This window comes from Nesoenas mayeri (assembly GCF_963082525.1).
Source record: "Nesoenas mayeri genome assembly, chromosome: 3".
Lineage (NCBI taxonomy): Eukaryota > Metazoa > Chordata > Aves > Columbiformes > Columbidae > Nesoenas > Nesoenas mayeri.
The window spans coordinates 121,189,396-121,329,471 of record NC_137544.1 but is presented as its reverse complement, the minus strand read 5'-3'; the positions used below and the strand labels follow the sequence as shown (position 1 = coordinate 121,329,471).

General features: G+C 51.6%; 3 protein-coding genes and 1 long non-coding RNA gene across 4 annotated transcripts; 3 read left to right on the top strand and 1 right to left on the bottom strand.

Annotated features, from left to right (window-relative positions):
- Nucleotides 1-38,055: 38,055 nt before the first annotated feature.
- On the top strand, nucleotides 38,056-75,730 carry KIZ (kizuna centrosomal protein; the record flags this gene model as incomplete). The annotated part of the gene is made up of 14 exons (XM_080341519.1): nucleotides 38,056-38,129; nucleotides 42,194-42,256; nucleotides 43,355-43,511; nucleotides 44,839-44,931; nucleotides 48,334-48,652; nucleotides 50,835-51,048; nucleotides 56,611-56,775; nucleotides 58,036-58,168; nucleotides 59,309-59,554; nucleotides 60,398-60,562; nucleotides 66,165-66,219; nucleotides 66,281-66,380; nucleotides 74,031-74,074; nucleotides 74,275-75,730. 14 exons carry the CDS (start codon nucleotides 38,056-38,058, stop codon nucleotides 74,376-74,378), a joined length of 1,932 nt encoding a protein of 643 aa, XP_080197645.1. The 3' UTR covers nucleotides 74,379-75,730.
- LOC308039598 lies at nucleotides 62,739-64,667 on the top strand. Its single transcript, XR_013922032.1, has 3 exons — nucleotides 62,739-62,934; nucleotides 63,347-63,602; nucleotides 64,598-64,667. It is a non-coding gene; the product is annotated as an uncharacterized lncRNA (long non-coding RNA).
- A 1,726-nt stretch (nucleotides 75,731-77,456) lies between the features above and the next one.
- Nucleotides 77,457-113,472, top strand: XRN2 (5'-3' exoribonuclease 2). Its single transcript, XM_080341668.1, has 30 exons — nucleotides 77,457-77,581; nucleotides 81,572-81,699; nucleotides 81,781-81,892; nucleotides 82,635-82,746; nucleotides 83,807-83,865; nucleotides 83,945-84,034; nucleotides 85,104-85,176; nucleotides 85,274-85,324; nucleotides 85,454-85,611; nucleotides 86,054-86,128; nucleotides 86,224-86,357; nucleotides 86,446-86,503; nucleotides 86,594-86,701; nucleotides 87,758-87,802; nucleotides 88,482-88,613; nucleotides 88,992-89,110; nucleotides 91,796-91,931; nucleotides 94,702-94,809; nucleotides 94,885-94,974; nucleotides 95,479-95,551; nucleotides 96,180-96,263; nucleotides 96,435-96,532; nucleotides 96,622-96,701; nucleotides 98,299-98,355; nucleotides 100,012-100,080; nucleotides 100,179-100,313; nucleotides 101,072-101,199; nucleotides 104,637-104,697; nucleotides 109,378-109,519; nucleotides 113,280-113,472. Exons 1-30 carry the CDS (start codon nucleotides 77,507-77,509, stop codon nucleotides 113,340-113,342), a joined length of 2,853 nt encoding a protein of 950 aa, XP_080197794.1. The 5' UTR covers nucleotides 77,457-77,506; the 3' UTR covers nucleotides 113,343-113,472.
- A 3,220-nt stretch (nucleotides 113,473-116,692) lies between these two features.
- Nucleotides 116,693-117,831, bottom strand: NKX2-4 (NK2 homeobox 4; the record flags this gene model as incomplete). Its single annotated transcript, XM_080341518.1, has 2 exons — nucleotides 116,693-117,351; nucleotides 117,459-117,831. 2 exons carry the CDS (start codon nucleotides 117,829-117,831, stop codon nucleotides 116,693-116,695), a joined length of 1,032 nt encoding a protein of 343 aa, XP_080197644.1.
- Nucleotides 117,832-140,076: the final 22,245 nt, after the last annotated feature.

Here is a 140,076-nt window from a genome sequence, read left to right as displayed (position 1 = left end):
CGAGGCAGTTTGGGGGCTGCCCCCTGGCCCCATGGTGGTGCGGTTTGGGGGCTGCCCTATGGTGGTGTGGTTTGGGGGCTGCCCCCTGGCCCCATGGCGGTGCGGTTTGGGGGCTGCCCCCCTGGCCCCCATGGCGGTGTGGTTTGGGGGCTGCCCCATGGCGAGGCAGTTTGGGGGCTGCCCCCTGGCCCCATGGTGGTGCGGTTTGGGGGCTGCCCTATGGTGGTGTGGTTTGGGGGCTGCCCCCTGGCCCCATGGCGGTGCGGTTTGGGGGCTGCCCCATGGCGAGGTGGTTTAGGGGTGCCCCCCTGGCCCCATGGCGGTGAGGTTTGGGGGCTGCCCCATGGCGGTGTGGTTTGGGGGCTGCCCCCCTGGCCCCATGGCGGTGAGGTTTGGGGGCTGCCCCATGGCGAGGCGGTTTGGGGGCTGCCCCCTGGCCCCATGGCGGTGCGGTTTGGGGGCTGCCCCATGGCGAGGCGGTTTGGGGGCTGCCCCCTGGCCCCATGGCGGTGCGGTTTGGGGGCCGCCCCCGGGGTGCGGTGCGGAGCTGGGTGTGGGGCCGTGCCTGTGGCGGCTCGGTGGCCGGGCGCCGGCGCAGCAGCACTCACCGGCCGCGCTAATCAGAAATAACGCCCGGCTTAATAGAACTTCTCCATTAAAAGGTTTTGGCCGTAATGTAGGAAATGAATGGTTTCAAAGGGCTGGGAGGAGGGAGGGAGGGAGCCCGCGGGCCTCGCACCACGCCTGGAGCCCAGCCTGCCGCTCGGGCTTGGTTTTTATTTAAAATTCAAATGTCTGATGTTCTTAAATTGAACAAATGATATTTTAAAAAAAATATATCAGGCTCCAACATCTGCAGATTATGATTTGCATTTTGAAATTGGCTGCTTGAATTGAACAAGGATGAATACTGTCACTCTTCTTTTATTCGCTCAGTTTGTTTAATGAAATGCTAGAGGTCAACCCTTTGTCCTTAAATTAGTTACTATAAAAATCTTTTTGTACTTTTCTGCTTGTTATGATGTCTTCTAAGCAGAAGAAAAGGTTGCCATTAATTATGTCTTTGTTGAATATGGATATCTATTCATAGTTAGTTAAACAGTTTCAAACAAAATTAGCATTGAGCAACTCTAAGGCCAGCTTTAGGTTGGTTATCAAGAATTTTTTGCTAAGAGAATGCTCTTGTGCAAGTGTGCATTATCTAATATATTCAGCTTTCAGTTGCTAATTTTTTTTCCAGATGAAGATGGGCTTAATTGAGGTTGTGCTTTTAAGTTTGTAGAGCTCTTCAGCATCTCATACAAAAGCATCTAGAGGCTTTTCATTTGTCTTGAGTATGTTTTAGATGTACAAATATTATTTACTTTAAACTCTAAATCAAAAGGCGCACTGTAACTATTTTAAATAAAACATTATTCTCTGCTGAAATATATATAAATTCAAAGCTGGGACTTTTTTCATTATCGCTTCATAATTTATTTGAAAGCCGCTATTAACAAATTTTAGGATAATATTGAAATAGCGGTTTAGTAGCTGGTCTCAAACAGGCGTTTAGTGATGTAATTTACTTGTCAAAGCCAGCGGATGTATATTACCGTGAAGACACAGCTCCGTCTCATGTGTAACGCCTGGCTAAGCGCTGTTTGGAATGGAGCCTCCGAGGTGGATGTGCGCTGGATTTTGGGGAGGTCTGGGGGTGGCGATGCAGCTGGTTTTGCAGGGGCGCCCGTGTCGCCGGCGTGGGTCGCGTTGCTGTGTGTGCGGTGCGCGGGCTCAGCCTGGGCTGCGTGTCCCCCAGCCGGACCCCAGCGCCCCGCGAGGAGCGGGGATGGAGGGGGGAAAAGCCGGAGCCAAAAAAGGAGGATAATTAGGAAAAGTAATAAGAAAATATAAACGTGGTAGCGGAGGATTAGTCCTCGTCATTGGAAATGCAAATGAAGCCCTTGCTCGCTCCCAGCGCCTTTTCTGTAAGCTGCTGGTTCAGACAGGATTTTGTCTCTTTCTCTTGCTTTCTCCCGCGTTCCCTGCTCAGCGCAGCAGCGTTGCTCTCCCAGCAGCGCTACATGTTCTCCCAGACGAGCCTGTAACCTTGTCACGCTTTTAGGTAGAATATACATATTTTTTTCGTTTTAAATGCTAGCTCATAATGACATTGTGAAGTAGGGATCCCGAGTCAGCCTTATTATCATGGTGTCTCCTTGAGCTGAACCTCTGAGAAATGTGAAGGGGAGAGCTTTTGGAATGAACAAATCCTTTAGCTGCCTGTAATTATTTATTAAACTAGCGGAGCGGGATAAAGGCCGGGGGGAGGAGCGGCATTCCTTTCTCCGCGCGTCCCTCCGTGCAGACGGACAGATGGATACGGATCCCGCCGCAGCGTCTGCGCCCCGGTGGCTTGGAGATATAAAATCCGGGTGTGCAGGAAGCAGAGGTAAAACGTGAACACAGCAAGTGAACGGAAGGCCGGGTGCTGCACCCCGAGGCCAGGAGAGCATTGCTGCCGTGGGGCTCATGGTTCTCCCGCAGAAACCAGCCTGCTCCCCGTGCTGGGAAAAGGGCAAAATGTGTGTATATACACACGTAGCGCAGCTAGCAAACCAACAAAACAAACAGAGCCCAAGCAAACAAACAGAACACCGGGGGAAAAAAATGTACTGTACCAAACACAAACGTGGCTGTCGTTTTTCTGTCATTTTATTGAAGGAATAAAGCGGCAGCAGCACGTGCTGGCCGCGCTGCCGCCGGTCGGCAGGACCCAAACCCGCAGCTGCAGAAACGTTATAAACTTAGCAGCCTGTTAAAAAAATCTTCGGGGTCAACTTTCCACTTGTGCCTTTAGCTCTTGAACAAGTACTTTTATGGTTTCTTCTAATATATAGGATTTATCTGCAGCTCTGTGAAGAGCTTTTAAATTTAATCCAGCGTTGAAGTAGTAATTTGTTGCCGGTGCTTTATAACCGGCTTTTCTTTTAAGTTCCTAGTGCTGGGCTGTTTGTGGGCTGGTCCGCGGCACAGAGCGGGTCCCAGCGCGGGTCCCAGCCCAGATCCCAGCGTGGGCCCCAGGGATCGGGGCTGGGATGTCCCGGGTCCGTGGGACGGGGTCGCCGGGGGTCCCCGCGGTGTCGCAGTGTCCCCATTGCGGTGCCGTCGCAGTCCTGTCGCGGTGTCCCGTCACGGTCCCATCGCAGTCCTGTCGCGGTGTCCCCGTCACAGTCCCGTCATAGTGCTGTCGCGGTGTCCCTATGGCGGTCCCATCGCAGTCCTGTTGCGGTGTCCCCGTGGCGGTCCCGTCGCAGTCCTGTCGTGATGTCCCCGTCGCGGTCCCGTTGCAGTCCTGTCGCGGTGTCCCCGTGGCAGTCCCATCGCAGTCCTGTCGTGGTGTCCCGTCGCGGTCCCGTCGCAGTCCTGTTGTGGTGTCCCCATGGCAGTCCCGTCGCAGTCCTGTTGTGGTGTCCCCGTGGCGGTCCCGTCGCAGTCCTGTTGCGGTGTCCCCGTGGCGGTCCCGTTGCAGTCCTGTCGCGGTATCCCCGTGGCGGTGGGAGCTGAGCTGCGTCCACGTGCGCGGGGCTGTTGCGGGTGGGATTTCTAGGGGCTCCCGCTGCTTCGCTGCAAAGTCCGTGATTTATTTTTTCCAGGCCACCTGGATGATCATTTGTTAAATCATTTTAAACTCCTCTGCCCTTGGTAGTAACGTGCTCGTTTTCTTTTCTTGGAGGAAAGCACAGTGTAAGCAAGCCTCATTGGTCCTTATTTTTGTTTGTTTTTTCAGAGAGGGGAAAAAATCATTATAATAGAAAAGCATCTTTTACCAACTGTTTATTTTAATTGAAGAATACACAACTTTAAAAATCATTTTTAGAGCGAGACTTTCATCATTCTGCCTTACAGATGCAAGTCTTTGTATTTTTTTTAAATTAAAACCAGTATTTATTGATGCCAGATGATTGATGTATGTTTTATTCCAGATAGAAAACCGTGTTGGGGATGTGTTTGGACATGGTACAAGCATGTGAAACAGTGCACACCATCCATGAAATAGACTCTCATATAGATAGGAAGGCACAATATTAAAATGGGAGCCGCTCTGCCCGCCTCCCTTTATCAGGAGCGTTTCTAAACGGGACCGATGTGACAGGAGACTTCAGCAGCGGCGGCTCAGGCAGGAATGCCGACGCATCTCCCTGAGTTATGTGTGTGCTTTGTGCTCCTGTGTGGGGAAGAGCGGACCCCGCGTGTACACGGTGTCACTGTGCTGGGGCCCCCACGGCGCTGTGGGAGCCCCGGCTTGGGAGCCCCGGCACGGCCGGTCCTGTCCCTGCGCACGGGAACCGTCACCCGTCCTCACCAGGTCCCTCTGCCCTTCTCCTGCGGCTGCCGTTGCAGGGCGCTGATTAACTGCAGCTCTAGCCACGCGTTTCCAGCGGGACGAGCCGCAACGCGGTGTTGGAGCCGCAGTACGGTGATGGAGCCGCAGCGCGGTGTTGGAGCCGCAGTACGGTGATGGAGCCGCAGCCGCGGTGTTGGAGCCGCAGCGCAGCGCTGGAGCCGCAGCGCAGTGTTGGAGCCGCAGCATGGTGCTGGAGCCGCAGCTGCCGTGTTGGAGCCGCAGCGCCGTGTTGGAGCTGCAGCCGTGGTGTTGGAGCCGCAGCCGTGGTGTTGGAGCCGCAGCCGTGGTGTTGGAGCCACAGCGCGGTGTTGGAGCCGCAGCCGTGGTGTTGGAGCCACAGCGCGGTGTTGGAGCCGCAGTGCGGTGCTGGAGCCGCAGCCGCGGTGCTGGAGCCGCAGTGCGGTGCTGGAGCCGCAGCCGCGGTGCTGGAGCCGCAGCGCGGAGCTGGCAGGTACGGCAGCACGTGCGGGGCCGTGCAGGCCGATTTACTGGATATGAGAACATATTTCGTGCTCCATTGTTTAGACTCAAGAAGGCATAAAATCTTTAACATCTATTTATCATGTAGCTATTTTAATGTAAACATTTGTCTATTTGGATGAAGTGTTTTCATTATTAAGCTAATTTCCACATGTTTCAGATAGACTGATGAGTTGGAAGCAGAGCACTTGCTGATGAGAAACGAAATTCTGCCTCGGCTCAGCCTGCTGTCAGATACATCTTCATTAGTTTTTGTCATTCACCGATGGCAAATGCTCTATAAATGAGATGACGATCAGGTCCGCCTTGATAACTTGCCTTATCTCATTAGTTTTCACATCAAAGTTAATCAGCAATGTGAATTGTAATTGCTGGAAGAGACAATGCAATAGATCACTCGGCCTTTTTTTCTGTATGGCATCTTGAAACATCAGCAGGCTGGTGTGAGTAGATAGGCTCAGAAAGAAAATGATGTGGAAAGCATAATAAGCAAGCTGCTCGGAATTAATGAGCTTACCCAATAAGAAAAGAATAACCAATCAATGCGAGTTGGGCAAATATAATTTAGGAATAATTGCTTGATTGGTTGTCTATAGTAGGCTGATTTGACCACACACAAGGATTAAGAATTAAGATGTCAAGGCAAAAAAATAATTTGGCAACTGAGGGCATGTAATTTTTTGTTTCCGTCCCTTTATAACCAAAAGCGATTGCTGTTTGATATGTTATTCCCCAAGAATGAAAACATGAGACACACACACACTGGTGGCTGGGTGGGGTTTTTATCCCTTTATGCTGCTTTTGTAAGACAAGCTCTTTCAAACCTCGCTGGGGATATTTCAGAGTGGGACATTCAAAACGAGTAAAGTTTGAAAGAAATCCCCCCTGAGCGTGTCCGTCCGCAAGCGCCGCGCTGCAGAGCGAGAGCGGAAGGTGCTGTGCACGGCGCTGCTTGCTGGTGCATGGTGCTGGTTGCTGGCACAGGGTGCTGGTTGCTGGTGCACAGCGCTGGTTGCTGGTACATGTTGCACGGCGCTGGTTGTTGGTGCACGGTGCTGGTTGGTGGCACAAGGCACTGGTTGCTGGTGCACAGCGCACGGCTCTGATTGCTGGTGCACAGTGCATGGCACCAGTTGCTGGTGCATGTTGCACGGCTCTGATTGCTGGTGCACGGTGCATGGCGCTGGTTGCTGGTGCACGGTGCACGGTGCCGATGGCTGGTGCACGGCTCTGGTTGCTGGTGCACAGCACTGGTTGCTGGTGCACGGTGCACGGCGCCAATTGCTGGTGCACGGCTCTGGTTGCTGGTGCACAGCACTGGTTGCTGGTGCACGGTGCATGGCGCCAATTGCTGGTGCACGGCTCTGGTTGCTGGTGCACGGCTCTGGTTGCTGGTGCGTGGTGCATGGCGCTGGTTGTTGGTGCACGGTGCCGGTTGCTGGTGCACGGCTCTGGTTGCTGGTGCATGGTGCATGGTGCAGGTTGCCGGTGCATGGCGCCGGTGGTGGCACAGGGCCACCCGCCGCGTGCGGAGCGGCCAGCACGGCTCCCGCTCCCCCAGCAGCTCCTGCCGCCGCGCGCTTTTCATATCGTTTTCCCCACAGCCATTGGCCCATTAGTAAAGAACCCTTATATTCTTCTATCTAAACTATGGGGAAGGTTCAGCCAGAAGGTAAATTTGCTTTGATCTACATTACACCTAATTGAGTCACCACCAATGTCTCTATCCCAACATCAAGAAATGTGAAAATGTTAGATTATTTCACTGGGGATTAAACCTAATTTTCGCGTGTTCTGCATTAACCTATTAGGCTGACTCATCTGCATTGCTAATGCGGCTCAGGCAGCTGTCACCACTGAAGAAAAACATGATCATGCAATCCTTGAATGAATGATTCCAGCTCTGATTAGTGTTGCTGAAGTTAGCTGAGCCCCGGCGATAAGGCAGGAAAATTCCCAGGTTGCCAATAGCTTTGAAAATTATCAGACTGTGGGCAAAACTGCAGCTCGCGGCGCACGGGCCTCCCTCCAAAGGCCGCGTTATTTAAGGCCGGCTTTTTCGGCGGCTTGTGTGAACGCGCTTGCTGCTTCCGAGGGGCCTGGGCCAGGCGCGGATTAAAGTGCTGATGGAAGGAGCTGTGGAGAGCGGGTGTGCTGAGCCCTGCCTGGAAACGCCGCTTCCAGCGGGGAGGTGCCGGCCGCGCAGCATCGCCCGCGGCACCGCGGCCTCCCCGCCCGCGCCAGCCCGGCCTCCGCTAAGCGTTGAACAGCACAGGAGGGAAAAGCAACAGTGACACAGCCCCTTGAGATGGGAAAAATTTAAGAGTGAGTTAGCCTGCTCGCAATAGAGCCAGGAGCCAATGTAATCCGATTAGTGCCTGCCAACAATGGATGCTCCTCACCCATTGTGGACAGAAGCTTTCGCGCTGTTTGTTTCCGTTAGCTGAGGATCCCAGCCGCCAGGAAAGTGGAGTTTTGCCCCATCGGATCGCTCAGGCGATCAACAAAAAAACAAATTGAGGAAAACAGTCTAATGTGTCAATATTTATCTCTCGGCGCCGCTGGTGTGCGGAGGGGACCTGTTGAGCGGGCGCAGCGTGGGGCCGATGCGCTCCCCCGGGCGGCGCCGCACAACGAGCCGCCGAACCGCAGTGCTCGATGCAAACTGTAAAAGGGCTTTAAACTGATATCCTCATTTGTGTAAATGTACAGTTTCCTTGTGAATACGCTTGCTGCTGCTTCAGGCAGATGCTCGCTAATGTCAAATGTGATCACAAGAGACTCGTTCTCCAGTACTTTTGGGTGCGTTCTTCTCCTTCCCGTCCCGCAGCCCATTGTGGTGTTGATGTCGTTCGCTGCCAGCGCCGTGGATCGGCATCACCAGTGGCTCCTGTTCCCGCGTGCGTGTCGGTGGCGTCCCTGGGAGGGGAGGCGCTGGGATGCCCACGCCACACTGCTTTCATCCCTCCCATCCCACCTCAAACATCCACCGGCCCAGAACACGCAAAGCACCGCGGTCACCGGCTTTAAAGGAAACCACTTCTGCATGGCAGCGACGCGCTTGTGATGCTCACGCGGTATCTCTGGAGCACAGTTTTGTAGGATTTAAAAAAAAAAAAGGATTAGATTGTTGTACTAGATACAGTTAAAAGCGTTACAAAACCACATTGTTCTGGCAGTCAGGCAGCCAGCGATCTCATTCCGGTGGCTCATTTGGAGTGTGTCCCGGGTTTGCTCTGGCGGGTGTTTCCCGGCGGGATGTGCCCCTGCCCTCGCCCCAGCCCGGTCAGAGCTGGTTCTGCGGGGGGCGCTGGGTGTGCCGGGCTCCGTGTCCCCTGTGCTCCCACGGGTGCTGCCCGGGAGCCGGCTCGGTGTGACCTGCTCCCCGTGGCTGCCCAGGAAGAGGCTCCAGAGGCAGGCACCCCTACCCTAAAACGGGCTGTGTTCCCCGCGCCTCTGTTACGGTGATTGGCTCCAAGTGTCGGCTGAGCCAACTCAGGACAAGCTGCGCTACTCCAGAGTTATGTGTCCACGTGCAGAATGTTCTGGAACGGGTATTTCACTTTAAATTCGTGCCCCATCTTATTCCAGAATATTTTCCCGTGTGGAGGAGCACTTAGCTGGGGTCTGCGCTTGCTGCCGTACCGGTGATAAGATGGATTGGCTGATCTAATAGGTCTTTTCAATCTCTGATTTTGAAAGCTAAGATTGGGAAATTAATTTCAGCGAGGTCAAAACAGAGCAAGGCTACCCTGCCGCTGCGCTGTGGATCCTGCGCTTTTTAAACTCTGCCTATTGAAGAAAAGCTTAGTTATTCAGCATCCTGCGCAAAGAAGAAAGAAATAAACACAGCACAGGGGATACAAAAAGTGTCGAGATCTGCTGACCCTGTCGCAATCTCCAGTTAATGAACCTGCCGGGGAAGGGGAGCGGGGAGAGGGGCTGGGGGGTGCGTGGTGTCCCCATGGTGTCCCCATGGTGTCCCCATGGTGTCCCCGTGGTGTCCTCCACCACTGGGGGACACAGGGAGCAAATCCCAGTGGCCTCGGCTGGGAAATCTGGCTGGAGGTGCCGGGGCGGTCGGGGCGGCGTTCGGGGCTCGCTCAAGCCGTGGGCGGTTCAGGGAGCCGTGTTGTGCTGCTGGAAAGCTGCTCCTGCTTTTTGGAGAGAAACGAAAGCAAAGGGGGAAAAATCAAAACCAAAGGCTGCCCATAGATATTTCCCTTCTTTTTATTCGTTTTCTTCCAATGCGCAAACAAACCAGTACAATTACAAATAAATTGCTTCAGGGTTTTTTTACAAACGGGGAAGCATGGAGAGAGAAAATGGGTCACTTGTGGGGGAAATCACTTCTTTATTCAAAGGAAAATAGATTTTTTCATGTATTTGCTCTTTTTCTTCCCTCTGGCGCTGGTGCGTGCAGTGAACCGCTGGGCTGGCCCTTCCTCTGCCCGCTTCCCATCATGAGCAGGTGATGCTGCAGCTTTTGGAAGCAGGAGGGATGGACTGTTTTCGGTAGCACCCATTATCCCTGTCCTGTCCTGTCCTGTCCTGATGACACGTGCTGCGTCCTTAGCCAGGTCCTTAACCGGGTCCTCAACCACGGCAGCGGAACAGACACACACTCCTCACCTTTCATTCACGCTCCAAGCTGTATGGGCCAGTCTCCCTTTAAAGTTCGCTCTTTACAGACAGATATTTAAGCTGTTTCTGTTTGGGGCCGGACCCATCTGGTAGCGTTTCACAGCCATTATTGAAACGCTCCATTTCTGTCTCTTGCATTTCCCTGTTGCTTCCTGCAGTCAGTTATACAAAACAATACAGCAATAGACGAGGAAAATAAACGAGCATCTCCAGTCGAGGATTACGTTAACAAGTTCAGTAATAAATGACAATTATTAGTCAATATATACAAATGACTTAATTCTTTTAACACATCAGGCAACGCTGGAGATAAAGTATAACTTGGGAAATTGGTTGCGTATTTCATTCTGAACAGAAGATGCGAAGAAAAATGTCAGAGCGAGCAAAGACATCTGGCTCATTAGCGCGATTATCTTTTCCCAGTAAAGAATCTCAAGCAGATTTGAATGGACACCAGAGCATCCCTATAAATCAGATTTAGCTCCCGCAGCCAGTGCTGGGGAAGCCGCCTGGCATCAGGTAGTCCGTCTCTGCGCTTCTGGCCCTGCTCCTTCCGAAAATGCGGGCGCTGTTCGCATGGAAAGGCGTTTCCATCGTCCCACGTGCGTCCTGCCTCCCCAGCCTGACTCCGCAACTAAGCACGGCTTCGTCAAACTGGAAACTTGAGTCTCCGGAAGGAGAAAAATAGGTGTTTTACTGAATGTTGGCTTCGGGGGAGGCATCTGCCCCCTGGGAGGAATAAGGGCACGCGTGTGTGCTGTATCTGGTATATATGGTAGCGTGTAGGGTCGTGGAGCCGCGGGTCTGTCACCTCCCAGATCCCGGGAACACCGGGAATAGCGCCAAACCCCGTTCAACGGGGAGCGCGGGGGGAGAGGGAACATTTATTAACATCTAATCCTGTTAAGATTTTCTACACCATATGTCTGAGCAACAGAACATGTGAAATGTGTACTAATTACTCCTCCCTGTCATGTGTGTATATTTTATATGCAGTCCCTGACCTTTTTGTTAATAACTTCACATTATATTCATTGACCTGAAACAAATTGAATTCAGCGGCACTCACTCAAGAATTGAATTACATAGTCTTCTTAATTGGTCTCTTATTTAAATGTGGAAAAGTAACAGTTTACCACCTGTAATTTTTTTTGCTGAAGAAATTCCTGTGTGTGCACGCACGCCGGGGTCCTGGCCAGGGGACCGCGGCCACCGCCAGCCCGGCGCGTGCCACTGAGCCCCGCCGCCCCGCGCAGCGCTTCTGCGCCTTGCAACCAAAACCGCTTGTGAAGGTCGGTAAAAGCACCGAGTAATCTCAGCTCCGGGAGCCCCCGCCTGGGCCGGGTCCTGTCCTGCGGGTGCCTCGGTGTCCGTCTGTCCGTCCGGAACGCCGGCCTGCCGAGGGTCCGCGCGCGCCGCGGAGCAGACGGGCCAGCTGGAATTCCTCTTTGCTGTTGCTCTGCCAGCGCCGAGTTAATTGCCAAAGACGCCAAGAGGAGACTTAGTCTTTACTTACTATATTTAACTTAAAAATGCAAATGTTATTAGCGCGGCGATGGCGGGCAAGAGAGCCGGCGTGCCATGCTTTAACCTCCATTAGGGGGATTAGGAGAACGGCTCCACATTGGCATTTTCCGAGCGTCACTGTGACAGCACTTGCTGCACAAATGCCTGGCTGTCACACTGAGGTTTATCACCGGGTTTTTTCCTCCGAATGCAGACTAATAAGCCCAGAAATTACAATTGCCTCCCTGCCGAATCTGTGATAGGCGGAAATAATGATATCAGTGCCCTGCTAATCTCCTTGCCTCCGCGCTTGGCACCATCCTATTGAGTCACCTGTCACACGCCGCTTTGATGAGGCGAATTCAATCTCTCCGCTATAATGACAATGGAGCCATTTTAATGTTTGGAAATGATTATGTGAAGGTTTCTCTTTGCTGTGCCTTGGCAAGCAAACCAGGTCAGTGTTCAGGCTGTGTCTCCCGCCGCCGCTAACGACTCGGAACGAGCCGGGCTGTATTAAGTGAATATGCCAAGTTATTAGAGAGGAGACGCCGGGGGCGGTTGTGTGGCGCGAGACTCTTTTTATTGCCTTTTGCACAGCAAAGCCTGAGCCGGAGAAGGTGCTTTATACATGTGAGCATCCCACACGCTGCTGTGGTCCCGCACACGCCCCACGGCCGCTGGTTGTGTCCCTGGCATCGCTCTGCCCGGCCCTGAGGGACGTGGGGCCGTGGATGTGTCCCCGCACTGCAGACGGTGCCTCTCGCGCTGTCCCCATTGCGGTTCCCGTCACTGTCCCCATCGCTGTCCCCGTCACTGTCCCCATCGCTGTCCCCATCGCTGTCCCCATCGCTGTCCCTCCATGGTGGTGTCCCCAGGTCCCAGCCCGGGCGAGGGGACCCTGCACCTGTGGGCTGGGTCTTCTCCTCATCCTCCTGCTGGCACTCGCTGCCGGGTTATTAGTATTTATTAATATGACATTAATTTTCTGCAATCTTGATCAACTCCTTGATAAGAGAGGAATGAAGACGTAGAATTTCAGATGTCAAGCTTTTATTAACGACCGTGTTCAAGGCCATCTCTGGGTGGATATTACAGGCTGCTTTCACTCTGCTCTCCAGTTTATGAAAAGCAATTGTTTAGCTGTATAGAGAGGATAGAGCAGAATCAAATTGACCTGCGGGATACAGAAAGTAGCACTGAGCCCATTTAACTAAGGGTCCTTTGAAAGAAATCTTTTTTATTATAGATGAGTGCTGAAATTATTTCAAGGAAGTGATTATCTGTCTAATAATTTTAAATGCATGAGTGACTTCCACACATGAAGTTAAGGCAGCCCAAGGCAGCAGGTTTGGAGCCAGGCTTAGCAGGGCCGAGCAGCATGGTGACATGGTGACACCAGCGCTCACAGCCATGCCCCAGGACGTGCCTTGAGGGATGCTCCTGGTACGAGCATGTTCTGTGCAGGCAGCCAGGGTGCGATGGGATGACATCGGAGGGGGTGGGTGGTTGAATGAGTTGGGTACTTGGATGGAATTGAGATTTGGAGGGGATGGGTGCTTGGATGGGATGGACACTTGGAGCTGATGGATGCTTGGATGGGATGGATGTTTAGATGAGATGGACATTTGGAGGGGATGGACGCTTGGATAGGATGGATCGTTGGATGGGATGGACACTTGGAGCTGATGGATGCTTGGATGAGATGGATGGTCGGATGGGATGGACACTTGGAGCTGCTGGACGCTTGGATGGGATGGACACTTGGAGCTGATGGATGCTTGGATGAGATGGATGGTCGGATGGGATGGACACTTGGAGCTGCTGGACGCTTGGATGGGATGGATGCTTGGATGGGATGGACACTTGGAGGGGGTGGACGCAGGTCTGGACAGCCCTGGGATCCACGAGCCCCACGCATGCCTGTGTAACGGGGGGCTCGGCACCCCCCCGCATCCCCACATCTCCCTTAATTAAGGCAGCCAAGCTAATGAGGGCGGCGCCCGGCGCGGCCGCCCTGTGGGGGCGCATCAAAGCCCGCGTGGGGCGCGCGTGGGGGCGGCGCGCGGGCAGCGCAATTACCCCAGTTAAGAAAACATCCCTGTAATTAGCCAGGCAACTCTGAGCACAAGGAATGGAAATTAGTCACAGCGCAATAAATCAGCCGGTGCATATATTAGGCGGCGCGAGCGCCCCGGGGGCCGGCTGCTGCAGGCTTTGGTGTGCAGCCCCATGCCTCTCCGCGGGCAGCCGGCCCCAGGTGATTGTGTTCCAGCAAAAGGAGTTTTTAACTGAATTACAGATTTCTTGTCTAATTCTTTTGTAGGTAGGACTGGGATCCCGCGCTGCTCTCTCCTTTTGTTTTTGTCGGGTTTTTTCTGGAGGTCCAGGGAGCAAAGCCACTTCCCTCCCCCTTCAGCTAATAATTAATTTTCCGCTTTTCAGGGTGCTTCAAGACCCTGCATTGTTTGCTTTAATTAGGAGCAGTAGTTAAGGAACTATTGCAAAATCCCTCCCCAATTTTGAACTATTTTAGCTGTCGTTTCTTTACTGGGGGAAGGAAGGGGGGGCCGAAGCAGGAAATTGGACTGCACCAGCACATAACATTTGCATCAAAATAATACAGCCGGCAACAGAAAATCACAATCACATCACTCAGAAGGAAGGAACGGAATACAAATTAAAGGAATAATGTAAATTTTTTGCCATTAAGCTTCAATGACCATTTGAAATGGTGCAAGGCACAAAGGTTTTGATGAGCATCATCCAGTTTGATTATTCATACTTGTGCTTCTGCTTGAATTAAAGTAGGAGTGCTAGAGCCTGTTAAAGCAAAATATTTGAATTGGTGGTGAACTCTCACCTTTACTTGCATCCATTTACTTTTCAAATGAATACCAGATAAGTTAGTGCATTTTATAATCGGCCTGTTTTCCAGTGAGTGCTGTCATTACATACCAATTTCTTTTAGAAGTGCTTCCTAAGAAACATTAAATACTCACAAATCAGGCCGTGTCCGTCCCCAGCAGCAGCGCGGCGAGAGCAGCGCGGGCTCCGCTTCCCTGCCCTGCCGGGGCGGCTCTGGGCACTGCGGCCCTGAGCGACATCCGGCTCTGGAGCTGTGCATGGTGACACCCGGCTCGGGAGCTGTGCATGGTGACACCCGGCTCTGGAGCTGTGCATGGTGACACCCGGCTCGGGAGCTGTGCATGGTGACACCCGGCTCTGGAGCTGTGCATGGTGACACCCGGCTCGGGAGCTGTGTGGGTGACACCCGGCTCTGGAGCTGCGGTGGGTGACACCCGGCTCTGGAGCTGCAGTGGGCTCTGCAGGCAGTGGGCTCTGCAGACGCCCACTCTGCAGACAGACAGACACCTGCTCTGCAGACACACAGACACCTGCTCTGCAAACACTGCTTACAAACAAACACCCGCTTACAAACAAACACCCAGCCTGGCCAACACCTGCCCTTGCCGTGCTGCTTGGGGGAAGACCTGCTTTCAATCCATACTGAGTTTTATTTTATGTTATTATTTTATTTAGTTTTATTTTATTTTATTTTATTAATTTAATTTAATTTAATTTATTATTTTAATTTGTTAATTTTTGCTTTTTATTTTTTATTTTCGTTTCTTTTATTTTAATTTTAATTTATTTTTATTCTATTTTTTGTCGTACTGTGTTCTATTCTATTTCACTCTGTTTCATTCTCCTTTCCCGGGCAGCAGCAGCACCCTCTGAGCACAGCACCCTCTGAGCGCAGCACCCCTCTGAGCGCAGCACCCCTCTGAGCACAGCACCCTCTGAGCACAGCACCCTCTGAGCACAGCGCCCTCTGAGCGCAGCACCCTCTGAGCGCAGCACCCTTTGAGCACAGCACCCCTCTGAGCGCAGCACCCTTCTGAGCGCAGCACCCTTCTGAGCGCAGCCCCTGCCAGGGGTGCGGCTGTTGCTGAGCCCCGCACAGGAACAGCCCTGGCTGGAACCGGTCGGGTTTCCCCTCAGCAGCTCTGACAAGAAGGGTTTTGTCCCCCCTGGTTCCTGTGGTGGGGGTGGCACAGCGCGGGGACAGGGACAGCGCTGGCAGCGTGGGCACCGACACCTCCCTCCCGCTTCGCTCCCGTTCCACCTTTCCTCCCTGCGCCATGGCTGCTCTGTCCTGGTTCTAGCGCTCGTCATTGAGCAACACTGACCCTTTGGGGAGCTGGCGAGTGGGCTGCTGGCCCAGAGCACAGCACAGCTGGCCAGCTGCTGCGGAACCGCGAGCTGAGGAGGGAGATGCGGCAGGTTTGTAACACTGAGCTGTTTGTAGAAGAAGCGTGCTCTAAATTAACTCGGGATTTCTCCTTTAAGGAAAATCCAACTGGGTGTATTCTGGTGCTCAGATTTCAGGTTGCTTGTGTACAAATACTGGTCCGGGTTTACAGGGAGACAGCCCTGGGAGTGCTGGAGATTAGAAAGCAATTCTTTACAGAGAGAGTGGTCAGGCATTGGAATGGCTGCCCAGGGAGGTGCTGGACTCGCCGTCCCTGGAGGTTTTGAAACTGAGATTGGACATGGCAATTAGTGCCATGATCTAGTAAACAGACTAGAGTTGGACCAAGGGTTGGATGCGATGATCTCTGAGGGCTTTTCCAGCCCAGTCAATTCTGTGATTCGGTGTGTGATTAAGTGCACACACACATCCAGCAGCAAAGCAAAGGCCATGGGGCTGTGTTGGCTTTTCCCAGCTGTACCCGCTGCTGCGTCCCACGTTTCCACCTGCACCTGCTGCCGTTACCTTGGGTTGTTTGCGTGATTTGCTGTCCCGGTGCAGCTCGAGGAGCCCTCAGGCCGTGGCACCCGCTGCACGGTTGGTTGCGACCCGTGGGGAGGCTCCGCCCCTCCGTGGGGAGGCTCCGCCCCTCCGTGGGGCTCCACGCACCCCGCTGCCCCACGGAGCTGCGCTGGGCTCGGGCGCGCTGTAAAACGCCTTTTATTAGAATGGGGAGGGGAAACAAATCAATGCAACTACACATCAAAAACAAACAAGGCTCCATTTTAGCGATTTTAAAGCAATCCATCAGGAGCTAATGAAGGCCAGGTTATTTAAATGAGAAAGGACGGGGGCTGAATGCATGCCATTGTCTCTGCTGCTTTTTCCAAGGTGATCTAGGTTCAAACTGTGCTCTTGGGGTTAATTTTGAGCTGCTTCTCTTTTAAAAATGTTTTTTTCCCTTATTGACAGAGGAGGTTTGGTTTATGTAACATCCGTCATAACTGCCAGAGTTCTATAGATGACAAGGTTATCCCCGTGAGTGGCCGTGCTGGGGACGGGGAGAGCAGGGGCTGGGCTCCTCCGCCCCCCCCGATGAAGGACCCTCGGTGCACAGCGCTCTGGGCTGCGCCTAGAAACAACTACCTAGAAACAACTGGTGGTGTCCCCAAATGCATCTTTAAGAATTGGGAGTGCCCCCAAATGCATCTGTAAGAACTGGGGGTGTCCCTAAATGCGTCTGTAAGAACTGGGGGTGTCCCCAAATGCATCTGTAAGCACTGGGGGTGTCCCTGAATGCGCCTGTAACAACTGGGGGTGTCCCCAAATTCATCTGTAAGAATTGGGGATGTCCCCAAATGCGTCTGTAGGAACCAGGAGAGTTCACGAATGCTCCTGTAAGAACCAGGGGTGTCCCCAAATGCATCTGTAAGAACTGGGGGTGTCCCTAAATGCGTCTGTAAGAACTGCGGTGTCTCTGAATGCATCTATAAGAACTGGAGGTGTCCCCAAATGCGTCTGTAGGAACCGGGAGAGTTCACGAATGCTCCTGTAAGAACCAGGGGTGTCCCCAAGTGCGTCTGTAGGAACCGGGAGAGTTCACGAATGCTCCTGTAAGAACTGGGGGTGTCCCTGAATGCACCTGTAAGAACCGTGAAATTCATCTGTAAGAACTGGGGGTGTCCCCGAGTGTGTCTGTAGGAGCTGGGGGTGTCCCGAAATGTGTCTGTAGGAGCGGGGGTGTCCCTGTGCCGGGCAGAGGGGAGCGGGGGGACCGCGGGGTGTGTGCCAGCGCTGGGAACAGGCTCTTGGGAAGCTGTGCGCCCTGGGCTCGGCCGCTCCAGCACGGTTCTCTCTGTGTTTTGGGGCTGTGCTCCCATTCCTGTGTTTCTGCTCCCCAGCGCTGGCTCTGGGGTGCCGCAGGGTGGGTTTGTGGGGACCGAGCCCGCGGGTGGGCGGTCGCAGAGTGTGATGGTGCCGGGGGGGACGCCGCGCGCGTTTCTGCCGCAAACCGCTGCTTTCAGGGATCATTCCACTCGACTGGCTGCGAAGAAAACTGCTCTGATAGAAACTGCGCTGTAATAGTTGGGAGCGGGCGACAATGCCCGAGCGGCAGAGCTGATGCGCTCTCGTACGCCGGCGCGGGGAATTGGTATGCGCCAAAGCAGAAAATGGAGCTGGCTTTTCACAAGTGTTTAAAACCGAGCGGCTCCGGAGCCACCAGGAGCTTCTTTCGGTGACCTTGCAGCAGCACAGCCACCCCGTTTCGTTAAGGGCGGTGCCGCTCCGCAAAGCAAATACTGCGCAGGATGGGAGCGAAGCTGCTGCCTCTGCCCCGTGGCCCCGTTAAGCGTTAACTTGGCTCCTCAGCTCCCGGCTGGGCCGGTATGAGGGGGACTGGGGGAAACTGGGGAAGCTAAGCTCAGTGGCCTGAGGGATGTGACAGGGATAACGTACCTTGTGGATTCACCCAGAAATTAACATCTAACTAGGTTTGCTTTGGGAAGGAAGAAGTGAGGGGCTGGGTGACAGTGCAGGCTGGGTGACAGCAAAGGATGGGTGACAGCAAGGGTTGGGTGACAGTGCAGGATGGGTGACAGTAAAGGCTGGGTGACAACAAAGGATGGGTGACAGTGAGGGCTGGGTGACAGTGAAGGCTGGGTGGCAGCAAAGGATGGGTGACAGCAAAGGATGGGTGACAGTGAGGGCTGGGTGACAGCGAGGGCTGGGTGACAGCGAGGGCTGGGTGACAGTGCGTGCTGAGTGACAGCAAGGGCTGGGTGACAGTGCAGGCTGGGTGACAGTGCAGGCTGGGTGACAGCACAGGCTGGGTGACAGCGAGGGCTGGGTGTCCTGAGGAGCTGAGCAGGGACGATGTGACGGTGTGTGCTGGGAAGGGCTGAGGGATGTCACGGACACATCCTGGCAGGGCTGCATGTTGGATTTTGTTCGCCATGAAAACCCCAGCGGCTCCTGCGCGCTGGGCCGAGCTGTCACCGTGGCCCTGGAGCTTCGGCTCCGCGCGACCAGTGCAGGGATCACCTCCCTTGAGAATGGGGAGAGCCGGGTTAGTTCTGGTTCTCCAGTTTGGTTGTCTAGGGGACACAGCGCACTGTGGAGGTTCCACTTAAATCTGAGAAGAAACTTGTTCCTGGTGAGGGTGTCAGAGCCTGGCCCAGGCTGCCCAGGGGGTTGTGGAGTCTCCTTCTGTGCAGACATTCCAACCCGCCTGGACACCTTCCTGTGTAACCTCATCTGGGTGTTCCTGCTCCATGGGGGGATTGCACTGGGTGAGCTTTACAGGGCCCTCCTAGTCCCTGACATCCTGTGATTGTGTGACGCTGTGATTGTGTGATGCCGAGTACCCCCAAAGGCACCCGCAGCACACACGTCCCGGCGGGTGCCGCGCTGGCAGCCGCGGTTCGCGGTTCTGCAGGCGCCGGTTCAGCCGGGTGCTAAAAAGCAATTACCGCATAGTTTTTTGCGAGTCGGTTTTCGCGGCGCACTCTGTGCGGCTGGAGTTGGCTTGGGCGATAAGTGGACGAGGTTCAAAAATACGACTCCTCTGAACTTTTTAACCTTACACGAAAGGGAGGAATTCTGAGAGCAATGGATAAAATTCAATTAACTGAGATGACAGAAAATAATCTACTAAGCGAATACATCAGGCAATTGGAAGCTTTCATACCTTTCAAAAAGGAAATAACCTATTTCTTTCCTTGTTATCTAATGACACAGGAGTTTATTTCTCTGGAAGCGGTTACAAATCTACCTAATGGGGCCTAAACGCTGTTACCAGGCAATTAGGGGTTTATTGTGTGGCTAATTCTTTCATTTCCGTGGCTGGTCATTGCCATGAGGAGCGCGGGACGCGCTGTCCGCTTGGCCGGGAGCCCGTGTTTGCACGGGGGCACACGCGTGTGCAGCCATGTGACCATCCGTGCACATGTGTGTGCATCCGTCCATGCACGTGTGTGTGTGTCCATCTGTGCACATGTGTGTGTGTCCATCCGTGCACATGCGTGTGCGTCCATCCGTGCATGTGTGTGTGTCCATCCGTGCACATGTGTGTGTCCATCCATGCACATGTGTGTGTGCATCCATCCGTGCACGTGTGTGTGCATCCATCCGTGCACGTGTGTGTGCATCCATCCGTGCACATGTGTGTGTGTCCATCCGTGCACGTGTCTGTGTGTCCATCCGTGCACGTGTGTGTGTGTCCATCCGTGCACATGTGTGTGTGTCCATCCGTGCACGTGTGTGTGCGTCCATCCATGCACATGTATGTGTCCATCTGTGCACGTGTGTGTGCATCCATCCGTGCATGTGTGTGTGTATCCATCCGTGCACGTGTGTGTGCATCCATCCGTGCACGTGTGTGTGCATCCATCCGTGCACATGTGTGTGTGTCCATCCGTGCACGTGTCTGTGTGTCCATCCGTGCACGTGTGTGTGTGTCCATCCGTGCACATGTGTGTGTGTCCATCCGTGCACGTGTGTGTGCATCCATCCGTGCATGTGTGTGTGTGTCCATCCATGCACATGTGTGTGTGTCCATCCGTGCACGTGTGTGTGCGTCCATCAGTGCACACGTGTGTGTCCATCCGTGCACACACGTGCAGGTGAGCTGTGGGCACAGCCCGTGTCCCCGCGCAGACTGAGCCTGCTGTCCTTTCCCCCACTTGTGCACGTGTGTTTTCATCCCGTCCTCACAGCCGCCGTGTCTGTGGGGTGCGAAACCCACGGAGCTGATCCTGCAGACCTGTCCAGCGCAGGGGGGCTCTCTGGAGCTCAGCCCCGTGGTATTGACAGTGACGACTGCAAATAATCCTCTGAGTCAGCCTTAGGGTCAGGCTGCCTATGTAAATCTTCCTTCAGGCACTAGGGACATCTCCTTTTCAGTGCCATAGGCTGCCGTAGCTCTTTTATAAAGCGAATGCACGGAGACTGTTAAGTCGCCGGATTGAGGCTGTCACCCATACACACCGAGTCTGCTCGGGAGCTGGGTGCTCTGAGTGTCCCTGGGTCACCCTGTGTGCTGGGACCCCCGGGAGCTGGGTGCTCCCAGTGTCCCTGGGTCACCCTGTGCGCTGGGACCCCCGGGAGCTGGGTGCTCCCAGTGTCCCTGGGTCACCCTGTGCGCTGAGACCCCTGGGAGCTGGGTGCTCTTAGTGTCCCTGTGTCACCCTGTGTGCTGGGACCCCCAGGAGCTGGGTGCTCTGAGTGTCCCTGTGTCACCCTGTGCGCTGGGACCCCTGGGAGCTGGGTGCTCTGAGTGTCCCTGTGTCACCCTGTGCACTGGGACCCCTGGGAGCTGGGTGCTCTGAGTGTCCCTGGGTCACCCTGTGCGCTGGGACCCCCGGGAGCTGGGTGCTCCCAGTGTCCCTGGGTCACCCTGTGCGCTGAGACCCCCGGGAGCTGGGTGCTCTTAGTGTCCCTGTGTCACCCTGTGTGCTGGGACCCCCGGGAGCTGGGTGCTCTGAGTGTCCCTGGGTCACCCTGTGTGCTGGGACCCCCGGGAGCTGGGTGCTCTGAGTGTCCCTAGGTCACCCTGTGCAGTGGGGACCCCCGGGAGCTGGGTGCTCTGAGTGTCCCTGGGTCACTGTGTGCAGTGGGGACCCCCGGGAGCTGGGTGCTCTGAGTGTCCCTGGGTCACCGTGTGCAGTGGGGACCCCCGGGACCTGGGTGCTCTGAGTGTCCCTGGGTCACCCTGTGCAGTGGGGACCCCCGGGAGCTGGGTGCTCTCAGTGTCCCTGGGTCACCCTGTGCAGTGGGTGCTCCCAGCGCCACAGGAACCCGCACCCATCACCCCACGACATTGCGCAGCTGCCAGAGAGCGCTCGCAATCCCCTTATCAGCCTCAATCGTTTAATGCGCCCAGGTAAATCCAGAGCGTGCTTAATTTCTTATCGTGCTTTTCACTTCTGATTTTTGATTGAGGAACTTTCTGTTGTGGGAGGTTTTGTTTTGTGTTCTTTTGTTGTGTCAGGCTGCTGATAAAAGTGTGGCGTGGATTGCATTGTGCTGTTAATTTTCCTTTTGGTATGCTTGCTACAATGACTTATTTTGTGTCTGATATATTAGTTATCCAATTTTTGTAAGCTGATTTTAAATATGTTACTAGGCAAACTCTTTTTTACAGCCTGTGCAGCTTTTGATTATGAATGAGTGCAGAGATACACGCAGGAGTATTATTTATATAAAATATATAAGCAGGAAGAATCTTCATAAATCACCAAATGCTGTTATCCTCAGGGTTCATGACAGCCATATCTTTTTGTTTTAAACAGAAAACAAGAATACATTAACCACCCCGGGCATTCCAAAGGGATGTTTCAAAAACTGTACAATTGCTGTATCTGTTCCATTCATTTAGTAGGTAGCATTTAATATCTAAAGTCTGTTTTACACAAATAAATCTTAAAATTAAGATTTAAGTAAGAATTTATTGAGGAAGGCTACCGGATCTGCCTGCAGTAATCTGATGGTTTACGACCTCAGGAACACGGTGTTTAATCCTGGAGGGAGGGCTGTCAGAGAGCTCTTTTACATACGGCTCCACTGCCCATCTCAGGCCTGTTTGGGAACATCCACGTGGGGGGGACGTGCACGGAGCCCCCCTGGCCCAGAGGCTCTGCCGGGGTTGTGCCCAGCCCGGGGTGCTGTGGGACCCCTGGGATGCTGTGAGACCCCCGGGATGCAGTGGGATGCCCGGGATGCTGTGAGACCCCCGGGATGCAGTGGGATGCCTGGGATGCAGCGGGATACCCAGGGTGCAGCGGCATGCCTGGGATGCTGTGAGATACCCAGGATGCAGCATGATACCTGGGATGCAGCATGATGCCTGGGATGCTGTGAGATGCCTGGGATGCTGTGAGATACCCAGAATGCTGTGAGATACCCAGGATGCAGCAGGATGCCCGGGATGCTGTGAGATACCCGGGATGCAGCGGGATGCCCGGGATGCTGTGAGATACCAGGGATGTTGTGAGATACCCGGGATGCAGCGGGATGCCTGGGATGCTGTGAGATACCAGGGATGCTGTGAGATACCCGGGATGCAGCGGGATGCCCAGGATGCAGCAGGAGCATCACTGCCCTGCGGCAGCACCTCACTAGATCCATTACAGAAAAGCCTGGCTTGGGTTGCACTAATCAATAGCTGTGCCTAACAGTTTGCTATACCGTTTAATTAAACAAATTTACCTTTTGAAGGAAAATCCATTGCAAGCAATTTAGATGCTGGTGTATCGCAACCTTTTTTGAGGTTACTAGTGCTTTTAACCACTGTCTAAAGTGCATACAGTGTTAATTAGCATATTTAGGATTAAGTAGATTTACCATGCAGTAATCATTCTCTAATTCAGTAAGAACTATCTCTGGTGAATAGTGGACATTAATGACAGTTGCAAGAGCTCAGATATTACATAATCACTAATTACATTCTGCACAATTAGCAGAGACTCCTCAATGTGAATCGCTAATGGCTGATTCGTGTCAGCAGCCTGTTCTGGCTGTAAGGAAATATAAACAGGCTGCATAATTTTCGGAGGGTATTAGTGTGGGGAAGGAGGTTGTTAAGGAAGCGGGGCGGACGGGGCGAGCTCCAAAACGGCGTCACCACCCGCGGGCGGCCCTGTGCCCGGACACACACTGCGCTGCTGCCCCCCGGCTCCCGGGGGTGTTCTGCTCCGCACCGGGCACCCGCGGGCGGCCCTGTGCCCGGACACACACTGCGCTGCTGCCCCCCGGCTCCCGGGGGTGTTCTGCTCCGCACCGGGTGCAGGGTGCAGAACGGGCTTGGGGTGCAGAATGGGCCCAGGGTGCAGAACGGGCTCGGGGTGCAGAGCAGGCTCGGGGTGCAGAGCAGGCTCGGGGTGCAGAGCGGGCTCGGGGTGCAGAACGGGCTCGGGGTGCAGAACGGGCTCGGGGTGCTGCGGGCGCTGGGAGCGGCACGCTGTGGTGCGTGAGAGCAGAGGCGGCTGGCTGGCGTGGAACCGCTGGTTGCCTTGTTTGGGGGAGCTTTTGGAAAACGAAACTGCGGTGGTTTCTTGCACTGCTGCATTCAGCAGTTCCTTTACTTCTGAGCATTTTCTAAGACAATGAAAAAAAGAGAAAAAGATGAATTTTGCATCTACCCCCATCTTGTGTAATAAAATTGGCCACACAGGGAGAGAACCTTTCTTGTAAGTCAAGGATGATGAAGGTTTGGAACAAAGCGAGGTGGCAGGCAGGCTCCACTTCTTTAAAGAAACAAATCTTTGCTCAATTGATTTTTAGTGATGTTTGGATCGGGTCCACGGTTTCTTACAGCCTCCCACATTTGTTGTGTGATTAAAATGAGGAATCGTGGTATTAAGCCCGTGGAATTGCTTTGGACAAATCCCAAGCTGGAGACCAGCATTGGGCCCCTATCCCTTCAGGTATTAGGTATTTTAAATTAAGATTGCATGTGGTTTTAAAAGGCATTGTCAGAGCAAAAGCAATTTAACAAAAGGCAATGTATCTGGCAACTACTCTTCTGCCTGCCAAGTGCTCTTCTCCACGAGCGCATTGTGGGGATGGCAGATAACATCTCCTGAATATTTTTGTCTGTTGCTTGGTTCATTTTCATAATAATAACTTGCATCCTTCTATATCCTTTCATGTTGAAGGGTTGCAAACTATTACACAAACAGACCCACTCCTGAGCTGCCGCCGCCTCCGCAGGGAGAGCCGAGGGGAAGACGCGGCTTTCGGGAGCGGCGGCTGCGCTGGGCTGGGGGACACTTAACGTGGGGACACTGGGCTGGGGGACGCTGAGCTTGGGGACGCTGGGCTGGGGGACGCTGAGCATGGGGACACTGGGCTGGGAGATGCTGGGCTGGGCGACCCTGAGTGTGGCGACGCTGGGCAGGGGGACGCTGAGCATGGGGACGCTGGACGGGGTGCCAGGGCTTTCTGGGGAGCCCTGTGTGCTCCGGGCCCGCAGCGTGAGCCGCAGCTGCACGGGCACGGGGCTGGCTGCCCGCTCCGCGCTCGCTGCTGGGCAAAGCGCAAATATTGTTAAAAAAGAGAAGGAAATCCAAAGTGTAAGTCGCACTTATTTCCCGTGTTGTGTGTGAACCATTCTGGATGGGTGGAAGTGCAGGCTTGGCAGTGCTGTGGAATGTGTGCTGAAGCATCCTCCGCTGAGTGTCCAGACCAACGCGGGTCACTACGGATGCGCCTTCGTTAAGGATTTGTTATTAACAGTGGTGTCCCAACAGTGGCACCTCCGAGCCCCGAACGCCCCTGCGAGGCTGCCGGATGACTCTGCCCCGGCAAACAAGTTGCTTTGCTCGGTTTCCCAGCACCAGGTAGGATTTGGAAAGGGCTTGTAACGCGTTATGTGTTATTTCCCAGCCGCTAGGACGGCACAGCGTTCATATTCGACTCTGAAAATACTGGCCTTTAAGTGCCTCGTCTACAAAGTCCATTTTTCACGGCTGCGGGGCCGGCGGGGCTGACGTGAATTAGGGCCAGCTCAGTGAGCAGCGGTGAGTTGGAGGCCAGCAGGCTTTCTGCTAAATGTGCTGCGGAAGAGCAATTAAGCGGCGCAGATGCGGCGCGGAAAGCCGGCTCTGCAGCGGCACTTTGGGCGCGGGGGCTGCCTGTGGGTGCCCTGACCCCCCAGCGCCGCTCCCAGCCGGGGCCGCTGGAGCTGAACCCCAGCCCCTGGTGGGCCGGCATTTCCATAAGTGCTGCTCGCCAAGGCAGGTGCTGTTCCGTACATTATCGCCAGAACATTTAAACCTTAATGACTGGCATTGTTGTCTCAAAGACGGTGTTTTTCCTGCTGAGAAACTGCATTAGATTGGCGAAAGGGAGCTCATTTCCATTCACTCAGCAGTCTCTCTAGAAATGACATGCAGTGCTTGAAACTGTTTATTTCCAAATTCAGGCCTCCTCCGCATCAGTCATCAGCTTCAATTACCAGTTTTCCGGAGCCGAGCCATCAGGCAGTCTGACACGAGGGTCCAACCTAATTCCCACCTTCTCCAAAGTCAAGAGCATAATGTGCAGATGAAAAGGTGGAAAATAGCCTGGACTTCATTAGCATGCAGAGCCCGGCTGTTCATTTGCTTGCTGCGAATGGAAGTTCTGACACTCGGCGCCTTGTGCAATATGAGAAAAGTCCTCTTCAGAGTATGTGATGTCCTTACCAGCCAGGAAAGGTCATCAAAAAGGCAGGCGCTGACCTTACTCCCTGCTCTTCATGACTAGTTTATTGATTCCAGGAACACCTCATTACATGCCGGATCAACATATTATTGCCATGTTCAGCGGCTGAATTGTTTACAAGTGTCTTTATAACCAGCAAAAGCCTTCCGGATGATGCATGACTACACTCATTTGGATGTGACCTGCCAATTAGATGTTATCCGATCCGGTGCCGTGTGCCGTGCTCCCTGACCGGGCCCGCTGCCCTGCATCAGCGCGGGCCCATTTACTACTTCTTTCTAACCGCTCTTTGGGAAAGTGTCCATTAGCCTGTCAGTCTGTAAATATTGTACTTTTTCTCCCCCCGCCGCAGGCGACGGGAGCGTTATTGCTCCGTCATTTGCTATGCATGAGCTTCATCATCAGCTGGGGAGAGAAGAGGCTGTTTTTATGGCGGCGGCTGATAACTCGGCCCATTTGCAGGCGGCGAGCGGGCGGCCGGTTACGGAGCCGCGCCGGCCCCGCCGCACACAGCCGGCATGTTTTATTCAGCTGCCGGCGCTGCCAGGACGCTGATTTATTTGCGGGGGGGGGAAGGTGGGAGCAAACCCGTCCCAGCCTCTCCCGGCTCTGCCTCTAAATAACTTACCACCCAGCAAATGCGTTTTCCTCTCCTACATATTTTTCTGTGGTTCGCGTTCTCTAAATATATTGCAATGCATTATTTATCCTTGGTCTACAGCCGGATGGCTTGGTGTGGTTTACATGCGTGTAGGTGCAGGAATTTAAAAAATAAATCACGGGGCACGACTACTGTTTTAATCTCTCATTATGGACTCTTCTATGGCTCAATAAAGAGAGAAAACAAAGAGTGGCACAACAAGTCTGTAAAGAGAGATGACTCCAAAAAGCGGCTCTGAGGAGGTGACCCAGAGCGCCAGGGACCCGGCGCTGGGTTTGGTTTGTGCTTTGGTGCAGAATGGAGTTGTGCGAGTGAGAGGCGACATGCCCCATGGTATCTTATCCCGTGGTATCTTATCCCGTGGTGTGTCCCTCAGCATCCTGTCACAGCTCCACAGGGCATGAGTGCTGCTTTTTGTGAAAACAACCCAAAAACCGCCCCACACCACCAGGAGATAGCCAGCCAGCATCACCTGAAGCTGTTTGGATTTGCAGGGCTTGTGGCCTGGCTGGAGTCATACAAAATGTATGCAGGTACAGGCTGTTTGCTCAAAGCTCTGCAAACATTAATTAAGTCGCCTAGCGCCGCTTGGCAAGTGTTAGTGTTGAAATCCTCTCGCTGTGGTTAAATCGAGGGACCAAAGGGGCTTAAGAGCTTCCAGGGTGCAGTGGTGGTGGTGATGCCGCAGCATCCTGTGTCTCCAGAGCCAGCCCGGCGCCTTCCTGGCTCGGGAACCCAGCGTGTCGCGGGGAGGCCGCCTGAGCCCCCCGGCCATGGGGAGTGCGAGGAGCTGGGGTGGCCCTGGCTGGGGTGGCGGAGCAGGTCCGGGTCCGGTTCCCTCCTCACAACACGGAGCACTTCGGTTTGGGGGCTGCGGAAAGGGGATTTGAACTCTCCAAAGCAGCCCATTTAGCTTCCAAAATAAAAACTGGGTTTGCGTGTGTTTTTTTTAATTACAGCTGGGGCAAAACACAGTCTCGGTCAGAACAGCCGCAGGCTCTGGGGACAGCACGGTGCATTGATGTCAGTCTGAATTTCGGAAAGGAGAAAAAAGGCGTCTCTTTACTAGCAACCCCCTGGGGCTGAGCAGCCCTGGAGCTGCTGCGTGTTCCAAGGGCCGTTCCCCGCGGTGCGCTCTGCGGTCAGCGCTGCTGCAGGAACCGCGTCTGCGACCCCACGTCTGGGTGCGGGTCCCCAGCGCCTCCCTCCGGCTGAGCCTCGGCTCACGCGCCCTGCGGGCTGTCCCGCACAACCGGGCAGTGCCAGCTGAGCCTGGTGCTATTTTGCTGGATAAGCCTGCGCTGGCTTATCGAGCCCCAGACATCCGTCCCAGTTTGGCACTCGATCCTTTCATTTCTGTTTATGTCGCTGTTCCTGGATTCCTATTCCTCGAATAAATTTTCTCTTCAAAATGGAGAGAAAAATCAACTTGACCGCGAACACGAAAGTTGCATGACGATGGAGAGGAGCATTAACCTTTCCTTCTGCCTGAAGAACTCCGTCATCTTTCTAACATCAACTTTTGTATTAATTTTGGAGCGATGCTTCATGCCTGGTGTTAGTGAGTGGCGGTGGCCTCGCCAGGGGAACTCTGCAACTTCCCACGGATTTTAATTTATACCGGTCAGCGCTGGGCACTCTCGTTGTGGTGCACGGACGCTGAGCCCACTCAAACTTCCATGTGCTTCTCAATGGCTTTGAGCACTTTTGTCACGTGTGGCATTAAGCAGAAAAAGGGATCCTTCTGCATGTTCGATTGAGCCCCGGGAATGCAGGAGCATTCGCTTTCTACACATATTCACTCATGTTTATTATTAATAGTAGGTAGCAGAAGCAAGGCTGGAAGTACAAGCTGTGCAGAGGAGGAAATCGGTGAGGGCCGTCCGTGCCTGCACAAGGTGATGGTCCTGATGGCACCGCGGAGAGCGGAGCGTTTGGCCCTTACCCTGTCATAATTGTTGTTGGTTGTGCATTACATGTGTGCGTTTAAAAACAAACCAGTTGAGTGTGGCGCTGTCCCAGCGGTTTGATTCCTCGCCGCGGGCTGTATGTGGTGGAGCTGGAGCTCCGTGTCCCGCTACACAGGCGGCTGGAGGAGCCGCCGCAGCGTTGTGAGGCTGGATTTCCCCGGCGATGAGCGGTGACGGTCAGGACGCCCTCCTTAGGCCGCGGTTTGGATTTAGCAGGGCTCCAGCACAGCTGTCCCCTCTGTGAATCCCACCGCCGGGGGCCCACGCCAAGCCCCCCAAGATGTTTGTGTGGCCCCACACCAACGGCAGAACTGTCCCCAGACCCACGGGTGCAGAGCTGGGGGAACCCGGCCCCCCGCGCCGTGCTGGCACCCCGGCACCTCCTCTGCGAGGCTTTGATTAATTACTGCCAGTTACTGATTTCACGTACTGTTATTAATGGGGGTTTGTTGCAAGTGGCTGATGCTGTTTCAGAGATCGGGGGGAAACTGTCTGCCCGGGCGGCTGAACCGGGGACCCCGCTGCCCAGCCCCGACCGCACGGCACAGACCGCGCCAAGTGCTTCCAAACTGAATAGTCATCGGGCTGGCAGATAATTCAGAAACTATTTGTATGAGCTGTTTATCAAATTATTAACTGCACAGATGTTGTTTGGTTGAAGAGCAGCTGAACCTTCTCTCTGCCAGCCGTGGAGACAAAGGTCTGCAGGAATAATTGGAGATGTGCATGGAATATTAAATTAATTTACTGCTCTTAATTCTTATGCAAATCCTGACCTCTGATAGAGCCTATCAATTACCCTGCATACAGGGAAAAGAAAGGAGAACAGTTTCTTTCTTTTCTTTCCCCCCTCTCCTTTTTTTCCTGTTGTTCTCCAGTTTGGGGTTTTTGTTTCTTTTTTTTTTCTTTCTTCCCCTTTTTGAAAGGGGAACTTGGAAATATTTGGGGCAGGAAAAAAGCCATTTGTGGGAGAAGCAAAGGCCCGGGATTATTGAATTGAATGTCCCGGTTGCAGCGGCGTCCCCTGGGAGCCCCGAGGCAGTTTTCAGCGCGGGGGGCGCGGGGGCCGGGCCAACATAGCTGCACAGCCCGGGCCCGGCTGGGCCGGACGGGGCCCCCGCTGCGGGGTCCCGGGGGTGGCCGGGGCCCGGGGGGCTCTGGGGAGGGTCCCCGGCGCTGGGAGCGTGGCCGAGCCCGCCGGTAATTACCAGGGAAGAAGAAAGGCAATTTGTTGTCAAGTCTATTGTGAGATCCCAGGTAAAATGAAGTACGATTTAATTGGTCCTCGTTAAAAAGAGCTATTTTTCTAATATGGAGAAAAGGCCTCATCTCGGGCACTTTTTTTAATTGGGGTTGTGTATGCGCTGTTTAGTCAATGTTTAAAAAAGACTCCGGGCCTTATTCTTTCATCATATTTTCTAATAAGGATAAATAAATAGGATGAATAATGCGATCGGTCTATCCCTCGACCTCTGGAAGACCTCAGCAGCGAAATGATGTTTCAAGCTCCTTTCGTCACATCCAATATGCGCTGCCTTTCAGCTCTGCGCAGCCCAAACAAAAGCCATACAACAATATCAATTAATCATGCAGCAGGCAAACAAGGAGATTTATTCCACTACAAATAGCCTCACAGAGAGATGCTGAATGGGCTTGATTAGCATGAGAAAAGAGGAGCAAAACTCCACAGTTCAACAGCTAAAGAGCAATTTGATGGGGCTGGGATTGGGAAATTACTTGATTAGTGTCTGTCGGAGGAGAACACGATTAGGACGCGAGTCCCAGCCCCGGCGGGGGCGGCCTGGCCGGGGGGGGAAAGTAAAAGGAGGGGGGAAATCAAAGGACTTTTTCCCTTCTCCCCCCACCCCGTAAATCCCGGGAAGCGCCGGGAGACTCCGCTCCCCCGCAGCCCGTTCGGGTAATTTCATTTATCCCGCAAATCTAATTAGTAATCCGCGGATGACATTAATACCGATATAATGAAGCCTGTGATGACCAGATTAGCAGGCGAGCACCGGGAGCCTTAAAGGCACATCGCACCTTGGCACCGCGGGTCCGGCGGGAGCGGGGAGACCTGGCTCCGAAATAGAAGAGAACGGGAAAGAAAGAAAGAAAGAAAGAAAGGGGGGGGGAAAAAAGTGGGACGGAGAGAAAACGACGAGCGAACGCCGCTTAGGTCGGGTTTAGCGGCTCCAGCGCCTAGTGAGGGAGCCGGTGCTTGGCTGAGCCGGGCCTGTCTTTAGCACCGGCCCGGCCGCCCTCTTGCCGAGTTATTCCCATAATATTGTTCGGGAAGGGAGAAGGAGGAGGGGAGGAAAGGAAAGGGGAAAAAAAAAAGAAAAAAGAGAAGAAGCCAGAGCCAAAAGACTCACTCTGCAATTTATTCCAATGGGTGGCTTTTAAGAAGCTGGCAATTTGAGACGGCTGGGTGTTATTTAGTGCAATATGAAATCAAATGATCCTATTTCTCAAATAACAGTGTCTGGGAGGAGAAAGTGAATGCTCTGAAAAGGTAATTGTCTCCTGATGATATTTCCATTACACCCCAGTCCCGGCCTAAGCGCTGCCGGCGCCGGGCTGGGCTCGGCCAGGACGAGGATGAGGAGGGAGGAAGGACGGGCGGGGGGGCCGGGGCCGGGCGGGGGGCGCACCCCGCACTGACACCCCGCGGCCTTGGCGGAACATCCTCGCTCTTTGCCGTTGAGATTTCCCCTCGGCGGAGCGGCGGGGCAGCCGGTGCGGGCACCGGGACCTGCCCTGCGCTGCCACCGGCCCCGCCGCGGCGGAGCCCAGGTAAGGAGCGCGGAGGGGGGACAAACGGACCCGTTCTCTATCGTTTCCCCACGGAAACACAGCCCGCCGGGCGGCATCCCCCGGGGAGCAGCTTTCGGGGTGCTCTGACCCCCGCTGCCCTCGCACCCACCCGAGTTCCGAGCCCCGCAGTCGCGTACAGCGCTGCCCCGGTTCTCGGTAGTGATTGTCGGTCCCGTCCGGCCGCCGCCGCTGGAAAAGCTGCGGGGATCAGCCCGGATCGCTGCGGCGTCCGGCGACGCTCTCCCGGGATGCCGCGGCGCTTTAATCTTGTGAAATACCCTGATTTTTGAGCGCGACCGAGCGTCCCTTTCGCTGGCTGCTGCGTGCCCGCGGTAACATCGGCAGGTCAGGCACTCGGGGGGAAAGACGAGGGGGAAATAAAGAAAATAAAAAGAGAGAGAGAGAGGAAGGAAGGCGGGGAGCGGGAGGAAGAGGCAGAGCGAGCGGAACGTACCTGAGTCCGGCCCGGCGGGCGCCGCTCCCGCTCCGGGGCGGCCGCCCATGTCCGGTGGCCGCTGGTGCCCGGTGCCCGTGGTTGGCCGCTGTCCGGTGCCCGCAGCAGCGTCGGGGCCGGTCCGGTCCTGGCTGCCGCACCCCGAGCCTTCGGCAGCCGAGGGGCGAACGGGGCTTGTGCAGCAGCTCCCGAAAACTCTCCCGGCTCTTTCCCCCTCGTCGCCTTTCGGGTGAAGGAGATTTTGATTTTCCTCCGGTTGCTCGGGGCTGGGGCGGCCGTTGGGTTGTTTGCCTTTTCTTTTCCCTTTTCTCTTCCCCCTCCCTTTTTTCTTTCTGTTTGAGCCCGTCGGCCCGGGCAGCGGCGGGGCTGGGTGCGGAGCGGCGGGGCTCGGTGCGGAGCCGTGGGCTAATTTAATTGCCGCATAGTAGCTGGAAAGGGCCGAGCGGGCAGCGGCGCGTCCCGGGGCACCGCGGGGTGCGGCGGATAAATGCACAAAGGGAGAAAAAAATAAGTGCGAGCGGAGTGTATGAATTGCTCAAAATAAAGGCTTGCTCGTTAAGTTTACTGGATGGTTTGCGGTTGTCTGTGCTGCTCCGGAGGCAGGACTTGCCCTTGGGGTCGTACCCCCGGGGTGACTCGGGGATGCAGGGGGACGCTGGGGCCACAGTCAGATGCTCGAGTCCCCCGGTCTGGTCCCCCCGGGCACCCCCAGACACCGCCCTGCGCCCGGAGAGGTCGGGACGGAGCGTGCGGCTGCGAACGGCAGAACACTGGAGAGCTCTGCGCTGCACACCCCACCTGCTCACCCCAGTGACATGAGCACTGCCGCCAAAGTCCACCTGGAAACGGCTTTTGAGCACTATCTAAATGCGCTGTTGGAGTATTTTCCATCTGTTCTCAAGTCTTTTTGCCAGCTTGTGCCTCAGGTTCTTGTTTAGGTTTAGCGTGATTATTTACTGTTGCGTATACTAGATGGAGTGCAGAGGGCAGGGCCCAGTGATGCCGTGCTCTGAGCACACACAGTTTAATTAATTTAATAGTCTTATGTTTGTTCTCCTGCCTTTCAAATGAACGAAGGTTTTATACGTATTGATCTCTTAATTCAGCGCCAGAACAACCTTCTGCCCAGGACAGAGGGGAAAATGCTTAATAAATGACAGAAGAACAGCATGATGGTGTGGGACGGGAAGTGAAAAATACCCTGTCCACGTGAAACTGGGTTTCAAAGAAGCAGAGAATTGGGAGAAGCCGCATGTGGTTGTTCCCCCAGGTGAGATGTGGCACTGCTGACAAACAGCCAGCCCCCCGGCACTCTGTGGGGTCCAGGCGTTCAGCTCTAAACCCCGGGCAGAGGTAAAAATAACAGGGAGACACCAACCCAACGGTGACCAGAAATCAGTTCGGGTTCACACATAATTCTAGCTCAGGACAACACGTTTATTTTCCACGTGTGCTGCTGCCTTGCTGGTTTGCTCACTTTTGTTTTCCAGAGCCAGCGGTGACTCACAAACTTTGGTGCTGAAGCGAAGAGGCCTTTAACAGGGTTTGAATGTGGAGGTGTAGGGTACGGGGTTCTCAAGAGCCGCCTGTTTGCGGGTGCCTCCCCGCGCCTGAGCCGCAGGGCTCGCCCAAGTGCCTCCCTTTGTTTCAAACCCTTGTCGCCTGGAGCACTTGTTGAACCTGACGACAAGTGCATCAAAGTGGCTGACAATTATGAAATAAACAAATATCGTTTGAGGCATTTTGGAGCAGAATCCAGTAATACATAGATTAGCTTATTGATGTCGTTATCATATTGAATATTATTCATACTTCTGATATTTCTGCTGTGCAGCAGCATTCGCTGCTCAGTAAACATCATATTATCTCACTATGCAAAAGGCTTCATTAATCAAAACAGACAATAGGCCAGACACTCTCCCTTTGAGTCTGGGGTTTTGGATCTTCCAGGCTTTTTACCTTGTCGCAACGCTGGTCCCTGGCGGCGCAGAAAGCGCCTCTTACAACAGATCGCTCTAAAACGCGCTGCTAAAAGGAAAACATTATCTAATTCACTTAAAAGAATTTCCCGGTTATTTTAGATTTTCCCTTTAATTTTTCATGACTTGCAGAGGAAAGAAACTTTTTAAAGTATTTCAGTTAGCACGTGAGATTAATCCACTAGTTTGTTAAAATACTAATGAGGGAGGCTGAGAGATCTCTGTCCTTTAGGACAGCAGCAGCAAGTGGTAAGATTGAGAGAGACGGAGTCTAGTGGCCAGAGACGGAGTCTAGTGGCCAGAGACGGAGTCTAGTGGCCAGCCCGTGGTTGTGCTATGTGTCTGGGGACAGGGAACGGGTGGGCAGCTGGGGACAACGTGGATGTGGAGCTGGGGGCAATGTGGATGTGGAGCTGGGGATAACATGGCCATGAAGCTGCTGCTGTCCAGGAGGATCCTGGCAGGACCAGGGCGCGATGCTGAGCGGGTACAAAGGCGCGGGTGCTGGGACACTTCTGTGGCAGGTGTGTGCAGGATCCCCGCGGGGGCCCTGCAGGCTCCCTGCAGCACGACACACGTCCCGCCGTGGACTTTGGCTGCGGATCCGTGAGCTCTCTTCCTCCTGCGTCCTTTTCAGTTACTCTGCAGGACGTTCCGTGGTGATCTGAAGCAGCACAGAATAAACACGCGGGCGCTGTTTCAGGCTGAGCAACAGGACGGAAAGCAGCGGCAGTGCAGGGCGTGGGGATTTCAGAGGAGACGGGAGCAGAGCCTTTTGACGGTCTGCTCTGAGTGGTCTCCTTCAAATCCAGCCTCTCGTCTCGCATCTCAGGAAACCTAAACTCGGTTCTCATTTCTCCAGGGACGGGGAAACTCAACGCCGTCAATCTCCTCTTTCCTCTTCAGACAACCGCAGACACTTAAGCGGAGGCTGGTTAATTCCTCTTGTGAGCGGCTCAGCACCAGAAGTGACTGTGAGCTCTGGGGAGGCAGAGAGCCGAGCTCTCCCACACACTCCTCCTGGTCCTTGGCCTTGCAGAGCCCAGGGCCGGTCACACTGACCCCTCTGGGCTCGGAGCCTCACGAGCCGCGTAGGACACGCGAGGAGCCCTTGGAGGTGGCCGGGGAGGAGGGACAGTCCTGGCAAATGGCCGTATCCGGCCCCTCCCCGCGCCGTGGCACTGCTGCTGCTCGCCCGCAACACGGGCTGGAAACAACGGCCTGTCTGAATCCTCCAGGATTCCTTCAAACCCATTGACAGCGACGTTGCTAGAGACTTCTCAATTATGTCAGCAGGCTTTGGATAAGGCCCTTACATCCTTAATAAACATTGTATAGTTTTAAACGCTGTAGTCTTGTTCTGAAGTTTTTATTTAATCAGCCCCTATCGCTGGGCTCCGCATTAACACCTTCTTGCTGCAGGAGCTCATTCCACCTGTCCTGGCGACAGCAAAAACCACTTTCTCCTGTAAGACAATGTATTTTCTATTTATGCACCAGAAATGAGTAATAATAGGTTTCAAGGAACTGTAACATTTAATAAAAGCATTTTATTACATTTAAATTTATTAAAATTTAAACATTAAATTCAACATGTTAATTACTATTTCCATGCACTGACACTGACAGTCGGAAATGGATCCACACAACTGCTCTGCTGAGATATGTTCACTGGTGTTTGTTCTTTGATTACTAATGTATTATTAGTGCTTTTCATTCGGGACTTGATTCATTAACAAAAAGACTTATATGGGCATTATGTAAATTTTTTTATGTCCTTTACATAGCTACCAGGGAATGTATTATGAATCTAATTGGAGCTGGGGGGGGAAGAGAGAGAAGGAAATGTATTCAGCTCTGTGCTGACCTGAGGGCGAGCTCTGGTTAAACGTACAGTCGCTCTCAGAAATCAAATAAGCGCAGAGGGGAAAACCCTTTTCAGTGCAGCTCAGCCCGTGTGTGTGCAGATCTCTGCCAGAGACAGCGGCCACTGCTTGGCACGGACAGCAGGATGGTGGCAGTGGGACGCCGGGGTCCGCGTCCCTGCTGCTCCCGCGCCTGTGCGCACGTCGGAGCTGCCGCACGTCGGAGCTGCCGCCGCGCGCCCCTGTGTGCTCCGTCGGCCATTTCCCTGCCCGGCTTTCCAAGTCGTGATTCGCTTCGTTCCAATCCAGACGTGGTCGAGCAATCCTTGTATTTCTCACGTGAAGTGAAACTCCGCTGAAGTCAGAGCGGGCCCGGGGTCTGTGGACGCTCGTCCCTGTCGTCAGGGCAGCAGCGCGGGGGTTACGCGGAGGCCACACTGCCCGACACCAGGACACCGACCGCTTCTCTTTCTGTGAAGAGTTTCGCGTCTCCCTGGGACCCTCCCGCGGTGTCACCCCCCTCTGATAGATTCTTTTTCACTTCTTCTCCTTCTCTCATCCCGTTTCCCCGCAGGTGAGCGCCCTGCGGCCTGATGCTCCTCGCAAGGAGGCCAATCCTGCACCTCCTGGGATGCTGCCACATCTCCAGAGCAAAGCAGCATGCTAAATGCACACTTGGTTTCCTCCCTAAATTAAAAAGAGTGCAAAGCTGTTAAGATTAGTGCACATCAATCCCTGCGTTTGAATGAAGAGATACTTTTGTTTGGCAGCTATTGGGGAAAAAAACCTGTAATTTCATTCAAAGCGTATTTAACAAGACAGAAGGAGACAGATTTCTTTGACAGTTTTACCGCTCTTATCAGATTACATTAAAATTAAATTAATCTAAAAGAAGTGTTAAGTACTGCAGGGAGAACACAAACAGCACACTCCTCTTTGTGGGCTTTCGGGGAGGGGGTGCGATGTTCATTATCGGGGATGTCAGCAGGAAGACACAGAGCGGGGCAGGGGGTGCTGAGCCCCCAGCTCCTCCTGTGACCAGAGACATCCCCGGCTGCCCCTCCGTGTCCCCAGGTGAGCAAAACCAGCAGAGCTGGGGAGATCCGCTAAGGAAATAAACCGCGGGACCCCAGGGGTCTGCCCTCCCTTGCAGCTGGGAGATCGCCCTTTGGGAATAAAGGTTTCCAGTATGTACAGGTAATGTATGCTGGGAACTCCAGTTACCACCCGGAGCGCTTGGGAGCTCTGATATTATGTTAGCAAGCACAAATATTTTCGAAAGCAGTTCAGTCTTCCAGAAGCAAAGCTGGTGTGCTGCCGGTGCCAGCTTAAGCAAGCCAGATTCTTCTCCTGTTTTGAAAACTAACAAAATTGTACTATGTGAAAGTGTTTTCTTGTTGGAGCGCCACACAGCATTTGACAGTTTTCTGCGCCGACAACCAGCGGTGCGTTCAGAACACGCGTCACCCCACAGAGCGCGTTCATGGCTGGCGTTCCCAAATAACGGGTTTTTAGTGTCCCACCTCAGTGTCAACGGGGAGACTGTTTATTTTGACGTAGATATTAGCAATGAGAGCTGCTTCTTGGAGGTTAAAGAGGTGATTTAACTGTGACGCACCCATGAAAACGTCTTTGCCTGCCCCGTGGCTGAGCAGAACGTGGTGCTGACACAAAGCACCACGAGTGGCTCCCACGGAGGGCTGGGGCTCCATCTGTTCCATTGCGTGTTTCCAGAGGACAGGGCAGGCCGTGCTGGGGTGAGCGGCACAGTCGGGGCGCGAGTGAGGAACGCCCACCTTTGGAAACGCGGAGCAGCTCAGAACCCGGTTTCACCCGCCGGTTCCTCTGGGAGGTGGGCTCGCTGCGATGGAGCTCTCCACAGCGCATCCTTGATGCACCGAACAGACGAGAAAGAACGGTACAGCTTTCATTACATGGTCTTATGTGAAGCCAATGATGAAACGCTCCCAAACTTGCAGACCCCTTCCCGATGTGTGTCCCCAAGCAGGTGAGCTCTCACCAGCCCTCATCAGCTGTTTACAGCTTCAAGTGACACAGCTAACTGTGTCCTGATTGCTGCTGTAATTACGCTCGCGCATCTCTCATCTGCAGTTCTGTCTGTTGATGCCGAGTTTCTCCTCCCGAAATTCAAATACTCTGGTGGTTATTTGAACTTTGTGTATTGCGGCCCTCGGGTCTAAGTGGTAATTGGGCGCTTCCCTTCAAAGGGACCCAGGTTTTTGTCCGGAGATGGAAAAGCCCGGGTTGGTTTGTGCTTCGCTTGCCTGGCAGTGCCGTGGCTGTGCCACCCGTGGTGCCGGGGGGCGTCAGCCAGCGCTGCCTCCCAGTCACCTCACAGCAGCGGGGATTAACTGAGGCGATTGGCTTCTGTACAAACGGAAAGACGACATTTTCATTTTCATTTTGTGGTTATTTTGTTCTGTGAGACACTGCACAGCAGGCTCAGCTGAGCAGGCTGGCCAGGCCCTGTTCCCACAGCAGTCGGTGCCCGGCGATCATGTTTGGAATCAACATCCCAGCGCCAAGTCCCCGTTTTCCCCCTTTTCCCGAGACGCGGAGATTGCTCAGCGCCTCGCCCCGGGCTAGGAGCAGGCCTGGCCCAGCACGGCTCCGCAGCCCCGACTCCCCGCGCTGGGGCTGTGCGTACCTATAGATCCATAGGCGCACACATATAGGGCCGGCGGGCCTTAAGGCCCAGCGCGGCCCCGCCGCGTCCCCATGGCAACGCGGGGAACTTCCGGGGCGGAGCTTCCGGGGCGGGCGCGCGCGGTGCAGGGCGGGAGGCGTCGCTCTGGTCACCGCGGTAAACAGGCGGCATGAGCGGGCCCGGACCGGCCCCCACCGGCCCCCGACCGGCCCCCGGCACCACCCGGCGCCGCCTCCGCCACAGGTGAGACACCGAGCGGCCCGGACCGGCCCCCGCGGGCCTCGCCCCCCCACCCCGGCCGGGCTCCGGGGCCCTGAGAGGCCGCGACCCCGCGTCCCCTCCTGCGGGGCGGCCCCGGGCTCTGCCCCGGGCGGGGGCGCGGAGCGCGGTTCCCGGTTCCCGGTGCGGCTGGGGGCTCCAGAGGGCCCGGACGGGGCCCGCCTGGCACCCCCGCGTTGTCACGTCCTTTGCCTGCTTGCGGGGGTGTTTGCTGTGTTTTCAGTCCCTGCCCCGTGGGTTCTGTGCTGGCGTTTCGGGCGGCTCCTGACCGGGAGCCGCTCCCGGAGCACTTCTGGCCGTGTTTGCAAGATTACTTGTCGATTTAGGCAGACGGTTGATGTTCCAGAGCTGGCTGGCTGATGAGCGGGCCTATACAGAGGTCTCTCCTTTAATCCTTAAAAGCAGTTAAGGTGGGTGTTTCGGTGTCCGGGTGCCCCGGGGATGTGATTTCGGGAGGAAGGCGGGTGGTGCGGGAGCTTTGGGCGGGGGCTGTGGCCCGGGAGCAGCCCCGGCAGCCCTGCGCAGTTTGGGACGCTCCGGGCTGGTGGAACTGTGTCCATCAGCGCTTATTTTTCTGGCCAGGGAGGGTCTCCGGAGGTCATGGATGCTGCGCCACTGTGAAGCTGCTTTCCAGCAGTGCCTCTTGTCTCTCTGGTACAGAATACTTTGATTTCTGGGTCTCATGCTGGCACCTCAGACACCCAGTGTAGCAGAAATAATAACACCCCGGCCTTGGGCTTTTACGAAAAGGCTGTGTACATTTTCACTAATATCCTCTGGTCTGGAAGGCCACCGGCAAACAGAACAGGAATACCTTGCTGCTTCAGTGACTGGGCAAGAATATACAAAGTGTGCATTTTTGTGTAGAGATTAATAAAGATCTGGGCCCCAGATAGGGAGGGCACTTTATCTAAATTGCGGCGTTAGAAAAGGAGAGGGCATATTAAAATCTGAGTGTTGCAGACTGTGCGCTGCGTTAAAGGGAGAGGTGGTGTGCAGGTGTTGCGGGTACAGGCGCCTCCCGAGAGCGTCGGGCTGCACTTGTGCTGGAGCAAACAACGAGCCACGACTCCTAAGCCCCGTGTGCAGGAGCCTGAACGCGGTGGAGGAAGCTGCTGCTTGGCTGTGTCCCCGTCTGACTCGTGGGCAGCTGGGGGCAGTTCTCGTGAATGGTTCTTTTCCACTTGTTCTTGTAAGTCTGTGTTTTCTCCAAATACTCAAACTCTGAAGTGCCTGAGAAATTAGCTGCCAGATATGAAGCTTCTGATGAACAGCATGGACTGCCTTGGGACTTGTGCAAAAACCCTGCAGCTCTGCCTTAAATTACACATTTAACTTTGTTGGCCGTATTCTGTTTCCTGATGCTGGTGCTTTGCCCAGTCTGAATCTAAAAGTTACTGCATGCATAGGTCTGTGTACGGAGGTGAGTGGTGTCTCTGCTGTCTGCAGAATTATAAAGAATTAGGTTTGAGCTGCCTAATAAGTGAAATGGGGCAGAGAGTTTGCCTTGTGTGCTTTCTACAGACCTGACTGTGTTGTGGTTGCTCAGCACTTACGCTTCAGGGACGGCTGGTGAGAAGGGCCGGATTGGAGCGCTGTGGGCAATGAAGTAAATAAATTAGGTAGTTAAGTGCTGTACTTAACACTGGACTAACTTTGCAATTAGCGTGGCTTTTCAGTGAGGCCAGCTGCTTCACACTAAGGGTGGTTTGCACTAAATGTGTACAAATACCAAGATGTCTCGAGCAGCGAATGCAAACCAGGTAGGGTGATGGTCCCAGAAATACCCACTGGTACCAGTGGCGTGTAGAAGATGGTGCTGAGCAGGCCCCTCTAACCCAGGGGACCCAGAACCACAGCCTGGGGCTTCAGCAGCCTCTGCCCAGGCTCCAGGATAGTGAGGTGGATCCAGCTCAGCACTCAACAGTTGATTTAATGTCAGGTTGGTGTAGAAAAACAGCGGTAAAAATAACGTTTCTTACTTGTATGGGAAGATTGCATTGTGCCCGAGTGTTGCGCAATTTGCTATGTACTTATCTCAACAGGGTGTCGTGACAGGAGTGCCGCTGTTCCCGCATTATGGATGCGGAGCTGAAGCACAAAGAGAGCTGGTATCTCAGAAAATACTGAGGCTTCTTAGTCCCGCTGGTTTAAATGGGAGGTGAGGGATCAAATACCACTGCGGATCGATGCCTGGTGAAATGCCAGAGATTAGAGAGAGCTTGTGGCTGACCAGGGAATTTAATTCTGCTCTCAAATCCCAAACTAACACACTTTCTCTGTAGGCTGAAGATTCAGGGTTGTTTGAAAATGAGCCACCCGGATCCTTGAAAAGTTCTGAAATGTGCTATTTTTGCCCATTTAAGAAAAAGTTGATAACTGGCTGTTTGCACCATTTTAACCTAATGCGAAACAAATACAATTTTCAGGCCAAGCGCTTTATTTTTTCATGTAAAAAAGGAGGTGTTGGTGCAGTGGGGCAGCCAGAATGATCCCTGTACGGCGTCAGGCTGCACTGCTGGCGCTCACACCAGGGGACTGCAGGGACCGGCAGGACCTGGGCGAGCAGGGCTGCGCGTGAGGCCTCGGTCCCCTCGAGCTCAGCACTTGGATGGAGCCGCGTCGCAAAGCACCTCAGGCTGTGCGGCGACCGTTTTGGGCGTCCATAAGGATGATACCCAGGCGCTGAGAGGCTCTGACCTGGTGTTTTGATGCTGCTGTGTCTTGCCTTGAGAAGAGCTTGCTTATATATTCACATGCTGCCTAAATAGCTGTAGTGTGGACTAATGAGCAGGACACCGAAAAACCCCGCTGGCGGAGAGGGAACGATCTTCCAGGAGCTGAGGAGCGTGATGTGCGACCCGTGGTACCGGGGAATGGGAAATAGGGTGGGAGCCAATGGCTGTTTGCATCCGTCGGCTTTTACGTCCATCAGGATATCAGTGTTCTTCATTGAGTCATGAAAATTACTTCTAGAAGTGTAAAAACAAGATCTTGAAATCTGCTTTTGCTTAGCTGTCCATCATGTAAAAGGAAATTGAAAGGATGAGATCCCAGATGAAGCGTGGCTTTTAAATTGCATACATGACATGAAAACCTAATCTTGTTTCAGCCGGTGGCAGATCAGATGGTGAAATGGAAGCCTTGATCTGCGGGGCTGAGCAGCAGGAAGGGTTTTCCGTGCTCTGCTCTGCGCGGGCAGCCGGGAGGAGGTGGGTGTGCGTGGGGCGACACAGACACACGAGTGGGGAGCACACGCATCCCCAGAGAAGTGTCCCTGGCCGCGTGGGTGCGTGTGGCCTCGGATGTGCCCATAATAACAATTTGAGGTTATTTTTTAATAAGCATTTTGGGTTACTCGCTTTGATTGTTGCAAGGTTTGTAATGGGAATCCACTGGAAGCCTCTGCCTTATCAATTGGTGGTTGTTGTTGTTATTGCTTATCTTTGGATGCCATTTGTAATTATTCAATAATATCAGCCTTACTTGTTTCTCTTCCTGAAAACAGATTCTCTTTGCAGGTGAGGGGTGGCGTTTGTTCTGACCAGCCCCGTGGGCCTGTCCCCTTGCGTTGCTTTGGGCAGGTATGCGAGGCCTCGTGGAGTTTTCACCACTCTGACTATTTTTGTTGGTTACTTGTCTTTGCTCCCTTTGGTGAGTTGTGGCAGGCCGTGCTCACACATCTGCAGAGGTGCTTGGCTTTAATGCCAAGTTGCGAAGTGGCTATTTTGGTGAGGCTTGTGTGGATATCAACACGTCGAGCATCTTCTCCCTTTGCAAGAGCCCGGCTCTCGTCCCAGTGAGAAACAAGGAGAAACAAAAGCTCTGAGGGTTGCGTGGTTTGGCTGGTGGTGTGTGGTTTGATGGTGAGCTTGGCCGGCAGGTCAGTCTGTAAGACTCCCAGTCTAGCAAAAACGTGCTCTCTGCTCTGAAGAGGTTCTGCTCGTACCATGCTTTATTTCCTGCGTTTTGAGAATTTAAATTGTGAAATAGTCCTGTCTTACTATATGTTGTTTGTTCTCTTCCAGTGAAGCCAAGAGGCTGGAATTAGAACGAAAACCGATGGAATACGTACCGTCTGATGCATACCAGTAAGCCTGCTTAAATTTATTTTCTCTCCATTACAAAACTTGGGTGTCGTGGAACGCTTCTAGAATGGTACCTTGAAGTTTTTTTAGAACAATACATTTAAATTTATATGCTAAGTATAAGATTCATGTCTCTAAGATATGGATGAAATAACTTCAGCAATAAGGCAACTACCTTCTTCTGTTGATACTGAAATTTTATTAAAGTAGTTAGTAATAACTAGGAATAGTAGTAGTTAGTAATAACTAACATGCAAGTTGGTTTTATGCAACTTTTACGAAATCACTGTAGCATAGTTTGTGCTAAAAAGTCCAAGTGTCATAGTCCCGTGGTTTTAGGAACTGCTAGAGGGTGTTCTAGATTGTGGTCCTGCTCCTCGGACTGCTCCTGCGTCATCTATTTCATGTAAATTCCCTATCTAGTCTGCACCAAAAAAAAACCCAAAAAGAACCCCAAAACAAACAAAAACCCACCAACAACCAAAGAGAAACCCACCCAAACAACAAAACAAAAACCCACCAAACCTCAACAACAGCCAGGTGAGAAAAGAGGTGTGGCTGGAGCACATCTGGTTTGGGGTGCCTGAGAACTGGTTTAGATGGGTTTGCAGCTGGATTACTCTTGGCCTAATTTGCCGTGTGGCCGCACAGCAGACGGTGTTGGCCCAAAAGAGGCTTGGAGCGCGGTGCCCCTTTCGGTGGGACTGTGGATTTGGGTTGGCTTAAGGGGTGGTGAAACCGCAGCCTTCATGGCAGCTTCATGGCCTTCACAGTCAGAGCACGTTCTTCTAAACACCGTTATCATTTGATTTAATGTGATACGAGTGGCTAAAACATAATCCATTTAAAACAAGTTTGCAAGAGTTTTTAACGTACTTATGCTTTAGAATAGCAGCCCCTGGTTTAAATCCAGAGGCCCACATCCTGTCAGCTGTCCAGGGGAGCTTTGGGCGCTAGTGCAGAGGAGCGTCTGCTCCTTTGGGGCTGGGGGGCAGCTCCTGCGTGAGTGTCAGTTTGCATGTGCCTGAAGAAAAGCTGTTGGCATACGTGGGTTTGCTTTAGTTTCATGCTCTTTAAGTACAGTGTATTTTTCCCCTGTAGAATTAAAATGAAACGCATGAAGCTGCAAAAATACTTGAAAGAAATAGAGGAACGACAAAAAAGAGCTCGTGTGCGAAACCAGGCCCTTTTGAAGGAATTCGACGAGTTCGAAGCTCATTTGAAAACTTCCAATTTGGAGATGAGCCAGAAGATGGAAGTAACTTTCTATAAGACTTAATATATTAGTGCTTACTGTTGTTTCCAGGTTGCTAAATTAGTTTTGCCTGAGTATTATGCACATCAAGAATTCAGATGGTGGAACCCCATCGTATGTTTTGGGGTGCTTGAGCGGTAGTGTGTGGGGATTTGAAATGAGCCGCGACTCCGGTGGCTGTGGTGCAGCTGCAGAGGCGGCAGCCCTGCACACAGCTCCCGTCGGGATGTTCCCCTGCCGTCCGTTTTGGTTTTACCAGGTTAGACTGGTGTTTCGGAGCTATTGGACACAACGCTGATGACATGTCCTCTATGTTACATGTAGGAAAAGCCCCCTTGTTGTGGATTGTGTGAGAATTATGGAGCATGTGATCATTTAATCTATCCTGGGAGTGCACAGAAAGAAATTATTACTGTTTTCCCTTTATATTTTGGGAACAGAGGGAGAATGCCCTTTAGGGGTGTTTTATGTGCGCCGTTGATTAGGCGGCCCTAGCTGGCAAAATTTGTTTCTGAAAGATTCCCTTTTTCTTTTTCCCCCTGTGTTTGCGTGTACAGTAATTTGGGGGAGTATAGGTAAATTCACTTCAGCTTTCAGGAAAATCCAGTAGTTATATTTGAGTTCATTCTGAGCATCTTTAATTCTCACGTGGGTAGTTTTTGTTTCTTAAAATGTTGTGCGTACGGTTTTCGGAGCAGCCTCCATTACCTGGGCAATAGCAGCACCCCTGGAGCGAAGCGCCGAGCTGGTTAAGTTAATTGTTTTAAAGATTTATTTTCATGCATATTACCTGATGCAGAATAGGTACTGAAGTGCTTTCATTCAGGGCCTGAGTAACTTGTTATTGGGGTTTACAATTACTAGCGAACGGGATTAATTATAGGTGCTGCCTGTGCGTGGCTCTTAAGCAGGAGTCCGACTCTGAATGCATTACATTCGGTCAATTAACCAGTGGAGTGGAGGTGAAGGTTTCTGCAGTTGTTTGTCAGGAACACTGCAGCAAGTTGCCTTTCATGCTGGGCTGCTCCTTACAACATCTGCCATACGTTTACCTTACAATGGCTCAGTGAGTTGTAAGGTGATGTGTGGAAACCAAATTCTAAATGTGTATTAAAAACCTGCAGAAGATTGGGTGCAGGCCACGTCGTTTGTCCGGGGGAACAGAACAATGAGGAGAAGATGGGATCCCTGGCTTCTGGCATATTGTCCGAGTGAAAAATGCTGCTAGGGCGTTACATTTAAATGTGCACAATTTGTGAAGTAATATTTGTTGGTTCGTGGTGGGGTTTTTTTGCCTTCAGTTTTACGTAACAGATTTGTTCCCGTTTAGGCCTGGTATGAAAGAGAAATTAAAAGGGCGTCATCGCTTCAAGAGGGCAGCTCGGCGGCGGCGGGCGGCAAGCAGGATGCGGCCAAGGAGCAGGTGATGGGAAGGTGGGGGAGGCGGTGGCTGCGCTCGGCTCAGCGCTGGGCTCGGCTCGGCGCTGGGCTCGGCTCGGCGCTGGGCTCGGCTCGGCGCTGGGCTCGGCTCGGCGCTGGGCTCGGCTCGGCGCTGGGCTCGGCTCGGCGCTGGGCTCCGCTTGGCGCTGGGCTCCGCTGCGCTCGGCGCTGGGCTCCGCGGCAGGGGCCGGCGCTGCCGAGCGCTCTCGCCGTGCCGTTCCTAGCGTCAAATAGCGTTCAGTGCCTGAGTGAAGTACAATAACCTGCCTACAAAGTGGAACTGGGATTAAAAAGTGGGGAGAACGGTTTAATTTAATCTTTGTGTTGGTTTTTGTAGCTACTGTGCCAAATAGCGTGAAAATAGTCTTGACGGAGAGGAAATATTCTTAATGAATGATTTATTTTTTTTAACGCAGCACCTGATTCCTACAGCGTATTTATAATTTAGTGCATTTTGACCTTTTCTCGGAAGCAGCAAAAGGATTGCGTGTCTGAGTAACAGACAAAAAGACTGACAAGGAATACTTAAATATATTCCGCTATATATCTGCAGTAATGCAGGCTTCTAATCCCTCCTCCTATCTCCATATAAATGATACAGTTCAAGACCACGGCTGTTTTCTTCACTAAAAGCGGTAAAGCTCTTTCAGATGAAATGTCTGAAAACATCTTGTAATAACTTGGAGCATGCTGGCAAGAGTAGTCACTTGTGACTGTGTGTGAAACCCCCTCAGCTGCCGATATTGTGACGGCAGCCCGGCCGCGCCGCTCCATTATTCAGAGGAGCCGGCGGCGCGCTGGTCCCCGAGGCTGCCGCATTCATTAAGGAAAGCTTACGGGGCTGAAAGCTGGGAACAGATGATAACGGGATATGATTTTCATATTTAATGCATTCCTTGGAAGAGTATGTGTGCTGCAGATTGATAGAAGAATCAACTGCTACTTTACTAAAAGACTTTCTAGTTTGCCCTATAGCTACCGATGGAATCATTCAGCCAAGAAATTAACTTTTCCTCCTTTTACCTGCTTTATGTATCTGCTAAGCAGGCTGCCTGGCTGCCAGTAAATGTTATTATGCAGTTAAATGTTTGGTATTTAAGACTCTTATCAGAAAAGAAACAGAGGCCACACTATTTTGTTTTTATAGTAGGAGGAAGGTTTTTGGTTTTCTTTCTTCAGTGCATTAGCAGTTGTTAATCTGAGTTTATAGCAAGTTTTCCCCACAGATTAAAAAGTTAAAAACCTTGAATTTAGAGCATTCTTTAAACTGTAATATACAAAGCAATGAACCCGAGCAACCTTGACCTATATAAGCAGGCCTCCAGCAGTTTGCCAATTACGTTTTCAATTCAGACCTTCATGAAAAGGTGAGTTTTATTTTGAATGCTAGATTCTTCAATTAAAAGCCGTGGGTGTAGGAGATGTGATTTCTAACCTATGGAAAAGTTCACATAAATAACAGAACATCAAAGGCTCGCGATGCGACTTGGGCTTTTAGAAACCGTTAGGGGGTTTGGGCAGTACAAGAACTTGGTGTGTACCCAAGTGTGTCACTTCATGTTGCATCACAGTCAACAGCTGGATCGTGGACTCTTTCCTCCTCTGTCCCCTTTTTTCTCCTTGTCTCCCTCTATAAATGCAAAGGTAACTCTGACTAAATTTTGCATACTTTGTGTGCACTGTCTAAAATCTTACCCTGTACCTCCTTTGTCTCGTTTTGGCCTGGTTGTGCCCGTTTCCCACCAGCTTCACCACCGGTGCGCATATCTGCGGGTGGCAGAGCATCCTTGCCCAGAAGGGGTCTCGGCAGGGGACAGTGACGCCTGGTGCCCGCAGGAGATGCGCCCTGCTTCTCCCTGCCCTGCCCTCGCGTGGGACTCCGCTGCGGGGAGACCCGGCCCTTGTGTAACTCCTGATGGGAGGGGGTTTCTTTCTTATCTTGCCACACTTTTGCTTTGAGGATGCAAAGGCGGCGAAGAGATGATATTTTTCCTGCAGGCAAAGAGGAGCTTGTTAGAGCTGCGAGTCTGCTGTGACTGCCAGGCACTTGTACCTGTCTCAATTGCCTTTGTTTTGGAACACCGCGTCCAGGAGCTGTGACATGCAGAAGGTGCTTGCCAGATGCGTTTTAAAGCAGCAAATCCAAGGCCCGAAAAGTAATTAGGAGGAACCCGAGAGCAGTGGTGATGGAATAAGCTGTGAACTTAATCGGAGTAGCAAACCTTTACTCTTTCTTAAAATAACTTCACGGCTTTTTGTTCTGCTTCTTGTTACGTGGAATTTGAGCTTTTTTTAATGAATTTTGGTCACAGACTAGACAAGATGCCTTTGTTTCCTTTAAGCTGGGCTTGGCAGCTGACTTTGTGTGGCAAGAAGGGGTCAGGCAATGAAAGAGAGGAGAGAGGTGTGGAGGTGACTGTAAATTGTCCTGCTGTGACTTGAGGCTGAAAAGTAAGCCCTGCTTAGTATGAGCAATGGTATTACGGTAGCTAATTTTGGCTTTGCATAAACTGGCAGTGACCTTTTAGTAGTAGTGGTGGCAGTAGCCACTCCTCCTAAATTGTCCGGATGGAGTAGGTTTACAAAGAAAAAAAAGGCAAGTATGAAAACACTGGCATTTAGAACCAGAGTGGTTATACTGTTGCAGCTGGTTTTATGTGGGTTCAACAGTTCCTGGATGAAAGTGCCATTCAAAACTTTTCTGCTTGGTGCCCACGGCTTCCTCGTGGAAAATGTGATTTCATCTCCGTGGTGTTATCTGAGCAGCTGTTCTTCCTCTTGGTGTGATTCCACAGACTGGAAAGAGCAGGAGGAGAGCCACGAATACAGTGATTTTTGCCCCATTCTCGTGGCCTCGCAGCTGTGCCGTGGGCACCGCAGTGTGTCCCGGTGCTGGGTTTGCCTTCAGGGTGGCACCGAAACCACGGGCACAGTCGCCCACAGGGTTCCGCTCCAGTCGGGAACTTCAAAGCGTTTTCAGTGATTTCAGTGGGTAGATCGAAATATCGTGGTTTGGTCCAGGGTCTTTTTAAGCCTTTGCAGGAGTCTTATGCTACAAGTTTGCCTGTTTGTAAAAGCCAACTACAGCTTAGATTAGTTTGAGTCCTTCGCGTATTTCGGTCCCTGTTAGCAGGGTTGGGCCTCCAGTGTGCTTTTACCACCGGCTCTTTTGGCTCATGGAGCTTCAGTTGAGGTCCAAGCCTTTGTTTTCACACTGGGATGCAAGAAATGCATGTCAAATGTTTGCCTAATAGTAATACTATACAAAATAATTGACTTTTGTGACCTTTCTCTCCCCAGAAGCCAACATGTGATCCTCTAGAAGCTCCGTTTGCAGGGCAGTGCCTGTTTGTTCCCTAATCCATCCCCTGCCTGTGTTTTCCAGGTGCCGCGGGCTGGGCGCCCGTCCGTTGTCAGCACTGGGGCCGCCGTCTCGCCCGCCAGAGCTTTGGGCACGCTGCAGAAACCCCTCCAGCCCACGGAGAGCCGCTTGGCGCCCGGCCTGTCCTTGTGCGCTCCATCGCTCGAACGGCTCGGTCCGCGCAGCAGAAGTGCTGGTTCAGAGAGCAGAGCAGCAGCGGGGGGAGCAGCGACTTGCAGGGACCCGGCAGCTGGTGAGGAAGGCTCCAAGCAGCCCATCTCCGCAGCATCTGACCCCAAACCAGCCGCCCCGGAGGAGGAACGGCCGCGGGGAAGCGTCCCAGGTACAGCGGCGTGCGCCCGTGGCTCTGCCCGTGCTGGGCCACGCTCGTCCCGACCCCTGTGGTTTCCATGTGTGTGGTGCACCCTGGTTAAAGCACGGCACTGCTCTCTTCTCTTTTTCTTTTCTTTTGAGCGTGTTTGCCCCCAGGCCGCTGCCCTGGAGAGGCCAGAGCTGGCTGGGGCTGCGCCTGTTCAGCTCCGCTCTCAGAAGGTGAGGACTTCTTCAGCGCTGTCCCGAAGTAGTCTCAGCCTCATTGTAAGAGCTTTAATGTGAACCTGCTTCACTGGCAGAGTCGGTCACTTCTGTTTTGAGCTGGTTTTCCTTTCCCTCAAATGCTCGTGCTCAATAATCCACCCGTTTCTGAAACGGGCTTTGGTAGCGCCAGCTGAGGGCGGGTCGGTGTGTCGCGGTGCTGGTTCTGTGCCCAGGCAGGCGGTGCAGGCCTCGCAGCCCAGGCGCTGCCGCTCCGGACAGCACGCGCGTCACACGGCATCGCAGAATGTGTGTCCTCTCTCCCCGTTTTGACAGAATGTGTTCTCTCCCATTTGACTAGCCCGCTTACTTCATTTGAAGTAAGCTAATGGCTGTGTTTTTGAAGTCACAGTGACGAAGATTCGTCGCTAAGTAACAGTGTATTCCTTTTTTTTAAGACTTTGCAGAAATACTCTCCCCTGCCTTGCCAGTTAACATAGCAATTTTCAACTTAGGCTAGTTTTCCAAGCCCCGTAACAATTGTGCAAATGGAGCTCTTTATAACGGAAACTGGTGGCAACCCTAATAATGCAGGAACTGCAGCTCTCCTGTAGTGATGGTGGGTTTTTTATAGAGGAAAGCTGGCATCCCCACCAGATGATCTTTGTGCTACTTCTTGGGGCTTTTCTGGCATCCTCTTCCTTGAGTTCTTTTTCCGATCGTTTTTCTTTCCCTGGGGAATTTATTTGCCTCTCATTTTCTTTCATCTGCTGCATTTGCCCCTTTTCCGTTTGATGAGAGCTGGAAGGAGCCCAGCCGAGCCCGGGTGCGCAGCGCCGCCTCCTCCCCGTGACCAGCACCGTGCCTGGGCAAGAAAGACACATTTAATTTCTGGAATGTGGTATCTCTGCCTTCAGAGGAGCTCTGCAGTTGGGTTCAAAATCAAAACGAGCTTGTTTCAAACGGCACGGTAATCACCTCAGACCGCCTGGGGGGCTTTTTATGTCTGTGTGGCGCCAAGCGCGTGTTGTGCGGCTGGCTGTGCGCAGGGACCGCGCGCTCAGCACCGCGCAGCCCGACCCTCTGCCGTGCGGACGCCGGCAGCGGCTGGAGCCGCTGGGCTGTGCCGTGCCTGGAGCGGCAGGGAGCAAATCCCACTCCCACGGGGTTCCCACCCCTCAAGATGGAGAAAACCCTCCTGTTCCTCTGCATCCTGGTTTCCCAGCAGGCGGAGCAGTGACATTTCTGGTGCACACGTGTCCTTCACACATGGGAAAGCGGGCCTAAGGGAGCCCATCCTGGCAGCAGCTGCTCTTTGGCATAAACCGTAAGTGATTCGATTCCAGCGAAACTCCGTGACCAAGAGCAGCAGAAGTGCTGGTGCTGTGGTGTTAGCAGGTGTGTGAATGCTGCTCCATTTAAACCCATGGTGAATTTTATTCAAAACTGGGGATTTCTGTAGCAGTACTAATTTGTTACAGCACTAGCTGGTCCATTAACTTTTGGCATTCTATAAAAAGATAAGTAGCCTGTATCTGTCGTCTTAGAAGCGTGATTCAGCCACGTACTCTGCTCTTTTAGAGCAGACAATTAGCGTGCAGAGTCTGAAAGCCTCCAGGCATGCATTTCTTCTGCAAGGTTTGAAAAATGAGTATGGTAGTAGCCTTCCTAGGTGCACTTTTTCCCCTTAAGAACAGCTTTTTCCGTGTTGCCTGCTTCATGGTTCCTGCAGGGATGATTTAGTGAAGTAGCTGGTGTGCTGCTTTGGGTTTGTCCCCAGCGCCGGAGATGCTGAGCCTGCCCGGACTCCCCCTTGCGAGAGCAGCGCAGAAGGACAAGGGGCCCTGGGCAGGGAAGCCCACCCCGAAGGGACAGCACAGGGATGGAGGCTCCTCTTCGCCCGTAGTTTAATTCCCCGCGCTGTGGTGTACTCCTTGGTCCTGTTAGTGTGTTGGAAATGATGTATTTTTGTGTTATTATTAATTTTCCAGGCCCGAAGCCTCTCCTGAGTACCCGGTGGCCTTGTGAGGAGGCGAGCGGGGAGAGCAGCGCTGAGCCGCCCGGCCCCACGAGCACGGAGGAGGCGATACCGCGGGGCGCGGCCCCGCCAGCGGCCGCCGGGGAGCGGGGCAGGGCCGCCTGTGCTGCGCAGGGCTCCCCGCTGCACCCCCAGACCCTGCCCTCGGCCAGCTCAGCGCCGCACAGGTACGTCCAGCCGTCTGTCTCTGCCCGCGCTCGTTCCTCAGTGCTGGGAGGCCCTTTCACTAAAGCTCACACACACCTGGGCAAGCTTCTTGTCTATTTAGTGTCTCGCTGCCTCTGCGCTAGCGCTTAAATGGCTTCAGGTAACTCGGTCAGACTCGGGGAAGGTAAGTATGCTTGTTAAAATGCAATCAACAGCCTTTAAATGTAAGCCAACCTTATTTCAACAAGTTGATTTAGTAGTACCTATAACTTACAGAACAGCATGTTTTGTGAGGTTTAAAATTGCTAGTCAGATAAATTCCTTGAGCTTTTTGTTTGGAAATACCAGAGGGAGAACGGGGAAAGCACAACACCGAGACGCTCGTCTTGTCCCTTGCAGCCACATGAAAGCAGTGGGGTTTGGTGACAACTGCAGTAGCGAGTACCAGCTGCAGATGGATCACAGCTGGATTCTCAGCCATGCGATGCCCTCGGCAGACAGGGCAGCGTGTCCCCATCCCGGCAGGGCCGTGTCCACCGTGGGACGGTGTGGGGTTTGCCCAGGTCACATGGGAGCGCCGACTCTGCTCCCGTGCCAAATGCGTCCCTCTCCCTGCGTCCCCGCCTTCTGTACCCATTGCGGCGGGACCGGCGTCCCGCCCCATCCCTGTGTGCTGGAGAGCGACCGTGGGCGAAAGAGGAGGAGGAGTTTTGGTTGTTCGCAGCTTTTTAGTCTGCTCAATGCATTTATTCGTCCTACATTCGTGTGCATGTTGTATTAGATACTGATTTCAACATTAGTTTGTATTTTAATAGATGACAGTTGAGCAGAAACTAGTAGTCATCAATATACACTTTGCAACTTTATCATTTCACATTTGCATCAGACTGTTTGCTATGGAAACATCATCTAATTTACATCTAAATAGCTTTTACCCAGTTTTTCTTTGTGTACCACCTGTTAATCATAACACTTTGTGGGGAAGTTGCGTAGAGTACCTGCCTTTGTGAGAGAAGTCAGAGCTGAGCGATGGTAATTTAACCTTCTGTTCGCTCCCTGGCGATGCCTCGCTGCTCGTGAACTGATGAAAATATCGTGCAACGCTCTTGAAGCCCAGCTAAATTACACAGAAGATTTCACTGCTCGCATTATCTGCGGAGCACGACTGCAACCAGAACGCGGAGGTTTCCTCTCGCATTGTGCCAGGCTCAATACCTCCTTTTCTCAAGGCCACGCAAGCGGGATCGCCACCGATAGCTGCTTCCGCAGAACAGATGCCAATTGTAATTTGTTTTACCTGAAAATGCAGATGAACTTCGCAGGGTGGCAGGTGCGGAAGGTCTCGAGGAGGGATAAGCAGCCTTTGTGCTGTGGCGCCTGTAACAGGTGGGCTTTCCACGGCCTCTCCCCAGTGCACGTGAAGTGCAATGAGCACACTCGAGTCTTGCCAAGTAATTTACGAGCTGAAAATGTTGGGGAAAAGTTTCCAGGTTATTAGTACGCAAATTTCAATTACATAAACCGCACAAACGGAGAGTGCGGCTTTTTTTAGCTGGAAGATAGGCCACAGATTCACAAAATGAATAACATCACAGGTCTTGCTATGTCCCTTCAGTCTGTGTGGTTTTCTCTCATGGAATTCCTGTGCTGGCTGAAGAAATATGCTGAATTATGCGAAACTCTGCATATTTGTGGTCTTAAATGGAAGTACGTGTAGCTTGGACCTTCCCGATGCGGCCGTGTCGCTGCCGCAGCACCTGCACACAGCACCATCCCTCACCTGTGCTCTTTGGGCCATTCAGGTGCTTCTAGTGCCCTATTTGATGTTGGTCCGAGTGCGGAAGGGCAAAGGGGCTCTGGCGTGCGGGGATCCGAGCTCACTCGAGAGGCAAAACAGGATCCTTGGTGCGTGTCAGGAAGTCACAAGTTTATATTTTGGGATAAAATCTGTTTCCTACCTTACTGCAGAAATACCAATGGGTTTTGTTTGGTTGTTTAAGTTCTGGATTGTTTTCCCTGCAGCATTTGCGGGTTGTATTAATATTTTACCTCTGGGTGTGTTCAGCCTAATTTCAAATGGTGTTTTCCAGCTAGAGGAATGGTTATCATGCTAACCTCATCAGGTTATTAACCAGAGACAGGTGAAGTTGCGATGAGAGGTTGTTTCCTGCAAGCTTTGCGCCTTGGTCACAATTCACAGCGGGGTGCTGGGATTTTGCTGCCTTATTTCAGTGACTCAGCTCGGTGTTTCGCAGCGCTGCTGCTGACCGCCTTGATCAGGGCTGCACACACACCCATCGGAGCCGTGTGAGAGCCTGGCTGTGTGTTTTCTATCCAGCTGTCATTGATCAGGGGTTGTACACACACCCATCGGAGCCGTGTGAGAGCCTGGCCGTGTGTTTTCTGTCCAGCTGTTGTTGATCAGGGGTTGTACACACACCCGTCGGAGCCATGTAAGAGCCTGGCTGTGTGTTTTCTGTCCAGCTGTTGTTGATCAGGGGTTGTACACACACCCGTCGGAGCCATGTAATAGCCTGGCTGTGTGTTTTCTGTCCAGCTGTTGTTGATCGGGGTTGTACACACACCCGTCGGAGCCGTGTGAGAGCCTGGCTGTGTGTTTTCTGTCCAGCCGTTGTTGATCAGGGGTTGTACACACACCCGTCGGAGCTGTGTGAGAGCCTGGCTGTGTGTTTTCTGTCCAGCCGTTGTTGATCAGGGGTTGTACACACACCCATCGGAGCCGTGTGAGAGCCTGGCTGTATGTTTTCTGTCCAGCCGTTGTTGATCAGGGGTTGTACACACACCCATCGGAGCCGTGTGAGAGCCTGGCTGTGTGTTTTCTGTCCAGCTGTTGTTGATCAGGGGTTGTACACACACCCATCGGAGCCGTGTGAGAGCCTGGCTGTGTGTTTTCTGTCCAGCCGTTGTTGATCAGGGATTGTACACACACCCATCGGAGCCGTGTAAGAGCCTGGCTGTGTGTTTTCTGTCCAGCCGTCGTTGATTGGGGTTGTACACACACCCATCGGAGCAGTGTGAGAGCCTGGCCGTGTGTTTTCCATCCATCCTGCAGCCCGTTCCCCGCGGGTGAGCAGGGCCTTGCTCAGGGCACCCTGAGGACGCCCCGTTCCCCAGAGCCAGGTGAATTCAGCCCAATGCTCTGGTCCTCGGCTGCTCGTTGCTGCTCTGAGCTGCCGAACCGGAGGTGAAAGGCTCCGTATCCTCTTACCATTCCTTGCAGCACCCGGCCCTTTCTCTAAGGGCTTAAACCCGGGGGGAGCGAGGGTCTGGGAGCATTAGCGCAGAGAAAGATGATGACTATTTTAAGGCCTGTGCTGAGGGGGTGGAAAAAGGCAGAGCTTATGCCTGTGCTGCTTCAGCTGCATTGAAGAGGACTTAGCACAGATGGATTGTGCATTACAAAATGTAACACATAATTCAAGCTGTCAGCTTAATCAGACTGTTTCCAGGAAGCAACCTGTAAAAGAGAAGGACCTCTTGTTTGCTGACCTCTGATCCGTAGCCTGCTGCAGATTGTCATACATTTTGTTTTTCTTTATGTTGCTGTCCCTTCCTTCCCCTTCCCTTTTTATTATTGTATCCCTCTCGAGTGGCACCCTGGAAGGACCACCCAGGGGGAGGAAAACAATGGGAAACGAGCCGGCCACTAAAATACAGGGTTTGTGAGACTGGGGGAAAAGAAAAAGCGCTGTTTAACTGCATATGTGATCTCCCTGGTATTGTTTTGCTTATTAAATGTCTAGGAAACTCGGCGGCTCATGCTTAATTGTTCGCTGTTGCCCAACAGCCCGATGGAAAACACAACTTTTGGTGTAGTGTAACATGGCTATAAAAATCACGCAAGTTTCTGTGCAGGGAGACTTTGACTTGAGGGAGCGCAAACCAGGGTGAACTGTGTAACTATGTCGGCTTCTGCATGCAGAAAACAACATCGTCTTTCTTTTGGCTGTGGGGGCGCAGGCCCAGCTGGGCCTTGCTGGTGAGACCTGGCCTGGGAAGCCCCCACAAGGCGGGCAGGGCTGGGCCTGAATAGCCATTTACACCTCTGTTGGAGGATTAGCCTGCAGATTGTTTCAGTGGTTAAGTCCTCATTTGCATCATTATAGAGGTGCAGCTTCATCAGAACCCCTCTGAGGTCCCCGTTATGTCCCCGTACCTGTAGGTGGTCACCAGATTTATTCCGATTGTGGAGGTGAAGGAATTAAACTACCGGGCGCGGGGTAATTTCAATGCAGTGTCTCGGGCCCTGCCTGATTTTGGGGTGATCTGTTTGCTCGTGTGCTCTTTTCTCTCTGCAGAGCTTAAGCAGCGCGATTGTCGCGGTTGGCTCTGAAAGACTGCAGCGAGGGGGTGCGTTTTGGCAGCCGAGATGGGTTGTGTCCCCCTGGTCCCCTCCGGCCCAGCGTGCGGTGTGTCCCCCCAGCCCGGTGACACTGCGGGACTGCTCCGGGTGCTGTGGCTCGTCGAGGACACGGTGCTGAGGAGCCCCCGGTGCTGGGCGCCCTTACCAGGGTGGGCACGCAGGGACCGCGGGCACAGCGGAGCTGCTCAGGTTAACGTGCTTCCCCGCGAGCTGCCACCTTCCTGCTGCCCCTGCCTTCACCCTGCCCCTGCTTCCCTGTATTCTTGCTTGCTGCTGCTCATCCGATGGTGCTTGTGCTCATTTTGTTGTTGATTGCTTACACGCTTCTAACTGGGTTTGGGTCAGCGGTGGCGAGAGGCTGTTACCGAGCAGCTTTGCAGGAGCCTGTTGAGATTTGAGCCGGGGTCCTGGCTCCGGCGGTGACAAATGGCCGGTGCTCCTGCAAGCAAACAGTGCCTGCCGCCCCTTCCCCCACTCTAATGGCGCTGGAGAGCTGAAATATGGCACTTAGAAGCGAGTACGCAAATTACTCCAACCAATACTCGTTCTTAAATGTAACACTTTTTGCGGTCTTGCTCTGCAGGTCCCTTAGGTGAAATAAATACTTCTTTCCAAGAATGAGAGCATCCTCTTAGCTACTGATGCTGTTATGATTTACTGAAGTAGACAGGAAAAAAGCCAAACAAAATTTCTTTTGAGAATTGCCAAAACCCGCGTGTTCACAAACCCGGGGTCAGAGTGCCCTCGCTGTCACTCTGCAGCAGGGACTCCCAATTACAACAACTGGGAAAGTCTTTGTAATTTTATTGAAAATTATATGTCAGCCTCTGTAAACTGGGAATCTCATCAGCACGTGGTGCTTTGAGGACTTCCAGGGATTAGGAGGAAGGGTTCCCAAACCGGCCTGGTCCCCCTGGCCCAGCTGGAGATGGTTCCTGGGCCGGCAGGGCCAGGCCAAGCGGCGGCGTCACCGAGTGCGCGGTGCGGGTCCCCTCTCCTGGCACATAGCGGAGGCGTGACATTGAACCTGGCGTTCGACCTCCCTGGCCTGGCCGCGGCTTTTGCAGAAGGCACCGCGGGTGCTGGTCCCTCCGGGCCGTCCCAGTTCACCCACGAGAAGCGTTAGAGATCCTGCCTCCCAGCTGCTGCTGGCTGGGCTTTAAACAATCATTCATGTAATACCTGCTTTATTTTGCAGCTTTTGTACCAGGGCTGGCAGTCTGAAAGACGACGACCTTGAAGCACGCGAGGCAGCCGTCCTTCATCAGCTTCGCGCTTTATTCCCGAGTGCGCCGAACGGCTGCCTCCCACCTGAGAAAACACTCCCCGCTGAAGGTAAAGCGGCGCCTGAACAGCAAACCAGGTACTGCGGGCGCAGAACTCGCTCCTGGGTGTGATTAACATTCTTCCCTTTCCGTTCCTCGCCCGGCCGGCGCTGCCTCCGGTGCAGAGAGCGCAGACCCGGGGCCAGAGCTCAGATCGCACTGCAGAATAAAGATGTCTGAGTGCTGATCTTTATGCATCTCGGCAGCAGCCGTGCGACTCAAAATGAGAACATTAAGCAAGTTCATTTATTTTCCGCTGATGGTGAATGTTATTCTGCTGGGCAGCGCTGGGGCCGGGTCCTCCCGCCTCTCCCACCCGCGCAGGGACAGGAACCTGTTCCCTCCAGACACCTCTTAAACACTCATTTCTGTGACTTTTTCTCTTCTACGTGAGTCTCAGGCACGTAAGGATGGGGAATGTAATTTTGAGAAGCAAATTATTTTTCTGTGAAGCGGAAGATGCATGTGGCCTTTAAAAACAGTAAGCTGCAGTTATTCAAAACGTTTTGTTGGGTTTTTTCTTTCCTGTGCGTATGTCACAAGGACAAGTGAGAATAGGGTTTTTTTTTTTTTTAAGGTCTCTTTAATGCAGTAATGAAAACAATTTCCATTCTTCTTTACTTAGCTTCTGTCTAGACCTTCTTGTGTGTGACAGGCTCAGCAGCGCTCGAGTGTTAGCAGGATCGGGGCACTTGTGAGCACTGAAGAATGGTCTATTTAACTATACCTGCTTCTCCTTGCGAGAATGATATGCCTGTGAGCACTAATACGTTCTTGTATTTCCTGAATGGCTTCTTAGGGACAAACACTTGTGGAGTTAATTGGAATTCACTCCTCTGTCAGTGAAACTTCATTGGAGCAACTGGAAAAACAAACATCTTTGGCAAACAAGATTTTAGTATTTATATTTTCTGCTTTAGAAGAGAAGGCACTTTTGCTGAAGAAAAATAATAAGAATTCTGGGGGAAAAAGGACAAAGCTGGAGTATCTGGTGGATGCCCGAGGCTGAGACAAGGGCTGCAGAAAAGGTTCAGTGTCCCCTGACCCCCAGTCTCGGGACAGACCCAGGGCACAGAGGTGGCTGCGGTCACAACACCCGCCCTCTCTCCATTTGCAGAAGTCACAAGTGACTTCTTGCATTTTCCACTCAGGACATTCTTAAAAGAACAAGTGTGAATCAAGCACAAGACGTGCAATGGCTTTCCCCACCGTGCGCTGACCCCCTTGCCCAGATAAACGCGTCCTGCGCGGGTCCGTGTGCGTGGATGTCCCGCTGACTGTGCTCGTGTTCCTTTCAGGCCGGAGCAGCGGGAGGCGGCCGCGCTGCAGACCCACCTGAGCAACCACACAAAGCACCAGGCTCAGCTCCCGGAGGACGTGCCCGAGATGCTGGAGCGCCTGCTGCTCTCCGCGGGGGCGCAGGACGGCCAGGTTGGCACTCGTACTGATAACCTCTGCATAAGTGGCACCTGGGGATGAATTTGCACCCTGGAGGCCAGGCAGGCCCTGCGCTGCCCTCGCCATCCGGCCTGTGGGCTGCGGTCCTTAACCAGCCCTGGGACGGCTGGGAGCGGGTCGGGGAGAACGCGAGTTGTGCGATTGTCTCGGGGCAGACACGCTCTGCGCTTCAGGCAGCGAAGTCTCCAGGAGGGTGTCTGTTTTTCACCCTTCAAACCAGTTATTTATTTAAACAAGTTCATATATTTGCTGTGGTGCAAATTTATCACAAGGCTTTTATCATCTGTCTCTGTGGCTCAGTAGCTTTTTATCATGAATGATGTATTCTGTTTTTTAAACAGAGTTATGTTTGGTACACTGAATACGCAGAACACTTTACAAATAGCATGCTCGTTTTTTAAAACGTTAACGCAAAAGGTTATAAACTAACTTAAAAAAACCAAAATGTTGGTGTTCTGCAGACCTGCGGGTACCCCGACCCCTTTACTGGCAGCCCCGAGCAGGGTCCTGTCCCCGTGGCCAGGGACCGGGATAAGTGATTTGTATTCTGTCCTTACAGCTCCCAGATGAGTGGAAGAGATGAGCAAGGGATGTATCACTGCCTTGCTGACAGATGAACAAATACCACACATCAATTTATAATTGCTTGTAAAAACTTTTACAAAGTCAAAGCTCAGTAACACCAGCTTTGTGGGTGAATATATGCAGTAATAATCTGTATTGCTACACACTGCTGTGGCCCACACACACACATTTAATATTTATATTGCTTATTAAGTGGATCCAGTCAATTAACATAATGCAGGACGCATCCTCTACTGTGAAACACCTTATTTCCAAGCAGGCTTTGCTTACCCTGAACGTGTGAGGCAGGGAATACTGAGAATGTCCAGAAAACCTAGAGATTAAAAGAAAAAGTCAAAGTTTGTGTTACTTCAAGGCAGAACGCAATTCCTGAGCTGGTGCCGGTTAAACTCGGAGGTAATTTAACATGTAACAAAACCGCTCTGGAAACAGATGACACCGTGAAGCACAGATGAGCATAAATGTATGTTGGCGAACGCTTGAGGTGAAGGGTAATAGTGCTGTGGTTGTTGTTTGTTAACGCTGCAGGCCGCACCGGAGGAGCGCACGGAGGAGCGCACGGACGGGCCGTCTGTGCAGAGCGCCGAGCCGTCTCGCAGCTCGCCGTGCGGCCCACGGGACGGCGCGGAACCGGCGGCGGCACAGCAGGCGGCACAGCTCACCCGCGGCGCCGCGGAGCCAGGTAACGCGCGGGGCCGGCTGCGCTCGCGGGCGCTGCCCTTCCCGCTGGGGACGGACTCGCCATCCCCGTACGCAGGGGACCGCGTTACAGCCGTGGGTTAATGTGTGTGTAATGAACTCGAGGGGATTTCGCTGAGTATCTCAGTGTCGTTTGTCCTGCTTGTTACCTCTTAAGATGAGCGATACCTATTGTGACAAGTTTTTTCCTGCAGGAGTAGCAAAGCCAGCCTCGTGGCGGCCATTAAATATGGATCTATAGGTGCGCACGTATTTAAAAACTGTCTGCGTTTAGAAATTGTGCCGTATCTTCATTGCCTTTTATCATAAAGCCAGACTGCAGAACAACTTTTCAAAACCAGAAGGGTTCGTGTCGAGAAAGGTGTACCGTGCCGTTTCAGGGCTTAGGAGGTGAACACGTCTGCGAAAACCCAGTTAATTTCTTTAGATAAGGAACTAATACATTAGTCTGGTGTAATAACCGGCAACGGCAACTTGCTGGGTCTGCTCTGGGAGCATCCCTTCCATCAAAGTCGGGAAGAGACAGGCAATTAGCTTGCAGCGCTCTTTACACAGCAAATGTAAACACGCTGCGTCGGGCCTCCTAAATTCACGCCGCTTTCATCCGCGGAGGAGACGGAGACTTTGATTTAAGCTAATTTTCCGCAGCCGGTATGATATACGCTGCGGCTGTCGGGCTGCCGGACGAGATCGCAGAGTTACTGTGGGCTGTTTGTTTCCTAAATCCCATCGGGTCTTAAATAATTTAAGACATTTGGTTAGCTCGTCCTTTTCTCTGGCAGCTACAGAGAGGCAGCCCAGCCTCGCCTGCCAGGAAAGTTCACAGTAGGCGCCTCTTTCAAGAACGGTAATGGATAGTTTAGATCAATAAACAAGAGATAACAAAAGTGAGAAATTAAAGGGAGTAGGGCTTAAAAGCAAACAAACGGGTCTGATCACTGCGGCTTTGAAATGGGTTTCATTATGGTGTGTTCACATCCAGAAGTCACAAGCTGGTGTGAAGATGAGAGCAAGGAAGAAAGCACGGTCGAAAAGATTCCTATTACAGGTAGAAGTCACGGCTGCATATTAACCTCGAATCCAGTATTCAACTTGATTATATAATCAAAACATGGCATTTTAGTGGTCTGGGTCCACTAATAGTGAGTAAATTCAGCTACTACATACTGAGCGAAAGATTAAACATAAGATCATAAAGTCCACGCTTATGTTAACATAAACCAAGATGGAAAATAACAGTGCCTATTTAATTCCTTGTAATCATGTTATACATTTAAACCGTGTGAATATCCTGTCATTGAGCCTTTCAGGTCCCGCCATTGGTGTTACAAAGGTCAGCCTCCGTGGGGAAGATGCAGTAATTATACAGCAAACTACAGATGTTTCTGATTTGATTCTTTTATTTTCTCGAGTAATTGAATGTGTATCATTAGAATAAGCGCGGGAAGAGCCCTGCTGGCCGGGGAGCCGTGCCTGTGCCGTGCCTGTGCCGCGCTCACAAGCCGCCTTATAACACCTCGGGGTCCCGAGGCGCCGCTGCTTTTGGGGCCGGGCGTCAGTACCGCATCGGTATTCAGGGCAGGGCTCTTGCAATGAGTCCCAATCTGCTTTTCCCTGATTTTGGAAAGTGCCGGGTGGCTTCCTTATGAATGTTGATGTCTGGGTAAGTGTTTGTTCATGCAGGTGTGTCCCCGGGCACAAAGGTGCGGGGGCAGCTGCTTATGCAACGCTCGCTGTTTCTTTCGGCTCTTTACGGCTTCGGAATAGCCTGTCTGTCGGGGAGCAATTCATTTCTCTATAGAGGTTTTCCTCTGCTGCTTTTCGAGCCTCATTTGCAGCTGATATATAAACGTGTGCTGCTGATATTCCTGAATTATACTGCAGCAATGATATTCCTATGTTAGTCCAATAAAACTTAGATGTATTTTTTTTTTTCTAGAGAGTAGAACGCTTTCCTGCTTTCTATTTTCCTTCTTTGATCACACATGACAACGTATTTTAAAACATGGATGGCATTGATTTTTCAGAGGAATTAGAAGCTAGTTGTATATTTTTCGTGAAACAACACACTTCTCACTTGAAAATTAATCTAAAATGTAGCACGTCTTGGTGTTGGCTTCACATTGTTTGTAAGTGAAGAGATTCGAGTTGGAGGGGGAAGGACGGGAGCAGCGTTGGGAGCGGTGGCTCCTCCAGCCCGAGCGGCTCAGGGGGTGCTGGCCCCGAGTTCCCATCTCCCGATGCCAGCGCCTCTGCTTTGCTTCTCCCACCTGCAATTTTGGCTCGTCAGTGCTGGTTTTAGCGATGGCTTTTCGTACAGTTCTGTCGGCGAAGCCTTGGTCTCGGCTTTTCGTGCTGGGGATGCCACGAGGCCGCTGCCTGCGGGGGGTGGCACTCAAGTCCCCTTCTCCCGTGGGTTTCTGGCCCCGTGGCCATGCAAACGCCGGCGCGTGTGTTGTGCCGAGGAGCTCTGCCCAGCCCCGCGCTGGCGCCCATCACTCCCGTTTCAAGCCGGCTCTCGGAGCGTGCTGTATTTCCGGCTTGCCGCGGTGTGTTTTCGGGAGCCGGCCGTCCCGCTGTCTCCAGGAGTGAGGCGCTTCGTATCTCACTTGAAAGCAAAGTTGCTCCTTTCAGCTCCGATTCATCTGCAGCCCGTGATCTCCTCCAGGCTTCTCGTTCTCTCCCGGCTCCTCGCCCTTGCAGCCTGTTGCTTTTTTCCCTTTTGCTCATCATTATTTGCTGCAGACTGGCCCTGGAGCACTGAAATTGTTCGCTGCCTAAAACGGAGGCAGCATCTCTGTGTGTTGTCTCTTAGGCTCAAATGATTGTTTGGAGGTTTGGCTTTGTGTTTTTAGATGAACCGATATTTAATGTCCATTCTATAGGTGACCATCTTGCTGTACAACTTCTTCTAAGCTTAAGGGGTACAAACTTTGGGTTTTTTTTCAGTACTCGCTGCATTCTTTAAGGGCTTTAAGAGTTGGTTTGGAAGCCTTTGGGGCTCCTGGGTTTTGATGGACTTGCCAGCGAGGGATGTGCTTCCAAACAGCCTCTGTGCTGGCGCGTTACGAGTGCTGCTGTGGGCTTGCTTTACCTGCCTTCTCCTCCAGACGAGAAGAGCCGACCCGTGCGGTGATGTGGCTGTTCTGTGGGTGCTGAGCGGTGTCTGTGTGGGAAGACAGTCTGTGCTGGCGCAGCGGGGTGTCCCAGGGCTGGGCTGTGTGACAGTGCGGGACGCCGCTGGTCCCTGTCCCCAGGCCACGCTGGGCTGCGCTTGGGACGGTCCCCCCAGCGAGGAGCTGCCTGTTAACAGCCTATTAACAGCGGTCTCGTTTTACGCCAGGTTGTGTGGGGGTAGAGGAGGATTTGTGGACCCGTTCTCTCCACGGATGCTTTGTTTTTTTACCTTGGCAAGACATGTAAAAGAGATTGTTCAGCTCTTTGCTCTTCCTGAGGTAGGTGAATACTGTGATATTAAATAGGATAAAAATACATTGTTTGCTGTTTTGCTGGATGGCTCTTTAAGACTCTCATTTATGAGCAGGAACTGCTGATTTTATTGAAGGGGCAAGTTTGTTAAATGTAACAAAACCAGATTCTCTCCCTACCCTTCATTTATATCATTGATTTAATTAGGTGTTAAAGCTATAAAGCATTTTAATAAAAATGGTGTTACTTCTCCACTCATCAGGCTTCACTTTCACAACATCTCGAATGTCACCTTCCATCTGCTCTCCAGGTATAAAATCTGTTATGTTGAAGGAGGAAAAACCCTCTTAAGAAGAGGAAAAAAAAAATATCAGCCCTTCTTTATATATCATAGGGGAACATGAAAGGGCACAACTCCAATTCTGCTTTCCTTTTTAGGTCACCAGTAATGAGCCAATAATCCCGCCAGCGCTTTTCCCGTGCCCACGCGTCCTTCCCGGTGAGGTCTTGCTTTGAGCTTCAAGTTAAAAGGTTCCCGAGGTTCCACTTGGAGTGCACTAATAAAGGCATTAATAAGTCCACCCAACTTTTCGCTTCATTTGATATCAACCCATTCGCAGCTGCTGTTGCCAGAAAAGTTCATCCGCACGGGATTAATCGCTGCTGTTGTCCTGCAGAGCGAGCGTAGGACGGTGTAAGATTGCACGTTTTGCTTAAATTGGTTTGGATTGCGTACTCGTGCAGGTGACATTTCACACTGCTCGACTGAAGGTCCTGGGGGGCCTCAGCTCAGCCCTTTGGCAGCGATGGGCTCTGGGTGCGGATGTGTCCCTGTGGGGCAGAGGCAGCAGCTCCGGCACTGTTCTCGCTCCACGGGCATTTCCCATATCTGCTGGTCATCCCCGCGGCTGCTCTCGAGAAGACAGTGTCGTACACTGGTCTGTTATTACAATAAGAGTATTTCATCCTTTTTTTCATTTAAAGGAAGGGAGGAGATACTTGTTGGTGTTTGCCCTACCTGGGGTACTGGTTGTGGCAGTGTTTGGCTCAGGTTTTCATCTGGGTGTTTTTCCATCTCCTTGCTCTCCAAAGAGCACACCCCTCTGTGGGGTCTGCGGTCTCCTTTCTCCTCTCTCGGGGTGCAAGCTCTCCGCTTTCTGGGGCGTGTTAGAGTTCTGGCTGGCACGGGAGCTGCCGGGGCTCGCGGATGGGAGCGCGGTGACCATTGCCAGGGCGGCTGCCCCACGCAGCTGCAGGCCCGGCCTGTCCCTCTCCAGGCGCTGCTGACTGCGGAGTGTAGTGACAGCTGCAGTACCCAAGCTGCTGACTACTGCATTGTTGATAAAAGCAAAGTTCCTCTCGCTTGCGTACGCGAGGAAGATGCAGGTACATGTCTGGGCTGCGTCTGCAGAAGCACCCCCAGCTACCTCTGTTTGCATACAGGATTGTTGATTGTTATTTGAAATAATGGCTCCTGAGTGGGGTAGGGAGAGCTCTCGTTCCTCTCCCATAGAGCAGTACCTGCTACTTCTGCCACTTGCTTATGCGCTTCTCACTTGGGTTGGAGGTTTTGGTTTTGCTCACGAGCGGCGCGGGCTGTGTGTGAGCCCGTGAGGAGCACAGCGGGATCTCCTTCCAGCCTGCTCCTGGAAAACCACCAGCCTCACCCGTTTCCTTTCCCATCTGCAGATGTGCGGAGTCAAGCGCCTGGAGACCGTTCATAGGAAGGCGATTTGGTGCCTGCAGGTGACTCTCCCAGTGCTGGTTTTGGTGTTGAACAGCGTGGGGCTCTTCCTCGTGAGGGGGCGGCACAGGTAGCAAAATGGAAATGCTGCAAGCACAAGGCCAAGAGCTGCCTTCGCTCTTCCCTTGCAGAAAATTGCATCATGTCACTTCTTTTGCTGCTGAAGTGGTTGGCTGTAAATTAACAGATGCTGCAGCCTCAGCCATGGTGGGGACGCATGGAGTAAAGTCCGTCTTCTCTGTGCTGCTCCAGTACGTTCTGGGTCAGAGATGAGCTGTTCGACAGAGCAAGAAAATGGTGGCTCATTATGCACCGACAGTGGGTTTTTCCTGCAATTGGTCGCTAATAAAGAAAACCACACCCGTTTTGTTCAGAACAAAATCGTGTAAGCCGACACGAAAGCTGCTTCGACCTGTGCTGACTGCACCATGAGTTCAAAGCTGGCGAGTGGAGTGTGTGATTGAGGGGTACCGGGTCCCGTGCGGGTCCGAGCGGGCAGAACGGCGTGTGGGGAGGAGGTGCCAGCAGAGCTGCAGTGGTGGGACACGCTGCCTGTTCGCTGCGGCTTTGCTGGAGCCGCGGGGTGAAGGACTTGTCGTGCTGAGCACCCCAAGTGGACCTTCGAGCCTGGTGTGATGGACTTTATTCAGCTGCGTCTGCAGCCCGGCTCGGATGCTCGGGGTGCCCGGCTCGGGGTGCTCGGGGTGCCCGGCTCGGATGCTCGGGGTGCCCGGCTCGGATGCTCGGAGTGCCCGGCCCGGCTCGGATGCTCAGGGTGCCCAGCTCGGTGCTTGGGGTGCCCGACCCGGCTCGGTGCTCGGCCAGTGCCAACAACGAGGCCTTGTTTATCGTTTCACTAATATATATATCTCTATATGCAAAGTAGCCTTTTAAGTGGGATCTGTACTTGAGCATCGTGTTCTTTGGAAATGAGCACAAACATGAGCAATTGTGCAATTCCAGTGAATGAATTAATTTACCTCCTGTTTTGTTTTTTAAATCAGTCTACAGAACGGGAATGAGATGCACAGGGCGGGGAGGGAAGGAAGGAAAACCGTGGATAGAGGAGTTTGGAATAGTTGAGTGTTTGACTGTTTAAGGCATAAAAATCCCAGGATTTGTGTCTCCCAAATGCAGCTCCGTTGCAAGATAATGGTTGAAAATACTGCTGTGTCAAATAACACCAGAGGAACTGTAACTGTCTGAAACAATGGACGTTTAAGGGGAGGGAGAATGAAAATAGCCTGGCTTCCCAATTAACTAAAGTAAATGAGAACCTGAGCATTAAAAAAACCCAAGTAAAAAGACTTCAGCAATCCCTTAAGTTTTGCTTAGAGTTGCCATGATGCAATATGGCTCCTAAGAGAGTCTGTGTTTGCTCTTTTTTCCCAAAACGGGGTAAAATGTGCAAAACCATCACTATCCAGCAGAAATCATCATCCCATAACTTGATCAACAGCAAGGGCGCTGTTTTCCTCTGGGTTTCCCCGGTTTCCAGCTGGCGTTGTGCAGACAGCTGTGCGGCTGCTGGGGACGGTGCTGGGGCTGGGGCTGGTGCTGGGGACTGGTGCTGGGCCCTGGGTTCCAGCCCCTGCTGGAAGCTGACAGCTGTTGCTCTCACTTTGCAGGCCGGGGTGCTGGCGATAACGGCTCCAAAGCAAAAAGAAGCCAAGAAATGCGTTTGGAAACCAGTTCTTCCTCAAATGAAAGGAGCCCTCCCTTCCCAAGGTAAAGCTGTTCAATCCTTTAACACTTGAAACGCTGTAGAATGAGAAACACACAGAGAAAACCACTGAAGCTCCAGTTATTTTATTTTACTCGTTTTGGGGTTAAGGTTCATATTTGTTTATGTAATGAAGCATCTTGAAGTTTGGTACACCTCAGAAAATATTTGCGCCAAAGCCAAGTATTGTTTTGCAGCTGTTGTTTTCTCATTTTCAGACTCAATTGACATGTCAGTGAACCACAAACGAGCGCGTCCAGCTGCTCTCAGTAGGGCTGCTCGGGGGCCACACAATGGGGCTGCGCAGGAGCGGGGCAGGCGGAAAACACTGATTCTTCCAGAAACAGAGTGCTGGGTTTCTCCTCCCTGCGCCTGGACAGCGCTTTGCACAAGCTGGGGGCTATATGGGGTACGGGGTATTTATAACGCATCTTGCTTGCTTTCAAGAGATGTTTGGTTAATGGCCTCGCACGTACCAAAGGGTGCAGTGTGTTGTTCTTTTCTTTAAAAGCGGAAAACCCATGAAGTGTTGTATTTTGCGGGGTGGTTGTGTGTGTTCTGGAGCGCAGCGGCTCCCTTGGGTCCCTGCGCGGCTCTGTTGTGCGTTCCCTGTGTTCCGGAGCAGGCGGGTCCGTGTGCACCCTGCGGTGCTGCTGCGGATCCGGCTGCACCACCGCCACGTGTTCAACCTGTTGTTCTGAAGCTTCTTTACGCCGTTACCGATGGGCTCGGTTTGGATATGAGACACAACTCCAGTTCTGTAAACTTTGTCTAAAAATCACAGTGTGATAATTCTTCCAGTCCCGTAACAAAAGCGGAGCTGTGATATGGCATTGATGGATGACGTTCATGCTTTTGGTTAGGATTAATTCTTACAGTTTATGTTCAAGCTATTTTTGTTTGTTTGTTTGTTTTCCCAGTTTGTCCAGAACTTTCGTTGTTGCAAATGCTACCTTACGCTATGAAATGCAGGAGTGCTCCTATATATGTATGTTTAAACATTCAGATTGTGGTCATTGACTGAAGGGCCAGGACAGCAGCAGAAGGGCCAGGCCCTGAAGAACGTGCTTCCAGGATCACCGTTAGGCATCTGAATAAAATATGTAGAGTTTAAAATGAAGTTGGTTTTTATTTTGTAGAAAAAGTCTCCAAGCTTTTCCCCTTGGATGTTGCAGCGCTTGCTAAATTATTAGCAAGCCTTTGGCGCCTTCTGCGTTTTTCAGATGCTGTTCCTATGGCGTACGTGTTTTTATTGCTGTTTTTTTCAAATTCTCATTTGCAATACATTTTAAAGTAGTTCAGTCTGCCCTGTAATTCGGTGCGTTTCAGCGCTGAGGAGTGAGCACTGAGGAGCAGAGGTTTGCGGGACACGGCGCGGTTCCCTCGCTCTCTGGATCGGGGTTTGCGGGACACGGCGCGGTTCCCTCGCTCTCTGGATGGGGGTTTGCGGGACACGGCGCGGTTCCCTCGCTCTCTGGATTGGGGTTTGCGGGACACGGCGTGGTTCCCTCGCTCTCTGGATCGGGGTTTGCGGGACACCGTGCGGTTCCCTCGCTCTCTGGATGGGGGTTTGCGGGACACCGTGCGGTTCCCTCGCTCTCTGGATGGGGGTTTGCGGGACACGGCGCGGTTCCCTCGCTCTCTGGATCGGGGTTTGCGGGACACGGGGCGGTTCCCTCGCTCTCTGGATGGGGGTTTGCGGGACACGGGGCGGTTCCCTCGCTCTCTGGATGGGGGTTTGCGGGACACGGCGCGGTTCCCTCGCTCTCTGGATCGGGGTTTGCGGGACACGGCGCGGTTCCCTCGCTCTCTGGATCGGGGTTTGCGGGACACGGCGCGGTTCCCTCGCTCTCTGGATGGGGGTTTGCGGGACACCGTGCGGTTCCCTCGCTCTCTGGATCGGGGTTTGCGGGACACGGGGCGGTTCCCTCGCTCTCTGGATGGGGGTTTGCGGGACACCGTGTGGTTCCCTCGCTCGCGCTGCACCCGCCGCAGTCACTCCTGGGCTTTATTGCTTTTACAAGTGGTCTCGAAACGCGCCACTTTAGAATCAACGTAACTGCGCGGGGCTGCGCCGGGACTTTTATAAATTCTTCTTTGCCGCGATTTGTCACCGAGCTGATGAGTGACCCCGGCGAGGACCCCGCTGGACCCAGATACAAAACATGGCTCCTCTGATGTCCTCCAGACAATAATTATGATGTGCCAGTTAAGCCCAAACTACAGCTGAGGGATTTTACTTTAAAGCGGAGGCTCGGGCGCAAAAATGCATTTATAGCTCTTTGTCTGGCACCTCATTATGTGTGGGCCTGATTCATTAAGTAATTGGTTTGCAGTTGTTTACATGAGTATTAAGGCTTTCTATTCAGCAGCCTTTGAGAGATACATTGTGCAAATGTTGCATGTTATGAATGCGCAATGAGGGGCCGGGGCCCGGTCCCATTGGCCAAACACTGCGCTCTCTTGAAAAGCAGGAGAAAGAGATTGGGTGCTGCTTTGCATAGCAATGACTTTCTTAATAAGCTTTACAGATTAATACACACAAGCTATAAAAGATGCAAAGAGATACTCTTAGCACATTTATACATGCTCATTTCACTATTATGGTACTGGAGACGGGAAGAATTGAGGGCTTTCATATTCACTTTTTCAGTGCATGTCTTCAGTGCATGAGACTTAATAGAATCCGATGTTTATTGTATTATAAATCACGGGGAAGTAGGCAGATCTGCAACAGTTTATTATTAAAGATTCTTTCAATGTAAATCTTTTTCTGCCATTGTATTTCCTACAGCAAAATCATTTTGTGGTTGAGTGGGGATGAAAGGCATAATGTACGAAGGAGTGAGTCTTAATAGGAAGCTGCTCTCCGAGTAAAGACCACTTGTTCCCTTTTGTTCGGCGGTGCATGCCAGAGCTTCCTCTGCTCAGCAATGTCCTCCTGCTCGGCCCCAGCTGCAGAACGCTTCTCCTGCCTTTGCGGTACCGAGGGGACGTTCCCGGCGCGGGGACGCGGCTCTGGCCGGAGCGGCTGGCGTTCTGCGGCTCTGGCGTTCTGCGGCTCTGGCCGGAGCGGCTGGCGTTCTGCGGCTCTGGCGTTCTGCGGCTCTGGCCGGAGCGGCTGGCGTTCTGCGGCTCTGGCGTTCTGCGGCTCTGGCCGGAGCGGCTGGCGTTCTGCGGCTCTGGCGTTCTGCGGCTCTGGCCGGAGCGGCTGGCGTTCTGCGGCTCTGGCCGGAGCGGCTGGCGTTCTGCGGCGGTGGAAGCGCCCTGGAGGACACGGCTGCTCGGGGACGGTATGGGGAGGCAGGAGCGGTGTCCCCAGCGCTGTGTGTGGCATCGCCGGCGCTGCAGCGGTGGCCGCGGCCAGTGGGGGTCACTCGCTTGCTGGGTAATTCCCCGCCTTTGAGGCGAGCAGTTTCTGGCTTTCTTTTACTTGTTTGCGCTGTCTCATTGCAAAATAATCTGGAGATTAAAGTTGCGTCATCAACTGAGAACCAAAGAGCAATTTTAATTTGCAAGGACATAAACATGGTGTAAAGTATTTTAAACTTTGATTAATCTGTCTTCCGGAAGTAATCCGGCCTGGTTTTCAGTCGAAAGCTGCCCGTGCCAAACACAGATGTAATGATATGCAAATAAAAATGGGCAGATTATAATTCATCCTCTTAATTATTCTTGGGGGCGATGTTGTGCAGCGGGTGCGCCGAAGTGTCCTGGCCAGCGGGGGGCACTCGGGCTCCGCGCGTCCCCAGCAGAACCAGGGGGACACCGCACATCCCCAGCAGAACCAGGGGTACACTGCGCGTCCCCCAGCAGAACCAGGGGGACACCGCGCGTCCCCCAGCAGAACCAGGGGGACAGTGCGCGTCCTCCAGCAGAACCGGTGGGACACCGCACATCCCCCAGCAGAACCAGGGGGACACCACGCGTCCCCCAGCAGAACCAGGGGGACACCACGCGTCCCCAGCAGAACCAGGGGGACCCTGCACATCCCCAGCAGAACCAGCGGGCCATGGCTGAGCTGGCTGGGCGCAGCCCGCCCTGTCCGGGGTGCGGGAGCGCTCAGGGACGCGCTGCCAGGGATGTGGGGCAGCGGCAGAGGTGCCCCCGGGACCCAGCGTGTCCCTCCTGCACCTCGGCTCTCTGAGCTTCCCAGAAGCAGCTGACTGTAAATTCAGGCGATTTTCTGATGTCATGATGTTTCTGCGCACTTTGTTTCCGAAGCCCCACCACGCAGCTGGCGCAGGAGCAGTGACGTTGCAGCAGGGATGCTCTGAATATCGGCGAGGAATGGGTGCATTGTGGGCAGAGGCAGCAGCGTCTCCCCAAACCCGCTGCTTTTGTGCAGAGGAAATCGAGTTTGCTCCTGCAGCGAGGCACAGCTAAACACAGAATGGTCTGAAACATAACTCAGGCTACATATTTGCATCCTAAACCAAACATATTTACAGTGTAATTACTTCAATTCGATAGTATTCCTGCAGTTCTGGCATGGTGAATGGAGTGCTTGGTGTGTCCCAACTTCCCAGGCTGGGGAGCGCTTCTGTGACCCCCATTCCCAGTCAGTCTCACCCCGATCCGCAACTCTGCGTCCTCACGGGTTGTGGGGAGAAGCGTCCTCGCTGCTCTCGCTGAGGTTAATTAGCGATTAGCAGCACCCTGCCCGAAAGCAGCGCGGGTTTGTGTTGGGGTCTGGGCAGCGCGTGCGGGGCGTCCGTGTCCCCTGGGCTGCCGCACTCGCCGTTTTCTGAGAAAACTTGCCATTTGGGAGTTGTTGTTCCACCCTGGTGCCCAGGTGGGGTTTGTTGGTGTGGCTTTGGTTCGGTTCCCCTCCCCGTGATGTTTGATTAGTTTTGTGTCTTTTTTTTCATTGACGATTGTTTTTTTTAGTTTTTTCACTGTGTTTGGGTCTTTTCTTCACTTGACACTAGAACATGAAGGTTCAACAGGTGCTTTAGCAGAAGCTCCTGAGGCTGCAGGAGTCGTTCTCCGCTGTTCTCAGTGAGCACCTCCAGTCACTTGGCTCTTGTTGCTCTGCCGTTTTCCTCTTAATATTAATTTTCTTTGCAGAGGGAAAAATATTTTCTTGGGGCTTTTCTTGCTGCAGCATCTCCGACACAAAAAGGCCGTTTCATCAGAGTGAAGGAAAGATTAAAAGGCCCTTTGAAGTGAAACTGGTTTGGGTTTTTTCTTTGTTAGAGCCTAGGTTCAGTTTGGAATTATTTTAGGGAAGCAGCAAATGTGTAAGTGGATATGGAAGGGTCACGGCGGGGATTAGGCGAGGCGGTGGAACTGGCCTTCTCCATTTATGCCCCTCCAGTTTCTCCGCGGAGGTCCGTGCGGTCATTGTGTGCTCGGCACACCAGATGATAACTTCCGTGATTGAATTTGCCCATTTCTGAATACAAATGCAGGGCGGCGCGGGGCTCGTCTTGCATCTTATCAGCCGTGACTAACACTTCAGCCGTCGCTCCAGCGTTCTGTCCCCGTTACAGAGCTGCCGCGCTGCGCCGTGCTCTCCCGTTGGCGGAGCTGTGGTTGCCAGCAGCTGAGCTCCGCTCTCCCTGTCTCCCCCGGTGTTTCTCCGGTGCCCGCAGCCTCTGTGCCAAACCTCTGCTGGCGCAGAACCAACAGCTCCAGAGCGCATCCGGAGCGTGGAGGGTGAACCCCGACAAACAAGTGGGGTTTGGCAGGGCACAGACATCCACCTGCCCCTCTCCCGTCAGCATTGACCCTCTTCTTTGTGGGAAGGTGTCCAGACCTTCCCCCAGCCACGGTGGTCCTTGTCCCCACTCGTGACCAGCCCTCTCGTGCTGGACGTGGGCTGGAACCGCGGGGCAAAGCGGAGCAAACCTTCCCTTGCGGGACCTGCCGCGCCTGCGCAAGAGGCCCCGGTGCCTCCGTTCTCAACGAGGGGAGACGGCGGAGGCGGCAGACGCCCGATCCCGTCCCGCCGGGCTCCCGGGTGCCGTGCAGCCCGCCCCACGCGTCACCTCGCGATCTGGAGCGCAGCAACAGGTGTGCGTGGCTCTGCGCCCGGGAGGAGCGGCGCGGCGCCGGAGCCGCCGCCTCTGCAGCGCTTTGCCGGGCTGGGGTGCGCGGGCAGCTCCGCGAGGTCCCGCCCAAGCAGCAGCGGTGCAGGGCGCTCAGCGCCGCAGGACTCAACCCAGACGCTCTGGTTTAATGCGCTTGCTGCCAACACCATCCAGTAAATGTGCCTGAGGAGAAGCTGGAGTGTAACGCAGCGCGGGGTCTGACTCAGGATAAAACGGAAGGCATTCGGAGGGGGTGCAAACAAACCAGATAAACACTGGAAGGCTAACACTTTAAAGTTCTGTACTTTGGGAAATAATAAGTTAATAATTACTTATGTCACACCATTAATACTCAGCTGGTGCCGTTAACTTGTTAGTAGTGATGAAGCCTCAGTTTGGGACCTCGGTTGGACTTGGGCTGTGTTTAATACTCTGTTTCTGGGACTTTTGGTGTGTCTGCAAAGAGGGAGATTGTGTGCCGGTGCTGCTCTCAGCTTGTGGGAAGGAACAGGGTGCAAACAGTGGGAGCTTTCTGTTGTGCCGAGGTTCCTGCGGTTTCTGGAGCGCGGCTCTGCAGCTGCCCCGCGGCCCTGGCTCCGCTGGTACGGGGCGGGCGCTGAATCGGCCCTGTCTGTGCTCCGCGTTTGTGTGTCGCCTTCACAAATGCCTCCACAATAGCAGTCAGGATATTTTTAACTCCCCGCTTCAAGCAATTACGTATTAGCTGCCATGTCTTTAAACGAAATGCAGCAAACTGCATGAGATTGTTGACAGCTGATTGAGTCCTGTTTTGACTGCGGCAACAGCTTCACATTGCGGGTTGACTTTGCTTATACTTTACTAGTCTGCACGGTAACGTCACAAACCTCTCCCATTTGATCTTATGAAAATCCGCTGGAGCTTTAGTTTTAGAGCTTATTGCGGGACTGTTAATATAACAGTTAATTCTCCTCCATCATTGCCCCTGCGCGATTATTTCCCAGCACCAACACAATGCGCGCGCTACACACAAAAGATCAAAATGATTCCAGCTTGTTTGAGGGGCTCAAAGGGGCCTGTGCGGCTCAGACACAAGAGCGGCGTTTAGCAGAACAGCGGCGCGGCCGGAGCGGGGGCCGATCAAAGGGGAGGCTGCTGGCGGCCGGGTGGGTGGCGCGGGGGCGCTGCGTGGCCGGGGCGCGGGGGCGCTGCGTGGCCGGGGCGCGGGGGGCGCTGCGTGGCCAGGGCACTGCGTGGCCGGGGCGCGGGGAGTGCGCTCGGGGCTCCGGGGGCGCTTTCAGCGCTCCAGGGGTTGTTTCTTTGCCTCCTTGGTGTTACCTGACGGGCTGCGAAGGGCAGACAGGGCTCTGATCTGTACCCTCCGTTCCCTGCTGTGTGAAGCAAGGAGGGACTCTGGTCACCCCGGCACCGGGACAGGGTCCCTCCCGCCCGCTCGTCTCGCCACCGTTTAGAAGACAGAAAGGCGAAGAAGCCCATGATAAAAAAGCAGTCACGGGAGTTATTGATTTATTTTTTTAAAAAAAGCATCTCACAGTTGTGTTGTTGTTGTTTTAAAGTTGACTTACACTCTCTTAATTCCGTGACGCTGTGCTGATTATTTGAAATCTTTCTCTTTTACAGGACTGAAACCAAGAAGGGAACGGTGACCGCTATAAAATCCAAAGGTAAGAACCCAGTGTGGCGCTGGTTACAATTAAACATCTTTCCAAGCAGGTCATGCATTACCATATTGAGGAAACGCATGCGTTGCGCCTCAGCCCCTGCTCCGCTCCGCGCTGGGGAGCTGCAGAGCCCTGTGCCGGGGACACAAGTGACAGCCACATGGAAACGCTCTTGCCATTCATTTTTTCTCCCTCACCCTCAGCTTTCTGGGGCGAATCCGACGACAGCAGCTCCGAGATCGAGGCCGCTCTGCGCCCGCAAAGCCACAGCCCAGAAGCAGACGAGTTTGATGACTTCTATGATTAAGGTTCCCCCGCTTGCTTTGGGGAAGAAATAACCAATCTCCTCAGGTACGTGTTGAGAGCGCCGCTGTCTGAAGCACAGCTCATCACAGTCGAACTACATAGAAATACGAAATAAATACTCTTTGGTACAATATGTGGCCTCCTTGTGTGTGTGTTTTCTCGCAGCTGCCAAGTGTTCCCTGCCCCGGGAGCCCCAGCCTTTCTGTGCCGGGTTCCGTCGGGGGGATAAATGAAGATGTGTCCCGAGATGTCCCGTGTCACCTCAGGGCTGCCGGTGACCTCCCGGGCAGGGGGCTGGTCCCTCCCTGCGCACCGCGGAAAGCGAGTGAGCATTGTGGGTATGCATACATCTGCTGGCATGTTTGATCTTTATCTGGCTCTGCAATAGATCAAGAAGAAGAAATGCATAAAATGTACATTTGTAATTCGGCACACTTTGGAACGGAGCGGCATTTACATGTGGCGAGCCCCACCGCTTTGCCGCTTTCACTTGCTTTGTAGAAATCCGCGCTGGCGTTGCGGCGCGGACATCACAGCAGCTGGATGGCTCTGGGAGCTTCATGCATTTTTAATTTCCTCCTTTTAATTCCTTTTATCTAAAATTAAGTTCATTAAACATGAGATTTTCTTTCCAAGGGAGAAACCAGGGGACATATTAAAAAAAAATAAATCTGCTCATCATTACGCTAAGTTCAAAGCAGAAAGCAGCACCCCAATTAAACTCGGCTGCAAAGCAGAGCTGCAGCTTTGAATGCAGGCACCAATCCTTGGGCCCAGTCCATCAAAAAACATTTTAAAACGGTAAAGATACTCAGTTCAATAAAAGAGCGTGTAGTCTGAGACGAGCTCAAGAGCATGGAATAAGGCCCGTGTGCTGGTGCAGCCCGGGCTGGGGACACACTGCAGTGCCCAGTGTTCCCACAGCTGGGACACGGGCTGCGGCACAACGTGTCACCAGGGCTGCTGGCACCCGAGACTCGACTAAAGGAGTAAAGCCGGACTTTACTGAAGGCTTTAGCGCCCTCCCCGCTGTGCCAGGGTTTCTGTGCCCACTCAGCCACAGGCTGTTTTGCGTTACGGCTCCTGCGATCCCGCCCACGTAAAATCACCCCACGGGACTCCACGTGTCAGACCGGGGTGCGTCCAGAAAACGCTCCCCAAAGCCCGGCTGGGCGGCACCGCAGCAACCCCGCCGTGCTCCCGCAGCGCTGAGCCCGGTTCGCGTCCCCGTGCGCGACACGAGGCGCCCGTCACCGTCCCCTCGGCCCGGCCGCGCGCAGCCCTGACAGGTGACAGATGGCGGGAGCCCCGCGCTCTCGGAGCCGCCGCGATCGCCGAGTTCCTCCGGAGCAGCGCCGATTATCCCCGCATTGTGCACGGGCTCATTAGACGCGCAGCATCCTGCCACTCAACTTCATTCTGCTCCTTCACAGCTGTCACCCCGGCAGCCCGGGGATGGTGACAGCTGACGGTGACGGACAGGGGACTGTCGCCCTGATTGACATCAGCACGGCGCTCAGCTGGGAAACGCTGTAGGGAAAAGGATTTTCACTCCCACCGCGTACCTGCAGCCGCTTGCTGCCGCGGTCCCTTCTCACACGTTGTACATGCACCTTGTGAGGTGAAACTTCAGCTGGTGACCCCGTACACCCGCAGGAAAAACACGCTGGCACCTGGGGGAAAGCAGAGAAACGACACATATTTATAAGGGCTTTATTTTTTAGCCAAATGTAGATTGACTTTTCAAGGAAACGTTTGCTGCAGTGTGAATTTTTTGAGCGCTTGTTTACACAAATCATCATACGATAAGACGATCGTGATTCTTTCGCTACTGCCACCGTTTTCTGTGGGCTGCTTTTTGCTCGGTTGGTTTTCTTTAGCATGATCAGACTAACAACAGGTTGCCCATAAATCCAAGCAGGTATACCTGACTCCACGCGGAATTCCGGGGGGAGCAGCGGGGAACTTCAACCAGGGCACATTTTGCGAGGGACAGGTAAAGGACAATCCTTAGCGCCAATATGAAGTTGCTGCGGAAATGTATTCAAGTCACAGATTTTATTAAGAGGAGCGACGACAGAAAATGGCTTAACGACAGGCAGGAGTAACGGGGAACGCAGCATCGGGTCAACGCGTTGTGCAGCGGAGGAGCGCGGGCTCTGTTGTCCTTGTCAACGATTCCCGGGCGCGTTCGCGCCCTCGGCCGCTTGCCGCCCTCCCAGCGGGCTGGAGCACGGCGACGGGGCGCGCACAGCCCGCGCCCGCTAATCCTCGCTAATACCTCAACGTTTAATTCCGTTTTAGCGCCGTCAACTTAATGGTATTTGCTTATGCGGCTGGCGAAGCGTGGGGACGGGGCTGCTCGCGCCGTGCGTCGGAATCGCGGCACCGTTCGCATTGGAAAAGCCCCTCAGGGTGACTGAGCCCAACCATGACCTGTCCCTGCCCGTGTCCTGAGCCGCATGTCCGTCTGTCCAGCCCTCTGGGTGCCTCCAGCACTGCCCCATGTCCTGAGAACCTCCTGTCCGTCTGTCCAGCCCTCCAGGGCTGGTGACTCCAGCACTGCCCTGGGCAGCCTGTTCCAATGCCCACAGCCCTTTGGGGAAGAAATTGTTCCCACATCCAACCTCAACCTCCCCTGGGCAACTTGAGGCCGTTTCCTCTGCTCCTGGCGCTTGTTCTGGGGAGCAGAGCCCGACCCCCCTGGCTCCAAGCCCCTGTCGGGCAGGTCAGAGCTCAGAAGGTCTCCCCTCAGCCCCTGCTCTCCAGGCCGCGTTTGTCAGTGTGACCGCGGGCGCGGTCCCGCCCTGACCCGCCGCTCTGTAACCGCCCCCAGGCGCTGGCAGCCGGGACTCCCCGGGCAGCCCCGCACGCAGCGCGGCCTCGGCCTTCCCCTCCGCGCCCGGCAGCCCCGGCAGCCCCGCGGCGGAGGCGCCGCCGCCAGCCCCTCGCAGCGCACCTAGCCCGCTCCGCTCCCCACCCTGCCCGCCTCTAAGATGGCGCCGCCGCCTTCGCCCCACGTGACCACACCCATGGCGCCCCGCGCCGCCCTGTGCCCCGGAAGCGCCGCCCCGTGTCCCGGAAGCGCCTGTGCGTCGGCCGGTGGCAGCAGGCCTTGGAGCCGCCGCCATGGGAGTGCCGGCCTTCTTCCGCTGGCTCAGCCGCAAGTACCCGTCCATCATCGTCAGCTGCGTGGAGGAGAAGGTGGGGGCCGGGGCGCGGCGGCACGGGGAGCGCCCGAGCGGGCGGTGGTGGGTGCCCGCGCTGCGCCCTGCCGCCGGCCCGCCGCTCCCGCCCGTCTCTTCCCGCCCTCCGCTCTCTCAGGGTTCCGGGCGCCTTTCCGGGGGGCTGAGGGGCTTCTGTGCTTGGTTTTTGTTTGGTTTCTCGGCCTGGCTGCTCTGGTGCTGTGGAAGCAGCCGCTGGCGCCAGGAGTTAACACGCTGGCTGGGGGGAACGGGGTTATGGGGCGGGGAACGGGGGGTTATGGGGCGGGGAACGGGGGGTGTTATGGGGCAGGGAACGGGGGGTTATGGGGTAGGGAACGGGGGGTGTGTGGGGCGAGGAACGGGGGGTGTGTGGGGCAGGGAACGGAGGGTGTTATGGGGCAGGGAACGGGGGGTTATGGGGCGGGGAACGGGGGATTATGGGGCAGGGAACGGGGGGTGTGTCGGGCGAGGAACGGGGGGTGTGTGGGGCGGGGAACGGAGTTGTTTGGGAACAGGGAACGGGATTGTTTGGGAACAGGGAACGGGGGGTTTTGGGGCAGGGAACAGGGGGTTTGAGGCAAAGAACAGGGTTTTGGGGCAAGAAATTGGGGCTTTAGGGTCAGGGAACAAGGAGTTTGGGGCAGGACATGGGGTTTTGGGGGCAGAGAATGGGGGGTTTGAGACAGGGAAGGTGGTGATGGGGGCTTTAGGGGAAGGGAGCGGGGTTTTAGGGCAGGGAATTGGGTTTTCCCTGCAATCCTCCGGTTTGCAGCGGGTTCAGTGCAACGCGCTCCCCTTGGCGGCGGGGCAGCCTCTGCCTTTGTGCTGCTTCGGGCACAAAGAGCCGCTTTTGCCAAAGCCTTGGGTGAAACTGTGCGAAGAGGGAGCAGCCGAGAGATCTTGTGCCGTGGCTTGTTTTGGTTCTGCGCGTGTTCTTTGTAAGCTACAAGCTCCGCGGCTCCTGAAAACCAAAGTGTCCAAGAGAGCGAGGAAGTGCAAGTGCCAGGGTTAGGAGCACCTTGTGGGGCTGGAAGCTGGTGGAGCAGCGTGTTGTGGAGCAGAGCAGCTCCGGGATCCTGCTCGGGGGAGCGAGGGCAGTGCCAGGGTGTTTGGGAAGACACTGGGCCGTCCTTTGTAGCCGACGGGTTTTATGGAAGGTTAAAATGGTATCTTGGGGTACGCATGGTGGTGAGGGAGAAGAGAGCCAAGCGGCAGAATCGTGTATGGACACTGGGGGTTTTGGCTGCGTTATGACCTGCTCCCCTTCAGCAAAGTTTCAGTGTATGCGGATGGATCAGGTTTAGTATTCAGGTCCTGTTACAGTCAGGGTGTTATTGCGTTTCAGATTAAAGAAACAAAACAGAATAATGGATTTGGATTAATCAGTTAAAACTATGGGTTACTTCTTTGCTTTTCTTACACTTGTGGTTTCCATTGTCCTCAGCACGATGCGCGAAGTTTACTTCGCCTGTAGCTGCAAGAAGTGAGTTTCTTGCTCCAGTGGGTGGGTGAGATTTGAGGATTTGTGTGCCTGGGAGTGGTCGCAGAAGCAGCTGCTCTGTGGGTTTACACGTGCGTGTGTACAGCTGGCTCTGGGCTGAGCTGTCGGCAGCTCGCAGGGGTCGTTCTGGTTGCGTTACCCAAATCCTGGGGTTTGTGCCGTCTCTGGTGTGACCTGTTCTGAGGCTCGGGGCGCCGCGCAGGTCAGGGGGCTGTGAGGTACAGCTGTTGCGTCTGCATCTGCCGGAGAAGGTGAGCGGCAAGGGTATTGGGGGGAACTGGAGAACAGCGTGTCTGTACCAGCTTCTCCCGGCTGGCGCTGCGGGTCTGCACATCACTGACGTCTGAAGGATGGGGCTGGTGTGTCCTGTCTGGTGATTTTCTTTATCCCCTTTCACCGAAGCGGGGAGCTCCCCGAGGGGAACGAGTTGGTGTTTTGCGTACAGCCAGTGTCCCACCCGGCTGCGCGGGCTGAGCCGCGCGCCCGCCAAATCCCCTTCCTCGCCTCACAAGTTCATTTCCGTGAGCAAACATCTGTTTCACAGCAGAGTCAGACCGCAGAGACAGCAGCGTTAATGCTGCCGTGTTGTGTTTGCACCCGTGCTGGCAGGAGAGCCCCGACGCTCCGTGAGCACGCGGTGACGTTGGCAGCACCGTTCTTGTGATCTGAAGGGTGCAGGTGGAGTTTTGACACTGTAAAGCAGATTCTTCTACGGGCTCGTCTTTACTGTGAATGGGTGTTCTCTGGTTTTGTCTTACAAGCTTGCCCAGCTGTTTCTGGCTATCGCTTTAAGATCTGTCTTGTTTAAGAGCAGTCGCAAGTTAAACAGCAAGCGTGTCTGCACAGTTATTGTTATAGAGCACAAGCCTTATCTTTTCCATCACATCTATAAACATTTACATTCATCTTTATGTAATCAAAACTGCTCTAATATCTAGGTGAAATAAAGGTTTGTATAGTCTTGGTTTGGCCGAGTTTGTGACTGTATGTCCCTTTTTTGTGTTTAATAACTGAGCTTGTAACAGTGAGTGTTCTGTAGTAAAGGAAATAGAAAGACAGGACCAATTCCATGGGGCCAGGCTGGATTCACCATAACTGGAGTGTCACACTCCGAAAGTAAGATCTGTGGCAGGGCTGAGTTTATTTTCCGTATCCCATAGCCGTGAGCCTCTGATGCCTTCTGGTTGGCGGCAGCCCCGGCAGGAGCTTGGACGGAGGATCAGGTGGAACACAGGGCGAGCTCCTCGTCCCGTGGCGGCTGGAAACCAGAAGGATGTTCTTTCTTTTAAATCATTGTAGGTCTTGGTTGCCCGGAGCGGCTTCGTTAGAACTGCACGGTACAGCTCCGTTTCTGCTAAAAACATGTGATTCGTGTGTGGGTGTGTGTGTGTTCTAGAAGGTTCTGTAAAGGGAGCAAACAGCGGTCAGGGTTTCGTCTGTCGGCATCTGACTGGTTTGGATGAGTAGTATCAGAAAGGTGTGAATTAGCAGAGATTTCACCTGTTTTAAAGAAGTGAAATAGGCGGACTTAGTGTTCAGTTACTTAAAAACAGCTTCCCAAAATTGCCATGAAAGAATTCTGTGCACCTGTAACTGTGAAGGAATGTCAATACCAAATAAAGGCTTATTTTGCTTTAGAGGTTTTAATTTTTGCCCTTTAAGAGTGGGCTAAGTTCAGCTAGTTCTGCTGCTGCTCTAAGGAACATTGTAAGGGAGTTGATGGTACGGTCTGTTAGTGTGTTGGGCTTTTCTCCTGTTGAGTCTGACAGTCTGAGCTCTGTGTCGGGTGTGGGCAGCTCTGTTAATGAGCGCTGGGCAGCTCTGTTAATGAGCGCTGGGCAGCTCTGTTAATGAGCGCTGGGCAGCAAGGCTGCGGGTGCAGGTTCAGGGGGAACGATCCATGTGGGCTCATCAGCTACCGAGGAGTTTCACGTGAATGAGAGAACCAGCAACAAAAAGCCCCAACAAAGTTCCTTCAGATGTGTCAGTCTGAGGAACCGAGTGTTTAAAGAGGAAAGGTTTTGATGCTTTTTGTTTGTCATGACAAAGTTGCAGCATTGCGCTATAAACTTGGAAGTCCCTTTGCTAAATTGTGAGGGGTCGGTATGAACCGGCTGTAGAAGAAATTCCTGTATTGAATAACATGAGGTTTGGAGACTTCTTGTTTACAATACATGCTGACTCACAGGAAAGAACTAACTCTGCTTTAACTCATCATAATAGTTGTGCTACTTTGTAAACATATTTATTTTGTAAATATAGTTTGTAAACGTATTTATTTTTTTCTTCAAAAAGCTCTGTTTTAGTAGTATAAGCACACTAACACACATCTACAGGTAATTCTGTGGGTAGCTCATTGCTCTCATTTTTTTCTACTGCCATTGAAAAAACCAAACTCTGATGAGCCTGTACATTAACACCTCTGTTGGTTATTTGCGATACTTCTCTAACCAAGTACTGAAATACATGTTTTGATGGCATTTGCAGGCTAAAGAGTGCAATGGTGTCAAGGTTCCAATCGATACCAGCAAACCTAACCCTAACGAGGTGGAGTTCGATAACCTCTACCTGGACATGAACGGCATCATTCACCCTTGTACGCATCCAGAGGACAAGTAAGGCTGGTTTTTTGTCTCTTTACAAATAGGATTTATAGATAGCATTTCAGATGTTAAATTGAATGCTCTATGTTTTAGGCCAGCGCCCAAAAATGAAGATGAAATGATGGTTGCGATTTTTGAGTATATCGACAGGATCTTCAACATCGTAAGGCCACGTCGACTTCTTTACATGGCTATAGATGGAGTAGTAAGTATGGCTGTATTTAGTTCCCTATAACAGCTGTTTGTAAAGCTGGATTAGATGCTGGCTGCTCTCATGAGATGCTTTGGGAAGTCATTTTCTAAAATGGAAAACTGCAGGTAAAATATACTGTTAATTTAATTTTGATGAGGGTAACTAAAACTGTCGCTGGGTTTCATTGTCCACGGGGCTATATGAGCTGGCTGATGGAGTTCACTGTGGTCTGAGCTTGGCTTCTGAAAAGCAGAAAACTTCCCTAAACTGGTAACACTCTGAAACCACTAATGTTGTGTGTCTTCGAGAGTAATCTGTGCCGGAGGCTGGGAAATCCTGAGCACGTTTAAGCAGATGCACTTAGACTGGGCACTGGCTGGTTTCTACTGGGGCTGTTTTTCTAGGCTTTCCAGTTTCTCAAAAGTAAAATGAGTATTATTAAGTAAAAAGATTTTTCACTTGAACTCAGGTGCAGGAATTCCTACCATATGTGCGTACATGGCAGTAATCCCAACTAGATGTTGATGTAGCATTTTAAAAACCCCAACACGCCCACCATAAGTAGGAGCTAACTACTGTCTGCCGCAGTCTTTTTGTTTTCAAGAGAGTTATGACCGATGTCTTGTTAGGTGCTCCTATAATCACAGACTGGCCCATCTCAAGAGACTTGTCTTGGCTGCCAAAAACAACCAGCAGAAAGGAAGCGATTGTCCCAGTGCGATAACTGAACCAAACATTACCACTCCCCTTTTAGGCTCCACGTGCAAAAATGAATCAACAGCGGTCCAGGAGATTCAGAGCATCAAAGGAGGGCATGGAAGCTGCTGAAGAGAAACAAAAAATCCGACAAGAAATCCTGTCAAAAGGTAGAGTTGTGGCCGTATCTGAGATCGTTCAAGTGAGAGTCACCTTGTTTGGTTTGGACGCTTCGGAAAGGGTTAGAAAAGGGATGTCTTACTCAGTGGATACTTGTCTGTGCATTACTAGGAGGAGGGGCCAGCAAGGCTCCAAAGCTCCAAAGCAAGCCTTCCAGAGTTAAGAACTAAGATAAAAGCAAATGTCGCTTTTTTCTTTCATCTGTCTCCTGCCCAAAATTGATTTGTGTTGAGTATTCTTAATTCCTTTAAAAAATAAAATGAAAGAGAAAAGCAGAGATAAAGGTAGCAGCGGGAAACGAACCAAAACCCTTATGGAGACAAGTATGAACTTGTAGGGCTTGATGAGAGGAGAGCTGAGGCTTAAAACCAGGGACCAAATGGAAATACTCCAGCCCAGGAATAACGACCCGCGAGCAGGGGCAGTTCCGCGGCAGCGGCCGCTCTGAGAGCCCGAGGCGGTGCAGGTTCGGCAGGTGTCGGTGACGCGGCTGCGGTGCGCAGGGCGCGTGTGCGGCCGCAGGACGCGGGCTGGGCTGGAGCAGCGGGACAGAGCTGCTGTGCACCCCAGGTAGCGAGGGAAAGAGCACAAAGACTTGTTTAACGTTTCTTCCTGTAGCGTTCCTAGACTGCGAAGACCCTTTATGAAGCTCAGAGATGAGAGAAGTTGGTGTAACCCTGTTTGTGAGCCCAAGTGAATAGATAGTGGAAACGTAGGGGAGAATATGTAAGAACATAATTATTTCCTAATGTTTTGTCTCATTTAGCAAGCTTAGTTTCTTTGAGATTTCTTTCACAGTCTTTTGACAGAATAGGTAGTGAAATGGCTTCTCTGAAATAACAACAACGTTTGTAAATGTACTAATACCTTATTTTAAGATGAAGATAATATAATGGTAAAAGCCGTTTTAACTGGTTGTGGTTTTTTTAACAAACTAACTCCCAATGAGTATTAATTGTTACCGGGGGAGCCATCCTGGTTTTTATCATGCAAAAATGTTTGTAATGTTCCATATTGATCTGCCTCTGTTCACTGTTTTTATTGCTCTAGGTGGCATTCTTCCTCCAGAAGAAGTGAAAGAGAGATTTGACAGCAACTGTATTACCCCGGTAAGTAATCCTGCACTTTAACCAGCAATTGCCGGTGTCTGAATGAAGGTTTAAATTGTTTTCTTCCGTCACTTTTTAGGGAACTGAGTTTATGGACAATCTCGCTAAATGTCTCCGCTATTACATTGCTGACCGCTTGAACAGTGACCCTGGCTGGAAGAATTTGACGGTAAGTTTCACAGTTTTGTACTTGAGGAAAATGAAGGTGATCTGTTAGGCTGGGATGTGATTGAAGAGCAGAAGTTGAGCAGTTGGCTCGTCTCCTGGCACTGTCCTGTTATTAACCAGACCAGCCTGCGCGTTCTGCCGGGAGCTCAGAGGCACAGTTCATCCTAATACCACCGTCCAACAGCGCCCTTTGTTTGGATTTCAGTTAAGAGCAATGAAAAGATTTGGTAGTAGAAGGCACACTTTGACATAACGGGAGGCAGGCTTTTAGGAATACTTTTTTCTTCTTTTGACGAAAAGCCTCGAGATACGCTGTACATGTGTTATTTTCACTATTTCTTTTTGAAGTTGTTTGCTACCTCAGGTAGACCGCATTTTCTCTGTTATTCTAATGATGGATGACAGGCAACAAAAATAATACATATCAGCTTTTTGGACTTTGAAATTCTCTTCTCCTGTTCCTCAACCACTTCACTGCCACCCGGTTTTGTCCCTGACAACCCTGCGTTTGCTCTGTACAAGAGGGCAGAATAGTCAGTGTTCTCAGATGCAGCTGGTTTATTTTCCATAAGTTGATGGTTAAAGTGGTCTAATTAGAGGGCAGTTGACTCTGCTTAATTCCCTCCATTAGCCATGAGCTTACGAACGGTAATGCTCAGCTGGACGTGGGGTAAGGAAGTGTATAATGCGATAATGTGTCGGCGTATCCCAAGATCCAAGGGGAAGCGGGCATATGGCTGCTTTAGCTGCTAGTTCTTCAGCGCGGATTTCCATCGCCCCGAGCATTTATCAGGAAACTTCAACTATGTGGGTTAATGACGTGATGTTTCAGTGGTGTTTGAATCAGTACATCAGCTGCGTCCTAGAAAATCAGTAGAGAAAAATGAAAGTCTCTTCATTGGTTCCAAACTCTCAGTTTCTTTTTGAATCATAATATTTTATTTGAAACTACGGGTTAGAATTTCAAGTATCCATAGGTGAGATTCGGTATTCAGTACATGAATTCTGTAAGTTGTATTTTTTTTAACTGTGGTGGCATGAATTTTTTACATAATTTAAATGTTTGGCAGGTTATTTTGTCTGATGCCAGTGCTCCTGGCGAAGGTGAACACAAAATCATGGATTACATTAGGAGGCAAAGAGGTACAGTTCAGAGAAATGTGAACATTTTGTTTTCAATTAAGAGGCGGCCGGTTTGACGTGACTTTGGTTGTCTAAATGTGATTTCTCTTTCGTGTAGCTCAACCAAACCATGACCCAAACACTCACCACTGCCTGTGTGGGGCTGACGGTGAGTTCTGTTTCGCTGCAATACACACTGGCTTACCGTAGAATGTACTTCGCTTTTCAGCTTCTTTTTTTTAAAAGCTTGAGAATGTTTATCCTTCATTATATTTTCTTTTTCTCTTTTGACCGGTAGCTGATCTGATAATGCTTGGGTTAGCCACACACGAGCCAAACTTCACTATAATTAGGGAAGAGTTCAAACCAAATAAGCCCAAGCCCTGTGCTCTTTGTAACCAGATGGGTCACGAGGTCAAGGATTGCCAAGGTTTGCCCAGAGAAAAACAAGGCAAGGTGAGAATTCTACTAGTTCTAGAAATTCTTTTCATCTACAAGCTGATTTATATTTTGATTAGATCGTCAAGTTGTTCCCACTGTTGGTTTTGGTTGAAATATGATGCAAATTATATTATTGGAATTGCCTAGATTTCCTCTTTTGTTAATACGTAAAAATTGTACTTCTATAGCACAAAAATGCTGTGCCAAACCCAGCATCTTCACCTGTGGTATTTGGTTGCATTGTGGGCTTTGTGTGGTCTTTTTGTTGTTGATCCACTGGTGAGAGAGAATGATTTGCACCCCAGACTTGCCAGGCAGCAAGAATGCGTGCTTGGCACCGGAGCCTGAGCAGCTGCGCCCATATAGCTGTGAACTCTTCCCAAAATGAGCCTTGAAAATTGCGCTGGGGAAACTGAGACGAGCTTGGGTGTAATGCGGCTCTTCCCTTCCCATTTAGCACGACCAGTTTGCAGACAGCCTTCCTGTGGCGGAGCAAGAGTTCATCTTCATCCGACTGTGTGTTTTGCGAGAGGTAAGCCGAAGGGTTCCTAGATCTGCCTTGCATAGATAACACTTCTGAGCTCCGTACGCGCTGTTTCCTGATGTCCGCTCTCCTGTGTGTTGCAGTATTTGGAAAGAGAGCTCACTATGGCCAGTCTGCCTTTCACTTTTGATTTTGAAAGAAGCGTTGACGACTGGGTGTTCATGTGCTTCTTTGTGGGCAATGACTTTCTCCCCCACCTGCCCTCCTTGGAGATCAGGTAGATGAGAGCGTGTGGTTGCTTTTCCTGCACATGTACCCACTGTGCTTTTCACTGAAAACAATCTCATGCTTGTGTTTGTTTCTAGGGAGGGAGCAATTGATCGCCTGGTTAACATCTATAAAAATGTGGTGCACAAAACTGGGGTAATTTTTTTTATTTTTTCTTTAAAAATAGCTGTGTGCTTGCCATAAAAACAGGCTTGTTTTTCAACGGTATGGTTTTCTGTTTTGCAGGGCTACCTCACCGAAAGTGGCTTTGTCAACCTGCAGCGGGTGCAGATGATCATGTTAGCCGTGGGAGAGGTGGAAGACAGCATTTTCAAAAAGAGAAAAGATGACGATGTAACTTTTGTTACGTTCTTGGAGTCTGGTTTAAATAACGCGTTACCGTTAGACTTTGATGCTCATTTGACAGAATAAGGAAACAAAGCAAACAGGCTCCGTACTTTTTTGTTATAATCTCTAGCAAGTTCCTCTGTACTCAAAGAGTTGTGTGCTTCCCCTTGCTTTTCCTTTCCTGCTTTTATGATTGTTATCCCAAGTAGCAGCAAAATGAAAACGTGTGTCGTGTTGCCGCCTGCAGCTTGTTCAGTAGCTGCTGTGGAAACTGCAGAAGGATTGGTTTGTAATGTGCTGCAACCCATGGAAGCACAGGCCGCGAGTGGGGGTGAAACACTGTTTGGATTCCACGCGCATTCTCCCCTCGCGGTACCTCCTGCCATTGAAATGTGGCCAGTAATTGTTCTTTTGGTCTGTCTCTGCAGTTTGTGCGTGGTTTTTTGCAGCTATATTTCAGTTTGCTCATCAAATACAGGGGATAAAACACTTTGTGAATGAAAGAGCAGAACTGTAATTACTTTCCAGTCAAAAACTACTGTGCCAGTGCTGGCAAAATGTTTGATTTATAGTTGCCCCAGCCTGGACCTCTCTTGAAGTGGAAATGCCAGTTTGTTTTCGGTTTCTGTGGCCCAAGAATAAGCAATATCTTTTCTCGAGTCTCTTATTTTCCTGTTTCTAAGACTTTAGTGTCTCTCCTACATTTCTACATTATGTTGTTGGGGCTGGCTGCTGCAGGTTAGGCAGGGAGCCCGTGTCCTCGGGCGCCGCTGTCACCGTGTGACCGTGTTGTCGCTAAACTTAGTGGACGATAAAAACCGTTATTGGAATCGTGGGGCTTTGAATACGCAGCTGCTTTTTTCCCCCATAGGTTTTTAGGATAGAGCGGAAAATTTTACCCCATTTCTGTTGGATTTACAGATGCAAGAACTGACCTATGTCTTATCCAAAACTTTATTTAAGAACCTTTTGGCCGTCTGGTCAGTAGAGGGTTATAGTGCAATATTTTTCCAGGAGCTCTGTACGCTTGACTGACTTCATTTCTCTTTATTCTCTACTTAGGATAATTTTAAAAGACGACAAAAAGAAAAAAGAAAAAGAATGAAGGTAAATTAATTCCCTTCACAATGCAAAAAGTAGCAAGAATTAAAATGTTCACTGTAGCTTTCAGCAAGTGTGTTGGTTGAAACTGCAGTTGTAATCGCTGTATTTTCTGGCCTGTGTCTCAACCATTTTAAAGGGTTTTTTCCTGGCTTTCTGTAGACTGGAGCTTTGAAAGAAGGAATTGCGTATTAAAGGTTTCTTAAAAGGGAGCGGAGGGAGGGCGTTGAATGTGCTGGATGATCTGTGTGCGGTGTCCCTCATATCTACACATCTGCACTCGCACGGTTATTTGGTGACACACAGGAATTGCGCTTCCACGTTGACACAAGGCTCAGCAAAGGCCACGTTCTTCCCCGTGACTTAGCTGAAGTCTGGCTTGCCCACAAAACTGCACATGAGCCCAAAATGCAGGGTGGGTTTGTTTGGGGTTGGTTGGTTTTGGTGGTTTTTGTTTGGATGGGGTTTTTTTTAAGGTTTAATGAATTATAGGAATATAAGAGTCTCACCTTTGAAGTGTCATCTTCTGCGTGGTTGAGATTGTTAGACATAACTGAGCTGGGTGAATGAGTAAATTATGCTTGTTTTATACAACACGTTAATCTGAAAATTGCGAGGGTGCGTCATCACGCCGCTGAGAAGATGACACAGCTCTCTGGGCACGCTCGGACGTGGTCTCTTTCAGAGGGATCAGCCTGCCTTCATTCCCGGCGGACAGTTCTCCCCTCAAGCGCTGGGCAATCGATCCAGCCCCCAGGCAATCAGCAACCCCAGGCAGGCCGCCTTCGAGATGCGGATGCACGACAGGCAGAACGCTGTAAGTACACGCTCAGAGGTGTTTACACAGGGACGGGGAAATAATCACATCCCGGGTTACTCTGGACACCTTTTTCTCTGCCCTATCATGCTTGACTTGAAAAGCAGACACCAAAACATCAATTTTTCAAGGAAGTGGCTTTTAATAACCTGTTTTTGTGAGACTACTTGAATAGAATCGTGTTCTTTATTTTAGTGTTTGGTATGACACTGCTACTTGACCTAATGGTGTAAGGGTTGTGTAGCTTTTGCCTTGAGTTTTTGAGGAACTGAAACTAATGTGTGTGATTGTAACAAAGCTGTTCATTTTAACTTGAATTTACAATGCCTAATAAATCCTTTTCCCCCCTCTATTTGTCTGTAATAACTCTGGCCCCAGACGCCTTCGTCATCTCCAAATACCAGCCTCACTTCTGAGGGCAGCCCGTCCCTGGCAGGAGGAATTAAGCGAAAAGCTGAAGACAGTGACAGTGAACCTGAGCCAGAGGATAATATCAGGTGAAGCCATTTTTTTGTAGCACTTTGTTAGCAAATTGCTGAAATAGATGCAGTCTAATTAATGCCATTTAGCTCAGAGCAGCAGTGCCATCAGATGCTTTTCTATGATCTTTTTATCCGCCGGTAATTAACGTGGAGGGTTAGAATATTCAGTAAATTCCGGTGAGATGTGTAAGCTATCGCTGTTAAATCTGAGTACCCAGATTAGTATGCGCGCAGGTTTTCATCCTCCGAGCCGCCGCTCCCTTTGAGACCGAGCACTAGATTGGCGAGACGTTGGCTGTTCAGCTCTGATTATGTGAGCTGAATGCCGCTGTTCTGCAGCCCAATTTTTGAGCTGTTTAACCCCTCCAATTCAGTTCCATTCACGTGTGCAGCATTATTTATCTTGGCTATCGCGGTATGATATTTCTCCATCTTCGATTTGTAGCGGGCCCTGTTGTGTCTGTGACGAGTTCTTTAAATGTCTTAGGATGGCTGATCCCTGGATGATTAAGGGACAGGAATTCTATGAGAATTAACTGTCAGTGAATTACCAGTGAGTCTGCATTTATCGAAGGTTTAAATCAAGCTATTGCTGTTTAAATGGTGGGTGAAGGCCCTTACAGCTGTTTGGTAAAGGTTCTGCCCTGATAAATGCAACTGGTTTGGGTTTGTTTTCCGTAGAGTCGGGGTGGTAGGAGGACTTGAGAAAGCAGTAGCGGTTACTTCGTTGTCAAGTGCTGAGAGCTGCTCTTGTGACATATTTGTCATATCTGGCCCCTCAGATCTTTCAATATCAGATACTGTAGCTCTCCTGCTGCTTTTCTTTCCTGTATGTGCAGATCTGAATGAATTGAGTTTTTTGGTTGGTGATTTATATTTTTTTTTAATCAACTAAGCGGAATTTTTGTCTAAAATTAGAATAAATTGTAATGTTGCTTTCCATTTGAATTTCAGCAGAGGTTCTAACAAGAAGCTTTAACAGTTTTATAGCAACTAGTGGGAATGACCCGTGCTGATTTACGAGTGGCAATAGTTTTGACAGGGACGCTATTGTCAAGCAAAAGGATTTGCTACATTTGTCCACAGTTATTTCAGTTCTTTTGTAGCTCAGAATATTTATTCAGATCCTTTTCTGAGTGGAAGATGATTTTATGCTTCTCATCGTAAGTAAAAACAGCCGCATAAATGTACTAGATGCAACAAAGTTGTTCTCGAAAATATGTCTTGTGTTCAGAACGACTTTGAAAGGAGAGCAAATGGTTGTAGTCCTGCTAGAAGATGGGGCTTTGGTGGCGGGATGTGTGCAGTGTCTGGCTGCTGGGAGCTGCCGGGTCAGCTGCTCAGCGCCTGTGCCTGTTCTTGACTCCGTCCCCCAAGACTCCAGCACAAGCAGCTCTGTCCTTGCTCCCCGGCTTGCTTCAACTCTTGAAAACATCTCCTGATTCCTCTGCCTCCTCGGCAGCTGGAACCGTCTCTGAACTAGCTCAGGTCAGGCTTTAAGAAGTATCCCTGCACTGGGCAACCGACTTGAAATAGAAGCAAACGAAGAACCTTTTTGCAAAACCGAAAGGAGATGCATCATGTGAAAAAGCGTAAATGGATCTTTGCGCTCTCTCGAAGGCGTCGCAGGCTGTGTTTGCTGCACGCTTACTGTGCCGCTTTGACAAGTGCCAGCTTTCAGCTGACCTCAGGTTACTCGTGTGCTTCAGATTCTCTCTGTAATTTGAAGTGGTCGCAGCCTTTGTGGAAAGGGGTCCTGCGTGGCGGCTTTCAGATGTGATCATCAGTGGCAAGCTTTGAATTGTTGAGGAAAAATTCTACTTGAAAAAGTCATTAAGGGATCATCTGATTTAACCACTTTCTGAATCAGATTTGTAATTTGCTCTACCCCAGTTGGCTTGGATACCAGAATTCATGTGAACTTTGAGATAAGTGTGTATAAAATGCATGCACTGTGGTGAATAACATGTTTATATCATTAAAAAAATGACAACAAAAAGAAGTCCACCACAAAAACCAAACAAACCAAAAAGCCCCCAAAACCAAGGCAAATAGTTTTGTGAGGAACCCAGTTCCGAAGTGTGATACCAGGAGTGAACCAAGTGGTAAGCAGAGCTTAATCAAGCTGCTGCTGCCTGGAATGGGTTGAGTTAGTTTGTGTATAGCAGGGAAACAATACCACTCTTGGGCTTGAGAGGGGCGTTATAACAGAGGGGTGAACTTGGTGTCTGAAGGTTTTCCAGTAAGAAAAAGACGTTTGGTCTACGGTAGACTGAACAAAGCAAGGAAGGGGGAGAGGTTCTTCTCTTTGTAGTGGCTGGAAGAGCTAAAGAACAAAATTCCAATGGCAGTTTTGGTAGTAGGTTCCCGCTAAGAAAGATGAAATTGCCGACTAGAAACAGGGGTGTTGTGGAAGGTCCTGCCGGCAGCGGGCACGTGTGGAGCGTCTGCCCTGCTCCTCGCGGGCGCCTTGAAGACCTGTTCATCAGGGTGGCAGCTTCAGGCTTTCCTCTGCATTCTCTGTGATGCCAGCTGTCAAATTCCGTTCTCTTGCTGTTGAGTGTCGGGTTTTACGCTTTCATTTCAACTGTATTGAGATGAGAATTGAAGTAGCAAGTGACTTTGGCTTATATTTTAATACAGATATGTAAATGTGCATATATTAACATGTATTGCCGTCTGTTTGTGTTTGTTACATAGGTTATGGGAAACTGGTTGGAAGCAGCGCTACTACAAAAACAAATTCGATGTTGATGCATCTGATGAGAAATTCCGCCGTAAAGTTGTACAGTCCTATGTGGAAGGGCTTTGCTGGGTTCTCAGATATTATTATCAGGTACTTAAGAATGTCTTTCATAAACTCTAGTTTTCTTTTTGGGAAATAATAATTATCCATTGCTCATTTGTGAGAAGCGGGGCTTGTTTTTAAAGATACAAAATCAGAGGCTGCCCATTCTGTTTGACACTGGAGATTTGAATGCAGTTCTTGTTTCTCGCATACAGTAACGACACTTGTTAGTTTATTGAGGACTGATGCATATTTTCCTTCGCCATACATAGCCCTGCATAGTGAAATCGCAGATGACTAAATGAGTGAACAAAGGACAAAGCCTCTGAAATGCCAGTAAGAATTGGAAAGGAACAGAGTTGTCAGTCTCCTGCATAGATTGTAATGATGTTCTATGAAGTGCATTGTGATTGAAGTAATCTGGATCCGATTTAAATCTTTTGATAATTGAGATGTCAGATTGGCAAGAGATTAGTTAGACATGTTGGGGTTTGCTGCACCGCTGGTTAATAACCAGCTTCGTGCCCTGCAGACAAAGTCGGTCGTGGCTGGTGTGTGCGCTGGAGCCGGCGCGGGGTCTGTGCTCAGCACGTTCTTCAGGGGGGCTCACACCTGGCCAGCCTAGAACAAATACCTCCCGGGCCTCTAAAACCTCTGCAGTCTTGAAGTTATTTTATTCTAACACACACTCCTCTTTTAATTATTATTTATTTTCCCCCCCTTGGAACAAAACGGGAGCGTGTTTCCTTCCAGTGTGGGGATTAGTTGAGTTTGGGCTCCGACCTGCGTGTTATGGTGGGTACAAATCATGGAGTTTAAGGTTTGCAAGCCTGTTGCGGTTGATGTGCAGGGGAGCTGGGCTTTCCACATCCTCGAAGAGCTCCTTTGGCACAGGACAGATGTCACCAGGACACTTCAGCAGGTGGAAGTTGCCGTGGTCCTGCACACTGGTGAACTCTGCTGGAAGCAAACCATGGTCCTCTCAGCAAGACGTGTTCCTGGAGCTCTGAACAGTCCTGAGGGAAACCAGAGGGCTTGGGGGAAGGGACAGTTTGTACAAGGCGACCAAAATATTTCTGCTCATTAGAAGACTGAAATGAAGTTTGTTTTATTCAAAGAAGTGTGCGTTCGTTGCTTTGTGGTCAGTGGCCGTGGCTATAGCTGTTTAAACCAGGGTTGTGTTTGCATGTGTACTGCTGAGAGATTTGTGGCTTCAAATGTATAGGAGCTGGAAGACGGGCACATACCACACTTAAAACAATACGGGCAAGTCCCTATGCAATGCACACTGGTGTAGCTTGTAAAACCAATTTAATTATCGAGATGTGTGTAGGTGACTCCTTGTCCTTCTGGGTTTGGAGACATTGAGGCTGAAGTGACTGGTGCATATAGAAGTGGTAGATTATTAGTGCAAAGAAAATAAATGGGTGAGGTTGACAACAGCTTCAGGCAGGACCATAGTGCTCTCGAGAAAACGGAGGAGGAGTGCCAATTAGACCCCAAGGAAGAGCGAAGGTACAGAAAACTCTCTCTAGTTCAGAAATGTTCCAAAGGAAAGTACACAGATGTTTCAAGCTTTGTTTTTCCCGTTCTGCTTCATACTCAGATTGCTGCAAAAGAAAGCAAATCTCTCTTTAGACCTTATAAAAATGACATTTAGGCTTAAAGCAGCGCAGCAATAGAATACTTGGATGTGCTGCAGGTTGTACGTGCGTTATGGAGCGGTGTGGGGCAAGAGACCGTGACCTGCCGTGCACGGGTGGCCTGGAGGGTGCAGAGCAGCGGCCACATCGGCTTCTGCCCTCCTGGAACCTGCATTAGGGGCTGTTGGGCTGGGGAATCTCACACAGCTTCGCTTCAGGCTTTGCGTGTTTTTACCATGATGAGAATTGCTTCCCGTAACTACTGCTCACTGCCCATCAGACTTCTGACAGAATACATATTGTGCTTTTCTATTCTTATAAAAACCTAATAATGCAGAGCATGTTCCACTGGTAGGAACATCTGTTTGGAGAGGAAAAAAAAGGAGAGAAGAACAAAGCCACCAATCCACCTGGCTTTTGAAACATACTGAAACCATCTGAAGAACTGCACCTAATAATTATAGGCTCTGTAATTTTATACCAAAAATATCACTGCAGGAGCCTCATTGACATTTACTTATTGAGAACTGGAAGTCAAACTAGTGGGCTTTTGTTTCAAGTGGTACTGCGAAGAAAAATAACCGAGGAGGTGAAAACTTGACTTAGACCTCCTAGAGGCACGTTTCCTTTACAAAGTGCATTGTGTTCTGGTCTGTTTGTTTACTTTATTTTCTCCTTTTTGAGGATTATTTTGCCTCTTTCAAGTGAACGCACTTTGTATTTCCCAGTATTCAATACAGAAGAAAAAGAGCGGGGAAAGCAAAATGTTACTCTAAGTGTGTACTAGTGCCTGTACTGAGCCAAAACAGTTAAAACCAGAATACATTTCAACACTGAGGTGCTCACACCTTGCAGAGCAGCTCACCTCGGGGCTCTCTGCTCCCTGTGTTCCCAAGGTGCTGGTGGGATTTAGTGTTGGAAAACAACAGTGCAAACTGTGCTGCCAGGGAAATGCTACTCTGTGCCACCAAGACCCCCGTAACGCTTTCTGACCACGATTCTGCTGCTCAGACAGCTACGGAGAACTTGGAAACTCCAGTGGTGTCAACGCTGTTTCCATGATGAACACAAAACTTAGCCCCACACCAGCTACTGTGAGGAGAATTAACTGTCCAGACCAAGCCAGCACTTGTATTTTTCTGATTTGTCCGTTTTTTTGTGTTTCTCTCTCCTAGGGCTGCGCATCCTGGAACTGGTATTACCCTTTTCACTACGCTCCCTTCGCCTCCGACTTCGAGGGGATCGCAGACATGCCGTCAGATTTTGAGAAAGGCTCAAAACCGGTAGGACATGTTTGTTTATTTCTGCTGTAACAGCTCATCAGAAGTGTCCTACACCTGCTTGTTTAATTTCAACAGTTCAAGCCCCTGGAACAGCTGATGGGAGTGTTTCCAGCCGCCAGTGGGAACTTTCTGCCGCCCACGTGGAGGAAGCTCATGACAGACCCGGTAAGAGCGCTCGGTTTGCTGCTCTCCAGCAGGGTACGGTGTCTTGCGGCTGTGGGAGCACGGCTGGCCACTCCCTTCAGGCAGAACGCCAGTGGCGACCAGCAGGGAATGTCTTGAGTAGATTGCAGACATTCCCCCAACATCCCTAAAAGTGATTCTTTTGAATTCTGAGGTTCCAATGAGAAAAATCAGTTCCTGGCCCTTTTACGCTGTGGTAAGAGTCTTTAGTTCCTTACAGAAACCTTGAAAACTCAATTGGTGAGCAGATACCTTAACCTGGTTACCTGTAATTGTTCTGTCCCGCTTGATTTCTTGTGTTGATACTCTCCGTGATGGAAATGCCCCACCACACTGTGTGTTTAATAGAAGATGTTGTGTCAGTAAAGTTCCGCGTGTCCTCCTTGGCGTGGTGCGTGCTCACCCTCTAAAGCGCAGCGCTATGTGCCATTCGGAGTCCATTTCATAATTGGCTTTAATAATTTTTTTTAATTTTCTCATATGCAGGAATCAAGCATAATTGACTTCTACCCTGAAGATTTTGCTATTGATTTAAATGGGAAGAAATACGCTTGGCAAGGTGAAATTTCAGCTTTTTTTTTGAGCTACAATATACTGACATTAGCTTCAGGAGTCTATAAAAATAGGAAGAAAATGGAAAGTGATCTTAGTGAGGTAATTACACACCAAGTCACACAGGTAACTTGTGTTTCTTGGTATGGAGAGAAGTATTTTGCAATAGGTATATTTTGGAAAAGAAATTTGTATGAACAAATTATGGTTCAGTAACTGATTTAGAATTGGCAATGATTAGTAGTAATTTCAGCAGTCATTCTAGATTCGTTAATTTATCCTGAACTAGATTAATCATTTTTCTATTTTTATCAGCCTTACTGTGTAATTGTCTTTTGTCTCCTTTGCATTTAATTAATGGATCTTGTTCCGTTCAATCAGTGGCTCGTTAGTAGCTTGTGAAAACGCTTGGGGGAATACAGAAATATTTGGATGCATACAAAGAATGAGAAAAGTTACAGTGTTTAATGCAGCTGCTTCTTGCTTTAGAGAATATGAAAACGTAGGGTTTTCTTTTCTGTGACTGATGCAACAGTTGTTCCTTGGGTAAAGAGTCTATTGAAGCTTTCCATGCTAGTGTCTTTTTCCCCCCTGCCCTGGACAAACGTGAAAAGCTCCTGTTTTGGTTGCATTAGGTGTTGCGTTGCTGCCGTTCGTCGATGAGCGACGCCTCCGAGCTGCGCTGGAAGAAGTCTACCCTGACCTCACTCCCGAAGAGAGTAAGAATGGTGGCATTGTGTTACAGCTTGCTATTCCTGCTGTGTTTCACCCCAAATGAGCTTTGTCCTCCACGTCGGTGCGGTTTTCCCTTAGTGGAGGTGTCGGCAGGGCCGTGTTCCTTCCTCCCCGCTCGGCTCTGAGCTCTCATCCGCTCTCCTCATCTCTTGTAGGCAGAAGAAACAGCCTTGGTGGTGATGTTCTCTTCGTTGGAAAGCACCACCCACTTTGTGACTTTATTGTAGAGCAGTACAAGACCAAAAATACAGAGGTGGGTTGTAGTTGTTCTCAAGGGATGGTGTGAATGGGGGGGCAGGGGTCTAACCCAGGGGTGCAGCTGGCTAATTGTCTCTTTCCCAGCCGGTGGACATCCCCCCTGAGCTGTGCCACGGGATCCAGGGCAAGCTGACGCTGAATGAAAACGCTGTTCTTCCAGAGCAGTGAGTATGGCCGGGCAGTGCTGGCTGGCGTTAGCGACATCTGCGTTTAAATAAACCCATCTCGCTGCCAAAAACGGCAACGCGTTCGCCTCTGGGGCTGAACGTGCGTTCCGCTGGGTTTCATGGGGGGTGTGTAGTATTATCACGTATGTAAAACACTCCAAACTTTCATTCTATGGTCCTGTTTTGTTTTAATTTCAGGACTGGGCTTTTAAACCAGCACCAGAAATCTCTGAAGCGCTCTGATGTGTTTGTTTCATTGCTGATGAACCCTTTGTTTGAATGTTTGTCATTTCATCTATGGAAGAAGACTGATTTTTCTGTATTTAGTAATGTTTGAACTCTAATAGCTAAACAGGGCTCATATAATGGAAGTAGTGATCAGTGAGGTCGTGTTGTCTTGGAGTCTTTGCTGTCGTATGAATGGTAATTTCATGCAGTCTGATGTAACATCCAATAGCACATGCTGTTTAAAAAAGCGCCCAACAACTCTGCCTTTTATATGCTAATCTTAATTGCATTAAAGAAAAATCCAGATAGAGAGATACTAGATATATTTTGCCATTTTCCATTTATGCTATAGCATTAAATTCAGTACTGTTACCATCTACACAGACAAAAAAAATGCTACTATTTTTTGTTTTCTAGATAATGCATTTAGTTTGAGAAATTATCAGCGTAATCTTCGCATTGTAGGATATGCATTCATTTATCTAACTTTGCTTAGAGGCATAAGCAGGTGTTCAGTAACTCATTTGCATTAAATGCACAAACACTCCGATTTTGTTGGCCAGATAATGTATCCTAGGTCACACTCACTAATATACGTTCATCTATTCTCGTCATGGCTTGCGAAGAACATGAGCAAGACAGAGCTGTTCTTGGAGGGAATAGCAATGCAGGGAAAGGAGAACTCTTTGGCCACTGTCTCCCCTTGCCGGGGGGGAGAAATGGGTGGGTTTTTACCTAGAGAAGCGGTCGGCCGGGGATTCTGTGGGGATGAGCAGGCATTGGTGTCGCCTCTTCAGAGGGAGCCTTGCTTTGCTGCAGAGACGTGGCTCATGTTCGGCACACGCGTGCCCTGTGAGCTCTGTGTGCGACACGGGTCTGTGCCGTCGTGCACCGCAGCCTGAGCCAAGCGTCCCATTGCTGATGGAGAAAAGGCATTTGCGCCAGGATGGCGTTTGCTTGAATGGAAGGGAGAGGCTTCCGCAGCAAAGGAGGAAAGGGTTAAGATGCAACTGCGTGTCAGCTTATTAAATCTCAGTTACAAAGGAGAGTCCTTAAGGGCTATGTAAAACAGCTGGGTTTTTGTTTGTTACTTCAAAGCCTTTTTCTTTCTAGTGAAGCAGGTTTGTGCCTACATGTGTGTCTGTCTGGTCTTCTCCTGCCCTCCTAGAACCCGCTGGTGTGTTCTAGCCAAACCTTGCTTATAGAAATATTTGATTTAGAGGAAAGGGAAGTTAATATTGAAATCACTTTTATGTATTGCAGACTCAGTTGACAGGGGAACAGGACTGGTAGCAACAGGGAAAGTGGAGCAAATAGTGAGAAATATGTTACATGGTGTTTTGACAGAGGTTTTTCTCTTTACCAGGACAGTGGAGTCTCCTGTTCCAATGCTGCGGGACCTTACACAAAATTCTGCCGTCAGGTAGGTAAACTCGGGCTTTTGAGGGCATACAAAATACAGCAATCAAAGCTTAATTTATTCTGGTGGTTTGTGGTGTGAAATTTGCAACAGAATCCATCTCTTAATAAAATTGAAGCTTTTACTTTAAACGCTTGTGCTGTGCTGTGAGAGCTGAATCCAGGCTGTTGTGTTGTAACGCTTGGGCTTGGGCGCTTGAGGAGCAATACTAACTTTGCCTGAATGTGATGTTTGGGAGAGCAATAAGAAACTGCATCATAAATACAAAAACAATGCGAAGTCTCCAAGAATAATGTTATGGTCACAGAAGATTTTAATTACTCTTGCACTTGACAGCAAATTTCTGTAGATCTGGTGTGCTGTGTGTCATTCTCTCTTAATTTGGCACAGTGTAATAGGTATGTAATCCTTGAGCCCATAACCTTTCTCTTCTTGAGCCACATAAGATACTTGAGACCCTGAAAATCACTTGTGACCTGTCTGCAGTTTGGCATGAGTTGGTTCAGCAGAGCTGTCTCCAGGCAGGGAGGAGTGCGAAGCTGCGCCTTGTCAGGGCATGGCAGAAAGGATGTTCTGAAATGGAGATCTAGTTACTTTGAGTGATGAGTTAAAGGTAGTTCTTGGCTTTCCATCTGCCGCTGCCGGGAGGTTTGAATTGTTTTACGCTTCTGTCCATTTCTCTGTTGCGAGGATTTTTCTTCCTGTCCTTTGCGATAGTATGAGCAGTCATGATCCTGCTCTTCAGTGCTTGTCACTTGGGCTGAATTTTCCAAGGGACCATTCCTCTCTTTCCTTCCAGTCTCATTCATTCTCTGCTGAAAACCAGATGTATTTCAGCTGGAGGAGTGAGAGATTATTCTGCTTAGTTGTTTGCTGTTATCTTTCTTGGCATGCCAAGCATTCTCCTGCATCCGCTGGTGAGAGAACAGAAAGCAGGTTGGTGCCGTGTACTTGAAACGCGGCCCTGGCGGGACCTGCCTGAGCCCTGGGTCCCTGCACCAGGAGATGGGAATTGCTGGCACTGCAGAGGAATTTTCCTGGAGCAAACCCAAGCTGCTGTATGATACCTTGTCTTAGCAGAAATCAAGCTTTTGGCCGCCTTTTTCTCTGTTACTGTTTAGTTTGTCTAACACTGGACAGCTCAAAACGCAGGGTCTGCAAGAGGTCACTGAAAATAGGTGTATATCCCGCCATGGGAACTGCACGCAACTGCAGAGCTGCCTTTCGAGATACAACCCCTTGGCCCAGCAAATCCCACTTGCCAGGTTTGCCCCGGTTTGCCTAGGCTGCACAGCGAGCTTATCTCCTGCCTGCCTGCGCTGTGCAGCTTCGGAGCTTAACGGGTACAGCTAGCGCTTTGTGCCCCGGGGCCTGCAGAGGCACCTTTGTTGCACTAACTGCTTGCTGGACGTTAAACTTTCTTTTGGACTGGCTGTTGATACAGAGGAGGAAAAACATCACCCTCTGCAAAGTAATTGAGATACTCAGGTTCAATGTAGTCGGTATATCCATGTGCAAGAAATGCAGTTTGCAGTTTAAGCTATGGGTTCTTGAATCTTTTCTGTTGGGTACATCATTGTTAATGAAGCAGCAATTAGTTTTTTAATCTTGCTTGACTTAATTATCATGTAGACCTAATCCTCAAATACTTTCTCCTAGTATCTCTTTCAAAGATCCGCAATTTGATGAAGAATTCATTTTCAAGGCTAATGTGTTACCTGGTGCAAAGTAAGTATCAGGTGTCTGTTTTCATATAGTTCCATTGTCTTTCATTAATCTGAGCATTTACTCTGATAAGTATTTGTGGAACTATTTTTAATATTAAGGAAACCTGCTCCAGTTCTGAAGCCTGGAGACTGGGAAAAGACCAACAACGACGGCAGGCCTTGGAGACCACAGCTTGGCTTTAACCGAGACAGAAAACCCGTCCATTTGGACCAGTCGGCATTCAGAACGCTGGGGTAAGAGCGGCAGCACGGTCACTGGCTGCCGTGCTGAGATGGATATTCTCCTCTAGTCTTTTCTTAACGAAAAAACCAAGGGAGTGGGGATGGACTGTCAGATCAGATTGTGGTATTTTATGCTGGAAACTTTTATATGTGATGTTTAAATTGGGCGTTGATGAAAACTGCAATGATTGTGCCATGATGCCTTGCATTCAGCTTGATTTGGGGTTTGTTTTTTTTTCTACTAAATATTTCTGTCTAATTTTCCCGTTGGGTTTTTTCAACTTGTTTGGTGGATACTCGCTTGAAGTGCAGAAGGTACAACGAGAATATTGCACACAAGCAACAATTAAGATTATTATGAAGACAGGAGTGTCTTTTATGCTTTTAAAAATAGGTTTTAAAAACTCTTGTTTGAAGCACGTGTTACACCTTACAGTGTGTTTGATTGTCGTTTTTCAAGGTGTTGCCACAGTCAGTTTCTCTTGGTTCTCCGAAATCCAAGTCAATCTTTCAGGTTCTGCAGTGCAGTACTAGAACGCTTCTGAGCGCAGGATGAGAGAATGAGCTGGGCTTGTGTATTACACATAAAATGGGACGGTTCTCCTTACTGGGAAGCGACGTGTGAAGGAGTCACTGTTGTGTTTGTGCCCATCTCCCCGGCGCCCTGGAGAGCGCGGGGGCATTTGGCGGGCTGGGCAGCAGCTGTGCTGTAAGGGGACGTTCATAGAAACATCCTGTTCCTCGTCCTTTCCCTTTTTCGCCTGCGACAGGCACACGATGCCGAGGGAGCGAGGGATGCCGGGGATGTACGCCAACGCCGTGCCGCTCGGAACCTACGGGAGCCCCTACGCGCGGCCGCTGCTGGGCGGGCAGCAGCAGATTCCCAAGCTCTTGTCCAGTAAGTTGCTTCTGCTTTCTACATTTCCCAGTTTGAAAAATATTTTGGTTTCGTTTTGGTCCATTGCACTATTACGAATAAAAAGTGGATTCAGGTGTCCGTCTGCATTCACCTTGTGGTGCCCTCTGTTGCTCTTCCTTTGCACAGTCGCTGTGGTGAAAGGTACTAAAATGTAGTTCTGTGCCTGGAAACGGGGTCCCATGTTGAAAACTGCCCAGTGCTCAAATGCAATAGGAAAAAAGGCACTTTGTCTCCTATGGGCTCCTAGTGTCTGTTATCTGGAATGTATTCAGTTCGTGGCTGACTCTGAACACCGCCAGCATCGGCTGGCTTGGCAGCAGCTCGGTGCTTTGTGCTTGGAGAGAACAAGAGGAGAACGCTGCCCACAGGAAATAGTGAATGCCCAAGGCACGGTGGCAGAGCCGGAGAGGCAGTGGGACCGTCAGATCAGCTGTGCGTGGTGCTGAGGTGCCAGGCTGAACCCGAATCGCTGATTCACTGGCCTGCATGGCTCCTCCTGCCTGTGTCGGCGTTGTGCCGCAGCACAGCCGTCTCCTGGCCTTCTGCAGACCTCAAATACAGTTATCACTGTCAGAGCACAGGTGTCTTCAGCTGGAAAATCCAAACGGGAAGGCGTATGCTGAGCTTTATTAATGGGGCAGTTTACCTCTTGTGTCAAAGTTGCGTTCATCAGGTATCTAATCGTGGGAGAGCAGCTGTATGTTGTGGCATAATTGGATTGGGAAGCGTCTGGAACCCACAGAGTCCTCAAAAACTAGTGCTGGTGTGGTTAAAATTCCCACATTTCGTGGGGTTGCTGCGGAACAACTTTTCTTTTTATGTATTATGTTTTTATACGTATGATGAAGTGAAATTAGACTCTCGAAGGGCAATGCGGTCACCCGAAGTGGCATCTCTTCCTCAAGAGCCTGCTGTGGGTGTTCCTCACTGCTGGGCTCTGATTTGACTTGGATGTGCCAATTTTCAGCTGATGAATAATTGTCTGTGCTGATAACTTGCGAAGTCAAGTGCAGCATGGCAGCTCTCTGTGAATGGCACGTTTGGTTGCTGCAGCACAGGATATCTGATTTATGACTTTCATTTCAGTCAGTAAACTTGTCAATTAGCTGCATTTGAAAAGTGATTTTGATTAGTGCAATCAGTAAACACAAAATCTCGTCTTTGATTGCCACACTGATTAGATAAATTGTTACTTGAGGAGCTGCTAGAGAAGGCAGTTTATTTGGCCTTATAGCTCTAGGAAATGCCTAAGTTTTGAAGACTAAAGAAAATATTAATTGTCACTTCTTCTCCGATTTTGTACCTGTTTGAAGTGCAATTCACTGCTCCAAGCTTTTTCCCTTCAAAGATTGTTCTCCATCAGAGCCATACAAATGAACAGTAGTAAGGTGGCTTTAAATGTTTTTACGATGATTTCATTCAACTTAAACTGTTCCCTAGGGCTGCAGAAAGATGTGGGTGCAGCAGGAGAGCTGGCTCCTTTCTTTTTGCCATGGAAAGGCGGTGATTAAGTAGGACACGTGTTTTTAACAAGCCCATAAGCAGGAGTCTGCATGCATGGGAAACACGGTACTGGGATGAGACCAGCGTCATCTCACTGGGTTTCTCAGCACCGCAGTGGGATGGAAAACGTGCTATTAAACTTCAATTAAAACGTGAAGTTGTGTGCAGGGAGGGACTGTGCAGGTCTGGGGATTGTGCACACATCACCACCGTGGAACAGAGGGCTTTTCTGGACCGTTGTGTCTCCCAGCAAGCCAGAGCCAGCTGAGCCAGGCTTAGGGGAGCTGAGCCAGGCTTAGTGGGGCTGCAGGTCTGGCTGTGGTGCAGGTGTCTGTGAAACCTTGAAATGATTAGACATAAAAGGACATTTTAGGACATTTATTTATTTTAGCAATTTCATCTTTGTCCTCTTTTTCAAGCCTGGGTTAGACATTGTGTCGCAGTGGCTCGTTTCCCCCAAAGAGCTGAGGGCAGCGTGATGGGCATGGCCGACACTCGCCCGTCTGTGGTCCTGGGCATTTATTGCCTCCGATTAAGGGATGTTCCCTTTGCTGCAGCGCTGCCCTGGGAGGTTTCTGGCCATCAGACCATCACGGGTGCTGACAGTCAGAGTTAGCAGAGGTGCAGATTTTTCCTCTGTTTGGTTTGATTTGCTTTTTCTCCATTTTTTCCAAACGACTGCCAAGCTTTAAGGTGCAGGGGTATCGCAGTGTAACCGGGCACCGCTGTCCCGTGGTGCTGCAGCCATTAGGCAACTTCTGGAACCAGCTGTTGAAATTAGGTCGCACTTAAACACCATTGAAAATAATCAAAGGTGTCACTGAAACTGGGGCTTTTGATGGCTGCACAATTCGAGTGCTGTGGCCCGAGCGGGGAGCCATTGATTAGCTGTTGCTTTTATCCTGTTTACTGACCAGTTTATTTAGCAGAACAACAACCGTTTAATTGTGTGTCCCGTTAAAGCAATGTTGTTACTGCTACGTCTTTGTGAAGAGTTAATTTGGGAAGAAGAAACAATGGAGAAGTGGGTGGTCTTTTCCCCTGCGGTTTCTGACAACTGCGCTGCTGGGGCTGTGGCCAAGTTCTTCCCCAAAAAACTTTAATTCACTCTGATTACGCTATCTGAGAGATCATTAACAGTTTTATTATGATGTTAGCATTGTCTGGGCTTAACTTTTACATATATTTTTGCTATCTTTAAATATATCCTGAATATAACTATATATATATATATTTAAACATGAGTAAAATGAAACTGTTTGATTTATTATGTTCTGTGGTCTTTTAATTTGCTTTCTAGAATAACGTATTCGAAGGGAAACTTGCACATATTTTAAGTGTTAAATAGTTGTTGCTCATTGTGATGATGACACAGTCTGTGTATATATATATACACGTATTTTTTCATATAGTGTAGTGATGAATGCACTTACAAAAAATATAGACAATAAATGAAGTCTTCAGTTGTGATGGTAACAGACGTGGTTTTGCATTTTTGAAAATGCAAGAAAAGATACCTGTGAAGTGTCCAAGCACTAACCAATGCTAGTTCTAGCAATTACAATTACATTTTTTAATATGCCCAATAAGCTTTGAGTTATAAAAAAAAAATGAAGTTGCATTTTATTAATTACTATTAAGTTTGCCGCTGACGGACACGAGGGCGCTCTGAAAAGCAGCAGCAGTACCAGCGAGCTGTGGGAGCGTGTTTGGTGTGCCCAGCCTGACGCGCTCTGTTTAGCCTGTCTCGGGGCGCGGGGGGGGCGCAGCGCCTTCCCTCGCTGCGCCTGCTGCTGTTTGATGCGCTGTGTTTGACCTGTCGCAGCAGGTCTCGGGTTGCTGGGGGGGGCACAGCGCCTTCCCTCGCCACGCTTGCTGCTGTTTGACGCTTGTGTTGTGTTGTTTCCCCGCAGACCTGCGGCCACAGGAGTCCTGGCGAGGCCCCACGCCGCTGTTCCCGCAGACCCCGCAGAGGTGAGCCGCGACCCACCCTGTGCAAAACGTGCCGGGAGCCTCTCCTTGCCTCTGCTGTCCTGCCATTGTTGTCCCCTTTTTGTTTTGAACCTTGTTTGTTGGAACCATGCTGCACGGCAGGTTTTTTAAAGTTGATTAGCGACCATGATTTATTTATATTTTGAGAGTGCACTGTGCGGTGTTCATCCTTTAAAAGGCTCGAGTACTTTGTGTTAAAAAAAAGAAGGAAAACAACACTTTCCTTTAAAACTCAGACTGCAAAATTAACTTTACTGTTGGTGCTTTGGTACCGTTCTTGGTTCTTTGGCCTTTATCTTATTGAAGCTTTTGAGATACTATGAAATTGAACACAGAGAGCTTAAAACTGCATTAGATTTTGGACAGGCTAAACAAATTTCTTTTTAGGAGGGCTGTGGAGCTTAATGAGGCATAACTAATGGTGTTCCACTTTTATCATTTCTGTGCCGCAGCCGCAGCATTAGTACAGACCAGCCATTGATTCTTGCTACAAACCTCTTGAAGTCCTAATCAGCTTCTTTGGTACAAGTTTTTCAGGGCTGACAAGCCTATTGTAGGGCAGTGTCACTGTAGGTCAGTAGTTATTAGTTGCCACTGAAAACAGTTTCTTTAACTACTTAAGACTGAACTGAATTAAATGCAGAAGGGACTCAGGGAAGGATTATGGAATCCGCGGTCCAATAAGTGCCATCGAATAGAAGGAATGTGACATGGTTTGATAATAAGGGATGTTTTACGTGCGTTCCTTCATTGATAGGTTGTATGTCCTTAAGTCAGATGGACTTTAGGAACTCAGCGTACCTGTGAAAGCTATGAATAATGATATTTATGTATGTTATGGAGGAGCGAGAGCCTTTGTGAGATCTTGGAAGTTTCTGCTCTGAGGCACAACTCTCTCTTTTCGTGGTTTTATTTGCAAATGTTAACCATTGAAAATATCTGCTTGGGGGGAATTTATTGAGCTCTCCGCAGTCACGTTTTCCATGGCAACCCTTTTGATCCCTATTGAAATAAGTCCGGCTCCCTTGTCCTGTGCCACGTCAGTGTGGAATATTGCATTATAAATGAATCTGGCATTACAAACTTTAATATTGCTTTGTCCCTGGGAATGGCTTTTCCCACACCTTAATTAAATACACTTTGTATAGCACCGTTTTGTGAAATACTGTCAATTCAACAGGCTGTTCATTTTTGCAGCATGCAAGAGTTCCCTAATTCACATATAAATAACTTTTTTCAGCCAGAAATGCTGTTTGTTTCTCACGTGAAAACACGCTTTTGTTGCAGCTGTAATAACGGACTCTAATGAGAACGGTACCACGAGGCTCCTGGGCTTGGTTTGCGCTGGTGTTTCAGCTGCGCCTGCGCCTGCCCGGGCGCTTCGGAGCGCTTTGCGGCTGCACGGTGCTCGTGGTTCGACCCTCAGCTCTCCAGCTGCTCTAGCGCTGCCGTGCTTACCCCACTGTTCACGTCCCAAACTGGAGGAAACTTCACACTGAAGATGTTCCATCTTCACCTAGAAAATAAGCTTTGGAGAAGCTCAGAGAATGCTGTTGTCGCTCTGGACTGACAACAGTGTATTTGTGATGCTTCCCCCTCCCTGGCGGGGCTTGGTTGTCCCTCCGACTTGTGAACATCACAGACCTGCCCGTGTCGGTGCTGAGGAGAAGGAATTAGGTTCTTGGCCGCTCAGGGCTGCCGTTGGGCTCGTTGCCATGCAGAGGTGAGCCTGGAGCCCCACACAAAATGCCAAATAGAAACACAGAGATGTGGTGCTGCAGTTGAGTGTGCAGCAGGTAAAACAACCACCGGGCTGCTGTTGAACAGGACACCGCTCAGCGTGGCCCTCCAGGCCCTGGGCTGCCGTACTGGACACTGCAGAGCCTTATTTCATGCTCTTGCCTTCAGGCCTGGTGGTCTGATACGTTTCAGAGGTGATATATATATATATTTTGCTACCTGGTTTCCTGGCTGATAGAAGTTTGTCACCTGGTTGAGCAAATGCTTTGACTTAACCTGCTCGTGGAAGAGATTTCCAAAGAGGCTGAGGTTGCAAAACAGAAACGTTTTACTGGATAAAGTTTCCTGAAGTTGTAATTTAGCTATCCCGTATTTGCTTTAGTTTAATCTCCTGTTGATGTAAGTCTGGCTGGTGCATTTGAGTAACTCTGCCGGTGTGAACTCATGTTGTATTCCGAGGGGCACGATAATTCTTTGTCAGCCGTGAGGCTGCGTACGAATCTCCACCCTCAGGTAATTGGAATGGCCAGTCAGTACATCCAGTAGATAAACACAAAGTCCAGTGCTGTGAGGACTATAATTTCCCGAGTTCTGTTTATCAGATGAAAATCTAAAATGTTGTTTATTAAAAGAAGTGCGTAGCTGCGTGAATTCAGAGTGCCAAAAGGTGTGAGCTGCTTCTCTGGCTTTAAGATCAGAAAACGTATTGCAGGTGTTCTGGTTTTATTTTTCTTGTCTTACTAGGTTTGTCCTCTAGAATATGTAGTGGTTCCAATTGAAAATCACCCATTTCGCTCCTTCAGATGGCCTCAAAGCAGAAATACCCCAGCATAATAGTCATACTAATGTCTTTCATTTGTTAAATATCCCAACATTTCACTAAGCAGCACTTTATTAAAATAAGATGTTTAAACTCTGTGCCCAACCCGTATTCCTGTGCAGTGGGGTTGGTGCCCAGCTGCCCGTTGTCACCATTCGTCACCCAGGGCGCTGACCACAGCCATGGCAGCGGAGCTGCAGGGACAGAGCGCCTGCTGGTGCGGGTCCTGTAGCCGGGGCTGGATGAGTGCCCTGCAGTTTTCCCGCAGGCCCAGCAGCACGTTCTTCCTGGACACTCTGCTGCTTTCCAGGAATAATGGGGAAAAAAGTACTCAGAGTACTTAATCAAAAGGAATATCATCCTTAGAACAGTGATTTAGTGTTTAGTCCCTGGAAGTGTAATGTGCTATTAACTTTAAATACAGTATAGCCTCTCCTAGTGAGTGGCTGAGATAACACTGCGTGTTTCTAGACGTTACCTCTGAAGCTAAAAATAAAACCGCACCGTTCAGTATTGCCACTCAGCTTTTGAGCGCGTTGGTTTGGCACATGTATTGCACATCATGTTTAACGAATGTGTTTTTACCAGGCAAGACTCCTACTTCTGTAAACAGGAATCGAGTTCTTTCCGTCCCAGAGACGCTGGGAGTTTCCTTTGCCTTTCTGCAATCAGGCAGGTTTCCATGTGAGCAGGTGGAGCATCCCAAAAGCATCCCAACCCAGAAAGCCGGAGTGCCTGGTTTAATTCATTTTAATCTGCCTTTTACCTGTCTTGGCTCCAGCTCTGTTGAGCTGCTGAAGTGTGTTAGAAAGTCCTTCCTCCCCAGCATCGCTTCCTCAGAGCTCAGTTTGCCTGACCCCGCACGGCTGCCCGCGCATCCTCGCCAGCGCGTGTGCCTTTCGAAAGCACACCAAACCCGTGCAGGGCTGGATTGCACCGCGGAACCAGCCAAGCCCGGCAGAGGCTCTCCAGAGGCGGTCAGTGTCTGTGGGTGAATGCCGAAGCGTCCCTGTCCCTCGGCAGGCTGGGCACACGCAGCTCCACCACACCGCTCTTAAACAGGGGTCAGACAATAACAACTGTGTCAACTAGCCAGTGCTTTCCCCTCACAACGATATATTGTACTGCAAAACATAACTGCTGTGAATTCTGTAAGGATCCGTACCCTTCCCCGCGCTGTTTTAAAGACTATATCGTTTTTCTAAATATTTTTAATCAAACAATGATTTGATGTATTATACCTGTTGCTCTATAATTGTAATGTTAGAATAGGTACTTGAAGGCAATTAAAACATTTCTTGCTGTTAGTAATCTGGGATGGCAAACTAGGTTATAATGGATGTTGAATTTGTGTTCCCATATAAACTGTACACCAAATGTCAGTCAGTCCACGCCAATTAGTGCTTATGTTGCTAGGTCACCGTGGTCAATTGAAAACGGCATCAATAGGACTTGAAAAGGTTTCTTCCCGATCAGACCTTCTGACATATTGAGCAGAATAATGGATGGGAAAAAGCAGCCAAGGCCCCTACCCTAGATTCAGAATAGTCGCAGTAAGAATTCATTTGCAACCTGCAATTAACTAGAAAGAATGGACTCCCAGAAAGAGTCTGGACATTTAGAAAAGAAAGCCTCATTCTCCTGTATGGCACATGTTTACTCTTTGGATGGTGCGGTACGTTTAGCTAACTTGGTGATATCTGGGCTTTAATCTGTGTTCAAGATCAGTGCGGATGAACCGGCAAGTTTGCCCCTAAAGTAAAAGATGGACAGAATCCTTCCAAGGAATTGAGAAATCTGTGATTTGTAAAGTGGGGTTTGTTGCTTGTGGCAGTACCTGGTTCTGTGGCTTTCAAGCTGCGATGAGGGAAGCAGGAAGGAAATGTGGGCTGGTAGGAGGATGCTGGAAGATATTCCCCCCTCCCCAGTTTAGTGACTTGGGTGTCATTAGCACCACTGCGGGCACAGCCGGGTGTGCCCGTGCTGAACTCCGAGACAAATCGAATCATTTCTCATGCGAGACGGCAGAAGTTTGGGTTTTGTGCTGTGCATTTCCCTGCAGGAGCCGCGTTCACGCTGCCTGTGCTCTCTCCTCTCCGCAGGACGGCGGGCGCCGCTCCTCTGCTGGCCTGGAACCGCATGCTGCAAGCGCAGAACCAGTACCAGCCCGGCCAGTTCCAGGCGCTGGGCGGGCCCATGGGCTACCCGCAGCGCCCCGAGGATCGCATGGACCGGGGACGGCAGGTACGGAACCTCACCCGCGTTGTGCGGGCTGTTCCCCCCTGTGCTAGGCGCCGTTCACGCGGGCAGGTAGGTGTTCCTGGCTGGGGTTAACCCGGCAGCGAAAGCACGGACAGGTGAGTGTCCCAGCATTGCCCAGCCCTCTGCATGCGCCCTGGCAGCGGGTCACTACCGTGGCTTTGCTGCCGCCGCTTCTCATTACAAGTAAATCAAACGTGCTACCAAGTCCCACGCTCCTTGCAGCCTGAGAGAGCAGGATCTGAGGGCAAGTATTTCAGCCAGAGTCGTCATCTTCTGTAAGGAAACCCATCAGCTACACTTTTTGGGGATACAAGGCTTTCTCCTCAATATGTTTAAAATATAGATTCTTACGACTTCATTAATTTTTCCTTTCGAATGTTTCTTGGCTTTCTCTTAGCTAAAAAACTACTTAAATTCAAATGTTAGAATGTAGTAGCCAGAGAAATAAACGTCTGTGAAAGTACACGTGAAAATAGCTTTGCGTGGTTAAATGAAAACAAGTGAATGCGATAGGAGAACCTCATCCAAAATTGTGGGTGACTTTGTCATCAGTTTACGAAAGTGCCACAGAATGAGAATGCCTCAGCAGCAGGTGATGTTCCGTGTGTGTGTTCCCAGCAAACACGCAATCTGCATATACTCTTGTATGAGAAATGTTGAGTATTTGCAGTGCTATATACTAGCTTAAAGTAAATTTCAGATATCTATATTAAACTTTAAGTTCTGTTGCTGTTTTGTTAAGTCAGAACTGTAACTCAGCTACCAGTGATTGGGAAAGAGGAGGAAGAGTGCTCAGCTGCTTGGTGCCAGCATTATTTCCCAGTCCTTCGTATGGAAACTGAGGCACAAACTGGTGAAATTTGCCTCCTGTGGGCACCTGGTTCAGCTGCCTGTTATAAACGTGCTCATGACACGTCACCTTCTGGTGTACACTCCTGGTTCTGCTTTTCTTCTTCCCACGTGTCCCGTACACAAACGCTGGTGTTTGCCGGTGCAGCACACGCGGTTTGTGTTTGATCGCTGGGTGCCATGGGCAGCACAGTCGTTTTCACGTGGTGCAGATCCAGCCCTTGGCGTGTGTGTTGGGTGACGTCCCAGTCTCTCTGGTGTGCAGCAAGGACTGCAGGTACCATCTCTTTGAACCAGAACGTCAGTGGTGGGTGTGAAACCCTTCCCATAGCACTTTGACCACTTCTCTGATTCTTTGTCTGCTTTATGTTTTATTTTCAGTTCTGGTTGGGAGGCTCAGGCAGTGCTATCTATCACAACTGCTTCTGCACCATGATGTTGTTACGGTGTGCAGGTTTTTGGGCAGCTGACACAGTAAACCCGTGTCCTGTTGAATCAAGTTTGTGGGAGAAGAGCCTTGGGGTGTTGCTGGGGGAGGTTTTTGCAGGGTGCCCTGTGCTCCCTGCCTGGTGCAGCCTGGCAGCTGCTAATGCCGTCCTGGGCATTGTCTGCGGCCACAGGATTACACGGCGCTGCTGAAAAGCTCTGCGTTTCTGGAACTCCAGCCCGGCTGAGCCTGCGGCAGCAGCCAGACCCCATTCTGCCCCCACTCCTGCCCCGGGGCTCCTGGTGCGGAGCAGCCTCCTCGGGCTGGGCTCAGAACCGCCAGGAGTTGTCCTTGGCTCCTCCGGTTGTTGTAGGGATGCTGCAGCCTGCAATGGGGGAAGAAGAGAGGCCACCGAGCTGTGTTGCTCTGAGTGTGACGGGGAGGGGTCCCCATACAAACCCTTCCAGGGCTGGTTTTGGCTGCAGGCTGGGCTGAGATCACACGAGGCTTCGGGGGGTCAGGGGGGATCCTGGCTGTGCCGCCCAACCGCTCCCCGGCGGCTTTTCACTATATTGTTAATTTGGATGAGGTGCATCGATAGGATCAGCTTTCCAAAATCTTTCATTTTGTGTTACGCAGGTTTACCCCAAAAAAACAGGAACAAAGAAATAAAAGCGTAATTGCACTAATCCGTACCGGGGCTGCCGTGACAATGCAGAAAAGCCAGTGGGGGATTTTGGTGTTGGTGGAGTCTGGGCGGTGTTTAATTAGGGCTGGAAAAGAGATACTTGAGAAAAGTCTGTGTGCTGTACCCTTGATCCTGGGTGGCGTAGGTGGGCGCATTTGCAAAAGGAATCGGTGCTTGAATGAGTTCATTCCCAACCTTCAGTCTCCGAGTGTAACAGCTACAGCCTGGCAGGGACAACCGCAGCTGTTTGTCACCCGGATGGGTCCGTGTCGCTGGTGGGTAACGTTGCAGTCCTGCCCGAACCTGGGCCCCCTGTCACCAGCACGGGATGTGTCTGCTGGGTCATGAAACCACGTTAAAACGGGGTGGTGACAACACTTTGATTTGTATTCACCTATGGGGTGGTTATTAAGGACAAATCTTTCCGCTAAAGTAAATTTGCTTCCTCGAAAAATTCCCTTTTCAGTTGCTTCGCTTTCCAACTGCGGTTTATCTCCTTTTAAATTTGTGTTGCCTTTCTTATTCTTTTGTTGTTGTTGTTATTTTAAAATGAACTTTGAGATGTCATTATTTCCTCAGGGCTGACAGCGCTGGAGTAAAATTAGAGGCTACGTTAAAGGGTTTAGGGTGCAACACCAATAATTGAATCCAACATTGCTGCCTGAAAATTTCAAAGCTTTAAAGCCTTGAAAAGGGATTCAAGTGGAAGTGGTGACACATAGCAGCATAAATAATTATCTTTGGTCCCTTTCACCTCTGAATTCTTTTTTTACAGCATACAGAACATGGTCTGAAGAGGTTAATAAACGCGCTGCTACAAAGCGCTTACGAAATTAATGCAACTGCCATGGATAGGGGTTGCTCTCTGGGGCTGGGTGGTTGTTGGTGTCTTCCAGCTCTCCTAGAAAACCGAAGAATAAACTGGATTGTGTTGTGCGGGTGTTGGACATTTTCATTGTAGCGTGCAAGCCCAGATGAGCGTCTGGCGCGGCTGTTCAGGACATGGGAACCAGAGCTGTGTGCGGGGGTGCGGCTGTTGGTGCCACTGGAAGGATTTTCAGGGGATGTCGTTGGCTTGTTCCCTTTTTAATCAATTACAGTTAAATCCCAAAAGCCTTCCTGATGGTGGGAGCAGCGCATTCTGTTCAGGGTCCTTCGGAACGGGGGTGAGCAGTGGGTTTCAGCTCAGGCCGGGCTCTGCCGGGCTGCCCGGCGCGGGTTTGCTTGGTCCCGGCTCCTGACCCCTGGCACGGGAAGGGTGCGTTTTGCTTTTAGAGACCTGGAGGGAACCCCCTGGGCCCCTGCCCGCCAAAAACCCTCCAGGAGCAAACCAGCAAAGCCCAGAGCACGTCGCATTACCTTTCTGCTCTCTGCCACGCGTCAGGGCTTCAAATCATTCCAAATGTTTCAAGGTGGCTTTGTATGAAACTTCCCAACAGATTTTTTACCGGATAATTGATGTACAGAACACCCTGTCTCAGTTTAAATACAAAAATATGTCTGATTTCCAAGGTGGGATTTAGGTGGCGTTATTGAAAATGAACGGGTGCTGAGAAGTGCGGCTTCTGCAGCAAATGCCTTCTTTTTCCGCTAAAACATTGATGTGTAAGAGCGCGGGAGGTGGTGGTGGTGGTGGCGCTGGAGCCGGGCGCTGCGGGCGCTCAGCCCACCCGCACCTCGCTCTGCTTTGTCTGGCTCCCGTGGCGCCGGGAGCTCACACAACTTGTTTACCGGGGTCCTAATCCAAAAAATAAATGCTTGCTGTTGTTTGTTTGCAGGGATACGGCCCCGGGAGGCCCTACCCGCTGCCACCTCCTTCGGGAAGATACAGCTGGAATTAGCTCTTGGCTTGCTTGGTATTTTTTAAGTATAGAAAATGTCTGGGTTTTATTTTTTTGTTCTTTTATTAATCAAGGGGAGGGTGGGGAATGGAATCCTGCTGAAACATCCCTGTACTTTTTAAACTACGTGCACATTTCTTACCAAACCGATTATTTTTTTGCTGCGGGGCTCGGAAATAACGCGTCGCAAAGTCCGAGCGAGCTCGGCTTGCTAATTGGAGCCGTTTGATGAGGTAGGAGAGCGGGTTTGTCTTTATTACGTGTGCGCCTCTCACTCCAAACGCCCTTCACTCCACACACAAGAGCCTCCAAACAGCCGGAGTTTTGAAGAACGCATAGAAATGGGGTTTGATGAACTCGGGGAGGATGGGGCGAGCGCGGCGCTTGGGGACACGGCACGGCGGCGCTTGGGGACACGACACGGCGGCACTTGGGGACACGGCGGTGCTTTCCTCCTCAGATGCTCCTGGAATTTCTCACGGAGAGGAGACCTTTTGGACTTGGAAGTAAAACATTTCAACTCCTACAACTTGTGCCTATTTTTGACTTCGTTATTGTAACACAAACAAGCACGGGGAGTGTATTTGTCTGTTTTGATATGTAATTTAAAACAGCCGCAAAGTGCAGACTTTCCATTCATTTTTAGCACTCTTTCTAGGGATTTTCGGTGTGAGCGTACCAAATCAGTAAATATTTTTATTTGCTTTATAAAGTGGCTTTTGAAATTCTGAGCAGCATCGCGTGGTTTATTTCCAGCCCCCTCCAGAACGAGTTGGTGTCTTTTATCTCCACCTGCGTGCACGCACTTGTATTCATTCCACGGAATGAATTATTTCCCACACAACCTCTATAATAGTATTTAAAATCTTAGTTTAATTTAAGAAAAAAAAATGAGAGCATTCAGTTAAATGAGAAGCATTAATGCTGGTATAACATTTTTCTGTTGTGCCCCACTTGGACTCTTCCATCAAACGTATGTATCGTATATATCAGTAAACGTCCTGGCGCTGCTGCTGCCCCTGCTCAGGGTTGCAGAGCCCAGCGCTCCCGGCACTGGGTTTGTTCAGGTTCTTTCTTCAAGGGCCCAGATTTTAATCACCAGCAACGAGGAAAAAGACCAAGACCACTTTAACCTTGGGAGGAAGAAATCACGAAGCTGGATTCATTATTTTCAAGTGATTGAGGGTGGAGCGGAGCCCTTCATTGTGATGCAAAGGGTCGCCATCCTGCCCGGCGCTGGGGGACCAATGGCCTGCTCCCTCCGCCGGGAGAATATTTGAGTCTCAAAAAAGTAATTTTGCTTTTCGAGCAGAACAAAACCAGCAGCCAAGGTGAATTTTCATGCAAATGCAGTGGTTGAGTGCGAGGCCGGAGGAAGGAGCGGGGCGAGCGGGGCGGCTCGTCCACACGGGCTTTTGTCCCTTGCTCCGCGCCTTTGGGGGTGGAGGGCACCAAAATGGGGCTGGGTGGACGTTCCGGGGGCTGCTTTGGGAAGGGCTGGTCCCTGCGGGTTCCCCCTTGGCTGAGGGTCTCGGAGCGGCCGGTGCGCCCCGGCGGAGCCTGCGCTGGGCCCGGGGGGCTGCGGGGCCGCGGTTCCTGTGCCGGGGCGCAGGGAAGGGGCGCAGGGCCTGGAGCGGTCCCCGGGTCGCCTGTTGGTTTGCTGGGTGGCCCTGCTGCGTCCCAGCAGAACCGGGGGACGTGGGGATGGCCCTTGGGGACAGGAACCCCGTGGCCGTCCTGAAACTGCTCTACCTGTCTCAATCTATGTATTTGCGCAGCTGAAGCGTCCCACCGGGCGTTAGCAGCGCTGGAGGGGGGTTCGCTGCCCGCACCGGGCTCAGACCCTCCTGCAAGCCGGGGAGAAACGCTCCGTGCGAGCGCGGCCGGGGGAGGGAGCGGAGCCGCCGGGTCCCTGCGCATCGCCCGGCCTCGGGGAGCGGCAACGGAGCGCAGCGCCGGGAGGGGACGGGGGTCCCTCTGCTCCCCACCCGGGAGCCGCCGGCAGGGATCCCCCTTCCCCTGCCGGCCCCGCCACGGTCTTGGGCTCCCAGCAGCAGAAACGCGTTTTTTCCGCCCCAGACACGGCGCGGAGCCCCCGGCGGGCTGGGGAGCAGCGGCGCGGAGCAGAGGCGGGGGCCGCGGAACCAAATCCCTTTGGCGTCTGAGGAGGAGGCGGAAAAACGGGGCTTTAGGGGTTGTCCAGGGACGGTCAAGCCGCATCCGTCCGTGCACCGAGAACGAAGCAGCCAACGCTAGAGAACACCGTTTCCTTTTATTGTAGAAAAAAAAAGGCGGAAACTTCCGAGATGCGTTTCCCGGTGTGCCGCATTTCCTCGGGGAAGAGGCGAGGGGCCAAACCCCGCGGGCCCGGCCCGGCCCAGCGCTCCCGCCGCTCCTCCTGCGGCCCCGGGCGCTGCGGGGCCCGATTCCCGCTGTCCCGGCGGCTCTCGCTCTCCGCCGCCCGTCGGACGCTCAGCAGGTGCCGCGTTTGCGGCGCTGTCTTCGCGCGTACATTCGTTTACTGAGCAATAGTTGATAATAACGAGAAAAACGGTTTTTTCCCCCTTAAATCTGAGCACCAGCGTTCGAGAGCTCTTCTGCCAAAACACGCTCCGCCGCCGCCGGGCTTGGATTCGTTTTATTTCCGTGCTCCAGCCGCTCCCCGTCCTCCAAAAGGCAGCGCCTGCCCGCCGCTCGCCCTGCTCGCTGCCTCCTCGACCTTGAATTACAATTCAATTTACCTTCAATCAAATAATAATGAAATTGCACTTCAGGGGCACCCTTATAAAATTAATTCTGCTGAGATAAGTTGCACTTCAGAAGATTTATTGTTCGCCTTCAATGGGTCTGTAAGGTATACGCGGACCGGCGCGGGCTCCCGGCTGCCTGCGGCTTTGGCTGCCGGTGTCCGGCCGCGGGAGAGCGGGCCCGGGCCGCGCCCGGAGCCCCGCTCCGCCGGCCGCCCCCAGGTCGCCCTGCCGCCCGGCGCCCCGTCGGGGCGGTTCTCCCGGGCGGGCCCCGGCGGCCGCGCACCCCCGCACGAAGGCGGACGGGACACGGAGCCACGAATACGCCGCACACACACACGGACACACGCACACACACGGACAGAGCCCGCGGCCCTGCGCGCACGCCCGGCCTCCGCCCGCCCCGCTGCGGCTCTGCCTTCCAGTCCAACCCTTCAAAACCCCGGAAAGTCTCAAAAAAAAGATGAAGCGAGAGCGGAGGGGGCGCGCACAAAGCGGGGGCCCACGGGCGGCTGTCGGGGCTCCCGCAGGCGCCTCACCGGGCCGGGGCGGCCGTCGGGGCCCGGAGCGACCGCGGGGCGGGGCGGGGGACGGACACACGGATTACCACGTCCTGCCGTAGAGCAGGTTGGGGCTGACCATGCCGCCGTTGTAGTCGACGACAGCCGAGTCCATGGGGGCCAGGGCGGGCACCTGGCCGTGCAGCGCCGGCGGGCTGGGCGAGAGCTCCTCCAGGTCGGCCGCCTGCCCCAGCGAGCCGGGGTGCGGGTGGGCGGCGGGGGCGGCAGCGGGGAGCGCCCCGGCGGAGGCGGCCGGGGGCGGGGGGGCGGGCTGGCCGGGGCCCGGGGTGCCGCTGCCCGGCGGCGGGCAGGGTTTGCCGTCCTTCACCAGCACGGGCACGGCGACGCGGCGCGGCGAGTGCTGCTGGCAGAGGCCGCCGTCGGGGTGCAGCTGCTGGGCGGCCGCCTTGTCCTTGGCCTGGCGCTTCATCTTGTAGCGGTGGTTCTGGAACCAGATCTTCACCTGGGTGGGGGTGAGGTGGATCAGGCTGGCCAGGTGCTCCCGCTCCGGCGCCGACAGGTACTTCTGCTGCTTGAAGCGCCGCTCCAGCTCGTAGACCTGCGCCTGGGAGAAGAGCACCCTCCTCTTCCTCCGCGGGGCCGCGTGGAGCGGCACGATGGCCTTGGCGCCCTCGGCGATGCCGCTCAGGCCGCCCATCCCGGCCACGTTCATCCCCGCCGACGGGCCCATGAACCTGGAGACTGAGCGGGACAGGCGGCTCAGCGCCGGCGGCCGCCCCGTCGGGGGCAGCGGCCGCCCCCGCCCTCCCGCCGCCCCCCGCCCGCCGCGGCCCCGCGCCCGCACTTACTGCTGGAGTAGCGGGGGTCGCCGCCGGCCCCGTACCAGCCGCCGCCCGCCGCCGCGCCGCTCCGCATCCCCTCGGGGTAGGCGGGCAGCTCGCCCATGTTGCCCAGCCCGCCGTTGCAGTAGCCCCCGACGGCTCCGTGCGGGAACTGGGAGACGCCGTGGGGCATGTGGTAGGCGGCCGCCCCGGTGGGCCCCGCCACGACGTGCTGCGGCACGGCGGCCGCGCCGGGCACCGGCGGCTGGCGGTAGGGCCCGAGGGGCGCGCCCAGCCCGCCCGCCCCGTCCATGCCGCCGAACTTCTTGTAGCTCTCCTCCATCGGGCTGAGGATGTCGGTAACCGAGAAAGGCGTCGTGTGCTTGGGGCTCAGCGACATGGCGCGACAGGACGGGGCGGGAGGGGCCGGGCCGGGCGCTGCCGCCGGCACCGGCGAGCCGTGCGCGGGCGAGGCGCGGCGCGGCGGCCACCAGCCCCGGGCGCCGGTAGCTCGCCGTTTCTTTTAGCCCGGCGCCGGGTTTACGCCAGACGCGGGGGGGCGGAGCGAGCGCGCCCGGCGGGGGAGAGCGGCGGCGGGCGGCCCCGTCCCCTCCCCGCCTCCCGCCGCCCTCCCCGGCCCCCTCCTCCCGGCCATTGTCCTGCGCCCGCTGGACGGCTCTTAAGCCCGGCGGCCCCGGGGCAGCGCCGGAGCACCTCCGAGCGGCCCCGGCCCGGCCCTCGCCCCGCGGCCCTCGCCCGTAAGTACCTGCCCGCTCCCCCTGCGGTGCGCGGCGCGGCACGGCCGGGGGGCGCGGACCCGACGGCAGTAGCCGGGGAAACCTCTCTCCGGGCCCGCTTCCCCGGGGCCGGGCGGCCGCAATCCAGGGCAAGGCAGCGGGCTGGCCTCGGCCCCTCGGGGCGGCGGGACGGGGCCCGGCGGCCGCCGCTTGCCAGCCCCGCTCCCGCGGCGGTGCGGGCCCGGGCGGGCACCCGCGCAGTGCCGGCTGCCCTTTCAGGGATGATGCTTCGTTTGCGGTTTGGTTTGGGGTTTTCTTTTTGGTCGTTGTTCGTTTGTTCGTTGGTTTTGCGACAACGAAATGCGCCCTCGGGGCTGCCCGTGCCCCCGGCTGAGGGCCGGGGCGGACGCGGGACGCGCTCCCCCCGCCCAGGGCTGCGGCGGTTCCTGCGGCGGGACTCGGGTACCGTCGGGGAGCAGCGGCTGGGGCTCCCTCCTGCCCGTCCGCTGCTGATGGAGCTGAGGGGGCTCTTTGACGGCCCTTTACAGGCTGAGAGGACGGAGCGCAGCCAGAGGCCGAGGCCAAACTGCCGCCCTGTCCCTCTGGGCCGGGGCAGCGGGGCTCGGGGGCGGGGGCACCGGGGCACTTGCACGCTCTGAGGGGCCGTGGGGACCTACGGGCGGTCCCTGCTCGCTCTGCCGCGGGGACACGCGACGGGGCGGCCGGGCGATGCGGAGCGACGGGCGGCGGGGAGGGCTCCGCGCATCTCTGCGCGGGTGTGCGCGCTCCGCCCGTACAGCGCTCTGGGTGTGCGCACCGGGCGGGCGGCGCGCTCCGCAGCAGCGAGCGGATCCGCACAAACGCCGCGGGTTTGCCCCGCAGGTCAATGCGCTCCCTCAGACGGGCCTCGGGGACTGCCTGCGCTCTCTGGCGCTGCTCCCCGACCCCATCCGGACCGGGTGCCCTGGGGTGCCAGCCCACCGGCACAGGCTGGAGCACCCACCCGCCCACAAACCTTGCGGGCTGGGCACCAGCAAAGCTGCGATTTCCATACAGACAGATAAAACTTGGCGAGTCCGATGAGCAGCACCTGCACTGCAGCCCCCGGGCGTGTGTCTGTCCGCTCCCGATGTGTGTCCCCGGGCCGGTCTGAGGGGCACTCGCTGCCCTTCCCCTGCCCCGCTCCTGGAGTGGCTGAGCCCCATCCTGGGGAGTCGGGGGTGCCCCACACCTCGGGACCGGGCTCTTCCCCTCCCATCCCCTCTCCACACCCCATCTTTGCCTTGATCGCTTTGGCGAGAACTGCTGGGTAAAGCTTCTCCAGCACTGGGAGGATTAGCAAAGAAAAATAAAGGATAAAAAAAATCAGAGAGAGGACTGTTCTGCTTGTTAAAGTTTGTGCTTCCCCCCCAAACAGCCCCGGTGCAGAGCGGCAGTTAAAGACGCTCAGACCTCTGCGTGCGCTGCTGCTCCCGCTGTTCCTCTCTCCCAAACTCCCATTCCCCACCCATTTCTCCTGCGACACTTTGTTCCGTTACAGTTTTCCCACAGGTCAGGCACAATTCCTGGTGCCCACATTATTTTTTTCCAGCGCCTGCTTCCTCCCTCCCTGCTTCACAAAACCGTTTAGTCTCTCTGCTGCCCCCCCCCCCCGGCAGCGCGCTGTCCCTGCGGCTGGAGGTGACCCAGCTCTGCCCCCCGAGGGACAGGGCCCCCAGCAGAGCCCCCGGTGTCCCCAGCCCAGGCCCCGGCTGTACGGCTGCGCTGATCTCCGTGCTGCTGAGCATCATCTGAGCTCAGCTCAGCTCTTCCTTCACCAGAGCCTTCCTCAAAGGGCTGATGGTTATACTGATATTTTAGTTTATTTTTTTCCTGATGGGAGTTTTCTGTCCATTTTGGAGCTTCTGGAAGCTCCATCCTCCCTGATTTAGAGGTCCCTCTTTGTTGTTGGGGCAGTGGCATTGCCCTGATGGGTGGGAATCAGTCCTGGGCCCCCAGCCAGGCAGGAGGAGGAAGGGGGACCCCGGGCAGCCCTGGGGGGACACAGCCCTGGTGTTAACCTGCACCCTGGCAAAGCAATGACCCCACAGCAGACCCGGCTCCGTGCGGGTGAGACGCCCGGGATGCGGACGGGTGGAGATGGGCTGGGAGAGGCGGTGAGCAGCGTCCCTGCTACTCTTCAAGAGGGACGATGCCGGTCCTGGCGCCCTGGGGACAATTCCCTGTGGGCTGCAGGGGCAAGGAGGAGGTTTGGGGTCTCGCTGGGGCCTCGGTGCTGCTTCGGTAACAAACCACACAGAACCAGGTGAAGGGATAAGCAGGACTGGCCCTGTACATGTGAACCTGGAACTGTCACCTTTTTGGGGTCCAGCGCAAGGAGGTGGCCTGTGGAGCGATGAGCAAGGTCCCAGCGCCTGCGGCCTCCGCTTGTGCATTGAGGCACTTCACTGTCCAGACAACAAAACTCCTCACGTTTATTTTACACTGAAAACACCCCAGAATTTTTCCCAAATCAGTAGCACGTATCAGTAGCATAACACGGTAACCAAGGCTTTCATCATTTATTAAACCAGGCACTGTAACCATCCTGAAAATGAACCTTTGGCAGGGTCAGTATCAAATATTTGGTCCTTGCTGAAATGAAACATTGAGGTGATGTTTCCCTTGGCTGTTTCAGTCCAGCAGAAACCCAGCACACCCCTTTGTTCCAGTTCAACTTTGGTGGCTGCGTTTTCCGATGGGGAGAAGATGTTTAATTTCGTTAGAATGTGCTGTGCTGCTGGTGAAGAAAACCCTATTGATATGGCAAATGTTTCACAAGAACAACACTAAACCTTCAAATCGTTCACATTTACAGAATGTGTGTTTTTCTAACCTAATCAGTTGTTTCATATAAGCGCCGTTCAAACCTGGACTGTGTCCTTCCATAGCCAGCCAAGATCAAGCTGCGGATTTCAAGCAAAGTAGTTTCAAAAGAGGATTTTTCAGAAAGCACGTAACAAATGCAATAGGGTTGGCGGTGACAGGAAAGAACCCGCCGTGCAGTCAAACTATTGGGTTTTAATTTTTTTGAATTATATTCCCAGCTCCTTGATTACGCACCTTCCACAGAAGGTCACCGTTATTTAAAGCTGAGGGAGTGCAGATGTGATTTCAGAGATCAGTTTGTCTTTCTGATAATAATGACATATTTTGGCCGTACGGTGCTCATTTCCACACATAAGTTGTTCTTGCTATTTGAGACCGTGCCTATTACAGTAAAGATATTGACCTTGGCAAGACACAATTGACATCAAGATAGAGGCTGATTTTGGCTTTTTTTTTTTTGCGTTTTTCAACAATCCAGTATAAATGCTAATTTATTTCTGTGGCAGCCTGCCTAAAAGCAATAGTTTCTTCTAAATAATCAGAGATAGTCGCTTATTGCCCAGTTACAGTGTTGTGATCGCAGTCGATGGCAGTTTGCCTTGATTCAGCTCTTACCAATAATTTGCAGAGATTAAAAGGGTCTTGAAAATGGAGGCTTAAAGAATTGCTTTCTAAAGACTTGGTTAGATTGAAAAAGGAACCTGGGGTTTCCAGTGCCCTCTAAAAATCGCTTCCACATAAACCCCAGATTTAGTTTGAAGTGTCGCTAAAGGGCCTGTTGACGGGGACAGAAAGGTGTTTGTGCGGCACGGGGAGGTCTGTGGCGCTGCTGCAGGTGTTGCTCACGCTGCTGCGCACGGGTGGGCACGCGTCCCCCTCCCAGGGGAAATGGGGCACTTGAGGAGCCACCATGGGCAGGAGCAGCAGCCGGGGTGTCTGCCCGGGAGCGGCGGCGCTTGCTGCGGGAGCTGATGCTGCACATGTGGGGTTTGCTGATCCTGAAGCCAACGGCAGCATTAGAGGGGGGAATGTGTGCTACTCTCACTGCACCTCACGTCTGCCCACCCGTGGGGTTCCCTGTGCGCTGCTGCTCTTTACACCGTGGCAGTTACCAGCGCACAGTGGCTCTTTCCACCATTCTCCTTGTGACTGCAGGTTGCGCTACTCTTTGGATAAAGAAACACTAAATATATTGATCTCCTCCAACCCTTCCCTGAAAGTCTTGCTTGCCGGATGGGTTTTATTCCGTGGGGCTTTGTTCCTGTCTGTGCCTGCCCCATCCTCGCTGAGGGCTTGGGGCACTGCCTGTCCCATCCCCTTTTGGAGGTAAACTCTTCCTGTAGCCATTTAGCACACTGTTCATTTAGAGGGCGGCTGAAAACACATGTGGTCCTTCCAGATTTTTTTCCAAACCACTGAAAAAGGCGCTGAGCGGCACCAGAGCCTCTGAAACACCTGCGGGTCAGCAGTATGCGCAGCTATGGCCCGAGATGGGTCACTGGTCCTGTTAATGAGGATGACGTTGATTGCACCTGGTGCTGACTCTGTGCTCGGTGAATCCCTTGGGCCTGGGTTAGATGCCATCAGCTGTCACCTCCACTGAGGGTGTTTCCCTCTCATTGAAATGACAACAAGATGGCTCAGCCCGATGTGCTGTGCACGCTAAGGGGCCCAGACTCTGCTGCCAGCTCCCCATTCCCGCATCCCTTGCCATCAGTTTGCGCCCCCCTGGGCTGGCAGCTGCAGGATGGCTCACACAGCTGTGGGCTGTTATCAGGAGCCGTGATTGACTCCTGCATGGAGACTCACAAGTTTATTAAAGCCCGTGGGTGTGTGAGGTGCTCCCAGGAGCTGCTGTGGGCTCTGTCCCCTCCTGCTGTGTCTGGAGTGGGGTTTAGGTGGCAGTTCCTGTGGCTGTGGCGGCACAAGCTGTTTTTCCAGCTGTGGAAGGGGGTGTTTCCAGCTACGGAGATCCCAGGTAAATGTCTTATGTCCTCAGAAGTGGTTGGGAAAAGCTCCTGGCAAGAGGAATGTGGTGGTGTGTGTGGATGCGAACAGGTGCAGGGAACACTGGTCCTCCCTGTTCAGTGAAATACCCAAGAGCTGCTTTTAGCACCTTCCTAATTATTGGTGCAGTAGAAAATATTCCAGTGCTGCATGACAGTGGCATCCCATCCGTCTTTTCCTCGAATAACAGGAGGTGAATGTTTACTTGGCATGCCAGCCCCTTCCGTGGGGTTCGCTGAACCCCGGTGCCGTGGGATGGCAGCGCTCGTGCCGCCGCCGGCTCCTTTGTGCCGTACCACAGCCTCCCAGCCAGCTCCCCCACTCGCTTTGTGGGGATACTCTGCTCTTATTGCATATTGTTCCTTTTTAATCAGCAGGGTTTAATAACGAGGCGGGCTTTCCCCATCGCTGTGGTGTGTGGGGCTTGATGGCTTCTCTGGGAGGGAACACCGGTAAATCTGAGTTTACTGCTTAGGTTTACTCTCTGTTGCTGTTTAAAATGTCCTCCTGATGCTCATAAGCGCATCTGGCTGTGGAAGAAGAGCCTTTCACACGGGATGTGCCTGTTTGCCTGTCCACATGCGGTACCTGGGCTGTGCTTAGTGCTGATACAAGGTGCTGCGTGGATTCTGTCCTGCTCTCTCATCCAAGAAGGATGTTTCTGCTGAGGTGGAAGCTGCCCAAATCCATGTAATTTCTTCCCTCTGTCAAACAAGACTCACTGTTTCCCCTGGGGCCCCTTACTTAAGTATTTTACTAATCTTTTTGTGTCCCTGGATCCATCCTCTCCTGTGCCGGGGTCAGAGGGTCGAGCTCTTTGTCAGGTGGGAATTCATTGCTGGTTTGGGGAGCTCTGACCCCCAGTTTGTCTTGGTGTTTGCTGCAGCCGCTGGGTCCCCATCTGCAGGAGCGTTTCGTGGCTCTGCGTGCTGCTGTCCCTCGAGGAGGGAACGCAGGAAAACCCTCAGACATTGGTCCACACGTGTATTCATGAGTCCCTGTTGCAAGCAGTTTATTTAACAAACTGTACTACATGTTCTATGTTAACAGGGAGGTTTAAAGAGCCATATCCAGCCTGGACAGTAGGTTGAGAGATTAGACAGTCTTCAGACACAGAGTTGGCTCTGTGCAAGACCCCAGATAGGTATTTAGAAAAGTTGAACCCCCCCCCACCTCGCCATGCTCATTTGATGCCATCTCCTGATCCCTTTTGTTGCCGTCCTTATGTCAGCGGGTGATCAAGGTGACTCTTTGGGTTAGATTTAGGTACAGTGCGAGGAAATAATAAAGCAGAGAGACTTCCTGGAGCATCCTCTCCATTACCTTTGCAGCCAGAATAATATCCCTTGTACAATTGGGAGTAACCATAGTGACTTGGAGCCCTGGCGCTGGGAGGCTGAGCAGAGCACGGAGGCAACCAGAAAGGGGAGAAAACAAATCCCCATGGAAGAGTTTTGGAGCAAGAGCTCTCATGCGAGCCCTGGGGAGCGTGTCTGATGGGCACAGGGAACTGGGGTGTTTCCCAGTGATGTGGAAAGCCAGGAAAGAGCCTTGGGGCTTCACTCATCAGCAGAAGTGCAGGTGTGGGTGCTGGGGTCAAACAGCACCCAGCTGCAAAGTTGGGCTTTAAGGTTGCTCATCCCCTGCCAGTTACTGGGGAAGGGAGGGTTCATCTTGGCTCCTGCCTGTCCCATGTGGGAAAGGAGCACAAGGACATGGCCATTTCCACAGGGCCATTTCCAGGTGAGGCTGCATCCCCGGTGGGAACAGGGATTTGGCTGTTTTGGGAGATGAGGGTTGAAACAGGGTCATCACTGACTGCCAAAAGCATCAGGTGCAAGGGCAGGAATGGGGTCCTCGCTCTTCCCTCCCTGGAATGGGGATGTGGAGCAGAATCCCCCCGGCAGCGTCGGGGCTTCGCTCCCATCTCCCCTGGGCTGGAAGGAGCCCCAGATCAGACACCAGACTGGAATATGCAGAATAAAAGAACAAATATTCTTAAGAAATCATAAGGAGATAATGGAGCCACCAGAAAGAGAGTTTTCTACAGAAGAAATAATGTCTGAGTTTAAAATTTTAATTAAATTACACTGAGGGAAGCCAATACATTTAAGATGACTTACAGTATTGGCTATCAGGAATCAAGAGGCAACACTTGAAATTAATTAACCGAGCTGAGCTTGGGTCTGAATGCTGGGCTGGTGGGGGAGGGGTCAAGGGGTATTTTTTGGACCCCAGGGAGGACCATAAACCCGGGTGAAAAGCCAGCGGGAGTGGTGGTGGAACTGGGAGGTGGCTGCTGCAGAAGCGTGGGAGATCCAGGCTGCCCCTCCTGCTGCTGGGCCCCCGGAGCACCTGCGCTCTGCGCTTGGTCACCTGCTCCTCTGGGCTTCTTGGGCGCCCATCGGCACCTCCAGGAACTGGACTAACTTTATGAATCCCACTGGGCTGAAGCCAGCTCTGGTTTGAGCCCGCGGAGCTTCACTACCAAAGGCCACTTAGGCGTTCTTTACATCTGATTTACACACCCAGTGGGTCTGTAGTGTAGCACCTTGTGGCTGTCGAGGCTGAGTCAGGAGGAGTTGGTTAAACTGGTTTTATGGGTGATATGAACCTAGAGGGGACTGGTTCTGGTCCCAAAGAAGCAAGTGACGGTTAAAGGCACTCTGGAAAGGCATCTCCCACGTTGCCTCTGTAGGAATCCTCATTGCTGGAGCCACCTTTACCTGGCTCCAAAGCTGTTTCCCTGGGGAAGTGATGTATTTAAGGTTTGGAATGCTGCAGGGGGGTGGGTGTCCTGCAGGTGCTGCCACCCAGGAGTGGCCTTCACAGGCTGAGCTCCCTCAAGACTGGAGAACATCCATAACCCAGCCATTATTTCACTGCTCTCACCTGCAGGAGGCAGCACTTTGGGGAAAAAAAGCCTGAAAACATCACATTTTTGAAGTGCTGAAACATGCCATTGACAGGCCAGGCGTGTTAAAGCAGCAGAGGCGAAGCAAGGAGAAGTTTGATACTTGAACAAAGCATCCAAGCAGATGTTTAAGAGGTGCTGGACTCTTCCAGATTGTGTTAATAAAAGATTCCATTAGGTTAAAAAAAGAGGAGGCTTAAGTTAAGGACCTTGTCCTCCGTGCCGTGTGTTTTCCCATCCTCAAGGCTATCCTCTTCGCCGTGCCGGGGTTGCTGCTCCCCTCCATTGTCTCCTGCCTTGCTGCCGCACGTGCTGCAGGCTCTGACCTGTGAGTGTCACAGGGTTCCCGGTGCTGCTCGTCACCATGGAGTTACGATCCGCAAAGTGAGAGTGCCATTAAAATAAAATAAAATCAAAAGCAGCATTGCTTTCTGTAAGCAGCAGAGTGGAGCAGATGGCACCGCTGCCTGGGACGCTCTGGATGCGGGTTCCTGGCAGAGTGGCTTCGTTTGGCTGTTTGCTCTTCACCCCAAAGAGCTCCCACAGGTGGACGGGGGAGCTGAGGGACCCGGGGGTGCTGGGTGTGTGAAAGGAGCCAGGGTCACCTCTAAGTTCCCCCTCTTGTGTTTTATCTGCAGGACCCTGCTCTGTGCCAGAGCCCTTGGACCATTCGGGGTGGGAGCTGTGCCTGAGCCCCAGGGTGATGTATTGGTATTTTCAGCATGGGAGCCGTGCTTGGGATGCTCCATCATGCCTGGTAGGCTGATGAGTGTCTTCTCAGAGGGTTTTTCTTGGGTTTTTGCTCTTGCCAAGACTCAATCTTGATGACTTCTACCGTTTTTAAATTGGTGTAGCATGTCTGCTGTGAGCCCCCGGGTTTGACCTGGAGCCCCCAGCTGCTCTGGTCCGTGGGGAAGCGGCCAGCTCTGCGTGCTGCTGAGCTCCTTTTCCATCACCAGCACAAGGTCTCTGCCCGTATGAGGTTCAAAGGCTTCGGGTGTACGTGCAGAAAGTGGCCGTGTCTCCATCCCACCCTGCGCAAGGTGGGACTGTGTTGTGAGAGGCGCTGGGAAGCTGAGCATCCCCTGTGCGGCTCCTCGGGGGAAGAGGTGGGAGATGGCACAGCATTCCCCTGGGATTCCGGCTGAGCTTACTGCTAAGGGGTGGTGATTTGGGGCCCCCCAGCACACAAAATCCCCAAAAACCACCCCGCTGGGGCAGGCTCGCACTGCAAGCGCACGCTGGCGTGGAGGTCCTGTCGCCTGAATATTTATAGCACCTTTGCTATGTTCATTCTAGCGTTAAACTGCTAATTAATTATGACATTTGTGCTACTTCATTTTTCCACTGTGAATCTGCAGAACCTGGCAGGCAGTTAATTAGCTCTCTCTATGCAAAGGATACTAAGGAAAAATAATTGCTTGAGGAATCATCATCGTGTTCTTTCAGAAAGGTCTTACCTATGAGCTGGCTTAAAGCCGGCTAGATTTGCACTTTGAAAGATGCCTCTGTCAAAGGCCAATCCTTTGCAAGAGAGATTTGAAGGAAAAGGTTATCTCGGAGATGTGGCTCAGTGGGTGTTATTTAGTGCTTGTAAGTCCAAGGGAAATCAATTATCTAAACAACTCCTGTTCTGGAATGGATTTCTTTATTCTTTTTTAAATATGTACTCATCTTTGTCCTCGTATTGATGTGCACAGCCAACAAGCCTGAGATTGCAGGAGGCAATGTGTCTGCTCGCACCTCTTGCCTGGGAAAAGGTGAGGCTCTTCCCCAGCACCCTTTTGTTTATTTTAAAGTGCATTTATTTTTTTAAAGGAACTGGGGGGGAATGGGGATTAGAAGCAGCCACTGGCTCCGTACGCCCACCTTCTCTTCCCAGATGTACCCTGGCCTCAGGGGCACCCAAACCAGTCCCAGTCCCTCGAGAGGTTGGGTGATGTGGCTGAAGATGCTCCTGGCTGATGGCCACAGGGTGTCCCACCTGTAGGGATCTCGCTGGTTTGGGGGCACAGTTGCCCAGGGCAGGTCCCTGAGAGGGTTTGGCAGCACACGGGGGTCTCCTCCCTGGGCAGCTGCTGCTCTGATTCTCCAGCTTTGCTGCTCTCTGATGCAGCTTTTTTATGGCCCCGCCAATATACCGAGCATTGCTCTGCCTATTTTCTGGCTCCTTCTATAAGAAGAACAGGTCTGTGATCACGGCAGGCCCCTTGGGGTAAGGAGCAGGTTTTTATTTTGGGGTGACAAAGGCAAGCAGGAAAACAGAATAATGGAAATGGTATTTGTGCCTGCAGGAATAAACAGGCATTTTCTTAAACGGATTGAAACCTACAGCGGGTATGCTTGCCCTCAGCACTCCTTTTGAGAAACTTGTGTTATTAGCAGATAGTTACATGTTGAGGTTACAGACAGAGCATTACAGTAATGGAGTTGACATCTGTGTAATGGAGTTGACATTTTATTGAAAAGGAAAAAGAAAAAACCTTAACAAACAGTTCCCCTCCCTCCCCCCTTCTTTATTTCCTTATTTTGCTGTCATCAGTTGCAATGAGGCAGGCAAACTTTGAACAGCCGTCAGTGCCGGCAATTTAATAACATTTCATACAACAGGAGGTGCTTCAGGAATGTTAGCGGGACTAATCAGTCTGCTGTAAACTTGAACTTTGCTGAGAAATCAAGGCAATAGCTCGTTCAGCAGCAAACAGTAACAATTTGAATCAATTCTCGGCAGCTCACGCTTGTTATTAACTGTCACACACCCTCCTGGCTTCCAGTTTGCGTGAGGTGCTTTTAGCACAACTTCAGAGCTGGGATCTCTTCCTGGGGGACAAGGCTTCGTTTCTAAACCGGTGAATAGATGGGCTTGACTCTGCTGGGGCTGCTGGTTAGGCTCTGCATCGGGTTTGCCTGGATTTGGGCTGGGGTGTAAAGAAAACTCTTTATCAGAGCAGGTTTAGGACAAGAGGGACAAACAAGCCCATCTGGGCTTCCAAAGATGCAAGATCGTTTAGGGAAAACAAAAGCTCTCGGTTCCCAAAATGCTTTTCAGAAGGAATATATAATAATAATAACAATAATAATAATAATCGTTGTTGTTGTTGTAACTTTTGTTAATTAAAATTAATAATAAGAAGTCCCTCTCCCTCGTTGGCTTCTGCTCCTCCCTCTGTACTGCAATTTATATAGCACGTCTTTTTTTCTTCTGATAACTTAGGTTCCTACAGCCCATTGACATTTGTATTTCTAACGTAATAATCAAATGCTAAAACACAGAGATTACACTTGGATCAACACATTCGGTTCTTAAACCCTGAAAGTAATTATCTTTTCTCATGTACAATGGAATGAAAATTTTATCATATTAACCATTAGTGGCTCTATTGTCTGAATGTCAGCCGGTGGCACCACTTGCAGTATCACCCGCTCCTTCTGTAGAGTTAAACCTTGCAAGTTTTCCCGCAGCTGGAAACTTTTTGGGGAGCTGTGGGTGACCCTCATTGGGGAGCTGTGGGTGACCCTCATTCGGGAGCTGTAACATACGAGATGCACGGCCCGTCCTAGCAGGTGATAATCAGCTCAAGTGATGAAGTGATGAGGCTCTTCGAGACTTGATGGCTGAACATGTATGTAGTTGAGGTCTGGTTAACTCCGTTCTGGACACCTAATTTGTGGAGAACTTTTCCGAGCCGTGCAGCTGAACTGAGCCCTTGAGGCAGCCCCGGGTGCCCAGAGCTGCTTCTTGACCCGCTCAATCCAAAACTGTGGTGCGGAGAAGACATTGAACCTTTCAAGAGCTTCTTGCAAATTCGCATAAAATGGAGAGAAGGCGACTAAGTGTTTGGGGAGGCTGGAGCTGCTCCAGCTGCTGCGCAGGGTGTTGCTGGTGTGCTGATGGAGGAGCAGCCTGTCCCAGCCCAGGCGGAGCTCAGCTAAACCTGCTCCGAGGCTTGTGCTGCAGAGATCCAACTCTGAGCTCTGAGGAGCTCTTGTACTTCTGCAGATTAACGGCATTTCAGCTCCTAAAGCCAAAGCACATCTAAACAGGCAGAAAACCTGCTGCTGGTCCTTGCTGGCCACTTGCATAGGCAAGTGTTCAGTTTGACTCGGTGATCTCAGATGTTGCTTGTGCAAAACAGAGGCTTGGGACTGAGCTTAAACAAGGGTGTAAGTCTGGCTGTGCAAGGCTTGACCGTGTCATGTGTTCCTGAGCGCTCCCGTGCGTCAACAGCTTTAACACTGTGCAAAAGCAAAAAGGTCTGGGACTCTGAGAGGTAAATAACCCTGGACAGTCCCGGTTCCTGTGAGGAGCTGGTTTCATTTCTCTCAGCTGCGAGGTGGTTCCTCACAAGTCCAGAGGTAAGGATCCAGGCTGGTTTGCGATACTTCCGCACAACGTAAGTATTTCTAAACTGTGCTGGGCTATTCAGTGGTGTTAAGGTCTGGTGTATTTCAGCCAGCATGGTGTTTCGCTTTGTTTTTTACCGCGTAGCTGAGAAAACTACAGCAGTGGAAATCTTGTGGGAGTTTCACCCCCAGAGCAATCTGCACCTGGAAAACACGGTGGCACAATATAGGATGGAAGCTATAAGATGTGACAGTGCAGCACCCTGTCCAAAATGGGTAGGTGACTGTCTTTATACCCAGGCAAATGCCACCTCCCTTGTTCTCTTCCATTAGTATGAAACTGAAATCCCTGAAAAAACCACGTTCACTGATGTTGGGAGGGCTCTCAGGTGAGGGTCACCCACGCCCTGGTCCACACAGACCAGCAGGCAGCTGGAGATGGGCTCACTGGGCATCCGCATCCTCAGCACCAGGAACCAACAGAATTGACTGGTCACCTGCTTCAGAATTGAGGAAAAAAAGGGTTTAGCCCTTTTACTTCCTAATCTAGAGCAAGGTCTTAAATTGAGGGGAACGCTTTCAGCGCTGCATCCATGGACTTCGGCTGCTGGCCAGCATGCCCCGTGTTAGCCTGGATTTCCCGGTTTAAAATCATGGTTAAATTCCTGGGGTTTCCTGGCAAATCCAGCTAAAGGGCCTTGGGGGAAGGCAGGAAAAGGTCTTGCTGGAGCCTGAGCTTGTGATTGCTGGCCAGCTCTCCACTCGAGTCCCGGCAAAGCAGGGATGCGATCAAGGCCCACCAAGTATCCTTCAGAAAGCATTTGATGCGGGGAAATGGCGCGGGTTGATAAAGAAGTCGATAACAGTGCGTGTCTGAAGTGGAACTTAAGCTAACTGCTGAAAATACTTTGAAAAGCACTGACCACAATTAAGCACTTAATCAGGAGAGAGCTGCAATTTTCTGAGGCTCAAAGTACAAAAATCGTGAAGTACAGATCCAGAGATATGAAGGAAAATGTCTCTTTGGCAATTAAGATCCATTCTGCTCAAAGGCTGGAAATGGTATCGTTGAATTACTTTTGTTGCACAGTTGACACACTGAATTATCTAAAATGTAAACCATTGTGCCTAAAATGCCACTCACTGAGTAAAACAGCTCCTCCTGCTCAGCTGTTCCTCAGCTCAGCGATTGTCTCCTGATGGTATCTGCTTTCCCTTCTTTAAAATAATGTTTTAAATGGAATCTTTTTTATTTCCCTCTCCCAGGAAATAAATACTGGTTGGAAGGAGCCAGGCAAGAACACCAAGGGTAAGGGCTTTCCAGGAGCTCTTCTGCCTGTTGCTGAGCTGATGTGCAAAGCCCCATGAGGAGGTGTTGGTCCCACCGGAGGAAGCACCAGGGTACCTGTCCCGCTGCTGCTTGGCACGTACCATTTGGAGATGGGCTCGTTCTCTGTGCCAGCCAGGAGAGAGGATGCCGAGATGCCTTCAAGTGGCACCAGAATGCTGTCACAGGTGGGACAATCATCAGAGACTCTCTAAGTGCTGCCACCGCTCAGAAGAGCTGGCTCAAAGGGACATCATGCTAACGGGTGTCTGTGGCCTCCCTGGTGTCACATCCATGGCTGGAACCTGCTAATGATGGCTACACAGGAAAAACGGTTCTGCTAAAAGCAGGGACATGTCCCTCTGGCCCCCAGGGTCTGAAGTGCCTTGAGAGGAGGTCTTGGGAAGAGGGTCTTGGTGACACAGCTGGCCATTGGGGCTGGTGGCATGGCTGTCACGCCAGGGAACTGGCTGCAGGGCATCCCTCGGGGCCTGCAGGGAGGATTAATGGGAAGGCGCATTCCCTTCATTTAGCTTGTTCCCTCCTGGAGGAGCTGTTGCAACGGCTGAATCACTGCAAACCCAGCTCCACTATGTGAATGTCTCTGCTCTTGTCCGTTATAACCGCGGCGTGTTGATAGCAGATCTGCAACAAGTACCGCTGGAGGTACTTTGTACTGCAGCTGCTGATGTTCCTACTTGTTTCACACTTGATTAGAGATGATCTTGTAGAGTTTTATTGTTGATTTTTTTTCTTTTACATCTGTGATTTGTCAGAACTCCTTGTTACATCTCCAAGTGCCAATAAGCATGAAGCCCATATCCATCAGTCACTTCTCATGGCTTGTCTCCCTTTGAGAGCCTGATTCAGTGTCTCCTGAAGTCAATGTGAGTCTTTCCATTGATTCCAGTGGATGCCAAGTCAAGCTCTTCTTTAGACTGAGATGACAGGCACTATCTTTGAATCGCCTTTGAGTGTCCTACACCTAGTACAATGGGACCCTTCTTCATCCTGGAGCCCCTAAGAGCTATAGTAACGACCATGAAGTCATCCTGAATAAATTCAGATTAAATGCTTGTATCACACCACATCTTACCTTTTGTTTTTGGAGGGGCATGGACAAAACCAGGATTACTGTAACTGCAAGTCGCATATCTATCTATCCGTCTTTGAGAGCTGTGTGGTTTTGTGTAGGCAGTTCAGGAGGACGGAGAAGACTCAAGTGGCATGTATTATTTGTTAAATAGTGACAAGGTTGATAAAGTGTGGCAAACTAGGTAGCTGTTTGTATTTTTAGTTCTTCCACTCCAGTGTCCATTTCTGAAGGTTCACGAAGCAGCGCAGGGTTACACCAGGCAGTGTGCAGAGGAGTTAAGCGTGGCTTTTATCCTCTGATGACTAACATGCTGCAGCCAGCTGGAATGGTGTAAATCTCTTCTTACACACAACCAAGCCAAAACAAATATTACGCAGTGATTAAGTGGCAACCCAAACAGAAGCAGGCGTCCTCTGGGCTGAAACAGCAAGTCTTGGGTTACAAAACTCAAGATGTGTTAATTTAATTTGGTTATATATTTGATGGCTATCTGAAGTGGCCCATGAATAATTGATGAAAATTAGAGAAGTTGTTGTTTGCCTTTAAAATCAAGCTGAAGAAAGTAGAAACTGAATATTTAGGAACATAATGACTGTTTGCACAGGTCACATGAGGTGTCCCCACAGCCTACCATTGTCCCCAGTAGCAGGAGCTGGTGGAAGAGATGTGTGGAGCTCTCCCTATCTGACTGCATCGATGGTTTATAGTGAATGAAGTAAGGATAGTGGCACTCAGACTAGCCAAGTTGTGTAAATAACTCTCTTACGTTCATGGGGATGTGTCTGTGGGTTGGGTAACTGGTGGAGCCCCCGTGTTTCTGCTTTGGGAGGCAGAACTGCTGATGGATCCCCCATCCCTGGCACAGGCTGTCAGCAGCCCAGAGGAGATCCGCACCATTCTCTGCAGTGGGGTTAACCAAGATGCTTCCTGGCTATTTTTCCTGATGGCTTTTTGATGTGTTCTACAGGCTTTGAGGAAAAGGTTTGAAGATGGGCATGGGTGTGGAGGATGAACATAGGCAGTCTTTATCCTGAGAAGGTTGCTTACCCTGTCCTTGTGCTCCCAGGGATGCAGTGAGAGCCACGGTCACAGCAGCAGCCAAGAGACCTGCAAAGCTCTGCAGCTCCTCGGTGGCTGAGACGGAACAGGGACCTCCTGGAGCCCAAGTGGGTACCACTTTCTGCGCCTACCGAATGTAGGCAGAGCAGAGGGTGACACTGGGACTCACCTTCTCATGCTTTGCGTGGCCACCTGTCCCTTCAGAACATGCAACGGCTTAAACTTTGATGGTGGTGCCACTGACAACCAGGTCCCTCTCAGTGAAGGGTGTTTGGCAAATAGTGAGTCCTGCCTGGTGCGTGCAGTGAACATGGTGTGAGGGTAAGGCAGCAGATGTAGCCCAAGGGAAAGCTGGAGACATGGGGAGGGTCAGGTGTCAGCACTTTATCTGAAGAATTGAAGAAAGTGTGGCATATTTTTCTTGCAGTGAAACCGCGTAGCTCAGCTTGGAGCAACCAGCGCGACCGAGGGCTGTGCGTCCTTCCTTACCAAGGAGAGGGCTGAAATGGAAGAGGTTACCTGGCAATGACTTCTTGCTATTGTCAGCGGCTGTAAACAAGGTAAAGGTAGAATAGGGAACATGGGTAAATAGTCATTCTTAAAATAAAAATAAACAAACTTTGGTTTGTCTGGGTCTTTGAAGAAGCACAATAACCAAAGGCACATGGGGAGGGCAGAAAGCATTATTTACTCTGGGAAAAAAATCATGAATTATACAGAAAGTTGCCCGGGAGCTCCTTTGGAGCTGTGACCTGTGGCGGTTTGTGAAGAAGAGCAGGTTCGTAGCAATTTGCTTTTCAGCTGAAGAAGATGTTCCACCCCATGGGCTCTCGTGGGGAGACGCTGGTTCCCACCAGCTGAAGATCTGACCTCGGTGCTAACAGAGAGCTAAAAGCAAGTAGATGGAGAACAAAAGCCTATCTTCAGCATACTTTAAAGTCCTTAACCCAGATACAAAGCACGGCTATACACGTAGAAGGTAACCCTAGAATTTTAGTTTAAGCCAAACAAAATTGACTGGTTATGGAAAAAACAGTCTTATCCTATTTACTGCCAAGATGCAGCTTTACATTTGAGCTGAAAGGGGGATGAAGTTTAGCACTGCTCACTGTTAGGTTCCTGTTTGAATGCTCACACAATGGTTTTAGCTGAATGGGAAATCTAGACTAATTTAAGGGTTTTTTTTATGACAGTGGTAAAAAACTGATGCTCTGTTAAACCAGATGGCTTAAAACTTGCCACTGGGTTGATTTGTTCCTTTACAGATGCTGGAGTGTCCAGAAAACATATCTTTCCAAAGCCTAAGTCTTCCAAAGTCAAAAGCATACTTCAGTGAGGCTAATAGGAGTCTTCAGGCTGTGGTGGGCTTGGGTTCTGCAGGAGATGGACCCATACATAGCGCTACAGACAGAGCTTGATGAGCATATGCCTTTTGCAGCAATACACCACTGCCATAATCCTTCCCTTCTTTAAACCCCTGCTGGAAACTCATGCTGAAGACAATAAGGTCATGACTTTGTGATCATGTTGACCAGTTGGCAGTCACCAATTTGCTATTGATTTGTTCCACAGTGAGTTCGGACAGACCAAATTTGGGCCAGGATTCTGTCAAATTGGCCCATGCAGCGCTGGGCTGCAGTTTAATCATCAGCTGGTTATGTTTTTCAGGTTGTGAACACGAAAGTACTTGGTTGAAGAAGAACAGATAAGAAGAAAAGATAATCCTGAATGTCCTGGACTGCAGAAAGGCAAACTTATTTTCTAATATCACTGCTCCTCTGTCATGTTAGGGCAATTTTTTGATCCATTTGTAATCACTGAGGTGTTACTTTTCCCAAGTCTTTACATGGGGAGGCACGGTTACTGTGTATGGGCAGTACCCAGCACAAAATGCACACAGAGTGGTCAGATACCTTCTTTGCTTCTCCTTCCCTCCTCATACCCATCAGCTTGATCTCTGTTGACTCTGGGCTGAGTTTATTTTTGCCTCATTCAGCAACACTTACCTTAAGAGCCAAAATACAAAAAGCTGCGGATGTTTCGGTTGCTGTTTTGTCCATAATATGGAATTTTAAGTGGCCTCAGTTGAGAGGGACAAATCAAGTAGCCTTCTGACAAATGCAGCAAAGAGCTGCTGCCCAAAGTCACCGCTGATGATAACACTGAATTCTCTTTTGTTGTGGATTTCCATCCAGCTGTTCCCTAACTCTGAAAGGGACCATCAAAGGCCGATTCTGCATTTATCCATTCCTTCAGAAAGCATCCTGTAAGCCATGAGTGAGTTGTTCTCCTGACCTTTAAAGCCTTTTGTCTTTGGAAATCAGTGATAAGAATTGCACGAAACGGGTGTATTTTCACCCTATGGCAGGAGTAGATTGATAAGATGCCTAGTGCTGCAAGCACCGCTTTCCTTACCTGCCTTATGTGTGTACGTAAATTCACGCCTGCTGCGCATAAAAGCACGTACAGATTTAGATTGGCTGGAAGTCACTTGTTTTGTATATAAACGGGTCTCCTAGGATGACTCGCTGGGCTGTCACTCACCCCGTAGGCTCAAGAGGGCTGCAATACTGTTAACCATGCGGCTGTGGCTGGCTTGTGTGAATATACCCAGGAAAAAACCCCAAGGGTTCCTTTGCCACGGCTTCGTGTGAAAGCACACGCTTCAGGATCATTCCTGCCGTGTGTTCTGAGCTGAGTACGTTTCTGCTTGTGCGCAGGTTGTGGAGGAGCCCTGCACCATGGACTGGACTGTCCCAGCCACCGGGGAATGTCTCAATAAGAAGTAGCTGGGAAGCTCCGTGACCAGGGAAGCTTCTCAGGGTTTTGTTGGCAGTCATGAATGGCAGAAGATGAACTTTTTTCCCTGCAAAAGACTCTTTCCTGCAAGATGTGTACACAGCATGGCAAAGGTGATGGGGAGACAGAGGAGCAATGTTTGCAGCCCCTGCCACGAGCACGGGAATGGCACCGAAATGATACTCTGATAACCCAGGCCAAAAAAAGAAAGGCATACACATACACTTTTTAAGACTGTTTTTTCTTTAAATAGTTGAAATAGTTTGACCAGCCCCCAGCTGCGGTGGTGATAATACGATTTTACAGGATTTATTCCGAGCAGCTTTGCTTGCAGTTTTTATATCACAGCTAACTTTCTCCCTGAAATGGTGCTAAACCCCATGAAATGCAGCAGATCTCTATGCAGAATCAAGGGGCTCTGTTTCAGTGAATCTGCAACAATTCAAGCAAGTTTCTCTGAGCTCTCGGATTTTTACATCACATTTTACATGTTTTTCTATCAATAGCATTGACATGATATTTAGCAGTTAAATCCCAAATATGTAAGTGGAATTAAGACCTGTATGTATCCCGGTTACCTCAAACTGCTCAAACCTTATTTGTGTAAAACAATAAAATATGTTAAACATCAAAACGCAGATGTGATAACTCATGTTTTAAATTATTTTTGCCTGTTGTTTGAAGAATTTATTGTCAGATTTGCATGCCAGTGTGTCCCTGTGGTGCCTCGAGGGAACTGCATGTTGATGCTCATGTCTACCCAGGGGACAGACTTGTGGAGCGCTGTGGAGCTTGTCCTTTGCACCTGGACTCGGAGGTTTGGGGGGGCCAACCTGCCCCAGCCATTGGGTATGGTGAGGGTGGGACATGGGGGCTGCTGGCGGAAAGGGCCACGGTGTGGGGGAACCAATTGGGGGACCCTCGTATCCAACCCCCTTGGTGAGCTGGCGCTGGAAACCTCGGAAACCTCAGAAACCTCCTGTGTTGGGAAGTGGGGTGACAGCCACCCCTCAGGTAAGGCCAGAGCACCCGGGAGCAGCAGAAGAAAAAAGGCTGGGGTGTCCCCCCAGGCGGGGAGCAGCATTGTGTGTGGGGGTGCACCTTTTGAGGGTGGGAGGTGGCCAGCAATGTCCTGACCCCAGTGTCCCCAGGGGGCACTGTGATGATTGTTTCTAGGTGTTCTTATATATACATATGTAAAAAGAGCCAGAATTGTTGCTGCTTTATATAAGTATCATCAGTTAACAGTTGTTTTGCACTGGATGGTGAATCTGCTGAAGGGAAGTCTTGCTGTTTACTGAATTAAATGCAAAATGGAGTGATGCATCACCTGGTGAGAAGTTATCAAAGAATGGATGAACCAGTGAAGGAAACCAGGTCCTTCTGGGGCTGGAAACAGGTTATCTCCTGGGGAAGAACGGGAGATCTGTGCTTTGGAGAGCTTTCTGCTCCTCCTGACACATTTCCCGATGGGGTCAGCCTGGGGACATCACTGTAAGGAGGGGTGAACATGCAACACTGCTCTGGAGAATGAGACCTGACACTTGCCAAAATCAAAGATTTTTTGTTGCTAAGATGTCCTAACTTGCTTGCTATGAGCTTAACCTGCTGCTCAGATACTTTCAAATGCCAGAAGTGCAGACAACCATAGATTTGACTCTTGTTTTGGACACAAAATGTGAGTACTGATGTTCTTTTAAAGCTTGTTTTGTTGCATCAAACCTACTGGGACAGACAAGGGAATAAGTTCAGCTGAGCATCCCTGTGGCCATTGCACCATGGGGTGGGCTCTCTGCTGGGGGTGGGTTGACTTGTTGAAGGCACAGATGAGGAGCCAGAGCCTGCCATTTATCTGACCTTTCCAAAGCATTTCTGAGCTGGATCATTCAAAAAAAGGGATGTCCTTAAGCACCTACCTGCCATGCTTAGATGCCTTCACTATCTTTGGGTGTTTGAGCTGGAAGTGCCTCCAGTGCATTCAAAAGCAGTAAGGGCAGCTGCAGCTGTCCCTGTGGCTGCCAGGGCTCTGGCTTCATGCAGATGTGAGGGCACACGGAGTGTGGGGACAAAACGGCATGTGTGCTGTCACTTCAGCTCTCTGATGTGCTGCTATACCCTCATTGTCATGGATTTGCTTGTTCTGCTGGTGTGATTGTTGCTCGTAATTGTATGAAACAGGTGAATGCTCGCACCAAACTCAAAACCAAAAGGTGGGTTTCCAGCTCCTGAGGGGCTGCTGGGGGTGTAAGGAGCAGCAGTGCCACCAGCGTGGGAAGCAGGAGTCCCCAGTTCTACGGGGATAAGGATTACAGAGCATATATTTTCACACCTGGAGCTCTGTGCTGTATTTCAAAGCAATTTCCATTAGTGTGCCACCGCAGCGCTCCCTATCCCTCACCCTGGTCCATCCTCCTCTCCGCGCCCCTGCCGTGTCACCGGGCGGCTGGGAGGGTCCCTTCCCCGGGGGTGACGCTGTGAGCCGCTTCCCCGGCCGCCGGCGGGACCCCTCGGAGGGAGCTGGGGGGTCGGGGCAGCTCGACGGCGCGTCCCTTATCCAGCAGCGCCGCCGTGCGGCCTCCCCGACGGGAGGGGGGTCGGTGCCCACCGCTTCGCCTCCCCCGTGTTCCGCCCCCCCAGCCCTGGGGGAGCGCGGAGGGGGAGCGGATCTCCGCGCCGGGCTGCGCGGGGCTCTGCTGCCGCCCTGCGGCCGGCGCCCGGGGTGGGGGGCGGATAATATCCGGTACATCCCTTCTGCTGCAGAAAAGGAATAAACCCCGAAATCCGTTCCTTTTTCGGGGAGATAGCGGCAGGCCGCTTGGCTGGGGGGGTGGCCTGCGGGGTTTTATTTGGGGATGCTGGGATAACGGAGGGTGATGCGGGAATAACGGGAGGTGATGCGGCCGGAGCATCACGCTCCTGAAGCCACAAGTGCACGATTCCCGAAATCCCGCCCAGGAGCCGTATCTCGCCGCTTCAGCCGCACCGGGCACGTCGGGGGTGGGGACGAACAGTCCCCTTGTGTCCCCCCGCAGCCCTTCCCCACCGGCCTCTTAATAAACACCGCCGAGAATTGCCCTTATACTTTGTAAATATTGGATTAGCTTTCCATTGACCGACTCTCTTGAAAAGACCCGAAAAATCCACACCGGTTCCAAACTAAGCCAAACAGTCAATAGGTGACGAAAGTAAGTTATTTCCAGGGCTTAGCGGGGCTTCCAGCTCATTATCAGGTTATCTGAGGCGCCTAAATAGTTTCTGTCCTACAAGAGGGTGGAGGAAGGAGAAAAGGAGGAAAAAAAGGAAAGGGAAAGGAAGGCCCGGAGAGGGGTGAAGGGGAGCCTGAAGCTCCCGGCTCAGCTTCTCATTCGTCCCGATTTGTGCCTCAAACTGCGACCCGCGGAGCGTGTCGCGATCCAAACCCGACGGGCGACTCTTGCAGCGCCCGGGGCGGAGGAGAGGGGCGCACGGTGCGGACCCCAGCCCGACGAACCAGG

What these genes read in the sequence shown, in the direction of transcription:
- XRN2 (XM_080341668.1), top strand. Translation starts at nt 77,507, where the DNA reads ATGGGAGTGCCGGCCTTCTTCCGCTGGCTCAGCCGCAAGTACCCGTCC. An exon ending in ACAGCAACTGTATTACCCCG is followed by an intron (nt 83,866 to 83,944) that starts GTAAGTAATCCT and finishes GTCACTTTTTAG; the next exon opens with GGAACTGAGTTTATGGACAA. An exon ending in AAAAAAGAAAAAGAATGAAG is followed by an intron (nt 87,803 to 88,481) that starts GTAAATTAATTC and finishes GGTCTCTTTCAG; the next exon opens with AGGGATCAGCCTGCCTTCAT.